General features: G+C 45.4%; 1 long non-coding RNA gene across 4 annotated transcripts; it reads left to right on the top strand.

The window, feature by feature from the left end:
• The first annotated feature begins 47556 nt into the window (after positions 1-47556).
• On the top strand, positions 47557-133941 carry LOC140471683 (uncharacterized). 4 transcript variants are annotated; one of them, XR_011957163.1, is made up of 7 exons: positions 47557-47724; positions 48690-48793; positions 66496-66630; positions 82617-82816; positions 99474-100799; positions 102427-102538; positions 123184-123630. It is a non-coding gene; the product is annotated as an uncharacterized lncRNA (long non-coding RNA). The 4 variants fall into 4 exon arrangements; XR_011957166.1 differs by lacking the exons at positions 99474-100799; positions 102427-102538; positions 123184-123630 and adding an exon at positions 133732-133941; XR_011957165.1 differs by lacking the exons at positions 99474-100799; positions 102427-102538 and having other exon boundaries at positions 123370-123630.
• The last annotated feature ends 10238 nt before the right edge of the window (positions 133942-144179 follow it).

Below are 144179 nucleotides of genomic sequence, written 5' to 3'. Positions count from 1 at the left end.
CAAAATATGAAATGTACAAAGAGATAAGATTGTTCAAATACCCTCATGATATCGAGCTGTATGAAGTGAAATGTGGATTACTAAACCATGGAAGTGGGGTGCAAACCTTTTCAGTCAATACTTGACCCACAGCTGAGATGCTGATTTCCCCTCTGACAGTGATCCCCCTCACTGAGATTCTCTGGCTCAATCACTCGCACAGATTCTCAGGGGGTTATAGTTCCTGCTATCGTTGGCACAATCTATTTAAATTAATCCACCTTCTCTCTGAAGCCATTCAATTGGTCTATTGGATTCTGTTTAGCTGTCAGCCACTCAACTCTGTGATATTATAGGAGATAAATGATCTAGGATCACAACCAGAATCAGCATGGTGCTCCCAGGGTATGGCTCCCAGACAAAGAGTTTGTGGTTCAGTGGAATTTTTAAATAAAACTTCTATGTTCTGTCTATTTCTCCTCATGCTGTCTCCTGATCTATCCAATTTCATCCCCGTTTCACACCCCTTCATTTCTCACTCACTCTGTCACTCCGTTTTCTCTCCTGTCGGTTTATCTCCCTCCATATTCTTTCGTTCTGTTGCATTCTCTCTCTCTGTCTCTCTCTCTCTCTGTCTATCTCCAATAACTCTTTCTGCTTTCAGATAGCGGAGTTGGAGAGCTCGTGGGTGTACGAAGGACTGAATGGCTTCCGTCTGTGCTCTATTATTTCTGAGGTTCTCTGACCCACAATAACAACGTTAGGTGCCTATAGAGACAAGCTGGTTCAGTGCAGGACACAGGGCACAATCATCCATCATCTCTTGCTGTTCCCTGGTATACAACGACCCCGAAATATCTGTTCAAACAAAATAGATTGAAATTCGAACAGTCAGGGGGACGTTCGGCGGATGGTATATCAATGAGGTTTTAATAAACAGTTGCCACACACAAAATGTGGATTTGCCTGATAGGTACTCCTTCCATTTAACACTCCATAACTCCTGCCTGTACTGACGTAACTTGCCTTACTCCAATTCCATAGCTTCTCAAAAGGTCCTGACTTATACACGTTCTTAGCTATCTTAAAACTGAAAGAGTTTCCAAAATGATTCCAAAATGCTGGCCCCCTGAAATGTCAGTCACCTGTCCTGACTCATTAGTCCAGTATGGCCCTTCCTGTCGTGGACTATCCACATACCGTTTCCAGTAACTGTGCTAATTATAATGTGAGGAGTATGACAGGCATTTCGGGTGAACTTGGAGCTTGGGTGAGTTTAACTGCTATGTTAATATTATAGAGATTTGTTTGAAAGAGGGATTCTGGAATCCCAATGATACACATATCGGAAATGTTGCCTCCTCTACCAGTTCTTTGCCCAAATATTTAACTCTACTACCATCCTATTCCTGAACTCATTGGCACATGGAAGAGTCTTGTCGCACCAAAATTTAAATATCATTTCAGCACAACTCCGGCAAGAATTCTTTCTTTAAAAATGACAGACCTGACAATAAATACTTAAGTATGAGTACATTAACTGGGAAGGAGGAGTCGTCTGAATCAGTCCAGTGATGACAGGATCTGATATCTATCACATCCGCCAAACCTGCTTGACAACGAACACCATTTTTCCAGAGCAGAGAGGAGAGGAAGACGAGTGAAGCGAGGGCTGCAGGGAAGGTTAGGGCTTAATTTGTATCTGGGCAGTGGCTATACCGAGATACTACACGGATATCTCCCTAACGCCCCCCTCCTCTAACCAGAAGAAAAAAGATCCTGTAAGGTGAGGCTTTTATTTCTAATCCATCTTTTTCATTTATTTATGTGCATTGTTATGTTTTAGTTAGTTGATAAAAAGTTAAGCTTACAATGGGAGGGGACCTCAGATCCATGGCATATGACTATTCCTTGATATGGGAGCTTAGGAACGTGTCTGTCGTTCCTGACTCTTACACTTGCAAGAAGTGTGTCCAGCTGCAGCTCTTGTTTGACCGCATGATGGCTTTGAAGCTGCGGATGGACTCACTGTGTAGCATCAGCGATGCTGAGGAGGTTGTGGATAGCACATTTAGTGAACTGGTCACACCGCAGGTTAGGATTGCTGAGCGAGACAGTGAATGTCTCCAGCTACCACATAATTCAGAAACAACACATCACCAGACCTGCCATCGTTATTCTATTTAGCTCGAACTGAATTTGTTTTTTTTTTGGTTTACTTTTAGCTGTTTTTATATGTCTGCTCATGCAACTTGTAACCAATAGATGGACAAAATTCAATTTAAGGCAGATTCATATTTCGTAGAGTCCCAATTAGCCAATCAAATCACATGCTTCCTTCGTCAAACTTGCACATTATCATCTGAAAGAATTCTGGCAGACTTGTCAGCGAGTCCTCTCCTTGACAAACTCATGCTGACTCAACCCTATTTTACTATGCACCTCTAAGTACTGCATGACAAGGGCCCAGTTCTTCAGCGAAATATCCCAGGCCAAGCCATCCCCAGCTGCTTCATCAATGTCCATGCCTCCATCATAAGTTCAAATGTGGGAATGTTCAATGAAAAATGTGCAAAGAATACCACCCATAACTCCTCAGTTGAAATTTAACATAGCACAATCAATTAGAGATTGGGCTCCTTTAGATTTAGTCCTATGCAATGAGAAAGTCTAACTAATAATGTTACTACAATGGACCCTGTGAGATCTGACTGTGGTGTAGTTCGTTCTGAAACTAGAGATTATAGCAAAGGAATCTAAGAGGGTATGAGTGGCAAGTTGGCTGAGTTGGCACGTTGGTGGCTTGGGCAAATCACCAAAAGCTTTGCCAGGAGACAGTCAATAGCTAGTATTTGAAACGATGCATCATTTATAACACATATACATTCTTTGAATACATAACATTCTAATGACGCTGGTACAATTGCAACATTTAAAAGGCATCTGGATGAGTATGTGATTAAAAAGGGTTTAGAGGGACATGGGCCGGGTGTTGGCAAATGGGAGGATATGAGATTGGGATATCTGGTTCGTCATGGACGAGATGGACCAAACGGTCTGTTTCCGACTTGTACATCTCTATGACTCTATTCTGCGGCCTCATTGTTAATAGTGGGCTGGAAAACTCGATTAATGACCAATGTCAGGCGACCTTCCTTATGGTTTCTTGTCTTTTGCCTCCCTTCCTTCCTTGCATAGAGATTTTACATTCTGATTTTCCAGTTCTCTGCGACACTCCCTGAGGACATTTATTTCTGAAAATCCACAATTTTCTCCTCTATTTCCTTCAGTAATTTGTGTTGTTATCCTTCCATCTGTGTCATCTATCCATCTTCAAACATGACAGCTTCCACAGCACATTCTCATCAGCACTGACCACTACAGTCATCTCTCGCCCTTTACTGTCTTGAAGTTCTGGAATGCTGCTAGTTGTCAACCATTGTGAGGACTGATGCAAAGCACCTATTCAGTTCATCCTCCAGTTCTTTTTTTCTCTGTTTCTCTCTAACCAGCCTCGTTTTCAAGTTGCCCAATGTTCACTCTTGCATTTCTTCCTTTTGTAGATCTTAACTAAACTCGTGAAGTCTCCTTTTATATGGGGAGCAAGCTTATACATTCCATATTCTCCACTTTATTGTTCTTTTTTAAATTATCCTCTGCTGCTTTAAAAACGCCTCCCAATCTTACCGAGACTGAGGGAGAGTATGCCAGGGGATTGACTGCAGAAGGCAACATGTAACTATACTAATTCTGTTAGCCATCATTGGGTGGCATGATGACACAGCTCTGCTGCCTCATAGTGCTAGGGACTCGGGTTAAGTTCCAAGCTCTGGAGCCTATTTGTGTGTCGTTTGTACAATCTCCCTGTGTTTGCTTTAAGAGCATTAACTCCTTTCATCTCTCCACTGTCTGTCTCTGTGTTTATGCCATCACCATTAATTTTGCTTTAGGTTGGCGATGAAATGCGGCAAATGCCACCGGTTTTTGGAAAAGCACCCCTGGTGTTAAGGCTGCCCTGGCTGTTCAGGAGACTTGCCTGGCCACTGGTTCCCAAGCTATCCCTCTCAGTTCCTCAGTCCATCCATTACTGCATACAGCCTTTCCTCGAGTCACTCCTGTGACTTCGCAGAAGTAATTGACTGGCACTGAATGGTCCCGAAGGAGGGCTGTGTACACAAAGACACTGGGCACTTTCTGACCCACTAGGGATGCTGGGTAAAGACCCTGCCATTGAAAGTAACAGAATAACTAAAATCCAATTGAATAGCAAAACCGTGCTTGGACCAGAGTACGAGGGGATAGCACATCCAAGGCTGTAGACAGGGCTTTAAATTAAATGGAGCGAGGGTAGGCAAGAACAGATATTGGCGGAATTAGAAAACCCGAGTTAAAGGAGGAGGTAAGAGTGCAGGGGTCAGGAGAAGTTAATAAAATCTCCAACAGACATAAATATGACAGAGCGTATGGAGAGAGTTAGCAATCAAACTTCAAGCACATTGGACAAATGAATGACAATGTGAAGAGTAACGGTTAATACAGGACTGAAGGCGTTATATCCGAATGTATGCAGTATAAGGAATAGAATAAATGAGCTTGTGGCGCAGATCGAAATTGGCAGTTATGACGGAGACATGGCTGCAAGGGTATCAGGATAGGGAGCTAAATATTCAAGGATATACATCTTATTTAAAACATAGGCAGGTGGGCGGAGGAGGTGGGGTTGCCTTATTCGTAAGAAATAAAACTAAATCAATAGAAAGAAATTAAGTAGGGTCAGATGATGGGGATTATGTGCGGGTAGAATTGAGGCCTCGAAAAGGTGAAAACAAAATAGTTGGAGTCTTGTACAGGCCTCCAAGTCGTAGTCAGGAACTAGGGCACAAGAAACACCAGAAGAGGGAAAAAGATTGGTAGGAAAGACAAAGTTAGAGTGATCATGCAGATGTTAATAAGAAAGGTTGTTGAGAGTGAGGACGAGCTCAGCCAGTTGGAGGATGGTGGTGGTGTTTGGGAGCAGTTCATGCCTTTGTTCCGAAAAGAAGCAGAGAGTCCTGAGACCATTCTAATGGGGGTGGGGGTGGGGAGGGGTGTGGTGGATGTGTAATGGGATGTTACATCCATGGAAAAGAAGAGATGGATGGAGCCTGCAAAATTGAAATTCTTAAATTGGTGTAAAGTGTCACATGAATCACGGATGTACATGGGCAGGGACTGGATCAGGAGGGATTGCTGAGTCAAAGTAGAAAGCGATGCGTTGTTTGTAGCAAATGCAGACTGAAGCAATGTGTCTGCCTGGGCTATCCTGTTTGTGGATGTCTGGAGGAGATGGAAGCAAACTGTGCTTTCAGAGGGCCATCAGCTTGGAGCCATTGGCTTGGGTTTGGGAATGCAATGTGGTGGGAGGGGATCACCAGTAGAAAATCGATCAGTTATCGCAGTTGATACAATGGCCTGATGTGCATTGGTGGGCGTCATGTTCTAAGAAAATACCTGTTATATGTTTTTTTTCTATCATTTGATTCTTGTTCAGATTGTGCAGCTATTCTGAATTTCTGCAACTCCATCAAGTGCAGACGACATGTTTTTTTTTCGCCGAGTGTGGCTCCTCAACATTTTTTTGACTTTTTTATACAGTATGTACAAAAATGGGCGTTGTGTTCTAATAATTTGCTTCCACTTCAAGGAAAACGTGAGGATGTGATTTGTACTCGGGCAGTGTGTCCATTACGTGCAATTTAATTGAATCTTTATTCTCATCACACTCACTCTTTCAAACAAACAATGAATGAATCTGTAAATTCTGTAGATTTGTTTCAGCTCTGAAGATTGCTGGGAATGTTACAAAGGACATACTTCAGTGTCACAGAAAATACAAATGTGCAAGGTGCCAAATCCTGGTCCATACAAAATTATTCACAAGCTTTATAAAACAAACATGCAGAGGTGGAAGAGTGTACGTAAAAGGAGAGTTCAGCTCTGTGTTCAAAATGCTATTTCTGGCTCCCTCACGAAAGACCTTAACACACTCTGTAAATTCCCCAAAATAAGAACAGCAAGAGACTTTACCACTATTTTAATCGCTGTGAGAATCATGTGGTGAGGAATACAATCTCCAACGTTGCACAGCATCCTGGCTTGAATCAATATCATTGTCCCTTTATTGTCACTTGTTCAGAATCCTGTGGCTCTCTTTGAAACATATCTGTTCGTGTCCCTGCACCACGAGGGTCACTGCGGTTCACCACCATGTTCGGAATGGAAATTAGACACAGGCAATAAATGCTGGTCTTGCTAACGGAATTCACTTCACAAGAACAACTGACAGGAATCTGATCTATTAAAGGCATCCATTCTAACCGATTTGATTTCTAACGTAGTTTTAGTGAGGCTTTTACTTTGACCTAAGCATCTGATCTTTCTGTAACTCCATGAAACTTCCAGCAGTGCATTCGGAGTGCGGTTGAAAAATTACATTTGCAAGTTGTGTTCATCATTCTGAAAGGGAGAGCCTTTCTGCGCTGGAGAATGCTTTCATTATTTGTCAGTATCGAAAGGCAATAGCAACGTAGAAACTAAGATCAACTTGAACCAAGTCTGCCATGTGATAAGATCATGGATGATATGACTGTGGCCTGAAACACGCATTCCTGCCATGCCTTATAACGTTAATGCATCATTCTTAGGCGATAAACTGTCTACCTGTGTCTTAAGAGTATTCAATGTCTTACCTTCCATCACTCGGTGGGAGGGAAGTTCCCACATTCGCAGAACCCTTTGAGATGGTTAAAACAGTCATCAACTCCTTCACTGGGATATTCCCCAGTTTCCAGGAGTCCATCCATTTCTGGAAATCTCTCGCACAAATTGAAATATTGTTTCAGCATTCAACTTGAATAGACTACTCAGAATATTATGGTTTAAACGGTATCATACGTAGTTTTCCTAAACTCCAACTGATCCAAGGCCAGTCTGGCAATGTTTCCTTCAGAGATAAATGCTCCTCACAGGAATCAGTTGAGTAAATTTTCTCTGGACTGCTTTTCATGTCATTATGCCCTCACCTCTCCTGGTGTGCTCTCACCATTACTCTGCGAAACGGTAGAAAGTCTTCCCTACTTCTGGATATATTTTCTTTCAAAAGGTATGAAAATTTATATTGCCTCCCTATGAATTGCAAGCAATGTGTTTTTGTTTGTGATCCAGATGCCTGATTTCTCTGTGCCACAGCTTTGCAATCGCTTCATTGGAATAATACACTGTTTTTCCATTCATTCCACGACTCTATTCAAACACAGATACATGTTTCCTGCTATGCTCCATATACCAATTCGAGCATCTCTATAATATTATGAAGTGGAGGTCAACATCCATCTGACAATTAAAACCAATGCAACCAGCGAAGATCTCCTTGCCTTATAATATGGTAAGGAAGTGTGATAAGTGATGTAACTCATCTCTTTTTCGACACACAATTTGTTATAAAGGAGTGGTTCAGTGAAATGGAATCTTCTCTCGTACTCTGTAATTAACAAGTAACTAGTTCCCTGTCTAGGTTAACACTGCTGCCTCACAGCGCCAGAGTACCCAGGTTCGATTCTAGCCTCGGGTAACTGTGTGGAGTTAACACATTCTCATCGTGTCTGCGTGGGCTTCAACCCGGGTGCTCCCGTTTCCTCTCTCAATCGAAAGATATGCAGGTTTACTAAATTGCCCATAGCGTTCGTAGATGTGTAAGTTAGGTGCGTTAGTCAGGGGTAAATGCAGTTAATAGGGTAGAGTAATGCATGTGAGTGGTTTACTCTTCGGATGGTCAATATGGTCCTTGTTTGGCTGAAGTGCCTGTTTCTCCACTGTAGGGATTCTAACTCTAACAGTGAACAAACTGAATAATCACTTTGTAACTAGCTATCTATTCTGGAATAAACCAAGATTTTCTTGATTATGCTGTATCAATAATGCAGATTCCACTCGTAAATCCATTATTAGTAAGAACAATAAATGAAAACTTAGTTTCTCAAAGTTCATGCAGAATGAATTCACTTGAGATTTCGGTATCTTATCCTCTCGTCTTTCTCTGTCTGAAGTGCCTTCTCAGTTGTTTTCTGGTTTCAAGACTATTTGCTCAGCGTGTGGTGAGCCTTTATTGATGGATAGAGCTTTTTAGATAGAGCATGGAGATTTTTTGTGAAACCCCAATATTTCTTTCACAGATGACATTTCCCTTTTATCATCTTTTCAGATGGTAGTTGACTCTCCCCTTCCGTTCAATTGCCTCTCTGTTGTATATCCCTCCTTGATACAAGAAATTCTTATATAATGATTTGTTTCAGATTATTAACTTTAAAATGGACTCTCAGTCTCCAAGTGCCCTTTTAACTTAATTGGCAGAATTTGAAATGTTGCCTGGGTAAAAGTGCTGCTTGGGTCCGATAACTGAATGGTTTTGCTCCATTCTGTCAACTGGGCACGTGCAAACTGCTAACCTCCAGACGTTCACTTTTCTATTTAATCACCGAAAAGCACCTTACCTTTTCAAAGGTCATCATGGTATTGTCCAAAATTTTATAAGTTCGCCATTTTTACGCACCAATACACTAATATCCACTTCACATCTTCCTTTCTTAGCTTTTCAATCATTATATTCTTCCATATTACAGTCAGGCGTTTTTGCCAAAAAATATAGATTGTGGCCACATTCCAATGTGTTGACAAGGTAATATTTTTGCTCCATGTCCAAACTGTCAGTTTGGAGCAATGCTAACATGTTTTGTGGCTCTATCATAGACAGGCAGGAGGCTGGAAGAATACAGCAAGCCAAGCAGCATCAGGTGGTGGATAATGGTTTAACCACGAAACGTCGACTTCTCCAGCTCCTGATGTTGCCTTGTCTGCTGTGTTCTTCCAGCGTTCTGTCTGTCTATTTTGAATTCCAGCATCTGTAGTTCTTTTGCCTCTTGCAGCCTCGTTTCCCAGTTTCCAGCCTGGAGTTGCAGAAAAAAATCTTTAAGTCGCACAAGAATGCTCAACACTCTTTACTTCCAATCTAAATGGTTATTTCCCATTCCATACACTTGAAATATTGACTTCTCCACCTCCCAATTCTCTACCTTCCTTCAGTCAACCTCTATCCAAGCCAATACTCTACCCGTAACCACATGGGAACTAACCTACTAGATCAGTCTTTTGTGTAGCACCTTGCCAAATGCCTCTGAAAGTCTCCATATACTATATCCACTGGATCCCCAATATCCAACTTCCTCTTTGCATCCTCAGTGAACCCCAGAAGATTTGTCCAACATGACCTACCCTTCATGAAACTACTGAAACTGGTGACATGATCTTTGTTTTGCCAAGGGTTCAGCTATTTCCTTCTTTATGATTGATTCCAGCAACCTCACAACACAGAGGTCAAGCTCATTGGTATGCAATGCCCCACCTTTTGCCTATCTCCCTTGTGAATAAGAATGTCATATTATTACGTTTCCAATGCATTGGCACCTTTCTACAATCCAAGTAATTTTTCAATCTCACAACCAATGCATCTATCATCCCTGCTGCTAGCTCCTTTAATACGCTTGAGACTTATCTACCTTTAATCCCATTGGTTTACTTCATACATTTGTTCCTGGTCATAGTAATCATAGAACATAACAGCACAGTTCTGACCCAGTGGACCTCGATGTTGTGCAGACCTGTGGAACCAATCTGAAGCCTATCTATTCGACACTACTCCATTTTCATCCATACGTTTATCAAATGACCATTTAAATGCCTTTGAAGCTGGTGAGTTCACTACTGTTTCAGGGCAGGTGTTCCATGCCCCAACTATTCTCTGAGTAAAGAAACTATCTCTGACATCTGTCCTATATCTATCACCCACCCCCACCCCCATCAATTCAAATCTATGCCCCTCGTGCAACCAACACCATCCGAGGAAAAAGGCTCTCACTGTTGTTACGACCAGGGGTAATCACCTCTGCGAATTTAAACCAACAACACAGAAAACATTCACCCCGTGATGTAATCTGTTCAAATTCCAGAGACAAAGAACTATCCAGAAATTACTATTTAAAGTAAAAATTAACAACTTTCTTATTTAAGTCTAACAGAGAATATTATTTAACAACTATTTACAACTCCTTAACCTTATAACTATCTTTTACCTCCACCTCTATAATACTACTCCGATCAAAAATTCTAGATTAAGATTTCAAAATAATCTTATCTCAAAACCAGGCAGCTGTCGATTTTTCTCCATATTTCTGCCATCCTTTCTTATTCTTGCGAAATCTGCTTCCCAGATCTTTCGTTGGTAAAAGTACCTGTTGGGGAGCATGATCTTTCTGCTGCCAGGCTGGAGTTGTTGGCGGCTTGCTCCGCTTTGCCCTTCTGGCTAACTGTTCAAAACGTTTAATATTTATACCCCAAAAATGGTTTGTTTCATTAGTTTAAATATTGTGAAAATACTAAATACAAACTTGATTGGCATTTGGTATCTTGGGACACCATTTAAACTGATTGGCTAAATTTGAATTTGTTTGTGTCTCATAGCAACCCAGGTACTGCTAGCTGTTTCAGCAAATATTACATTTTTAATTTTCCCAGTACTCAGTGCGCTTGCTAAGCCCTTGGCCAACCTTTCAACTCTCTTAATGGTATAGCACACTTAAAACTTCATAACACTGTCTACCCTATCTCACCCTCTGATTATCATATATAGATCAATTTAGTCACCTCTCAACCTTCTTCTCTCGAACAAAAACCGCCGTAACTACCTTAGACTTTCCTTATAAGACCTTCCCTCCAAATCAGGCAACATCCTTGTAAATCTCTTTTGAACCCTTTCCAAACCTTCCACGTCCTTCCTATGATGCAGCAAACAGAACTATGTGCAGTACTCCAAGTACAGCGACACCGGAGTTTTGTGCACCTGCAGTGTGATTGTGTGCCTCCAAAATTCAAACCCATCACCAATAAAAGTTAACATACCATACGCCTTCTCAACGAGCTTATTAAACTGGGTGGCAACTTTCAGCGATCTCTCTGCTCATCAACACCGCCAAGAATCTTACCATTGGCCCAGTATTCTTCATTCCTGTTGCTCTTTCCAAAGTGAATCACGTCTCACTCTTCCACATTAAACTCAAGTTACTACCTCTCAGCCCAGCTCTGCAACTTATCTATGTTCCTCTGTAACCTGCAACATCCTTCAGCACGATCCACACTTTACTCACCTTAGTACCATCCATAAATTTACTAACACAGCATTCTGTGCCCTCATCTAGGTCATTTATAAAAATGATAAACAGCAGTAATCCCAACTAGATCCTCTGTAGGAACTATAGTTTTTGTGCAGTCTGTGAAAACAGAAAGCATTAGTTTTTTGCCGCTGCCATTTTTGAGTTTCTCATTGTTATCATGTCAGTTTCATCCTGAAAAAAAGCCATCACTAAGTTTCACTATCCGCTTTCTTTTTCTATACTAGTGAAAGCTTCTGGTATCAGTGTTTATATTTCCACTCGTTTCCTGTCATAGCTTCATTTAATGATGTGTGTTAACACGTTGCTGAAATGTATTTCTTTTGTTGTTTTCATTAATTCACCGCAAGAAGGCATTGATGTGTTGGCCATTTATTGTTCATCCTTGATTACCCATAGGACAGTTAGGAGTTATTTATATTACTGTGGGTCTGGAGTCACGTGTAGGTCAGACCAGGAAAGGATGACAGTTTCCTTCCCATAGAAAATTAGTTAAACAGGTGAGCTTCTCATGACAATCTATTCACGTTCACCACCAGTTTGTTAATTCCAAATTTGAATTCAAATTCCACCAACTGCCATAGCAGGAATCGAACCCAACTCCCCAGAACATTATCTGCGTCACTCGATGAACAGTTCGGCAATAACACGCTAGGCCACTATCTTACTCAATCCCCGGGAGCGTGACTAACTTGTGCAGTATGATTTGCACAAGTTTTTGCCCTCATGCTGTCATTGACTTCCTTATCTAGGCATGGATGATTTTTCTCTGTCATGTAATTCCTCTTCTCTCCCGAATATACTTGAATTGAGAGGTATTTAATATCCCCTTAAGTATTTGCCAAATTTCTTCATCTGGCCTGCTTTTGACTGCTCCTCCCACCCCTGATCAACCCCTTCCTTCGATAACTGTAAGTATCATTGCCCAACACTAAGGCTCTTGTATGTGACTCTGTCCTCACTCTTTCAATCAGTATGTTGTGGTCCTTCGCAACCCAGAGGATCCTTAACAGCAAGATAATTTTTCATTCCTTCCTTATAACGAATCTAAAGTAGCCTGCTCTCTGGTTGGTTCCATGACATGTGCTCGCAGAAACAATCCTTCATATAATCTATGAATTGTACTTGGAGCCTACCCTTTGCCAAGTTGATTAATGGATTCAATATGCACGTTCATCCCGCCATTGTTATCTTGTCACGAGCCCTCATTATTTCCAACCTCTGAAGTACTTTGGGGAGATGGTGGCTGAAAATTATTTTTCCAAAGAGGTATCTTCCTTTGCTTCTTATTTGCACCTATACTGATTTTCATTTTGTTCCCTAGTGCCAATATCATTTCTTAATCTCATCTTGATATCATCCTTAACCAACACATCAATTCCACCTCCTTTACCTTCATGTCTATCCTTTCGGAATATCAAGTACCCATGGACAGTTCACTGTCCAGTCCTGATCTTCCTGTAACCATATTTCAATCATCCTTACAAGGTCATACCTATTGATCTCTGTATCTACTGCCAGCTCATCAATTTTATTCCAATTACTGTGTGCTTTTAGGCATAAGGTTTTTAAATAAGTTCTTTTGATTTGGCTTTCTCCTTTAATATTTTCTTAAGTCCGAGCTTCCTGATCTCACATACATCACTCCTTCACGTTACCCACACTTTCCATGTTTATTTTTTTAATCTCTGATAAACACCTCTATCATTTATTCTAACCTAACCTCCAACTCACATTTTGGACTGATTTGATTCCTTCTCGCAGCATGGTCATGAGACTGGCCGTGACTGATGTCCTACTCACCTCTACCTTCTGCTCCGTTCCTGACCTGCTGCTTTGTTTCCCAGCCTCCTGGTTTATGAGTTTAATCCAACTAATTTGCACCAGAAAACCTCCCCACCAGGATGTTGGTGCTCCTACGGGTAAGATGATATCTGTCCATTCTTTAAAGCTCCCACCTGTCTTGGAAGAAGTCCCAATGATCCAGAAGTCTGAAACCCTCATCCCCGAACTCGCTCTTTAACCATGTGTTTTCTTTCTCTCTCTCTCTCTCTCTCTCTCTCCCTCCCTCTTTCACACACACAGCTCTCACACACACACACAGAAACAGACACATACACAGACACAGAGATACGTACAAACACAGAGACACAGATACACAGACACAGACACACAAAAAGACAGACACACGCACACACACAGACACAGACACACACGCACACACGCAGCGCATTACTTTGTAGAAGAATGCCACTAGACAATAGATAATAGACAATAGATGCAGGAGTAGGCCATTCAGCCCTTCGAGCCTGCACCGCCATTCAATATGATCATGGCTGATCATTTCCAATCAGTATCCTGTTCCAGCCTTATCTCCATAACCCTTGACTCCACTATCTTTAAGAGCTCTATCCAATTCTTTCTTAAATGAATCCAGAGACTGGGCCTCCACTGCCCTCTGGGGCAGAGCATTCCACACAGAGCATTCCACACTAACCTTATAAATAATCAGAATGATAACTGGAATGAAGGATTCAGTTAAAGTAGGGTGGGAAAAGTTAGACTTTCTCTTAATTGATTAGAATAGACAAAGATGTGAACTTATTGCAGTGCTCAAAATTATGAACAAAAAGGGTAAAATGAAAATACCCAGTTTCTCTTCTCTGGTATTACAGCATCTAGGTGTCCCAGTTCCAAGATTGTCAGCACAAGACTCGGAGTGAGATAAAGAAAAAAATAACTTTATTGAGAGAGTTGTTCGGATTTAGAATGACCTGCCTGGGAGGTTTGTGGATGAAGATTCAAGAGGGAACTGGATATATATTTGAAATTTTCGACTTTAAAGGACTACAGTGATAGAGGTGGCGAATGGGAGGATCTTGGTTGACATTTCAAAAGCTGATGCATTCACAGTGGCCCAATAGCCCCCTTGTGTACATTAAAGTTCTGTATTCTATCATGAACAGATGCAAGTCAAAGCCAGTATCAGATTATTTCCTGTTGTAAATGCTGGCAAATATCTGATCGCATTTGCTGCAGCATAACCATTCAAAATGCAAGTATTGCAAGGTCAGCTTGATGATGAGCTCTAATTAGTACTCAGCACATGAATACTTTAAATCTTGTATTCCAATTACTAAAACAAATATTTCCTTTGCTTTGGCACAAAATTCTTTGAAAATGTCTGACTGTTCAATCACACGAATATATGTTCATCGTTCTTTTTAACATTTTACATTAAATACCATTCATTCTAAAAATTGCAAGGTTTCAAATTATTGTTCACTTCAATTTAATAAGAAAATCATTTATTTAAACTAATATTCACAGTGCATGTTGAATTATTGTCATTTCTGAACTGTTGGTAAATAGCTGAAACTCGCATGTTTCGATGAGAAATTAAACTGATTGATTATATATAAATGTATAAGAACAATATTTCTATATGATGTTCAATCGTTTTCTCACTCTGATAATATAATCATTCAGAAGCCAACCACGTTCCAAATGTTGGAGCGACAATGTATTCATTTGACAACTGACAATGAATATGTAATTGTGATCACGACTATAGTCAGATATCTGTTCATTGTTCGATATTAAATAAAATATACATTCTTTATTTTTGTATCGTATAATTTTGACAGCATTTTATATTTTAGTACCATAAATATATCATCAACCTAATTGTTTTCAGAGATGATGTAATTATTGTTTGGTTGAGTAATCAAATTTCACATTTTTGCCCAATTCACGAATATAGCAAATATCTGATTATTTTTCAGATCAGTAAACTCCTCAGCTTGCAATCATAACCTACGTTGAAAATGGATTTTGAAAGATTGGAATTCAGTCACAGCTGTCTGTGATATTTAGTAAGACATTAGTCTGCTCTTAAAAGTATTCAGAGAGCTTCCACCTGGGTCAGGGCAGTCATTCAAACGTTATTTCACAACAAATTCTTTAGACTCCAGCTTAGGAAGGGGGGAACCAACCAACAGGCTATCATTAGTCTCTGTGTAGGCACAAATGCTGTCCAAATTAGTTCAAAGACTATCCAGCAACCATGCCTTACAAATTCATCTTCAGTCTGAGCCTGGCCCGGGGGTGATGAATGGAGACGGAGTGTCTAAATCACATCGCACAAGTTACTTATGGTGATGAAATCTGGCCTGCCTCCCAGACTCCATGCATCTTCAACCTGGACCAGACACTGGGTGAAGACGTTAGCAAGTTTACAGTCTTCTGTAGCACATTGTGTCTCACAAAGAAACCTTTACAAGCATATCCAATAAGTGTCACCTTCACATTCACCAGTATCAAAATAAAATTGTACATTTCTGTGGATCGCCAGAGATTAATACAATTGTGACCCAACAGAATGTATTTGAAGAAAACAGCAGGAAGTGGCAAGTCAAGAATCACGTTAATAACTGAACTTGACGGATTCTGTCTGCTGTAGGTCGTCACACACATATTGAACTGTTTTTCAGGTGACTGTAACAATGCACACCATAACTGGAGATCTTGGCCTAACGCCCCTCCAAAGCTTCCTGATCTCACACACACCACTCCCTCACACATTCAACAATTGATAAGAATCCACAAGCTGGGTGAAACAGAAAGCATAGAATGGGACTATTCGTCACAGCAGATTCGCCGCCGACGATTAACCACTGCCCTTTGACCACCGAGAATGCTTAGCCACCACCCATTGGCCACTGAAGACGACTCGACACCGCAAGTAAGTAGTATATTTTGAATATTGGTGGTTTATAAAATTGTCGTTATATTGGTTAAGGTAGTGTTTGTGTTGTTTCAGTATCAACTTATTTTCGTTACAGGAGTTTATTTTTACAACTTGTATTTTTGGAACGGCAATTTTTAGTATGGAAATAGAAATTATTAGTAAACGTGGAAATAAGTAGATTTACCACGATGGTTTTATATATATTTTGATAAACTATCCAAGAGTGATTCAAGTATTAAATTTTGCTGATGTGAACAAAGAGACCGATGTGACGAACGGATCCACACGAAGAGTGGCACTAGGATAAAAACAATAAATGGACACACACATTCTCCTTCTGCAGCAAGTGTCCAAGTTGCGAATGTGAAAACAATTTAAAGCATCTTGCAGAAGAATAGCAGGAAGTACCTAGTGGTCTTATTAACGAATGTTAGCTAATGTCCCTCAGTCAGTCCTAGCATCTTTACCGATGACAACCAGCATGAAGAAAATTATTCGACGATAAAGGAATGATGTTATTTTAGCGTCACCACGCCCGACTGATCTTCAGCATTTGGTGATTCCAATTCGATACAAAGTATATAAGCCAGATAACGGAGCAGAAAAATAATTTCTTTTGCGGATAGTGGTCAAGGAAGTAATCAGATAATATTTGGTAGGGAATCTTGAATACATCATTTAGCAGAATCGACGTAGTTGGTGGATGGCACGTTCAACATTTCCCCTATTTTATTCTCTCAGGTAGACTGTATTTTAGCAAAAAGATTTGATGGGGTCATCCAATAAGCAGCGGTCAATGTATGTAAGAATTTTTGAAATGGTGAAGTCTTTGGCACCTAATCCCAGACCACAGTATATCCATTTTGACTTTGAGCCGGCAGCTATCAGTGCTATGAGAGAATGTTTTCCTGAAATTAGAATTAGGCGCTGTTTCTTTCATTTGGAACAAAATATGCATAGACATCTTGTTGCAGTTGGAACAACTCGTCAATAAAACACCGATCTAGATAATGCTTTAAAAGCAAAAATGGTAATTGCTTTGGCTTTTATGTCACTTGCTGACCTTGATAACTACGTCGAAGCACTCGCAGAGTTTCTGCTTCATGAACGACAACCAACGCTAGATTGGTTTGAATTTAACTATATTGGACTCTACAATAGACATGGCACCAGCCAAAGGGCACCCTTGTTTCCCCACGATATGTGGTCGGTCTATGAGACATTAATAAATGGTGAAGATCGCACAAATAATCATGCTGAAACTGCTCATCAGAGTATTGCTTCTGAACTCGGAGCTCACCACCCAACCATATGGAAATGTATTGGAACGTTAATGAAAGAGCAAAAGGGGCGTGATTTATATATGGAACAGCTGATAGCGGGTTTCCCACCACAAATCAAGCTAAAAGAATCGAGACGCAGACGATAGAATAAAAAAAATGTTCTTGAATACGGCGAAAGAGATTGCTTGGAATATCTTAGTGGAATAGCACATAACGATCAAATTAACTGAAATTTCATTGTTTAATATTAATGTGAGACTTTACTACTATAATAAAGATTTTTAAATATATTTCCTTTTTCTGGTTAAAGTTATTAACTCATTCTTATATATAAACCAATAAAATGATATTATTTTAACGCTTTTTTAATCAATATGTAGTATGTTGTTGTATAAATAAAGGGGACTGAGAAGTATGAAAGAACAGGCTGGAGGGAAAACAATCACTACACACATATACATTTCCAATCGCGAATAGTCTCCAGAGGTCAAACGACCCCAGTGGATAAACGCTGGTGGAGAACAGGCAGTACCTGATCATCAGTGGCAAATCTGCCAAGGCGAATTGTCACCAACCCCAGTACAGCACAGAACTAACGTTTTGCCCCTTGATGTCAATCCAACCTTTTATCCTACTCTAAGATCATACTAACCTACATACTCTTCATTATACAGTCATTTATTTGCCTATCCAATAGTCGCTTAACTATCGCTAATGCAGCTGACTCTACCATACTTGCCAGCAGTGCATTCCACCCATCCACCATTCTCTGATTAAGGAACCTATCTCTGATATCTACATTAAATCTCCCTCCAATTACCTTAAAATTGTTATGCCTCATGATAGACATTTCCGCCATGGGGAAAACTCTCAGGCTATCTACTCTATCTATGCCTCTGTACAACTCTGTCAAGGCACATTCCATTCCTCTTCGTTCCAATTAGAAAGAAAACATAGCTACCCCAACTCTTCTTTGTAAGACATGCCGTCCAGTCCAGGCAGCATCCTGATAAATCTCCTCACCACCGTCACCAAACCTTTCACATCTTTCCTATAATGAGGTGACCAGAACTGATCACAATATTCTAAGTGTGATCTCACCAGGGTTCTATCGAGCTGCAGCATAACTTCAAGCGCTTAAACACAATCCCCCGGCTACTAAAAACATCATCCTCCTTCTTAACAATCTTGGCAACCTGGGTGGCAACTCTGAGGGAGTTATGGTATGAGCCACAAGATGCCCCTGTTGCTCCACAATATAAGAATACTGCCGTTATTCTGAATTCAAATTCGACCTTCCAAAATGAATCGCTTCACACATTTTCACGTTGAATCTCATCTGCCACTTCTCAGCCCAGTTCTGCAACCTGTCAATGTCTCATTGCAAACTACAATAGCCCTCCACATTATCCACAACTCCACCAACCTGGGTTATATCGACCAAGTTACCAACGTACCCTTCCAATTCCTCATCCAAGTCATTTATAAAAATCACAAACATTAAAGGTCCCAGAATCGATCCCTACGGAACACCACTGATCACCGAGCTCCAGACTGAATACTTCTCATTTACCACCACATTGTGTCTTCTAAGGGCCAGCCAATTCCGTATCCAGACAGACAGGTTTTCTTATATCCAGTGCCACCTCACTTTCTGAATGAACCTACCATGGGGAATTTTATCAAACGCCTGGTTAAAATCCATGGACTTCACATCCACTACTCTCGTTTCTTCAATGTGTTTGATCCCATCCACAAATAATTCAATCAGGTTTTGATCATGACCTGCCCCTCACAAAGCCATGCTGACTATTTTCTAATCAAACTATGGTTTTACAAATAATCATAAATTCTGTCTCGCAGAATCTTCTCCAATACTTTGCCCAATACTGATGTAAGGTTGATTGGTCTGTAATTCTCACGACTACCTTTCTTGAATAATTTAGTAACATTTACCACCCACCAATTATCTGGCACTACTCCAGTCGACAGTGAGGATGCAAAGACCATCGCCAAAGGTGGATAAATCTCTTCCCTCTCTTCCTGTAGTAACCCAGAGTGTATCTCGTCTGGTTAAGGGGACTGCACTCCTCTTATATTTGTACTTCATTCAATCTGTACTTTACTTCAACTTATTTACTCTCTGTCCAAAAAAATGATTGACTGCTTTCCATTTCAGGGCTATATACCGTGCTGTCTTCCTGAGCACGTATGGTTCTCAATATCCTGTGTATTAAGTAATGGAAAACATAGAAAAGCACCAATGCATTCCTGATGAAGGGCTGATGGCCAAAAGCTTTGAATTTCCTGTTCCTCAGATGCTGCCTGACAAGCCGTGCTTTACCAGCGCCACATGTTTCGACACGAATCCCCAGTACCTGCAGTGCTCACTTTCTCTATTAGACCTAAGGATCTGTTTCTGCTGTACATCTCTATGACTCTATGACTATAACTCTGAAGCTGTCCTCTGCTCACTGAGCCTGGAATTAGTCAGCAGAAACTAATTGTATGTGGAGCTGACTGTTCAATTCTGGAATGTTGCATTTGAATAATGCATTAATCAAATCATTAATTCAACAAATATTCATTCAGTTCCAGATTTGCAGTTATGGTTCATGAATTGGATGGCTTGATAACAAACATTAAACGATTGAAGAACTCCGAAGTATAGAGTACACCAGGTGTGATATCCCAGGCTTGGATCCTTTGCCTTAATGCTGGGAATATTATTAGAGACAGATGTGATAAGGGAACAAGGTGAAATGGGGAACTGTGACATTTGTGCCATCACAGAGATATGTTTGAGGGTGGTCAGGGCTGATAACTCAATATCCTGTTGTACAAGAACAGGGAGAGGGGTTAAAAGAGGAGATGGTACTGCATTATTAATTCTGGAGTCAGTTACTGCGGTAAGGTTGAAGGATATCTGGGAAGGACCTTCTAATGAGGCTTGGTGGTTATAGCTTGGGATCAAAACCATGACAGACGCACTGCTCGGAAGATATTATAGATCTACAGGTAAAAAATAATGTACAGGAGCAGATATGTAACCAATTTTCTGAGGTGTGTAAAAACAATAAGAGGATCATTATATTCAGGCATTTCAAATCTAAACCTTCATGAGGGCAATGATAACCTTTTAAGAGGGGGCAGATGCCTTGAAATTTATTCTAGAGAGCCTCTTATATCAACACGTAGCAGATACAACAATGGGCGGGCAGTGCTTGGTCTCAATGTGGGGAAAGAAGGCAGTCAGGTGTTCCAGGCAGGATTGGGAGAGCATTGTAGGACCAATGAATGTGACATCACACATTTAGAGTTTGCAAAGGAAAAGAATCAAAAAGTGTTTGAAAAAATAAAATGTTTTGTACTGGGAAGACAGATTCTATGAAAAAAAATGGCAGGATCCGGTCAAAGTGCAATTGCTTCTGGATGAAACTGTAGCAGAACAGCATGTGGCGGGGTGGGGGTCGCGGGAGGGGGTTGGGCCTCATTGGATCAAAATGGAATTGATGAGAGTGTCGGCCCAACATGTTACACCGAAGATGCGATTTAGGAAAACAAGCCCAGAGAACCTCAAATGTCGGCAAATATTCCGAACAGAATTAAAAAGGAAGGAGAAGTTGAAAGCAGGTACAAAGTGAGCAGATTAATGGAAGTCCTAAAAGAATGGAGTAAGTGTAGGGCTAAACTTAAAAAGTCAGTAGAAGAGCAGAAGGAGGGGTGATAAAACATTAGCAGGAGAGATGAGCAAGAATCCAAAGCCATTTCATCAGTTTAATAAGGGGGAGACAATAACGCGGGAAGGTTTGTGGAGTATTAGGGACCAAGGTCGGAGCTTGTGCATGGAGCCTGATAACATGGTAAACTTTTACTTCATACCAGTCTTCAGTTTGGAGAAGCAGTTCCTGGATTCAGAGAGAGTGACCATGTGATCCTTGAGTGAATTGATACAGAAGCTGAGGAAGAATTGGAAGTTCATGCAGGATAGAGTGGGCAAGTCCCCAGGTTAGGAAGGCCTGTATCTTAGGCTGACGTAGAAGATGAGGGAGGAGATTACAGGGTCTTAACCTTTTACTTTTGTTTTGCATCTGGCCACAGAGGAGGTGTGACAGGACAGCACAACATCTAATGTTGGTACAAATTTCAAACAGAGTTCCAGAAATACTGCATGGGATTAAAGACCGCCAAGTCTCATATCAGTAAGAGGGAAACAATTGAAGTAACTTCGGAGGGCTGTTGTGGCAGGAACATTAATTATCTTCAAGACTGAGGCAGGTTGAGTTTAAACTAGTTTTATGGGGAAAATGCAGACAAGTGGAATGGTGGATTATCAAAATAAGTATAACCTAGTTGAGTGGAAAAGCAGACTCAGATAGTGAATTGGCATACTGTTGCTGCTATGTCTATTGGTATCCTTATTCCAATAGCCCTTCACTAAATGGAACATTAACCTCTCTCACTACGGAGTGAGACATGGTTTGGAATGCAATCGACTGATTCAAGTAATTAATGAATGCAGTACTATTAGACAGAAAGGCCAAGAGGACTGTGACAACAAGGATTGGATGTCAGGGTGAGGATTTGCATCAGTGCAGTCACCACTAACAGAAGGAAGACCTCAGCAAGCCACCCTCCAACACCAAGCAACGTCCTGCATTTGAGAGCAAGTTGTCATGGGCTGAGTGTCAAGGAGTGCTTAAGGCTTTAACACTGCAGCAACTCCTAGGTGATCGTGTTAGAGAGCTGGAAAAATGTAAGTGCTTTAGTGTGGTGGTCACACCCAAGAACCGTCCCTGGCCATGTTTCTGTAATGATTATCATATCCCAGTCCTACGTAAAGATCCACACCCAGAGTTCATCAGGCTTACCTGTAAGGCCTGTTGAATTTAAATGAATACAATTTAATCCATCAGGCGTTCCTAGCTTCCTGTCGTATTCCAGGCAGAGTAGCTGGGCGGTCACGAGGAATGGCAAAGGAAAGGCAGAGAGTGCAAGAATCACCTGCGGCCATTCTCCTTGAAAACAAGTATAACATTTTGAATAATGTTGGGGGCAAAGACTGTTCGGGGGAAAGCAGCAGTAGCAGGTTAGTGGCACTACCATTAGCTTTGGGAGACAGCAGTAAAGGGTAAGGGTAAGCAGGGTTTTAGAGATAGGAGTGTTGATTGTTAGAGGGACAGATTGGGAGATTCTGTGACCTCAAACTGAATCCAGGATGGTGTGTTAACTCCCAGGTGCCCAGGTCCAGGATGTCTCTGAGCAGCTGCAGAACATTCTCAAGGGGGAGGGTGAGCAGCCAGAAAACATTATGCACATTGGCACAAATGATACCTGTAGCAATAGGGATGAGGTCCTGCAGAGTGATTACAGATAGCTAGGAGAAGCATTTTTAAAAATCTTGACAGTGCTAACCTCCTAAAATGGAGATTACCATCCATGAATGGTGGCACATACAATAGAGGAGGTACCAATATCATGGCGGCCAGGTTTGCTCATCCTACAAGAGAGGGTTTAGACGAGATTGGCAGTGGGTGGTATGCTCTAGAGCAGGGAGGCAAATGAGAGCCTGGAAGGAGATTCAGCAATCAGAAATAATAAGTTGAAGAGATAGGTTAGGCTCGAACATGACAGAGAGAAATTAATGCCTTTTGGATTAAATTGCATTTATTTCAATGCAAGAGGGCTGACAGGTAAGGCCGATGAACTGAGAGTGTGTATAGGTACGTGGGATTGGTATAGTCCAGCTATTACTGAAACATGGCTAAGGGAGGACAGGACTGGCAACTTAATGGGCCAGGGTAAAGGTGCTTTAGAGAGGACAGGGACGATGGAAAGAGGGAGCGGGAATTGCATTTCTGTTTAAGGAGAATACCACAGCAGTAATCAGAGATGAAATAACTGAAGGATCGTCCAGTGAGGCTTTGTGGGTGGAGCTAAGAAATAGGAAGGGGAGGGTGACGTGATTGTGGCTGTACTATCGGCCCCCAAATAGACAATAGGAATGAGAGGACCAAATATGTAGGGAGAGAGGGGAGACCTGCAGGAGCAATCGGGTTATCATAATTGGGGATATTTATTTTTCTAATATAGACTGGGACTATCAAAGTGTTGAGGGATTTGAATAAGTAGAATCTGTAAAATGTGTCAGGAAAGTTTCCTCAAGCAGTATATGGGGTGTCATACACACGAAGGGTCAAAACCCGAAATGCTCTTAGGAAGTTGGGCAGGACAGGTGACTGAGTTAACAGTGGAGAAGCATCTTGGGATCAGTGACCACTGTTCTATTAAGTTTCAAATAGTTATGGAGAGGGACAAAACTGGTCCACAGATTCAAGTTCGAACTTGGGGCGTGGCTCAGGTGCAGGCATTTGGTACCATATATGGTATATAAGGGATACAGGAATCTACAGAAGAAGGAAATCAATAGGGTGAAAAAGGGGCCAAGAAAGAGCCTTGACTGAGAAGATTAAGATGAATTCAAAAAGGTACTTTAAATATATTAAAGAAAAATAAGCAGTAACTATAGAGGAAATAGGACCCCTCGAAGACCAAAGTGGAATGTATGTGTGGAACCATAAGAGATGGGCGAAGTCCTCAATGATTATATCTACTCTATGTTTACCATGGAGAAAGACATGATGACTTGAGAACTTGACGAAGTTAGTGGTGATATCTTAGGGACAATCCATGTCATAGTAGAGAAAGTTTTGGCCGTACTAGAATGTTTGGAAGTGGATACATCTCACGGTCATTACCAGATATACCCAAGAACACTGCAAGGGGCGACAGAAGAATTTGCTTGGACCCTGGCTGACAACTTTGTTCATCATTAACCACTGGAGGATAGCAGATTTTGTGCCCTTATTCAAGAAGGACAGAACAAAAAAGTCTGGGAACCACAGACCAGGAGGTTTAACATCTGTGGTAGGAAAGTTACTTGAGAAGGTTCTGTGGAATAAGATGTACATGCATTTGGAAACATAGGCTTTAATTAAAAATAGTAAGTGTAGTTTTGTGTGAAGAAGTTTATGCCTGACAAATCTCTTGAAGTAATTTGATGACGTGACCAGGAAGATTGACTTGGGCAGGGTAGTTGACGTCAAAACATGTAGCGTTGGAAAAACACAGCAGATCAGGCAGCATTCAAGGGGCAGGACAATCGAAATTTCGGGCATAAGCCCTTCATCAGGAATGTCCAAAACATCGATTCTCCAGTTCAGTGAACGCTGCATTTCCTGCTGTGATTTTACAGTGCTACACTTTTTGTCTCTAATCTCCAGCATCTGCCCAGCTCAATTTCTCCGAAGTGTTAAATTCAACTATATGGATTTCAGTTACACCAGAACAGGATGAGGTTTTTCAGCCCCTGGATCCTGAAATACAGTAAAGGAGGAGGTTAATCACCCCCTTGAGCGGTAAAACTGTACCCAGAGTAGATCATGCAGTACCAGTCTCCTGTTGCACAGCAACAGAATCAGTTTATTCAGCTCTTGAAGTCATTAACACAGGAAATGGAAGAGGCCACAAAGTGACTGGACTGTGGGGTATACTGGAATAACACGAGGCTGTTTAGCCCTTCAGGCCTGACCTTGCCTTCAGTAAGGTTAGAGCTGACCTATTCTCTTTCATGCCTTATTCCTTGTAACTTTCAACTCTCTGGATTTTCAAAATCCATTGACACACCCTCTTCCACCAGCCCCAAAATATTTCAGTGATGTAGCCTCCTTAACTGTCTGGGATAGAGAGGTCCCAATAGTCACTACCCTCTGAGAGAAGGAAACATTCCCCATACATACACGTTGGCCTATGGGCATGGATAGAAGACATGAACACAGCGTCAGAGTGACTGGCCCTGATATCGTGGCAGTATTTGATTGAGCAAGATGTCAAGGAGACTGAACAAAATTGTACCTACTGGGAATCAGGTGTGAACTCGCCACTGTATGGTTCATTCAGAGCACAATGGGGCTGGTGGACATCAATCCTCCCAGTCCCTGGATATCTCTGTGGGCGATCCTCAGGGTAGTTTCCTCGGCACAAACACCTTCAGTTGCTTCATCAATGTCTTACCCGCCACCATATGATCACACGTAGGAATGTTCAGTGAAGATTACACAATGTTCAGATTAAATGTGTCACCTACTCAGCTGCTAAAACATGAAATCGGACAACATTCAATCTTGTGCTGTTAATATATAAGCAACAATAATGGAAAAGTACCGCGAGGCACTACAGATTTCTACGGTAAAAAAAGGAGGAGCTCATTCAGCAACTCAAGCTGGTTTCACAGTAATATAAGAAAGTCATTCAGCCCATCGAAAGAATTGGATAAGAAGAGGCACAACTCATTCACTCTCTCGACTACTACACAAGAAGACTTTTTAAAAATATGCAGACGTTGGAATCCAACGTGGATACACAGGAGGCTGGAAGAACACAACAAGCCAGGCAGCATCAAGTGGTCGAGAAGTCAATGCCTTGGGTATAACCGTTCTTCAGGACTGGGGGTGGGGGTAAGGGGATATACAGACAAAGGGGAGTGGTGAGGGAGTAGGAGACAGGGTGGTGAGGTGAGGATAGATGAACACAAATAGAAGGTACCACCGCATTAGCGAAGGAAGTATTGAATCCAGTTGGTATGTGGAAGAAGGGTTGATCAGAGAAATGGAAGGGAGGAGGTGGGGCTGGCAAGGGAGTTGGGGGATTGGAAAGGAGGTCATTTGAAATTGGAGAACTCAATGTTGAGTCCTCCTTATTGAAGCTGCCAAGGCAGAAGATGAAGTGTTACTCCTTCAATTTGTGGTTTTGTTCATTCTGACAATGGAGGAGCCATGTCAGAAAGGGAGTGGGCGGGAGAATTTAAAATGGCGGTGATTGCGAGTTCAGGTCAGCCCTGACAAGCCTGACAGAGAGGCTCAGCAAAACATTCCCTTAGTTAGCGATTGATCTCACCAAAGTAGAGAAGATCACATCGAGTCCATGAGGTGCAGTAAACTAGGTTGAATCCCACCACCTGGCACACCTTCCACAAAGACTGTGCTCTTTGTTTATTGTGCCACACGCCCTACCAATCACTGCAATTGCCCCCAGGCACCTTCGCCTGCAACTGCAAAAAATGCATCACCTGCTGGCACCCCACATTCCTCACCGCCTTACACATCCCCAAACAGTCCTTCCTGGTCAGACAGAGTTTCGCCTGCCTCTCCTCCAACCTCGTTTACTGCATCAGGTGCTCCCAGTGTGGTCTTCTCTGCATTAGGGAGACTGAATGTAAACTAAGGGCACGTTTCATGAGCATTACACTGGCCCATTTCACTGGGCCTGATCCCCTAGTCACCGTCCTCTTCAATCCCCCTTCCCTCTCCCTTTCCAACATAACCATCCCTTGCCTCCTTTGTTGCCGCAGTGAGGCAGGCCACAAATTGGAGGAACAACACTTTATCTTTGTCCTGGCAACCTTCAAGCCTGGAGGACTCATCAATGAGTTCTCCAATTTGAAATAACCTTGCCAGCTATGCCCCTACTTTCTTTCTAGCCTCTCCCCTTCCTACCTTGCCTTCCAGCTCCCAATCCAATTCATCCCTCCTACCGACCAAGTAGATTGCACCAGCCACTTGTGTCCACCCATCCACTACCTCACAATCCCGCTGCTCTCCCCACCCCAACCACTCCCTTCTCTCTTTATCTGCAGCTCCCCCTAACCCCAACCCCAGTTCTGAAGAACGATTATACCTGAAATGTTGACTTCCCCACCTGCTGCTGCCTGGCATGTTGTGTTCTTCCAGCCTCCTGTTTGTCTCCGATGACACAGGAAGATAAAGAGTCTAGTCAACACAACACGCTGGTAAGCTGGAACAACGGGTTGCCCATTGAAGTCCTTGAACCTCTGCCTTGGGACCCAGAGGAGGACATTCAGTCCTGCGAGACACTGACACATGAACAGGAGAAGTCATTTAGTCCCTCCAAACTGTTACACTGAAATAGGGGGATGTAATTGATGCTGAAACATGACAAACCAACGAAGCAGAGACTGCACAGAAAGACTGCTCCATGTTGTTCGTCCTGGCTCCATTGCTAATGGTACACACATTAGCTGTTGGTGAAGTGTGAAGTGAATGATTTGTACCAAGTCCCAATGGGGCTTCTTCCATCTCCAAAATGTTATGGACTAGGTAGACCACTCAAAGCATTTTTAACCAGGCAGCTTAGACTTTGGAATTTGTTTCGACAATGAAAATTACCCAGAGTAATTTAGCTAGGTTTACTAATGGTTTTTAAAACAGACAAAACTTTATTCACAAAATTACACAATGAAGCCGAAAGAACAGAATACCGACAGAACTCAACCTATTCAGCTCGACCAAATTATGCTGTTCCAAATACACACAACAGTCTCAAAACGCAAACTCACTTGAATACCCAGTATAAGTGGAACACATTCTTACAGGTTGAAGTTGAAAGGCAGAAAAGAGACAGAGTTTCTGCAAAGCTCCCTGTTGAACTTCCCAGTTCAAGACAACTGAAAATTGCTCATCTCAGCTGACTGCTCCCCTTTCGTTTTACAGGTCACTTCAAAACATGACCACTTTGCCCTGAAAGCTCATCTGTTCTCATATAAACAAAAGGCCTCTGAAAATCGTTTTCATTTCTGTGCCAAGTCAGACTGATCGGAGTCAGGCCCCGCTTTATTGTCCCTCTAAAAATAAAATCAAGGACAGATTCTCCCTGATTCAAGGAACAGCTTTTAGACCAAAAGAAAGGGTTAGCTTTGTGATACTTCACACCATCCCCCCACCCTTTTAACAGAAAGTGAACCATCAATACCAAACGATGGCTGCACTTTTAACCCTTTAAACCCAGTTAGTAGTCTAAAAACGCACATATACAGTATACTAAGTATAACTGTGCAAGCATGCACAAAGCCATGCAAATTCAGGCCGCAGCAGACCCGCCAATGAATGTTTCCGTATCTCATTCGAGTTTCAATAACACATCAGCAATCCCGTTTTTGCACGCTGCCACATACACCATTGTCAAACTGAATGACTGCAACAACAAGCTCCATTTAACAATCTGGCATTATTTTTCCTTAACGTTTTCCACACTTGTCAATGAGTTATGATCAGTGTATATGATTGCCTCCGATGCAATGTTGGCAATCTAAAGACTGAAATGTTGCAATGCCAACACCAAAATTAAATTTCTGTTGATGAACGATCAGCTTATTGGAAAAATACCAGATGCGTCCTTTGATTAACTCGTCATCCTCTGCAGGAGCATCGCACTTACACCCACATCACTGGAATTGATACCACCTAGAAAGGCTTCTTGTAATGCGGTGTTGCTAACACTGGGGCAGTGGTTAACACAGTTTTTAGGCTGTCAAATGCCTTTTGACAGTCCTCTGTCCACTGAGAGTTGTTGCCCTTTTTTATCAATTTGGTGACTGGAGCAGCCGCACTGCTAAAGTTTGGCACAAACCTTCGGTAAATTCCAGTCAATCCTCTGAACCATAGTATTGCGGGGTTTTTTGACAATGCTGTGGGAAATTCACTTTTAGCTATGTTTACCACCAAGCCTGCCTTCTGAAGTCGAGTGAACAAGTCCTAAAAATGCTGTAAAATGTTCCTTCCATGAGTGAATGAAAATCACCAAGTCATCAATGTACTCCACATCGTTGGATAATCTTGCAATGACATTATTTTCAGCCTCTGAAATGTGGTGGAGCGTTTTTCATAACAAATGCCGTGACTTTAAACTGATATAGTGCATTTGGCGTTATGAAAGCCAAAATTCCCTTTCTTTTCTCTGACAGAGCTACTTGCCAGTAACCTTTGAGCAGGTCCAACTTCTCCCAATTTTTCGACACTGTCCTCCAAACATGGAATTGGATATCCATCAGTCTTTGTAACGGTGTTGACTTTGCGATGGGTACCATCTGGCTTTGCCACTATTACTATAGGTGTGCTCCAGTCACTGTAACTCACTTCGATTATGCCATCTTGGAGTATGCACTCTATCGCTTTCTGAACCTGTGCCAACTTTAGGCGGTTATGCCCATAAGAATGTTGCTTAATCGGAAAAGCATCTCCCATATCTACGTCATGCACAAATATATTAGTACTTCCAGTTTATTTCCACATATTGCTCCATGTGATAGTAATAAATCATTCAGGTCATTTCGATTTTCTTGTGTAACTCAATAATTTCTCCCAAGTTTTGACTACTTTCTCATTGCTCAATTTGATTTGAGGAATGTCAAATTCAGAATCTTCTGCACTTGTTTTTTTTTCTTTTTGTGTTGTTATCATGAACACCTTCTCCTCTTGCTTTCCTTCTTTTTCAAAATACCTTTTGGGCATATTCACATGACACAGTCTGTGAGATTTCTTCCTTTCTGGAGTCCTTATCAAGTATTTCACCTACTACATTTCTTCTCAATTTGATAAGGTACACTTCTCAACCTAAATGGGGGCTCCACAGAACTATGAAAACTGTGAAAGAGTCATAGAATCCTACAGCATGGAGACAGGCTCTTTAGGCCACACTGCTTCATGCTGACCAAGATGGTAATCCATGCTCAACTCATTTCTCTGCACTTGGCCCATATCCTTCTCAATATTTCCTAACTATATATTTGTCCAAATGTGAAAACATGTTATCTTTCATGCTATCAATGTTTTGTTTTGGAAATAATGAGTGTTAGTGCATAACGCTCAAGTTTTAATGCAATCAGTTTTTATTCTTTTGTAATGATACAGATTAAACTGTCATTTTCCTCACACCCTCCTCATAGTACCATCATCGCAGGGATTAATCTGGTGAAACTCCTTTACACTGTCGCATTGTGGCAAGGAGATCATTCCTCACAGAGGAGAGAAATTCTGTTCACAGTGCCCCAAGTCCTGTCTCAAGAACACTTAACAACTGCAGGAAGGTGTCTTCACACTTACACTTTAATCATTTTGCAATAAAGAGCACCACACATTTACTGGGCTGATTACTTACTGCTCCGCATGAATTCTGTCAGTGACTCATGACCAAGGACATCCAGGTCATTTTCACCAAGAGTAGGTCCCATCATCTTGCCTGCTCAGAAGTACAAAATGAGAAGGATGGTATGTTTTGCCAAATCATTTCTTTGCCTTTTGAAGCAAAGCCACAGCAACAGCCACATCACTATTGACATTGGAGATGGTTGGAGATGCTGAGGGGGCAATGGCCTAGCTGCATGATCTCTGGAATATTAATTCAGGGACCCAGGTAATGACCCAGACCCCGGATTTGATTTCCACCTCGGCAAATGTTGGAACTTGAATTCAATAAAATAACAGGAATTAATAATCAAATAAAACAATGAAATCAATGTCGATTTTGCCCTACCTGGCAACTCCATACCCTTCAGGGAAGGAAATCCAATATCTTCACCTGATTGGGCTTACGTGTGACTCCAGACCCACGGCAATGTAGTCAACTCTCAGTTGCAGTTTGAAATGACCAGGCCAGCCAGTCAGTTATATCAGTCACTATAAAGTCTCAAAGAAATGGAACCGTATAGAACTAAGCAGTGACTACTTCCAGCCCAAGGACTGCACTGGTCAGCAAAGCAGTTCACTAACACCTTCTCAAGGACAATGGGGAAATGGAATTTAATACTGGCCTAGCATCACATTAATGAATAAAGTAATATGTTTACACTCAGGAAAGAGAGAGAAAGCGACATAATTCAGTTTAAACGGTGACTTGATGTATACCTTAAATGGTCACATTTTTCAGTAATATGGTAACAGGAGAAAAATAAATAAGGTTAATCTCGTTTGTTTTCCATCCCAGCTAATCATCAAAAATCCGTTTGTTTGCTTCTTTCCCTCCATCTTTTCCTATCTATTCAACTCAGTCCTTCTCCTCTTTACAACAGACGTCCCTGTCACCAACATCGATCACACTATTTCCCAGCTGTGTTCAGTTCTGTTGTCTGGTCATTGGACTGAAAATGCCAATTCTTTTTTCTTTCTCGACCTGAGGCAGCCAAATCTGCTCAGTTTCTCTGGAACTTTCTCGTTCTTTTTGATTCTGATCTCTTGCGTCATTCTTTGTTTTATATAACCTTTAGGATGTCTGCATTGCCGACAGGGGCAGTATTTGTTGACCCTTTACTGTGAGCTCATTCCCGAAGGTAGTACAGAGCCAAGTACATTACTGTGGGTCTGATGAGAGTCTTAAGCCAGATCAGGTAATAATGCTAGATTTTTTTTCCAAACGACATCAGTGAAGTAGATAAACTTTAGAACTTATAGTTCTAAATGCTGGTGATGTTCTTTTCATAATTATGAAATTTGTTTTTATTTCCAATTCCTGTCATTTGAATTTACATTCACATAATTTGTGATAGGATGCGAAACAGTGCCTTTATCTGTAATACCCTGTGCCTCTGAATTACATTTCTTGTGATGTAATTACTCTGACACAGTGTCCCTGTTATGAGGTTACTTTAGAGACAAGAACAAGGTTGTGATCGAAATCTTTGCAACTGAAATCGTGCTTCGAGGAGACCTGTAACCATAAAGGCATGAATAATGGTTTATTAAGCGTCAGCATTGATGCCAAGATGGTGACTGGGGATATTATCAAGCTGATAGTGGATAAGTTTGATGATGGACAGAATAGAGAGACAAAAGTGAATTCCGGGTAAAAATGTACTTCAGGATTATGAACAATCTTGCTCTCAGGCGTTTGGGAGGGCGGGAGTGTGGGCGGTTCCGAAATTTGTGGATAATTAATGGAATTTGCATTTGAAACTGAAGACAACATTTTCCATCTTTGCCAAATATAGGTAACGGAAATAGCAAGGAAGTTCGCCAGGGTTTATGAGATTAGTAAATGGATAGAGATGGAGATACTAACCAGGAAAACCAACAATAGCGAGCATGGGATAGTAACCAACCTGGATAATCATCAGTACATCGTATATCTGATCTGATGATGTCGACAAATACCAGGAAAGATAGAAAAGACCCAAGGACAAACTGTTGTGGTTCTGTTCGCTGAGCTGGGAATTTGTCTTGCAAACGTTTCGTCCCCTGTCTAGGTGGCATCCTCAGTGCTTGGGAGCCTCCTGTGAAGCGCTTCTGTGCTGTTTCCTCCGGCATTTATAGTGGCCTGTCTCTGCCGCTTCCGGTTGTCAGTTCGAGCTGTCCGCTGTAGTGGCTGGTATATTGGGTCCAGGTCGATGTGTTTGTTGATAGAGTCTTTGGATAAGTGCCATGCCTCTAGGAATTCCCTGGCTGTTCTCTGTTTGGCTTGTCCTATAATGGTAGTGTTGTCCCAGTCGAATTCATGTTGCTTGTCGTCTGTGTGTGTGGCTACTAAGGATAGCCAGTCATGTCGTTTCGTGTCTAGTTGGTGTTCGTGTATACGGATCGTTAACTGTCTTCCTGTTTGTCCGATGTAGTGTTTTGTGCAGTCCTTGCATGGGAGTTTGTACACTACATTAGTTTTGCTCATGTTGGGTATCGGGTCCTTCGTTCTGGTGAGTTGTTGTCTGAGCGTGGCTGTTAGTTTGTGTGCTGTTATGAGTCCTAGTGGCCGCAGTAGTCTGGCTGTCAGTTCGGAAATGCTCCTGATGTATGGTAGTGTGGCTAGATCTTTGGGTTGCGACATGTCCTCGTTCCGTTGTCCCTCCCATAGGCATCTGTTGATGAAATTGCGAGGGCATTCCTTTTTGGCGAATACTTTGTATAGGTGTTCCTCTTCCTCTTTTTGTAGCTCTGGTGTGCTGCAGTGTGTTGTGGCCCTTTTGAATAGTGTTCTAATGCAACTTCGTTTGTGTGTGTTGGGGTGGTTGCTTTAATAGTTTAGGACTTGGTCTGTGTGTGTGGCATCCCTGTAAACCTTTGTGGTGAATTCTCCGTTCGGTGTTCTCTATACCATCACGTCTAGGAATGGGAGTTGGTTGTCCTTTTCTTCCTCTCTAGTGAATCGGATTCCTGTGAGTGTAGCGTTGATGATCTGGTGTGTGATCCCTATTTATGTGTTTTTAATTATTACAAAGGTGTCATCCACGTATCTGACCCAGGGTTGGATTTGTGGTAAGACTGTTTGTTCTAACCTTTGCATTACTTCTTCTGCTATGAATCCAGAGATCGGTGAGCGCATGGGTGTTCCGTTGATTTGTTCGTATATTTGGTTGTTGAATGTGAAGTTGTTGTGAGGCACAAGTCCAGTAGTTTAAGTATGCCGTCTTCGTATGCCAATATACCGGCCACTACAGTGGACAGCTCAAACTGACAACCGGAAGCGGCAGAGACAGGCCACTATAAATGCCAGAGGAAACAGCACAGAAGCGCTTCACAGGAGGCTCCCAAGCACCAAGGATGTCACCTAGACAGGGGACGAAACGTTTGGAAGACAAATTCCCAGCTCGGCGAACAGAACCACAACAACGAGCACCCGAACTACAAATCTTCACACAAACTTTGAACACCTACGGGCGAGAGACGCTAAGACAAGCCAGGAAATGGGAATCCTGTGCCAACCGCCTAAGCGCCACATACGAACAACTCCGGTTCCTGCATGAATGCTGAAAGAATTGAATCCTTCCATCATGTGTCACATACAGACCACCAGTCAACAATCCACAAGCCAGGGACACAGCCAGGCAGAACGGATTCAGGATGATCCAGATCATGATTACAGACGCTCACAACAGACTACACAAATACAGACAAGAAATTGCGCGCCAAAAATCGTTAATTTCAAAAACCACCAATCTGGAATCGACCCAGACCATAGAACAGGCTGTCACCATAGGACAGAACAGGACCACACACCGCAAAAAAACGGCACTAAAAGAAAAAATGGCCTAACTAACACACAACAGAGAGGACACCACAACACACACCTGGGTTAAAAACCTCTCCCACAGGCAGCTCACAGACACGGAAAGAACAATACTGGCCAAGGGACTCAACGAGAACCACAGGGACGCCAAGACAGCAGACTTCCTAGCAGCACTTGAATGCACACTCAGGAACAATGGACTGACAGAAGAGACACAACAAAGAGTGAGACAAAGTATCGTAACGCTGATAACAAGAAAAAGACAAACACATAACCTCAACACCACGGAGAGGGAAGCACTAAAATCACTAAAAAACGATAAGAACATAATTATACTACCAGCAGACAAAGGCAGAATGACGGTCGTCCTGGACAAAGCAGATGACATGCAAAAAGCACAACTACTTGCAGATACCAACACCTACCAAAAGAGGGAGTTCGACCTCACCCCACAGCTCACCAAGAGGATAAACAACACACTGAGGAATCGACAAAAAAGATGGACAGATAACCAGATCTGACCTACAAAGAATGAACCTGAAAGCAACAATACCCCCAGATTCTATGGACTACCCAAAGTGCACAAACCAGACATCCCACTCAGACCCATAGTATCACTACCAGGGACACCATCACACAAACTGGCCAAAGAACTACAGCAGAAACTGAAACACCTAATCAGCGGATCCAGACAATCTATACAATCGACACAGGAATTCTTGGACATCATCAGAAATATACACATACACAAGGAAGAAACTACGGTCTCATTCGATGTAACGGCACTGTTCACCTCCATCGACAAACCCTAGCCAAAGAAACAATAGCCAACTTGCTGGACAGACATAACAGACAACAGGACGTTGAACCTATCAACGAAGACGGCATACTCAAACTACTGGACTTGTGCCTCACAACACACTTCACATTCAACAACCAAATATACGAACAAATCAACGGCACACCCATGGGCTCACCCATCTCTGGACTCATAGCAGAAGACGTAACGCAAAGGTTAGAACAAACAGTCTTACCACAAATTCAACACAAACTCTGGGTCAGATACGTGGATAACACCTTTGTGATAATTAATAACACAGAAATAGAGAACACACCCCAGACCATCAACGCCACACTCACAGGAATCCGATTCACTAGAGAGGAAGAAAAGGACAACCAACTCCCATTGCTAGACGTGATGGTACAGAGAACACCGAACGGAGAATTCACCACAAAGGTTTACAGGGAAGCCACACACACAGACCAAGTCCTAAACTATGAAAGCAACCACCCCACACACACAAACGAAGTTGCATCAGGACACTATTCAAAAGGGCCACAACACACTGCAGTACACCAGAACTACAAAAAGAGGAAGTGGATCACCTATACAATGTATTCGCCAAAAACAGATACCCTCGCAATTTCATCAACAGATGCCTAAGGAAGAGACAACGGAACGAGGACATGCCGCAACCCAAAGATCTAGCCACACTACCATACATCAGGAGCATTTCCGAACTGACAGCCAGACGACTGCGACCACTAGGACTCATAACAGCACACAAACCAACAGCCACTCTCAGACAACAACTCACCAGAACAAAGGACCCGATACCCAACATGAGCAAAACTAATGTAGTGTACAAAATCCCATGCAAGGACTGCACAAAACACTACATCGGATAAACAGGAAGACAGTTAACGATCCGTATACACGAACACCAACTAGCCACGAAACGACCCGACCAGCTATCCTTAGTAGCCACACACACAGACGACAAGCAACATGAATTCGACTGGGACATCACTACCATTATAGGGCAAGCCAAACAGAGAACAGCCGGGGAATTCCTAGAGGCATGGCACTCATCCACAGACTCTATCAACAAACACATCGACCTGGACCCAATATACCAGCCACTATAGCGTACAGATCGAATTGACAACCGGAAGCGGCAGAGACAGGCCACTATAAATGCCGGAGGAAACAGTACAGAAGCGCTTCACAGGAGGCTCCCAAGCACTGAGGATGTCACCTAGACAGGGGACGAAACGTTTGCAAGACAAATTCCCAGCTCAGCGAACAGAACCACAACAACGAGCACCCGAGCTACAAATCTTCTCCCAATCTTTTCTAATCTCTTTAAAGTTTAAGAACATCCATCTGATAGGAATGAGAACAGAATTCTATGGAATATTGATTTGGCAACTTTTGCAATGTCCTGTACCGCTTCAATATTACTTCCCAACCCCTATACTCAATGCTTTGGCCAATAAAGACAAGCAGACCAACTGTGGCCTTCACGATCCTATTCACTTGCTACTCTACTGTCAAGGAACTATGAACCTGCACTCCAAGGACTCTTTGTTTAGCAGCACTCCCCAGGAACTTACTATTAACTGTATAAGTCCTGCTGAAGTTTGCTTTTCCAAAATGCAGCAGCTCGCACTTTTATAAACTGAACTCCTCAGCACATCACCCATCTGATCCAGATCCTCTTGTACTCTGAGGTAATCTTTTTCACTGTCTTCTACACCTCCAATTTTGGTGTCATCTGCAAACTTACTAACAATACCTCTTATGTTCACATCCAAATCATGGATATAAATGATGAAAAGTAGTGGATCCAGCACCGATCCTTGTGAGACTCCACTGGTCACAGGCCTCTAGCCTGAAAAGCCCCCTCTGCCTTCTACCTTCGGGCCAGTTCTGTACTCCATGCGATCTAACCTTGCTGACCAGTCTCCCATGAGGAACCTTTTCAAACACATTACTGAAGTCCATGTAGATCATGTCCATGCTCTGACCTCAGCAATCCTCTTTGTTACTTCTTCAAAAAAACTGAGTCAAATTCATGAACGATGATTTCACATGCACAAAGCTGTTATTAGTATCCAAGATTTAACTCTGTACATTGGGGTCTGCGTTGCCCAGTTATAGGTGTTAATATTCTGGATGAAGTTCAATTACACCAGCATTTTGTCAGTGAGTCTGTATTGAGTCTTGTTAATGTCACCAACACAGGTGAGTTCCTTTTGAAAGTCAGTCCCTTTATCCCTTGCCCACCAGGAAATGTGTAAGTGTCCTTACGTCTGGACCAGGAGGATCGGGTTTAGAGTTGTGGGACAGCATCTTTGAAGAGGCTGATTAGTAAACCTGCCCAAGCCACCAGGCCATACTGTCTCCCAGCTGTCCCTGCCTGAGCCTCCAAACAGAACCTTCCTGTAGTTTCTTTCCTGTCATACTCTCACATTACTCAGTTTGTTCAGGATCCCCTCCTGTTGCTGCACTGATCCTGTCCCTCACTGACCTGTCCATCCCCCAGTGTTCACCCCATTCATTCATTGTTTACAATCCCATTGACCTAGTCCTCCAGCCCCGCCCCATCCCGTCGATAAAGACGGCTCAGTGGTTAGCACTGCTGCCTCACAGCAACAGGAATCAGGCTTCGATTCTAGCCTCGGGCGATTGGCAGTGTAGAGATCTCCCTGTGTCTGTTTGGTTTAAAGAAAAAAAATAGAGACGGCTCAGTGGTTAGCACTGTTGCCTCACAGCACGAGGTACCCAGGTTCGATTCCGGCCACGGCGACTGTCTCTGTGGAGTTTGCGCAGGTGAATTGGCCATTCTAAAATGCCCATAGTATTAGCTAGGGGGAATGGGTCTGTGTAAGTTACTGTTTGGAGGGTCAGTAAGGACTTGTTTGGCTGAAGGGCCTGTTTCCATACTGTAGGGATTCTGATATATTGGGCAGTAGCTGCTGTCAATCACCTGGACTCCTGTATGATTGGGAGCAAGTGCTGTAGGAGGGGAGACAAATGCACGAGCACAGTGCTGGCCAATTGTGGGACTGTGTGCAGAATAGGTCAGTACCTGGGAAGGAGGCTGTGGGTGTGAGGGATTAATCTATTATTAGCTGCTTCATCCCTCTGGGAGCAGGACTCAGAGGAATGGCCCCTTTCTTGCTCCCCTGACATGTGATCAGACTATCAGTGGTGCAGCGTTTTGCAGAAAGTTATAAGAACTCTTTTGTGAAGATTCAGGGTTGTTATGGAAAGAGACAAGGATGGGCCTGCAATTAGAATTCTAATTTGGCTCATTTTAGTCAGATGGGTCTTGGCCAGAGTGTGCAGGAAGCAGTGTATGCAGGATGGTTCTCATCAGGAGCGAGGAAACTGAATTCGAAGAGAGAGTGTGTGAGAACTGGGTGTGGAGGAAAGGAGTGGGGGGATTGGTTTGGATTTCAGTTCACAGAAGAGAGAAATTGTGAGACTGAGGTTTAAAGCTTTGGGGGAACAAGGAAACTACAGTTTAATACAACAATTGTCTTATGAATTTCCATCCTGTATTAACAGTGGTAACTTGTGTGCTCTGTTGTATGGTACTGAAAGGGTGGATTTGCGGATGAGAAATTCAAATGGAGTTTCATGTTCCGATCTGATAGTTACTTGCTCCGTGCCGAGCTGAATATCATTGGCCTTTTCATCTGGAAGGAAAAGTGTGCATTCTGTCCGTGGGCGAATATTTCAAATCTGAATGAGACTGCAAAAGTACTGAGACCATAAGACCATAAGACATAGGAGTGGAAGTAAGGCCATTCGGCCCTTCGAGTCCACTCCGCCTTCAATCATGGCTGCTGGGCACTTCAACTCCACTTACCCGCATTCTCCCCATAGCCCTTAATTCCTTGTGACATCAAGAATTTATCAATCTCTGCCTTGAAGACATTTAGCGTCCCGGCCTCCACTGCACTCTGCGGCAATGAATTCCACAGGCCCACCACTCTCTGACTGAAGAAATGTCTCCGCATTTCTGTTCTGAATTTACCCCCTCTAATTCTAAGGCTGTGTCCACGGGTCCTAGTCTGCTCACCTGACGGAAACTATTTCCGAGCATCCACCCTTTCCAAGCCATGTATTATCTTGTACATCTCTGTTAAGTCTCCCCTTAAACTTCTAAACTCCAATGAATACAATCCCAGTATCATCAGCCGTTCCTCATATGTTAGACCTACCATTCCAGGGATCATCCGTGTGAATCTCCGCTGGACACGTTCCAGGGTGGAAGGTATAGGAGAGATGTCAGGGGTGGGTTCTTTACCCAGATAGTGGTGGGGGCATGGAATGCGCTGCCCGTGGGAGTGGTAGAGTCAGAATCATTGGCGACCTTTAAGCGGCATTTGGATGGGTACATGGGTGGGTGCTTAATCTAGGTTAGAGGTTCGGCACAACATCGTGGGCCGAAGGGCCTGTTCTGTGCTGTATTGTTCTATGTTCTATGTTCTATGTTCTATGTCTTTCCTGAGGTGTGGGGACCAAACCTGGACACAGTACTCCAAAAGGGGCCTTACCAGATCTTTATAAAGTCTCAGTAGCACAATGGTGGTTTTATATTCCAACCCTCTTGAGATAAGTGACAACATCGCATTCGCTTTCTTAATCACAGACTCAACCTGCATGTTGACCTTTAGAGAATCCTCGACTAGCACTCCCAGATCCTTTTGTACTTTGGCTTTACGAATTTTCTCACCGTTTAGAAAGTAGTCTGTGCTTTTATTCTTTTTGCCAAAGTGCAAGACCTCGCATTTGTTCACGTTGAATTCCATCAGCCATTTCCTGGACCACTCTCCCAAACTGTCTGGATCCATCTGCAGCCTCGCCACTTCCTCAGTACTCCCTGCCTGTCCACCTATCTTCGGCAAACTTCGCTAGAATGCCCCCAGTCCCTTCATTCAGATCATTAATATATAGTGCAAACAGCTGTGGCCCCAACACTGAACCCTGCGGGATGCCGATCGTCACCGGCTGCCATTCTGAAAAAGAACCTTTTATCCCAACTCTCTGCCCTCTGTTAGCCAGCCAATCCTCAATCCATCCCAGTAACTCACCTCGAACACCATGGGCCCTCACCTTGCTCAGCAGCCTCCCGTGTGGCACCTTATCAAAGGCCTTTTGGAAGTCTAGATAGAACACATCCACTGGGTTTCCCTGGTCTAACCTGCTTGTCACCTCTTCACAGAATACAACAGGTTTGTCAGACATGACCTCCCTTTACTAAATCCATGTTGACTTGTTCTAATCAGACTCTGCTCTTCTAAGAATTTAGAAACCTCATCCTTAATGATGGATTCTAGAATTTTACCAACAACCGAGGTTAGGCTAATTGGCCTATAATTTTCCATCTTTTGTCTTGTTCCTTTCTTGAACAATTGGGTTACAACCGCGATCTTCCAATCATCCGGGACTTTCCGTGACTCCAGTGACTCTTGAAAGATCTCAACCAATGCCTCCGCTATTTCCTCAGCCACCTCTCTCAGAACTGTAGGATGTATCCCATCGGGGCCAGGATATTTATGAATTTTAAGACTTTTTAGATTTTCTAGCACTATCTCTTTTGTAAAGACAACCATACTCAACTCAGCCTCCTGACTCCCTTTAATTGTTGGGATACTACTCCTGTCTTACACTGTGAAAACTGACACAAAGTACTTGTTAAGTTCTCCTGCTATTTCCTTATCTCCCATCACTAGGCTTCCAGCATCAGTTTGAAGTGGCCGATTGTCTACTTTTGTCTGTCGTTTTTTTCTTATGTATTGAAAGAAACTTTTACTGTCGTTTCTAATATTACTGGCTAGCCTACCTTCATATTTGATCCTCTCCTTTCTTATTCCTCTCTTTGTTATCCTCTGTTTGTTCTTGTAGCCTTCCCAATCGTCCGATTTCCCACTGCTCTTGGCCACTTTATAGGATCTCTCTCTTTCTTTAATACATTTCCTGACTTCCTTTGTCAGCCATGGCTGTCTAATCCCTCCCTGGATAATCTTTCTTTTCTTGGGGATGAACCTCTGTACAGTGTCCTTAATTATACCCACAAACTCCTGCCATTGTTGCTCTACTGTCTTCCCCGCAAGCCTCTTCTTCCAGTCTATTTTTATCAGTTCCTCTCTCATGCCCTCATAATTACCTTTATTTAACTGTAACACCATTATATCCGATTTTGCCTTCTCTCTTTCAAACTCCAGACTGAACTCTACCATATTATGATCGCTGCTTCCTAAGGGTTCCTTTACTTTAAGATCTTTTATAAAGTCTGGTTCATTGCAAAGCACTAGGTCCAGAATAGCCTGCTCCCTTGTGGGCTCCATGACAAGCTGTTCCAAAAAGCCATCCTGTAAGCATTCCATGAATTCCCTTTCTTTGGATCCACTGGCAACATTATTTACCCAGTCCACCTGCATATTGAAGTCTCCCATGATCACCGTGACCTTGCCTTTCTGACATGCCTTCTCTATTTCCCGGTACATGTTGCGTCCCTGCTCCTGACCACTGTTAGGAGGTCTGTACACAACTGCAATTATGGTTTTTTTTGCCTTTGTGGTTCCTCAATACCACCCACACAGATTCCACATCATCTGACGCTATGTCATTCAGTGCCATAGATTTAATATTGTTCTTAACTAACAAGGCAACCCCACCCCCTCTGCTGACCTCCCTGTCTTTTCGATAAGTTGAAAATCCTTGGAGGTTTAACTGCTAGTCGTGCCCCCCCCCGTAACCAAGTCTCTGTGATGCCTACCACATCATAATCATTCACTATGATCTGTGCCATTAGTTCATCTGCTTTGTTATGAATGCTACGCACATTCAGGCAAAGCGCCTTAATGCTAACTTTCTTATCATTAGAGATATTGGAAGTCATATGATGTCCTAAGTTATCCTTGCTTTTTTCTGCATTCCCAGTCTGCCTCAATTTTAAATCCGCCTGGACACATGCTATCCTGATGCTTGTCTTTCCATTTAACGCCAAACTCCCTGTTGCTTTCACTTTCCCTTCCCCCAACTCAGAAGTTTCAAGTCCTACTGACCGTCCCAATTGTACAGATGCCCCCTGTTCCAAAACTGATGCCAATGTCCCATGAAGTGGAATCCCTCTTTCCCACACTAATCCCTTAGCCACGTGTTTACTTGCCGAATTTTCTTGTCACTATGCCAATTGGCACGTGGCTCGGGCAGTAATCCGGAGATTATGACCCTTGAGGACCTGTGCTTCAATTTCCTGCCTAGTGCCTCGTAATCCCCAAACAGGTCCTCCACCCTAGTCTTGCCTATGTTGTTAGTACTAACGTGGACCACAACAACTGGATCCTCCCCCTCCCGCTCCAATATCCTTTCAAGCCGGTCAGAGATGTCCCGCACCCTGGCACCGGGCAGGCAACACACCATGCGAGACTCCTGATCCGGCTTGCAAAGGATACTATCTGTCCCCCTAATTATAGAATCCCCTATAACCACTACTTGTCTATTAACTCCCCCCTCTTGAATGGCCTTCTGCACCATGGTGCCTTGGTCAGTTGGTTCATCCTGTCCAGAGCCCTTTTCCTCATCTGAACAGGGAGCAAGAATCTCATACCTGTTGGACAAGGTTAAGGGCTGAGGCTCCTCCACTCCTGAACTCAGGCTCCCCCTACCTGCCTCACTTACAGTCACACTCTGATGAGCCTGATCACTAGCTGAATGTGAATTACTTAATCTCCCAGGTGTGACTGCCTCCTGAAACAAAGCGTCCAGGTAACTCTCCCCCTCCCGGATGTGCCGCAGTGTTTGAAGCTCAGATTCCAGATCATCAACTCTGATCCGTAGTTCTTCCAGCAACCAACACTTGCTGCAGATGTGGTCACTGCCATTCCCAATGGGATCAGCCAGCTCCCACATCATACAGCTCCAGCACATCACCTGCCCAGCCATCACTGCTTAGTTAATTAATTACTTAGTTACTTTGTACAAGTTTGAGTTAGAATACTTTCTGATACCTAAAACAAAGTAAATGTTTAACCAGTCACTGGTAAAGAAATAGGAAATGCTTACCTTTAAAAAAACCCAGTGTAGAATCTCGGGTTTGGTCGCCTTCCTGATTTATATCCTCACTGATTTCCTTTCCGGCTGCCCTTCTGGTAAACGTCACTTCCCCTGCTGCTCCCGCTCTTTCTGTGAAGAAAGAGAAAAAAAAACACTGCTGCCCGCTACAGGTAAGTAATTTTAAAACAAACTGCCTTATCTTAGCTGTAGTCTTCCGGGTTCGTTTTTACTCAGCCGCTGCTCCCACTCAAAATCCTTCATGAACCCATGCTGTGTCTGCCCAATGGGACAATTTCTATCAAGATTCCCTGCTATTTCTTCCTTGATTATAGACCCAAGCATCTTTCCCACTACAGAGAATAAGGTAACTGTTGGGTAATTCCCCATCTTTTTTCCACCTCCTTTTTAAAACAGTAGCATCACTTTTGCTGCTTTACAATCTGCTGGGACTGCCACAGTGTCCAGTGAATTTTTGAAAATTACTGCCAGTGCATTTGCTATTTCTCCTGGCATCTCTTTTCGTACCCTGGGATGCATTCCATCAGGGTCAGAAGACTTTGCTGTCATTAGCTCAATTACCTCCAACAGTCCAACACTAGCTGTTCCGTAATAATGATAGTTTCCAAATCCTCATCTACCTTTGTCTCTTTGCTAACTATTGGCAAGATATTAGTATTCTCCACTGTGATATCTCATAACTTAATGCTCCTTCTCATTTTCCAAAGGACCAACACTTACTTTAGCCATTCTTTTCTTGTTCAATATAAAATTTTGCTATCTGTCTTTATAGTCTGTGCTCATTTATTTTTCTCATGTTCTATCTTACCTTTCTTTATAGCTCTTCTGTTGCTTTCTGTTGACCTTTAAAGTTTTCCCAGTTCTCGTTTCATACTGTTTTTGGCCACTTTGCATGCCTTCTCTTTCAATTTGATCGTCTTCCTCAGATATCCATTGCAGAATATGCCTCTTCTGACAGTCCATCCTTTTCACTGGAATATACCTTTGCTGAGCACTTTGTAAAGTGTCTTTGAAAATCTTCCACTGCTCATCAACTGTCCCATAAAATCTTTCTTTCCAGTCTACTTTATCCAGGTTCTCCCTCATTCTATTGTAGTTCCCTGTATTGAAACAAAGGACCCATATATTAGATTTTATTTTCACACTCTCTATATGTATTCTAAATTCAACCATACAGTGATCACTTCTTCCAAGAGGATCCCTAACTCTGAGGTCATTAATTATTCCTGTCTCATTGCACAGGGGCCAGATCTTGGATAGATTGCTCCCTTGTCAGTTCCATGTCATACTGTTCAAAAAAACTATCATGAATAAACATAATAAACTCAAGGCTACCCTGACTGAGTTGTTTCAACCAATCGACATGTAGATTAAAATCACCCATGGTAATAGACATGCCATTTTTACAGGCAATAGTTATTTCTTTGTTTATTGCCCATCCCAATGTGATGTTATTATTTGGTGGCCTGCACACTAACCTGTCAGTGACTTTCTTCTTAGAATTTTGAATGCATCATTCCTGTTTCTCCTAATGTACAGCAATAACAACAACTAACTAACAAAAGCATAGGGTAGGAAGAGAGCCAGTCAAAGTCAGAAGTGGGAAGTTGAGTGTGGACCCTGTGGAGATCGGAGAGGTGCTAAACGAACATTTCTCATTGGTTTTCACTCAGGAAAAGGAGAATATTATAGAGGAAAGAATGTGGTACGAGATATTAGACTAGAAAGGATCGAGGTTAGTTACGAACAGGTGTTATCAATTCCAGAAGGAGTGAAAGTAGACAAGTCCACTGGTCTGGATGGGATTTATCCAAGGATTCTCTGGGAAGCTAAGGAGGAAATAGCAAAGCCTTTGGCTTTGATACTTGAGTCATCACTGTCTCTGGGTTTGGTACCAGAGGACTGGAGGATTGCAAATGTTGTGCCCTTGATCAAGAAGGGCAGTGGAGAGGATCCAGGTAATTATAGACCAGCGTACCTTACTTCTGTTGTTGGAAAGGTTTTGGAAAGGATTACAAGAGATAAGATTTATAATCATCTAGCGAATACCAATTTGATTTCAGATAGTCAACATGGTTTCGTCAAGGGCAGGACATGTCTCACAAACCTGAGTTTTTTGAGAAGGCAGCCAAGCATGTAGATAAGGGTAAGGCAGTTGACGTGGTATACATGGACTTCAATAAAGCCTTTCATAAGGTTCCACGTGGTAGGCTGTTGGAGAAAATCCAGAGACATGGAATTGAGGGTGATTTAGCAGTTTGGATTAGAAACTGGCTTTCTGAAAGAAGACAGCGAATGGTGGTTGATGGAAAATATTCAACCTGGAGTCTGGTTACTAGTGGTGCGCTACAAGGACCTGTTTTGGGACCACTGCTGTTTGTCATTTTTATAAATTACTTAGACATAGGCATTGGTGGATTGATCAGTAAATTTGCAGGCGACACTAAAGTCGGTGGAGTAGTGGACAGTGTGGAATAATTTTACAGGTACTCAGGCGGACTTGGATAAACTGCAGAATTGGGCTGAGAGGTGGCAAATGGAGTTCAATGCAGCAAAATGTGAGGTGACGCACTTTAGGAAGAATAACAGGATGGCAGAGTACTGGGTCAATGGAAAGATTCTTGGTGGTGTGGGTGTGAAGAGGGATGTTGGAGTCCATGTACATAGGTTCCTGAAAGTTGTCACCCAGGTGGATATTACTGTTAAGGCAGCATGCAGTGTATTAGGGTTCATTCGTTGAGGGATTGAGTTCTGGAGCCACAATTTCATGCTGCAACTATACAAAATGTTGGTGCGATCATACTTGGAATATTGTGTGCAGTTCTGGTGCCCATAATTCGGGAAGGATGTGGAAGCATTGGAAAAGGTGCAGAAGAGATTTACCAGGATGTTGCCTAGTCTGGAGGGAAGGTCTTTTGAGGAAAGGTTAAGAGACTTGAACCTGTTCTCATGGGCAAGAAGGCAGCTAAGAGGGGATTTGACAGAGACTTACAAGATGATCAGAGGATTAGATAGGTTCGACAGTGAAAGTCTTTTCCCTAGGATGATGACATTAGCGTGTTCGAGGGGGTATAACTACAAATTGAGGTGTGATGGATTCAAAACAGATGTCAGAGGCAGATTCTTCACTCAGAGTGGTTAGGGCGTGGAATGTGCTACCTGCTAATGTAGTTAACTCAGCCACATGAGAGGTTTAAACAATCCTTTAGATAAGCACATGGGTGATTTTGGGATAGTGTCGGGTGACGAGCTGAGAATAGTTCACAGGTCGGTGCAACATGAAGGGCCAAAGGGCCTGTTCTGCACTGTATTGTTCTGTGACGAAAGTGCTACAAGAGATTTCTACTGTCTTAAACAGTGATGAATGTTGTATTGTGGGCTTACGAAACGTCACTAACGATTGCAACATCCTGGTAAATCTCTTCTGCACCTTTTCCAATGCTTCCACATCCTTCCCGAATTATGGGCACCAGAACTGCACACAATATTCCAAGTATGGTCGCACCAACAATTTGTATAGTTGCAGCATGAAATTGTGGCTCCAGAACTCAAACGTCACCAAACATGTACGAGGCAAAGCCAGGGCAATAATAAGATGCTGCGACAGGAGGGGAACTAGTGCCTCCATAAAAATCCCTACTCCTTCTCGCCTATTTCACCTCCAAAACCGAGCACGTTCCGGAAAAGCATCTCTATCTCCCACCACGACATTTTTCCCCAAACCATGGTATCTGGCTGTGGACTAGGAGTGCAACAGTCTGTACTAGGACCCACTGGGGTCCTGAAACACTTGGTAAAGGTGAAAATCTTCTGGGCATTGACAGCCCCACCACATTGCATGCACTTTCTATGTTTTTAACTCTGTTCCGGACTTCCCTTATTTTTCCGAATGAACCTGTTCAAAGTTTTTATTACACCCACCTGCACAAGCTATGAATTGAATTCATGCCTCTCGGTCCAAGATTTGGGATATTTTCACCGCATCACAAGGCATCGACTCGAACTTCCCTTGTCCCTCAGCCTGCTGAGTCACGCCTGAATCAACTCTGCAATTGGGAGGAAGGGGCGGAACTGGAGGACCGAGCAGTGGCTTGGTCCTCCAACCAGAGTGAGTGAGGAGCGGGGCCAAAGCATTCCCCAGGAGTGAACACTTCAGGATTGGTCAGAAAACTAACTGTTCTGCAGGATTGATTGTTCCCACCACATAGTGGAGTATTAAACCTCTCTCACAAATCAATGTGAGATTTTAACAAATAGTTGAGATGTAAATCTGATAACGTACATATTTTCAATGGATTTGCACAACTCGAGTAAGAAGCTTCTTTTCAAACGTCCAGAACGATTGCTAATTTACATACCTAGCCGGTATGGTTGAGTTAGACCGATGAACCTGTTCACATCCTAGAAATCTCTATGACTATACTTGACAAAGCAATTGTTAATGACTAATATTTTACCCATCAGTCTGTGCAGATATGAATATTCTCTACAAATTCACCGGTAACCTCAGACGCACGCGCAGTTTGGTTTCTATGCAGAGCATGCGCAGTGTCACATTGGTCAGGACAGAGAGCGAGAAAGACATGGAGTTGCTTTCTCCGGCAGCGGCTGCGATCGGCTCCAGAGAGCGGCGATATTAGCCGGTGTGTGGGAGCCTCGCTGGGAGAAAGGAGCGGAGAGATTTCACAAGTCCCGCATAAAGGTTAAAAAAACTCGTAGAAGACCGTCTAGGCCCGGGTAAGGAGGTGGCGGTCTTTGATCAAGGAAGCGGCCCAGAGTCACGGCCGCCATTTGTTTGAGGGAAGAGGGAGCGCGGGCCCGAGGGCCGCCATCTTGAGAAGGTCAAGGTGTAGGAGGGCGGGGCTCTCGGGGTCTGTAGAACAATCAGAGGAAAGGGCAGACCCATTGTTATTGATTAATTCCACGAACACAGCTTCACTGGGCGATCCTGCAGGAATATCCTCTCTCAGTCCTGCTGGGATGTTTCACCCAATCAGAACCAGCAGCTCTCCTCCTCTCTCAGCTCCCCTTCTGTCCTTCCTGCAGCATCTGGCCCCTGGAACATTGAGCTGCCTGTCCTGTCCCTCCCTCAGCTGTTGTTTCTGTAATACCTGTGATATCCCAGTCCCATCTTAGATTACTTCACTAAAGACAGGAATGCATCCGATGGATGTTTCTTAACATCAGCAATTGTTTAATACTCATTTATAGGTTTTAATTACATTGTTTTTGAAGCATTTACTTCACATTCAATCATTTGCAATGGTGGGATTTGAACCTGTGTCCAGAGAACACTTGCTGAGTTTCTGGATAAATTGTCACACAATAATGCCTCTAGGCCATCACTTCGCCTGCTTACAGTTTGTATATCACAGTGCAACATGAATCAAAACTCTTTCTTCCTGCACAATTGTTTGACCCGACACTCTGGTGATATGACTCAGTACCTCTCCATGTGGTATCCCTCACTGTGTGGGTCTAATTGCTGCCTTTGTCAGCGTCTCTCAATTTTGAAGCTACTCCAGATCATGAGCCAACAGAATTCTCCACTCCAGAGAGATGAGGCAGCACAGGCCAGGAATGGAGACTGGGATTTTCCAGATCTCTGTGGGCTCAGTGCCATTCTATATGTGTAACCCTCAAAGCATTAGTCTAATTGCCCATTCTGCCTATTTCTGTGTCTTCTACATGTACTCATGAAGTTCCAGACTCAATAGACTTGCCAACTGCTGGTTGGGATGATGGTTGGTCAGCCAGAAAGACAAAGTCAGGGAGGTCGGGAGTCTTCAATAAATCCTGCTGCCAGGTAAGATCATTCCAGTGCACAGAGCAGAAAGTAATAAGGGGGATCCACACATCAGCTAACAAGACATGACATAGAGAAAGTGCTGGAGGGGTAGCACAGTACAGACACGCCCCAGGCTCAATCTCCACGCCTGCTGCAAGTTTTGTTGTAATGAGACAGCATCGGGAGTTCCCAGTTATCAGTCCAGGCCTGTGCTTTCTTAGAGAGCATCAGAACAACTGAGGGGAAAGCAGGCCTCCCACGAGAGGGTGGTAATGCTGCCTGGGATCTTTCTGTTCCCTATTCCCTTTCCAACACTTTATCTATGGCTTGTATTGAGGACCAGTGTCTTCAATCATTCTAACTCCTATAACAGTTCCTATCTCTGTCATCTCCTCCCCTCTCACCAATTATTTCACATATTTGAAACCTCCAATCCAGATGACCATCCGTATCGCTGTAACTTGCTTCAGTCTCGACAACATGCCTTGTCTCAATAGTCCCTCCTCTAATAACTGGAGACATTGGGTCTGTTTCTGTGCGGCATGACTCTTCGGCCAAGGTTTCCTGAATGGAATGAGACGGAATTGCCTGTGTTTGGCTCATATCCCTTCAAACCTTCTCCTCTCCATGTACCTGCCGAAGTGTCTTTTCCATGTTGTAATTGTACTTGTTTTTACCATTTCCTCTGGCAGTCCATTCCGTCTATGCACCATCCTCTGTGGATAATGTTGTCCCTCAGCTCCCTTTTTTAAATCGTTGCTCTCACACCTCACGTTTATGCCTCTAGCTTTGGACTCCCCTACCCTTGGCAATTCACCTTACTTAGACCATACATGGTTTCATAAACTTGTATAAGGTCACCCCGTGGCCTCCTCTGCCCAGGAGAAATATTGACGACAATGTTACCAATATCTCCAACTCATGTACTCAATGCTCTGACCAATGAAGACAAGTGTGCCAATTGCCGCTTTCAACACCCTGTCGCCCTGTGATGCCAGTCCAAGGAATAATGTAACTGCACCCCTTGGTCTCTCCCTTTTCTACAACACTGTCCAGGGCCCAACCATTACCCGTGTTAGTCCTCCTTAGTTTGTCTGAACTAAATCCAACAACTGAATTAAACTCAATCTTTCATTCCTTGGCCCCTTCGTCTATCATTTTGGTCACATCTTGAGCAAACTCCAGTCAAGTTTGTGGGACAGGTTTTCCCATGCACAAAGCCATGCTGGCTGTCCGTAATCAGGCCTTATCTGTCCAAATGCATGTAAGTCCTACCTCTCAGAAAGACCTCCAACAACTGACCCACCCTGATGTCTTGCTCATCAGTCTGTAGTTCCCTGGCTTTCTCTTGCAGCCTTTCTTAATTAATGACACAACATTATAATCATAGTCAGAGAATCAGACCGCACTGTTCAGTTAACGCTAACCATACTCTAAAACAGATCTCATCCCACCTGCCTGTTTCTGGATCATTTCCCTTCACATCGTTCCTATTCCTGGACTAATCTAAATGTCTGTTAAACATTGTAATTGTCCCCATGTTCTTGGGAAGTTCATTTCACACACAACCCACCCTCTGTGTAACAATGTGCCTCTCAAGTCTTTTTTTTAAATGTCTCTCCTCTAAACTTAAAAATGTAGTGCCTTGTCTTGAAACTCCCCTGTCCATGGGAAAAGACAACTCCCATTAACTCTATCGATCCCCCTCATGATTTTATAAACTTCGATGAGGTCATCTGTCAACATTCAGGTTTCAGTGAAAAATACCAACCTATTCAGCCTTTTTTTATACTGAAGCCTTTCGTACCCAGCCACATCCCAGTAAATCTCCTCCCAACCCTTTCCAGCTGAATAATCTCCTTCCTATAACTGGGCGACCTGAACTGGACACAGTATTCCAGAAGAGGACTCACCAATGGCCTGTATAATCTCAATGCGACTTCCCAACTCCTATATCCAAAGGACTGAGCAATGAAAGCAAGTGAGGCCAGCACCTTTTTTTAAACTATCCTGTCTCTCCATGTTGCAAACTTTAAAGAATTATGTAGCTGAACCCTGACGTCTCCCTGTTCTACAACACTACTGAAGGTCTTGCCATTAATTGTATAAGTCCTGCCCGTATTTGTTGTACCAAATGCATTACCTCACATTTATTCAGATTGAACTCCATCTACAGTTTTTCAGCCATTCACACATTTTATCAGGATCTCTTTGTAATCTCAGAAAACCTTCTTCACGCTCCACAATGCCACCCTCCAGTCTAACAGCCTATCACACATAGCTCTCTATGGTACAAATATCTCTGCTAGGGGCCCTCCAATTTCTTCACCAGCTTCCCACAATGTCTTGAGATCCATTTGATCAGGTCCTGGGGATTTATCTACCTTTGTGTTTTAAAACCTCCAGCACCTCCTTTTCTATAATGTGGACTCATTTCAAGACATTGAGTCATAGAGATGTTCAGCACAGAAACAGGCCCTTCGGACCAACTCCTGCATGACGTTTCTGGTCACATTTGTCACAATTTTGCCAATATCCCCATAAACCTTTGCTATTCATACACCCATCCACATGCCTTTTAAATGTATTTCTATCAGCGTCCACTATTTGCTCTGGCAGCTTATTCCATCTACTCTGCGGGAGCCAGTTGTCCTTTAGACCCCTTTGAAAAGTTTCCCTCGCCTGGGGAAATGACCTTGTCTATTGACCCTATCGATGACCACCATGATTTTAAACACCTTTTATCGGTTAACTCCTCAGCCTCCCATGTTCAAGTGAAAACAGTCCCAGCCTATTCAGGCTTTTCCCTGAAGTACAAACCCTCCAACCCTGGCACCATCTTTGGTCATTTCTTCTGCACCCTTTCATGTTCCACAACATCCTTCCGATGGCATTGAGACCAGAATTGCACACAGTATTCCAATAGTGGTCAGGCCAAATACTGTTTAGTTCCCTGAGCGCCCCAGTCTTTATCCACAGTAAGTTCCAAAGTGAAATATTTGTTTTGGATCTTGTAGTTTCACACATCGTTGCCTTCATTGATCATTAAGGAGACCGGGTTTGTCCCGAACTCTTCTTTTGCTCTTAATACACTTGTAGAGTCTCTTTGGATTCTCCTTAACTGTCTCTGCCAAAGCGATCTCATGTCCCCTTTTTCATTCCTGATTTCCATGCTAAGTGTATTTCTACAGCCCCGATGCTCCTGAAGGGATTCCCTTGAGTCAGCCAGTTATATCTGACATGTGACCCCTTTTTTTTCCTTGACCACAGCCTCGAATCTCAGCCAGTGTTTCCTAATTCAGTCAGCATTGAGCTGCACACTAACAGGAACACGCTGGCGCTGACCGCTCCTTTTATCTCGGTTTTAAAATATTCCTACTTGCCAGACTTCCCTTTATCTGCAAATAGCCTCCCCAGATCTACTTTAAAAATTCCTGTCTAATACTATTTTGCTCCATTGAATAACTTTAACTTGTGGACCAGGCCTGTCCTTTTCCATCGCTATTTTCAATCTAATACAATTGTGGTAACTTTCCAAACTGCTCCCCCACTAACACCTCAGTCCTGTTCCCGACCTTGTTTCCCAAGGGGAGGTCAGGTTTAGTCCCATTCTCCAGTTGGGCCACTTACATAATGACTGGGAGTTTTCAGAACACACTTAACAAATTCCTTCCATCCAAATGCTTAACTTAGTAGCAATCCCAGTCCAGGTTTGGAACGGTTAAGATCCCCTATCATTACAACCCTATTATTCTAAGAGATGTCTGAAATCTCCTGACATATTTGCTCCTCCATCTCCCATTGCCTATCGCTGTAGTCCGACCATAGAAAACTAATGACCAATTTTTATTTCGCAGTTCCACTAATATCGTTTAACTGGGCGATCCTACATGAATCCTCCCTCGAGGTACTGCTGGGATGTTTCCCCCCAATCAAACCCACCAGCTCTCCTCCTATTTTCCCTCCTGTTCTATCCTTCCTGTAGTATCTGTCTCCAGAACATTGAGCTGCTGCTGTTGCTCCCTCAGCTGTGTTTCTGTAATATCTATGGGATCCCAATCCCATGTTCCCATCCATGCTCTGGGTTCATCTGCCTTATCTGTCTGGGCCTTTTGTATTGAAATAACTGCAGTTTAATCCACTAGTTTGCCCTAATTGTCTGCTATGTTCTTGCCTGCCTTGTCTACTTATATTAGAACATAGAACATAGAACATAGAAGAATACAGCGCAGTACAGGCCCTTCGGCCCTCGATGTTGCGCCGATCAAAGCCCACCTAACCTACACTAACCCACTGTCCTCCATATACCTATCCAATGCCCGCTTAAACACCCATAAAGAGGGAGAGTCCACCACTGCTACTGGCAGGGCATTCCATGAACTTACGACTCGCTGAGTGAAGAACCTACCCCTAACATCAGTCCTATACCTACCCCCCTTAATTTAAAGCTATGCCCCCTTGTAATAGCTGACTCCATACGTGGAAAAAGGTTCTCACTGTCAACCCTATCTAACCCCCTAATCATCTTGTACACCTCTATCAAATCACCCCTAAACCTTCTTTTCTCCAATTAAAACAACCCCAAGTGCCTCAGCCTTTCCTCATAGGATTTTCCTACCATACCAGGCAACATCCTGGTAAACTTCCTCTGCACCCTTTCCAGTGCCTCCATATCCTTCCTATAGTATGGCGACCAAAACTGCACACAATATTCCAGATGCGGCCGCACCAGAGTCTTATACAACTGCAGCATGACCTCAGGACTCCGGAACTCAATTCCTCTACCAATAAAAGCCAGTACGCCATATGCCTTCTTCACTGCACTATTTACCTTCTCTTGAACATTTGTACCAGCCTCAACTTTCTTTCTGGCCTTACGACTCTTTGGGGTCACACAGCCCTGCCAGACGAGTTTAAATCCTCTCGAGCAGCTCCAGCAACATTCCCCACCAGGATGTGGGTCCCCCTCCTGCTCCCAGTTCAGGTGTATTCCCCACCCTGTCTACCTGTGCTGACACCTTTCAGACATCCAGGGACTTAGCCACCAAAGTCCCTGTATTCCTCAGTACTCCAGGAGGACCTACCATTCATGATGTATATCATTTGTTTATTAGACTTCCCACAGTGCATGACCTCACAGTGATCAGAAGTAAACTCTGTCTGTCATTACTCTGCTCAGATTATCATCTGATCGATATCAGACTGCAGCCTGAGTCCATCCCCCTCACTGTGGACAGCACCCTCACCTTTCATGTTATCTGCAAACCTACTAATGTTACCTTCTGCTTTGATATCCAAGTTATTAATGTATGTAACAGCCAGCAATGGCTCCTGCACAGATCCCTGTGGTACACCCGCTGGGCAAAGGCTTTCAATCACAAAAACAACCCTCCACCAATTGTGGAGCCAATTTGCCAACTTACCTTAAATCCAATGGGATCTTCCCTTTTGGACTAGCCTTCCGTGTGGGACCTTGACAAAGACCTTAATGAACTCCATATAAACCACATCATCTGCACTGCCCTGATCAATATCAGAGGACAGTCGTCGAGCAAATCCATACAGACAATCCCTAATGAAATTGTGGGGGTATCCGTTTTTGGCGAATACATTGTATAGGTGTTCTTCTTCCTCTTTTTGCAGTTCTGGTGTACTGCAGAGTGTTGTGGTCCTTTTGAACAGTGTCTTGATGCAACTTATTTTATGTGTGTTGGGGTGGTTTCTTTCATAGTTCAGGACTTGGTCTGTGTGTGTGGCTTTCCTGTATACGTTTGTGGTGAATTTTTCATTCGGTGTTCTCTGTACCGTCCCGTCTAGGAATGGGAGTTGGTTGTCCTTTTCTTTCTCTCTTGTGAATCAGATTCCTGTGAGTGTGGCGTTGATGATCCGGTGTGTGTTCTCTATTTCTGTGTTTTTAACGATTACAAAAGTGTCATCTACATATCTGACCCAGAGTTTGGTTTGAATTTGCAGTTAGACTGTTTGTTCTAACCTTTGCATTACTGCTTGTGCTATGAGTCCAGAGATGGGTGAGCCCATGGGTGTTCCGTTGATTTGTTCATATATTTGGTTGTTGAATGTGAAGTGTGTTGTGAGGCACAAGTCCAGTAGTGTGTGCGTGTGTGTCCCCTCGCTGTGTGTGAGAGTGTCCCTCCTTCGCTGTGTGTGTGCGTTGTCCCCCCTCGCTGTGTGCGCGTGTGTCCCTCCCTCGATGTCTGTGAGCGTGTCCCTCCTTCGCTGTGTGTGAGCATGTCCCTCCCTCGCTCTGTGTGTGCCTGTCCCTCCCTCGCTGTGTGTGAGCGTGTCCCTCCCTCGCTGTGTGCGTGTGTCCCCCCCTCGCTGTGTGTATGTGTGTCCCCTCGCTGTGTGTGAGCGTGTCACTCCCTCGCTGTGTGCATGTGTCCCCCCCTGGCTGTGTGCGTGTGTCCCCCCCTCGCTGTGTGCATGTGTCCCCCACTCGCAGTGTGCGTGTGTGTACCCCTTCGCTGTGTGTGAGCATGTCCCTCCCTCGTTCTGTGTGTGCCTGTCCCTCCCTCGCTGTGTGTGAGCGTGTCCCTCCCTTGCTGTGTGCGTGAGTGTCCCTCCCTCGCTGTGTGTATGTGTGTCCCCTCGCTGTGTGTGAGCGTGCCACTCCCTCGCTGTGTGTGTCTGTGTCCCCCTCGCTGTGTGCGTGTGTCCCCCCCTCGCTGTGTGCGTGTGTCCCCACCCCTCGCTGTGTGCGTGTGTCCCCCCCCTCGCTGTGTGTGTGCGTGTCCCTCCCTCGTTGTGTGCGTGTGTGTCCCCCTCGCTGTGTGTGAGCGTGTCCCTCCCTCGCTGTGTGCGTGTGTCCCCCCCTCGCTGTGTGCGTGTGTCCCCCCCTCGCTGTGTGCGTGTGTCCCCACCCCTTGCTGTGTGCGTGTGTCCCCCCCTTGCTGTGTGCGTGTGTCCCCCCCTTGCTGTGTGCGTGTGTCCCCCCCCTCGCTGTGTGCGTGTGTCCCCCCTCGCTGTGTGCGTGTGTTCCCCCTTGCTGTGTGTGAGCATGTCCCCCCCTCGCTGTGTGCGGGTGTCTTCCCCTCGCTGTGTGCGTGTTTACGCCCCCTTGATGTGTGCGTGTTCCCCCCCTTCGCTGTGTGCCTGTGTTCCCCTCGCTGTGAGTGAGCGTGTCCCTCCCTCGCTGTGTGTGCGCGTGTCCCTCCGCTGTCTGTGAGCGTGTCCCTCCCTCGCTGTGTGCGTGTTTCCCCCCCGTGCTGTGTGCGTATGTCCCCCCCTTGCTGTGTGCGTGTGTCCCCCTCTCACCGTGTGCGTGTGTCCCCCCCACGCTGTGTGCGTGTGTCCCCCCCACGCTGTGTGCGTGTGTCCCCCCCTCGCTGTGTGCGTGTTTCCCCCCCGCTGTGTGCGTGTGTGTCCCCTCGCTTTGTGGTGAATTTTTCATTCGGTGTTCTCTGTACCGTCCCGTCTAGGAATGGGAGTTGGTTGTCCTTTTCTTTCTCTCTTGTGAATCAGATTCCTGTGAGTGTGGCGTTGATGATCCGGTGTGTGTTCTCTATTTCTGTGTTTTTAACGATTACAAAAGTGTCATCTACATATCTGACCCAGAGTTTGGTTTGAATTTGCAGTTAGACTGTTTGTTCTAACCTTTGCATTACTGCTTGTGCTATGAGTCCAGAGATGGGTGAGCCCATGGGTGTTCCGTTGATTTGTTCATATATTTGGTTGTTGAATGTGAAGTGTGTTGTGAGGCACAAGTCCAGTAGTGTGTGCGTGTGTGTCCCCTCGCTGTGTGTGAGAGTGTCCCTCCTTCGCTGTGTGTGAGTGTCCACCTCGCTGTGTGCGTGTGTACCCCCTCGCTGTGTGCGTGTGTACCCCCTCGCTGTGTGCGTGTGTCCCCCCTCGCTGTGTGCGTGTGTCCCCCCTCGCTGTGTGCGTGTGTCCCCCTCGCCGTGTGCGTGTGTGTCCCCTCGCTGTGTGTGCGTGTGTCCCCCCTCGCTGTGTGTGAGCGTGTCCCCCCTCGCTGTCTGTGAGCGTGTCCCTCCTTCGCTGTCTGTGAGTGTGTCCCCCCTCGCTGTGTGTGAGCGTGTCCCCCTCCCTCGCTGTGTGCGTGCGTGTCCTCCCCCTCGCTGTCTGTGAGCGTGTCCCTCCTTCGCTGTCTGTGAGTGTGTCCCCCCTCGCTGTGTGTGAGCGTGTCCCCCCCTCGCTGTCTGTGAGCGTGTCCCTCCTTCGCTGTCTGTGTGTGTGTCCCCCTCCCTCGCTGTGTGTGCGCGTGTTCCCCCCTTCGCTGTGTGCGTGTGTCCCTCCTTCGCTCTGTGTGAGCGTGTCCGTCCCTCGCTGTGTGCGTGTGTCCCCCCTCACTGTATATGTGCGTGTCCCTCCCTCGCCGTGTGCGTGTGTCCCTCCTTCCCTGTGTGTGAGCGTGTCCCTCCTTCGCTGTCTGTGAGCGTGTCCCCCTCCCTCGCTGTGTGCGTGCGTGTGTCCCGCCCTCGCTGTGTGCCTGTGTCCCCCCCTCGCTGTGTGCGTGTGTCCCCCCCTCGCTGTGTGCGTGTGTCCCCCCCTCGCTGTGTGCGTGTGTCCCCCCCTCGCTGTGTGCGTGTGTCCCCCCTCGCTGTGTGCGTGTCCCCCCCTCGCTCTGTGCGTGTGTCCCCCCCTCGCTGTGTGCGTGTTTTCCCCCTCGCTGTGTGCGTGTGTCCCCACCCCTCGCTGTGTGCGTGTGTCCCCACCCCTCGCTGTGTGCGTGTGTCCCCCCCTCGCTGTGTGCATGTGTCCCCCCCTCGCTGTGTGCGCGTGTCCCCCCCTCGCTGTGTGCGCGTGTCCCCCCCTCGCTGTGTGAGCGTGTCCCCCCCTCGCTGTGTGCGTGTGTACCCCCCCTCGCAGTGTGTGTGTGTGTCCCCCTCGCTGTGTGCGTGTGTCCCCCCCTCTCTGTGTGCGGGTGTTCCCCCCTCAAAGTGTGCGTGTTTCCCCCCCTCGATGTGTGCGTGTTTACCCCCCTCGATGTGTGCGTGTGTCCCCCCTCACTGTGTGTATGTGTGTCCCCTTGCTGTGTGTGAGCGTGTCACTCCCTCGCTGTGTGTGTCTGTGTCCCCATCGCTGTTTGCGTGTGTCCCCCCCTCGCTGTGTGCGTGTGTCCCCACCCCTCGCTGTGTGCGTGTGTCCCCCCCCTCGCTGTGTGTGTGCGTGTCCCTCCCTCGCTGTGTGCGTGTGTGTCTCCCTCGCTGTGTGTGAGCGTGTCCCTCCCTCGCTGTGTGCGTGTGTCCCCACCCCTTGCTGTGTGCGTGTGTCCCCCCCTTGCTGTGTGCGTGTGTCCGCCCCCTTGCTGTGTGCGTGTGTCCGCCCCCTTGCTGTGTGCGTGTGTCCCCCCCTCGCTGTGTGCGTGTGTCCCCCCCTCGCTGTGTGCGTGTGTCCCCCCTCGCTGTGTGCGTGTGTTCCCCCTTGCTGTGTGTGAGCATGTCCCCCCCTCGCAGTGTGCGGGTATCCTCCCCTCGCTGTGTGCGTGTTTACCCCCCCTCGATGTGTGCGTGTTTACCCCCCATCGATGTGTGCGTGTTCCCCCCCTTCGCTGTGTGCGTGTGTTCCCCTCGCTGTGTGTGAGCGTGTCCCTCCCTCGCTGTGTGTGCGCGTGTCCCTCCGCTGTCTGTGAGCGTGTCCCTCCCTCGCTGTGTGCGTGTTTCCCCCCCGTGCTGTGTGCGTGTGTGCCCCCCTTGCTGTGTGCATGTGTCCCCCTCTCACTGTGTGCGTGTGTCCCCCCTCGCTGTGTGCGTGTGTCCCCCCTCGCTGTGTGCGTGTGTCCCACCCCGCTGTGTGCGTGTGTCCCCCTCGCTGTGTGCGTGTGTACCCCCTCGCTGTGTGCGTGTGTGTCCCCTTGCTGTGTGTGAGAGTGTCCCTCCTTCGCTGTGTGTGTGCGTTGTCCCCCCTCGCTGTGTGCGCGTGTGTCCCTCCCTCGATGTCTGTGAGCGTGTCCCTCCTTCGCTGTGTGTGAGCATGTCCCTCCCTCGCTGTGTGCGTGTGTCCCCCCCTCGCTGTGTGTGTGCGTGTCCCTCCCTCGCTGTGTGCGTGTGTCCCCCCCTGGCTGTGTGCGTGTGTCCCCCCCTCGCTGTGTGCATGTGTCCCCCACTCGCAGTGTGCGTGTGTGTACCCCTTCGCTGTGTGTGAGCATGTCCCTCCCTCGTTCTGTGTGTGCCTGTCCCCCCCTCGCTGTGTGTGTGCATGTCCCTCCCTCGCTGTGTGTGCGCGTGTCCCTCCCTCGCTGTGTGTGTGCGTGTCCCTCCCTCGGTGTGTGTTGGTGTCCCTCCCTCACTGTGTGTGTGCGTGTCCCTCCCTCACTGTGTGTGTGCGTGTCCCTCCCTCGCTGTGTGCGCGTGTCCCTCCCTCGCTGTGTGTGTGCGTGTCCATCCCTCGCTGTGTGCGCCTGTCCCTCCCTCGCTGTCTGTGAGCGTGTCCCTCCCTCGCTGTGTGTGTGTGTGTCCCTCCCTCGCTGTGTGTGTGCGTGTCCCTCCCTCGCTGTGTGTGTGCGTGTCCCTCCCTCGCTGTGTGTGAGCGTGTCCCTCCCTCGCTTTGTGTGTGCGTGTCCCTCCCTCGCTGTGTGCGCGTGTCCCTCCCTCGCTGTGTGTGTGCGTGTCCCTCCCTCGCTGTGTGCGCGTGTCCCTCCCTCGCTGTGTGTGTGCGTGTCCCTCCCTCGCTGTGTGCGCGTGTCCCTCCCTCGCTGTCTGTGAGCGTGTCCCTCCCTCGCTCTGTGTTTGCGTGTCCCTCCCTCGCTGTGTGTGCGCGTGTCCCTCCCTCGCTGTGTGTGTGCGTGTCCCTCCCTCGCTGTGTGCGCGTGTCCCTCCCTCGCTGTCTGTGAGCGTGTCCCTCCCTCGCTCTGTGTGTGCGTGTCCCTCCCTCGCTGTGTGTGTGCGTGTGTCCCTCCCTCGCTGTGTGTGAGCGTGTCCCTCCCTCGCTGTGTGTAGGGTGTCCCCCCTCGCTGTGTGCATGCGTCCCTCTCTCGCTGTGTGTGCGTGTCCCTCTCTCGCTGTGTGTGAGCGTGTCCCTCCCTCGCTGTGTGTATGCGTGTCCCCCCCTCGCTGTGTGCGTGTCCCCCACCTCGCTGTGTGCGTGTCCCCCCCTCGCTGTGTGCGTGTATTCCCCCTCGCTGTGTGCGTGTGTCCCCCCCTCGCTGTGTGTGAGCGTGTCCCTCCCTCGCTGTTTGTGAGCGTGTCCCTCCCTCGCTGTGTGTGTGCGTGACCCCCCCTCGCTGAGTGCGTGTGTCCCCCCCCTCGCTGTGTGCGTGTGTCCCCCACCTCACTGTGTGCGCGCGTGTCCCCCCTAAAAATGTGCGTGTGTTCCCCTCTCGCTGTGTGTGTGTCCCCACCTTCGCTGTGTGTGTGTCCCCACCTTCGCTGTGTGTGTGTCCCCACCTTCGCTGTGTGCGTGTGTCCCCCCCTCGCTGTGTGCGTGTGTCCCCCCCTCGCTGTGTGCGTGTGTCCCCCCCTCGCTGTGTGCGTGTGTCCCCCCTCGCTGTGTGCGTGTGTCCCCCCTTGCTGTGTGTGAGCGTTTCCCTCCCTCGCTGTGTGCGTGTGTCCCTCCCTCGCTGTGTGTGCGTGTGTCCCTCCCTCGCTGTGTGTGCGTGTGTCCCTCCCTCGCTGTGTGTGGGTGTCCCCCCCTCTCTGTGTGTGGGTGTCCCCCCCTCGAAGTGTGCGTGTTTCCCCCCCTCGATGTGTGCGTGTGTCCCCCCCTCACTGTGTGTATGTGTGTCCCCTCGCTGTGTGTGAGCGTGTCACTCCCTCGCTGTGTGTGTCTGTGTCCCCCTCGCTGTGTGCGTGTGTCCACCCCTCGCTGTGTGCGTGTGTCCCCACCCCTCGCTGTGTGCGTGTGTCCCCCCCCTCGCTGTGTGTGTGCGTGTCCTCCCTCGCTGTGTGCGTGTGTCTCCCCCTCGCTGTGTGTGAGCGTGTCCCTCCCTCGCTGTGTGTGTGCGGGTCCCTCCCTCGCTGTGTGCGTGTGTCCCCCCCTCGCTGTGTGCGTGTGTCCCCACCCCTCGCTGTGTGCGTGTGTCCCCCCCCTTACTGTGTGCGTGTGTCCCCCCCCTTGCTGTGTGCGTGTGTCCCCCCGCTCGCTGTGTGCGTGTGTCCCCCCTCGCTGTGTGCGTGTGTTCCCCCTTGCTGTGTGTGAGCATGTCCCCCCCTCGCTGTGTGCGGGTGTCCTCCCCTCGCTGTGTGCGTGTTTACCCCCCCTCGATGTGTGCGTGTTTACCCCCCCTTGATGTGTGCGTGTTCCCCCCTTCGCTGTGTGCGTGTGTTCCCCTCACTGTGTGTGAGCGTGTCCCTCCCTCGCTGTGTGTGCGCGTGTCCCTCCGCTGTCTGTGAGCGTGTCCCTCCCTCGCTGTGTGCGTGTTTCCCCCCCGTGCTGTGTGCGAGTGTCCCCTCCGCTGTGTGCGTGTGTCCCCCCCTCGCTGTGTGCGTGTGTCCCCCCCTCGTTGTTTGCGTGTGTCCCCCCCGCTGTGTGCGTGTGTCCCCCCTCGCTGTGTGCGTGTGTCCCACCCCGCTGTGTGCGTGTGTCCCCCTCGCTGTGTGCGTGTGTACCCCCTCGCTGTGTGTGTGTGTTGTCCCCCCTCGCTGTGTGCGCGTGTGTCCCTCCCTCGATGTCTGTGAGCGTGTCCCTCCTTCGCTGTGTGTGAGCATGTCCCTCCCTCGCTCTGTGTGCGCGTGTCCGTCCCTCGCTGTGTGTGTGCGTGTCCCTCCCTCGCTGTGTGCGTGTGTCCCCCCCTCGCTGTGTGTGTGCGTGTCCCTCCCTCGCTGTGTGCGTGTGTGTCCCCCTGGCTGTGTGCGTGTGTCCCCCCCTCGTTGTGTGCATGTGTCCCCCACACGCAGTGTGCGTGTGTGTACCCCTTCGCTGTGTGTGAGCATGTCCCTCCCTCGTTCTGTGTGTGCCTGTCCCTCCCTCGCTGTGTGTGAGCGTGTCCCTCCCTCGCTGTGTGCGTGTGTGTCCCTCCCTCGCTGTGTGTGTTCGTGTGTCCCCCCCTCGCTGTGTGCATGTGTACCCCCCTCGCTGTGTGCGTGTGTACCCCCTCGCCGTGTGCGTGTGTCCGCCCTTGCTGTGTGCGTGTGTCCCCCCCTCGCTGTGTGTGTGCATGTCCCTCCCTCGCTGTGTGTGCGTGTGTCCCTCCCTCACTGTGTGTGTGCGTGTCCCTCCCTCGGTGTGTGTTGGTGTCCCTCCCTCGCTGTGTGCGCGTGTCCCTCCCTCGCTGTGTGTGTGCGTGTCCCTCCCTCGCTGTGTGCGCGTGTCCCTCCCTCGCTGTGTGTATGCGTGTCCCTCCCTCGCTGTGTGCGCGTGTCCCTCCCTCGCTCTGTGTGTGCGTGTCCCTCCCTTGCTGTGTGTGAGCGTGTGCCCCCCCCATCGCTGTGTGTGAGCGTGTCCCTCCCTCGCTGTCTGTGAGCGTGTCCCTCCCTCGCTGTCTGTGAGCGTGTCCCTCCCTCGCTGTCTGTGAGCGTGTCCCTCCCTCGCTCTGTGTGTGCATGTCCCTCCCACGCTGTGTGTGAGCGTGTCCCTCCCTCGCTGTGTGTGTGCGTGTCCCTCCCTCGCTGTGTGCGCGTGTCCCTCCCTCGCTGTGTGTGTGCGTGTCCCTCCCTCGCTGTGTGCGCGTGTCCCTCCCTCGCTGTCTGTGAGCGTGTCCCTCCCTCACTCTGTGTGTGCGTGTCCCTCCCTCGCTTTGTGTGTGCGTGTGTCCCTCCCTCGCTGTGTGTGAGCGTGTCCCTCCCTCGCTGTGTGTAGGGTGTCCCCCCCCCGCTGTGTGCATGTGTCCCTCTCTCGCTGTGTGTGCGTGTCCCTCCCTCGCTGTGTGTGAGCGTGTCCCTCCCTCGCTGTGTGTGTGCGTGTCGCCCCCTCGCTGTCTGCGTGTGTCCCTCTCTCGCTGTGTGTGCGTGTCCCTCCCTCGCTGTGTGTGAGCGTGTCCCTCCCTCGCTGTGTGTGTGCGTGTCGCCCCCTCGCTGTCTGCGTGTGTCCCCCACCTCGCTGTGTGCGTGTGTGTCCCCCTCGCTCTGTGGGTGTATCCCCCCTCGCTGTGTGCGTGTGTCCCCCCCTCGCTGTGTGTGAGCGTGTCCCTCCCTCACTGTTTGTGAGCGTGTCCCTCCCTCGCTGTGTGTGTGCGTGACCCCCCCTCGCTGTGTGCGTGTGTCCCCCCCTCGCTGTGTGCGTGTGTGTCCCCCTCGCTGTGTGTGCGCGTGTCCCCCCCTCGCTGTGTGTGCGAGTGTCCCCCACCTCACTGTGCGTGTGTCCCCCCCTAACAATGTGCGTGTGTTCCCCTCTCGCTGTGTGCATGTCCCCACCTTCGCTGTGTGCGTGTCCCCACCTTCGCTGTGTGCGTGTGTCCGCCCCTTGCTCTGTGCGTGTGTCACCCCCTCGCTGTGTGCGTGTGACCCCCCTCGCTGTGTGCGCGTGTCCCTCCCTCGCTGTGTGCGTGTCCCTCCCTCGCTGTGTGCGCGTGTACCCCCTCGCCGTGTGCGTGTGTCCGCCCTTGCTGTGTGCGTGTGTCCCCCCCTCGCTGTGTGTGTGCATGTCCCTCCCTCGCTGTGTGTGCGTGTGTCCCTCCCTCACTGTGTGTGTGCGTGTCCCTCCCTCGGTGTGTGTTGGTGTCCCTCCCTCGCTGTGTGCGCGTGTCCCTCCCTCGCTGTGTGTGTGCGTGTCCCTCCCTCGCTGTGTGCGCGTGTCCCTCCCTCGCTGTGTGTATGCGTGTCCCTCCCTCGCTGTGTGCGCGTGTCCCTCCCTCGCTCTGTGTGTGCGTGTCCCTCCCTCGCTGTGTGTGAGCGTGTGCCCCCCCCATCGCTGTGTGTGAGCGTGTCCCTCCCTCGCTGTCTGTGAGCGTGTCCCTCCCTCGCTGTCTGTGAGCGTGTCCCTCCCTCGCTGTCTGTGAGCGTGTCCCTCCCTCGCTCTGTGTGTGCATGTCCCTCCCACGCTGTGTGTGAGCGTGTCCCTCCCTCGCTGTGTGTGTGCGTGTCCCTCCCTCGCTGTGTGCGCGTGTCCCTCCCTCGCTGTGTGTGTGCGTGTCCCTCCCTCGCTGTGTGCGCGTGTCCCTCCCTCGCTGTCTGTGAGCGTGTCCCTCCCTCACTCTGTGTGTGCGTGTCCCTCCCTCGCTTTGTGTGTGCGTGTGTCCCTCCCTCGCTGTGTGTGAGCGTGTCCCTCCCTCGCTGTGTGTAGGGTGTCCCCCCCCCGCTGTGTGCATGTGTCCCTCTCTCGCTGTGTGTGCGTGTCCCTCCCTCGCTGTGTGTGAGCGTGTCCCTCCCTCGCTGTGTGTGTGCGTGTCGCCCCCTCGCTGTCTGCGTGTGTCCCTCTCTCGCTGTGTGTGCGTGTCCCTCCCTCGCTGTGTGTGAGCGTGTCCCTCCCTCGCTGTGTGTGTGCGTGTCGCCCCCTCGCTGTCTGCGTGTGTCCCCCACCTCGCTGTGTGCGTGTGTGTCCCCCTCGCTCTGTGGGTGTATCCCCCCTCGCTGTGTGCGTGTGTCCCCCCCTCGCTGTGTGTGAGCGTGTCCCTCCCTCACTGTTTGTGAGCGTGTCCCTCCCTCGCTGTGTGTGTGCGTGACCCCCCCTCGCTGTGTGCGTGTGTCCCCCCCTCGCTGTGTGCGTGTGTGTCCCCCTCGCTGTGTGTGCGCGTGTCCCCCCCTCGCTGTGTGTGCGAGTGTCCCCCACCTCACTGTGCGTGTGTCCCCCCCTAACAATGTGCGTGTGTTCCCCTCTCGCTGTGTGCATGTCCCCACCTTCGCTGTGTGCGTGTCCCCACCTTCGCTGTGTGCGTGTGTCCGCCCCTTGCTCTGTGCGTGTGTCACCCCCTCGCTGTGTGCGTGTGACCCCCCTCGCTGTGTGCGCGTGTCCCTCCCTCGCTGTGTGCGTGTCCCTCCCTCGCTGTGTGCGCGTGTCCCTCCCTCGCTGTCTGTGAGCGTGTCCCTCCCTCGCTCTGTGTGTGCGTGTCCCTCCCACGCTGTGTGTGTGCATGTCCCTCCCACGCTGTGTGTGCGTGTGTCCCTCCCTCGCTGTGTGTGCGCGTGTCCCTCCCTCGCTGTGTGTGCGTGTGTCCCTCCCTCGCTGTGTGTGAGCGTGTCCCTCCCTCGCTGTGCATGAGCGTGTCCCTCCCTCGCTGTGTGCGTGTCCCTCCCTCGCTGTGTGCGTGTCCCTCCCTCGCTGTGTGCGCGTGTCCCTCCCTCGCTGTGTGCGTGTCCCTCCCTCGCTGTGTGCGCGTGTCCCTCCCTCGCTGTCTGTGAGCGTGTCCCTCCCTCGCTCTGTGTGTGCGTGTCCCTCCCACGCTGTGTGTGTGCATGTCCCTCCCACGCTGTGTGTGAGCGTGTCCCTCCCTCGCTGTGTGTGTGCGTGTCCCTCCCTCGCTGTGTGCGCGTGTCCCTCCGCTGTCTGTGAGCGTGTGTCCCTCCTTCGCTGTGTGCGCGTGTCCCTCCGCTGTCTGTGAGCGTGTCCCTTCTTCGCTGTGTGCGTGTTTCCCCCCCGTGCTGTGTGCGGTGTCCCCCCCTTGCTGTGTGCGTGTGTCCCCCTCTCGCTGTGTGCGTGTGTCCCCCCTGCTGTGTGCGTGTGTCCCCTCCTCGCTGTGTGCGTGTGTCCCCCCTCGCTGTGCGCGTGTGGCCCCCTCGCTGTGTGCGTGTGTGTCCCCTCGCTGTGTGTGAGAGTGTCCCTCCTTCACTGTGTGTGTGCGTTGTCCCCCCTCGCTGTGTGCGTGTGTGTCCCTCCCTCGATGTCTGTGAGCGTGTCCCTCCTTCGCTGTGTGCGTGTGTCCCTCCCTCGCTGTGTGCGTGTGTCCCCCCCTCGCTGTGTGTGTGCGTGTCCCTCCCTCACTGTGTGCGTGTGTCCCCCCCTGGCTGTGTGCGTGTGTCCCCCCTCGCTGTGTGCATGTGTCCCCCCCTCGCTGTGTGCGTGTGTGTCCCCCTCGCTGTGTGTGAGCGTGTCCCCCCCTCGCTGTGTGTGAGCGTGTCCCTCCCTCGCTGTGTGTGTGCGTGTCCCTCCCTCGCTGTGTGCATGTGTACCCCTTCGCTGTGTGTGAGCATGTCCCTCCCTCGTTCTGTGTGTGTTCGTGTGTCCCCCCCCTCGCTGTGTGCGTGTGTGTTCCTCCCTCGCTGTGTGCGTGTGTGTCCCTCCCTCGCTGTGTGTGTTCGTGTGTCCCCCCCTCGTTGTGTGCGTGTGTCCCCCCCTCGCTGTGTGCGTGTGTACCCCCTCGCTGTGTGCGTGTGTCCCTCCTCGCTGTGTGCGTGTGTACCCCCTCGCTGTGTGTGCGCGTGTCTCTCCCTCGCTGTGTGTGTGCCTGTCCCTCCCTCGCTGTGTGTGCGCGTGTCCCTCCCTTGCTGCGTGTGCACGTGTCCCACCCTCGCTGTGTGTGCGCGTGTCCCTCCCTCGCTGTGTGTGTGCGTGTCCCTCCCTCGCTTTGTGCGCGTGTCCCTCCCTCGCTGTGTGTGTGCGTGTCCCTCCCTCGCTGTGTGCGTGTGTCCCTCAAAAATGATTGTGTGATCCTGAAGTCTTCCAGCACTCCAGTGATATCACTTAGTCTCTCTCCATGTGGTATCCCTCACTGTGTGGGTCTAATTGCTGCCTCTGTCAGCGTCTCTCACTCTTGCAGCTACTCTAGATCCTGAGCTAACAGAATTCTCCACTCCAGAGAGACGCAACAGCACCGGCCTGGGATGGAGTTTGGGATTTTCCAGATATCTGTGGGGCTCATTTCCATTCTCCTTGTGTAACCCTCACTGCATCAGTCTAATTTCCCATTCTGTCTATCTCTCTGTCTCCTGTAGGTACTCAAGAAGTTACTGACTCAGTAGACTTCCCAACTGCTGTGTGTCTCATCCATCACCTCATTGAAGATGGTTGGTCAGCCAGAGAGACAAAGGGAAGGGAGATCTGGAGCCTTCAATAAATCCTGCAGTGAGGTAAGATCACTCATAGTGCACAGAGCAGACAGCAATGAGAGGGCTCCAAACATCACTTACAAGACATGACATAGATACAGTGCTGGAGGGGGAGCACAGTACAGTACAGTTACACCCCATGTTCAATCACCATGTCTACTTTAACTTATGTTGCACTGAGACAGCATCGGGAGTTCATAGTTATCAATTCAGTCCTGTGCTGTCTTAGTGAGCATCAGTACAACAGACGGGAGAGTAGGTCTGCGACGAGAGTTTGTGAATGCTGCCTGGGATCTTTCTGTTCTGCGTTCTCCCTCCAACACTGTACTCAAACTCATTACTCTGCAACACTGTATCTGTGGCATGGCTTGTGCACCAGTGTCTTCAGTCATTTTTAACTCCTATAACAGTAGTTATCCCTGTAACCTCTCCCTTCCCCGATAGTCCCTCCACATATTTGAAATGTACTGCATTCCAGACTACCATCCCCATCGCTGTAACTTGCTTCAGTGTCTACAACATGCCTTATTTTGGTACACTAATCCTCTTTAACTGGATACAGAGTGATACAGCACGGAAACAGAACCTGTGGTCCAACTCCTCAATGCTGCCCATGTTACCTAAACTGAATGAGTCTCATTTGCCTGCCTTTGGCCCTTAGCTCTTCAAACCTTCTCATCTCCATGTACCTGCTCAAATGTCTTTTCCATGCTGTAATTGTTCTTGTTTCTCCCATGTGCCTGAGGCAGTCTGTTCCGTCTATGCACCATCCTCTGTGGATAATGTTCCCCCCTCAGCTCCCTCTTTAAATCATTGCTCTCTCACCTCCCATTTATACCCTCTAGTTTTAGATTCACCTACCCTTGGTTATTCACCATTCTTAGAGTCACCCCTTGGCCTCCTCTGCCCAAGTGAAATATTTAGGACAATGTTACAAATATCTCCAACGTATGTAACAAAGTGCTGGCCAATGTCGGCAAATGTGCCAAATGTCGCTTTCCCCACCCTGTCCACCTGTGATGCCATTTCCGAGGAACAATGTAACTGGCACCCCCTGGTCTTTCTCTCTCTCTCTCTCTCTCTCTCTCTCTCTCTCTCTCTCTCTCTCTCTCTCTCTCTCTCTCTCTCTCTCTCTTTCTCTCTCTGGTCAACAACCCTGGCCAGAGCCCTTCCATTAACTGTATTAGTCCTCCCTGGTTTGTCTTAACAAAATCCAACAGCTGAATTAAACTCCATCTTTCATTCCTTGGTCCACTGGCCCAGTTGGTCAGTATCCCCTTTGATAACCGTATTTACTGCCCACGACACCATTCAATTGATCATCAACAAACTTTCGCACAATCACTCCGATATTTTCAACCAAATTGTTTATGTCGATGATGCACATCAGTGGACCCAGCCCTGATCCTTTCTTCAATAATGGAATCAAATCATATTCTTGTCATAACGCCACACAGCATGGAAACTGACCCTTCAGTTGATACTCACCATAATCTAAAACTAAACTCTTCCCAGCTGCCTGTTGCTGGCCCATATCACTCCAACCCTTCCCTATTCACCTGTTTATCCAAATATCTTTTAAACGTTGTAATTGTACCCACATCAACCCTTTTCTCAGGAAGTTCATTCCACACTCAAACCACCCTCTGTGTAGCAAATTGCCCCATATCTGTTTTTTTGAACACCTCTCCCCTCTCACCTTAAAAATGTGGCCCCTCCTCTTGAGACTCCCCCATCCTGAGGAAAAGGCAACTACCATTAAATTGATCTATATACCTCATTTTTTTTCATAAACCTTTATAGCATCATGTCTCAACCTCCAGGCTCCAGTGAAAAAAGACTCAGCCTATCCAGCTATTTTTCAGAACTCAGGCCTTCCATACCCAGCAATATCCTGGTAAATCTCTTCTGAATGCCCTGCAGCTTAATAATATCCTCCCTATAACTGGGGCGACCAGAGCTGGACAGAGTATTGCAGAACAGGCCTCACAAATGTCTGTGCAATCTCAACATGACGTCCCAAATCCTCCACTCAATGGACTGAGCAATAGTCAGGCATGCCAAGCACTGTCTTATCCATCCTGTGATGCAAACTTCAAGGATTATCTACCTGAACCCGGAGGTCCCTCTGCACTAAAACACTAACCGAAGCCTTAACATTAATTGTATAAGCTCTACCCTTGTGATGCATTTAATCGGGTTCTGGAACTTGCCATAGCTTTGTGTTTTAAAACCTCCAGCACCACCTCTTTTATAACATGCACTCTTTTCAAGTCATAGAGATATACAGCATAGAAACAGACCCTTCAGTCCCCAACTCGTCCAGGCTTACCAGAAGATCTGAATAAATCCATTCCCTTTTCCAGCATTTGGCCCATATACGTCTACACCCTCACAATTCAGATGCCCATCCAGATACCTTTTAAATGTTGTAATTGTGTCAGTCTCCATTACTTTCTCTTTCAGCTCATTCCATACACCCATCACCATGTGTGTGAAGAAGCTGTCCCTTCAGTCCCTCTGTAAACCATTCACCTCTAACCTTAAACTTATGCCCTCTAGTTTTGGACTCCCCAACTTCTGGGAAAAGGCCTTGAATGCTTACCCTATCCATGGCCCCCATGTTTATTAAACCTCTGTAAGGTCACCCCTCAGTCTCCGATTCTCCAGTGACAGTAACCCCAGATTATTCACCAACAACCCGGGCAATACCTTGTTAATCTTTTCTGAGCCCTTTCAAGTTTGACAACATCCTTCCTGTAGCAGAGAGACTGGAATTGCAGAGAACTCCAATTGTGGTCTTATGTATTACTCCTGTTCCCTGAGTTCCCCAGTCTTTCTCCACAGTAAGTTCTGGAATGAAAAAAATGTTTAGGATCTTAGCAAATATCCTGCAGTTCCACACATCGATGGCCTCATTGATTTTTAATGGACACTATTTTGTCCTGAGTTACTTATACACTCTTAATATACTGATACAATCACTTTTGGATTCCCCTTCCCTTCTCTGCTGAGGCTATTTCATTTAGTCTTTCTCCATTCCTGTTTTCTACCCAAAGTGTATTCCTGCAGCCCCTGTATATCCTCAGGGATCCCCTTGATCCAGCTGGCTATGCCTGACATATTGCCCCCTTTTCCTTGACCAGACCCTCAATATACAGCCAGTGTTTTCGAATGCTGTCAGCATTGACCTCCACACAAACAGGAAAATACTGGTGCTGATCGATCAGTTTATCTCACTTTTAAAATATTCTCACTTGCCAAACTTCCCTTTCCCTGTAAATAATTCCCTTCCCCAGTCACATTTTGAAAGTTCCTGGCTAATACGATCAAGATTGGTCAGGGTCCATTTTATAACTTGCACTTGTGGACCAGGCCTGTCCTTTTCCAAAGCTGTTTTCAAACTACTAGAACTGTGGTCACTTTGGCAAAATGCTTTCCCACTCACATCTCAGTCCCTTTCCCTACCTTAATTCCCAAGGGGAGGTCAGGTTTTGCCCCTTTCTCTTTTCAGGCTATTTACATATTGATTGGGAGTTTTCTGGAACACAATTACCAAATTCCTCCCTTGCAAACACTGAACACTGGCAGTCCCAGTCTAGGTTTGGAAAGTTCAAAAACCGCGCCATAACAGCCCTATTATTATGGTTGATATTTAAGATTTTCCGACATATTTGTTCCACAGTCTGCCACAGATTTTCGGGGTCAGCAGTCCAATCGTTTCAGAATGATGACCCGTTCTTATTTCTCTGTTCCACTAACATAGTTTCACTGGACGATCCCACAGGAATATCCTCTCTAAGTACTGCTGTGATGAATCATGCAATCAAAACCCACCACCACACGTCCTCTCTTGCCTCCCCTTCCTGTAGCATCTCTACCTAGAAAAAATGAACTGCCAGTCTTGCCCCTCCCTCAGCTGTGTTTCTGTAATAACTATAATATCCCAGTCCCATGTTCCAATCCTTGCTTTTGAGTTCATCTTCCTTAGCTGTCTGACCCCTTACATTGAAATAAATGCAGTTTAGTCATCAGTTTCCCCCCATTCCCTGCTATGTTCTTGCCTGCCTTGTCTACTGAAATTGCTGTCTTTAACTCGTGCACCAGCCTCAATCTTCTTTCTGGCCTTACGTTTATTTAAGGTCCAACTCCCTGCCAGAACAAGGTTATACCCTCTCAAGCAGCTCGAGCAATTCACCCCACCAGGATAAGGATCCATCTCCTGCTCCCAGTTGAGGTGCCTTTCCCACCCTGTCTCCCTGTGCTGACACCTTTAGGGATCTATGGACTTGTCCTTCAAGGTCCCTGTATTCCTCAGTACTCCGCAATGACCTACCGTTCATTATGTCTGTTCTTCTCTTATCGTACCTCGCACAGAGTATTACCTCACTTCAATCAGAACTAAACTCTGCTTAGATTATCATCCGATCGACATCGGACTGCAGACAGAGACCATCCTCCTCACTGTGAACAACACCCTCACCTTTCAGGTTATCTGCACACCGACTAATGATACCTTCTGCTTTCACATTCGAGTTATTAATGTTCAATGGTTCCTGCACAGATCTCCGTGGTACACCCGGTGAAAGTATTCTATCCACCAATTTTGCATCCAATTTGCCAACTTGCCTTGGAACCCAGTCCTTTTGGACCAGCCTTCCATGTTGGATCTTGTTTAAGGACTTATTCAAGTCCATGTAAACCACATCATCAGCACTGCCTTCATCAATATACTAAAGCAACATTTTAAAAAAAACTGAACTGAATTACTCAGACAGTATCTTCCTCTACCAAATCCGTGATGACTAAACCGAGTTGATCCTTACCTTTGCAAGTGTTGATTCATCCTCACAATTGTTTGCAATAATTTCCCTCCCCCTGCTGTCAGACTATCTGCTCTGTAATTACCTGGCCTATCCCTGCTGCCCTTCTTGAACAAAGGAACCACATTAGTGATCCTCCAGTCATTCAGCACTTCACCTGTGGCCAGCAAAGTATTATATTTATCCACCAGGTCCCCAAAAATCTCTGGGTAATTAGCATGGGGTCAAAGAATGCTGGTCTAGGCAGTGACACCCACATCCCATGAATGAATAAATAAAAATACATATATCCCTCCCTACCTCTGCAAACCCCTCCAGCTGCAGCAATCCGTCCTGGCTTTGTAACACCGTTCAGGCCCTGACCACTCTCTGTAACACTCTCACCACCTCCAGCACCTTCACCTCTCCATGTTCGTATCGTGTCAATAAACCCTGACAACGATTCCCCTTCCCATTGCCCTCCTCCTGCTAGCAGACCCATTGCAATCCCTTTAAAACTTACTCTAAAACTCTCTCTCACTTCAGGATTTTAAGAACTTTGTGGTGATCTTCTCAGCCTCATAATCTAATATGATCCATTTTGTCCTGAGTGAGGGACCGGTGGGGATTTCTTGCTGAGTTTTTGTCTGTTTCAGTGGAATGTCCTTTTGTTGAGTATTTTACACTGTTCCTTCAGATGTTTTCCACTGTTCATTTACAGGCACATATTTCAGTCTGTTTAGCCTGTTTATCTTGGTCAGTTCTCCTCTCAAACTCATGTAATTGGCTATTTTTGTTTCTAGTTGTAGCTTGTCCTTTCTGTGATTCACTTTAAAACTTTACATTTCTTTGAACTGCACTTTATCACAATTTCCCAGAGGATCTCTCCAGGTGACATTACTCATTCACTAAGTTTTATCACACAACAGTCGCTCTGAGACAGTTACGTCCCTCGCCAGTTGCACAATGTGTTATTCTAAGAAACACTGAAAAACATTCTCTGAACTCCTCTTCCAATATCACTGTTGTCAGTGTGATTGTCCCAGACTTTGTGAATATTGAGGTTTCACTAAATGTTCCCCATGCCTGTATTAAACATTCCAATGAATTCCTATTTATTGCAGTGATGAGCCATGAAATGCTGTTCGGTGGGTGGTCGAAAACTGTTCTGCTGCTTGTGTCCTTGGCAAGTAGGAACCAGAATTAACATTCAGACTGACTCTACTTCATGATCTGATGCCAAATGCTTTCTCTGTAATGCCTTTCTTACCCATTATTGTTAGCATCGTCCATTTTGCCTGAATTTGCACAAGGTTGTGACCCATTGAATATTTCTGTTCCACCTTTTGTTCGCCCTATAACCACATCTCTCTGGTGCCTAAATCTCTTTTATCTCTGTGTCACAAATCAATCTACCTTGTTGCAGAGACTTTGTCCATTCATAAAAAACATAAGTTACTCGTTCCCACAATTTCCTGTCACAAATGGATTTGCTGATCTACAGTTTTAGTTAAACTTTGTCCCATCCTGTTCCTTTCTGTTGTCTTCAGTCACATTCCCACGCTGCTCTGATGCTTCATGTTTTCTCTTTGGATTTGGAAAGCTCCTTTCACCTGAAGCATGTCCCTGCATCCTCTCTGTCAGTTTAAAGCCCTGTCCATAAATCTACCAATGTGATTGGCCAGGACATTGTTCCACTGGAACTGTGCTGGGACCAATCTGAATGGATTTTTTAAAAAATCAGGTATGGGAAGTGGGTGTCTCTGTCTGACTAGCCTTTATTGCCCATCCCTTGCTGCCCTTGAGCGAAGCAGCTGGCTCGCCCATTTCACAGGGTCATTGAGAAGCAAACACTTTGCTGTGGGGATGTCCTGCAGACCACATGAGAGTGAACTGTTGTCTTTCTCTGTGTTTGGATTTTTATCAATACTTATTTATGGATTGTTAATTCCAATTATTAAAACATATATTCATTTAAAATTCCACATAGTTAGAAGTTAGAAAGAAGAAGGGGGGTGGTCACTTTTTTGGGACTGTAGTGTAGACTGTTGCAGACCCAACAGATACCAAAGGAGCAGATGTATAGAGAGATTGCAGATAACTATAGGAATAATAGAGGAGTGCAGGCTGGAGATTTTAATATTCCCTGTATTGACTGGGCCACCTAGAGTATAAAAAGACCTGGACGGAGAGCAATTTTTCAAAGGTGTCCAAGGAAGGTTCCTAAATCAATATGCAGAGGGCCCTACTCTACTCAGGCAGGTGCAACAGTGGACCTCCCCTCAGAAAACGAGGTCGGGCAAGTGACTGAAGTGTCATTCAGAGAGCACTTTGGGTCCAGTGCCCACAACTGTCTTCGTTTTAACATAGTTATGGAAAAAGATCAGCAGCTCCACAGATTGAAGAGGAATACTGGAACAGGGCCAGGTTTGGGGCCATTCTGCAGGATCTGGCCAGCGTCAATGCTGTGAAATTAAAATTGCACAACGCCCAGTTATAATCCAACTCGCTTTGGAAGCGCTGGTGATCACTGTAACAGATGAAAGGCTTAAACTAAATTTGTTTGATATTATATTCCATGACACTGCCATCCTGTTACTATAAATTCTGTACCTTAGGATTGTGCTCCCCAACCACCTGATGAAGAAGCAGTGCTCTGAAAGCTAGTGCTTTCAAATAAAACCGGTTGGACTGGAACCGAGTGTCGGGTGATTTTTAACTTTGTACACCCGCAGTCCGACACCGGCACCTCCACATTATGATTCTAATCGATTGGGTGAGTCTGTTTGAAGGAAAAGGAACAACTGGCAAATGGGAGGCTTTTCAAAGTGTGATCTCAAGAATCCAGGACCAGTATGCCCCATTGGGGTAAAGGGAAAAGCTGGCAGGGTTAGGGATCCTTGGCTGATGAGGGATAATAAGGCTCTGGTCTTGAAATGAAGACTGCATGCATTGGGTTTAAGATTTCCGTATCTACATATTCTTAAAGACACGATCAATCTGTGGAGACCCTACAATCCTCTCAGTCCCTGTAACACTCCCAATCTGCAGAAGTCATTCCAATGCCTGTGACTCTTTCAATACAGTTCCGACAAGACCCACGATCTATGTGATATATTTTCATTGTCAGCACCCACCCTGTCAATGTAAGCTCCTCCAGTGTCTCCATCCATCTCCATCTCCACAATCTTCTCCAACTCTTACATGTGTAAACATCACCCTCCCCTTACAACCCTTCCCACTCTGACCAAACTGGAGGAGGTTACTAACGCTCCCTAAACTGTGAACTGTCTCCAACCAAAATTGCTGTCTTTATCATTTGGAGAATCTGTCTGATTCCACACCCCCTTTATCTAAATAACCTGCAGAACCTAAGCCTTCCTGTGTCTATAAACATCTTCAGTCACGACTACCCTCCATACGTCTATTTGTTTTTCCAATCTGTACAACCCACTTTATCTCTGTACTCAGCTCCATTCACCTGAAACATTCCTGTCTGTGTAAAACACCCCATCCTACCAACATCCTTATCCCTGTAAACTGCTCCATTCCTCCCAACCTCCCCATCTCCATGAAATCCTGTAGGCCCGACAGCTCTCCACATTTCTGTAACCTCCTGCAGCTCTATGCTCCCTCCCTCCCTGTGAAAGCACCTCCAGTCCCCACAATTCTCCCAGTCTGGTCATCTGCTCCAGATCAGAGCATTGCTGTCTCTGTTACCTCATACAACTTGAGCAACGCCTCCTATTTGTATCTCTTCATTCAGATCGTATCCTCTCCCGCTTCCCGAAACCTCTTGCTGCCATCATAACCCTTGCTATTTAGAACATGGAATAGCCCATTCCAGTACAAGCCCTTCTGCCCTCAATATTGTGCTGACCTTTTATCCTACTCTGAAGATGAAACGAGCCTACATACCTTACATATTACTATCATTGATGTGCCTATCCAAGAGTTGCTCAGATGTCTGTAATGTGTCTGAATCTACTACCATGGCTGGCAGTCCATTCCACGCACCCACCACACTTTGTGTAAATAACGTACCATTCCCTTCCATGCCGACAGGATATCCCAACCCAATCTAGTCCTACCTGCCAGCACCTGGCCCATATCCCTCTGATATCTAAGCTAAACCTTCTGCCAATTACCTTAAACGTATGTCCCCTTGTGATAGCCATTTCGCCAAGGGAAGTAGTCTCTGGTTATCCACTCTATCTATGCCTCTCATTCCCTTGTACACCTCTATCAAGTCACCATTCTTCCTCCTTCGCTGTGATCAGAAAAGCCCTAGCTTCCACAGCCTACCTTCTATGGACATGCCCTCCAGTCCAGGCAGCATCCTGCTCAATCTCCTCTGCACTGTCTTTAAAGCTTCCACATCCTTCCTATAATGAAGCGAACAGAACTGTTCACAATATTCGAAGTGTGGTCTAACTGGGGTTCTGTAGAGCTGCAGCAAAATCTCACGTCTCTTAAACTCAATCCCCCTGCTAATGAAAGCCAACACACCATCCGCCTTCTTAACAGCCTGTCAACTTGGGTGGGAACCTGAGGGACACAGGATCCCTTTTTTCCTGCACACTGCTAAGAATCCTGCCTTTAACCACGTAAAGTTTTTTGCAGAATCCTCCAATCGAAAACTATCCCTATCTTTGCAAGTTCCTCCAGTCCCTACAACACTCATAAACTGTGAAACCTCCTCAAGTCCATATATTCCTAATGTCTGCAAAAACCTCCCGTCCTGATGTCCCTCCATATCTCTGTAACCCCTACCATCCTCCAGTGCCCTTCTGGGGAACATTGCAGAGGAAGGAGGAGTTGGAGAGTCTGGGTCATGTTACAAGGTATGAAGGGCTGCAGAACCTGGAGGATGGTACAAATGTCGGAAGGGACGTGGGTCTTGAAGAATGTTAGGTGTTCTGGGATTCATTGAACCTGCAGGATGGGACAAGGGATGGCTTGTGGAACCTGGAGGATATTATGATTTGAACCACAGGTAATTTTTGATTGGAACATTCAGCCGATCTTATAGTCATAGAGATGTACAGCATGGAAACAGACCCTTCATTCCAACCCAGCCATGGCGACAGGATATTCCAACCCAATCTAGTCCCACCTGCCAGGACCTGGCCTATCTCCCTCCAAACCCTTTCTATTCATATATCCATCCAAATGCTTCTTAAATGTTGTAGTTGTACCACCTGTAAGATTGGCTGAAAGATCCAATCAAACATTACCTGTGGTTCAAATCATAATACCCTCCAGTTTCCACAACCCATTCATGGTCCCATCCTGCAGATCAGATGCCCCAACCCAATGTAGTCCCACCTGCTAGCACCCGGCCCATCTCCCTCTAAACCCTTCCTATTCAGATACCCATCCAGATGCCTTTTAACTGTTGCAGTTGTACTAGCCTCCACCACTTCCTCTGGCAGCTCAATCCATACATATACTATCCTCTGCGTGAAACAGTTGCCCCATTTTATCTTTTATATCTTTCTACTCTCACCCTAAACCTCGCCCTATAATTCTGGACTCGCACACCCCAGGAGAAAGCCTTTGTCTATTTACCCTGTCCATGCCCCTCTTGATTTTATAAACCTCTATCAAGTCACCCTCAGCCTCTGACTCTCCAGGAAAAACAACCACCACCTGTTCAAACTCTCCCTACAGCTCAGCCCTGGCAACGTTGTTGTAAATCTTTTCTTGGACCCTTTCAAGTTTCACAAAATCCTTCCGATTGGAAGTAGAACAGAGTTGCATGCAGCATTCTAAAAGTGGCCTAACCACTGTCCTGTACACCCGCAACATGACCTCCCAACTCCTGTACTCAATACTCTGACCAATAAAGGAATGCATACCAAGCACCTTCTTCGCTATCCGAACTACCTGTGACTCTACTGTCAAGGAACTCTGGATTTTATTTGAAAAATTGCATAGACAGGTAGAGTGGCCCGAGGTCTTCTGGGTAATGCTAGTTCAGTCTGAGCTGGGAGGCAGAGCCAGTGAAATATTTGCAGCGCTGTCTGATGAATGGTCGAGAGATAATGCACATGTTAAACAGGCTGTTTTAAGGGCTTATGGATTGCTTATGAAATGGAAGCCACGACAATTCCCTTTACTGTACCATCGCTATCTGTCAAAGCTCCTTCAGGTCTACATCCTCCGAATTGTTGAAACCTGCTCTCACCATTGCAACTCCCATTATTTCCTAACATTGTTGAGTCTCTAAAAGCTTCCCTATCAGGTTAATCTCCTCCACTGCATACAACACTCCTAGCCTGTGTAATCTCTTCAATTCCTATATACCGATGTATAGGTGTGACTGCTTTGTGGCCATTGTATCCTCATTTATATCTGCAAAAGGCTCTGCTCATTGTAGCACATCCTATGCTCATAAGTGAACCTGGTCTCTCACAAGATCTCTATCACTCTCTCTTCCAGTCTCTCCAAGCTTCCCTATCCCTCTTGTATCTTGCAGCTTGCAGACCACTCACTCTCTCTGACATCCCTTCCAGTGCATAAATTCATCTCTCCTTCTAACTGTATCCAGTCTACAACTTCATCCCTGTCCGTGCAACATCCTCCAGTCCCTATAATCCTCTCTATTGCTGCAACATTCTCCACCTTATATCATCTTCCATGTGCTTGCAACATTCTCCAGTCCATACCACCCTCCCTTTCCCTGTAATATTCTCCAGTCCATACTACCCACCCTTTCCCTGTAATATTCTCCAGTCCATAACATCCTCCCTATCACTGTGATATTCTCCAGGTCCCACAACTGTTGTTAAATGTACGACATCCTGGAATCCTGTGACTGTTTCTACACCCTGATCAACATAGACCGTTTAACGATCCACAACCCTATACACATCCCTATCTCTGGAATCTAATCAAAGACGCTTTATCTCTCTGACTTCCTCCAAACAATAAAATATTTTCTGCTGCGGACATTCTGTAGCAAATGTAACTATGTTTAACCCTGCAACACTGTCACGCCCCCAGACATCTCTCCCACTCTATGACCTCTAACCATCCCTCAAAGGCCCTCACTTGGTGACACACGCCATGCATTTGCAACAAGGCAGATGGAATGACAGCATTAACTGAAGAGAACAGATATGATCGAACTTTTATTGTGAAGGTGTGGCTGCAGAATGATCATGACAGCAATGTGATTATTGAGGGATTGTGGGGATTTAGGCAGAATCAGCAAAAAAACCAAACAAGGTCCCGTTTTGTTGTGAAGAAAGGACGCAGTCAGTGCATTGGTGAGACAGCGAATTTAATCTGGGAATCAAAATATAGAGTCGTTTTGAATGGACAGCTTCCAAATAGCAAGGGGGATCTGGAAGATCAAATCACAATCCATGCTCGTTGGTAAGTTGGATGCAATATTTTCTTGGTGATAGTTGACAGAGGCATTTGGAGTGGTGAATTTCTGATTGGACATCTGTGGCCAATGCTGTTTCACAAGGATCAGTGCTGTGACGTCTGTGTGTAATTTATATCTGGGATTCAGATGAAAAGGTCAGCAGTTTGAGTGGTAATTTTACAGACGACATTCGGAAAGGCATGTAATGATTAGGGATAGTTAGGGGAATTGTGGATAGTGAGGAAGAGTGTTCAAGGTTGCAGCAGTGTGTAGATCAGCTGGAACACTGGGCAGAGATGTGGCAAATTGAATTTCATCGGGACAGGTGTGAAGTGATGCATTTATGAAGCCAAATGGAAGAGAGAAGTACACTAATTGACTAGTTGGAAACATTGATAAACAGAGAGACATTGGAAGCAAGTCCGTAGCTCCCTCAAAATAACAACACAGTAGGATGTGGTGGTCGAGGGGGGAGTATGGTATGCTTACCTTTATTGGGCACAGTATTGAGTACAGACGTTTGCATGTCATGTTGTGACTGAATGAAACTTCAGTCAGCCATGTTTGAAAGATTGCGTGTCATTCTCGTTGCCACACTATAGGAAGGATGTGGAGGGTGTAACAGAGGGTTGGCAGAATGTTGCCTGGATGGGAATGTGTCTACTGTAAGGAGGTTGGATGAAGTTGGATTGTTTTGCGTGAGTATCGGAGACTGAGGGGTGACCTAGTGCAGGTATATCGCATTAGGAGAGGTGTGAATAGTGTGGATAGTTGGAATCCTCCTACCAATGTAGAAATATCAAATTCTAGGGTGCATCGGTTTAAGGTGAGAGTGAGAAGTTTTAAGTGAGATGAATGAGGCCAGTTGTCTTTACCGAGAGGGTAGAAGCTGCTCAGAAGGTGGGAGAGGTGGCAATGAGAGCAAAGTTTTGAAGTGGCATTTAGACAGAAACATGAACAGGCAGAGAATAGAGGGATATCGCCGATGTGCAGGCAGATGGGATTAGTTTAGAATAGCATCATGGTCAGCACAGCCATGGTGGGCCGAAGGGCCTATTACTCTGCTGTACTGTTCGATTTTCTAACTTAACGACATCTAACATGTCAAAGCCCCTCCAAATCCTGGATGTTTCATTCAATTTCTCTCCCATTCTTCAAAACCCCAATAGGTTCAAGGGCAATCTACTCCACCTCTTCTCATTGGAAAATCCCGCCATCTCCAGGATCAGCTGAGTGAACCTTCCCTGGCCTGCCTCCAACACAAGAATGTCTTTGCTTAGGGCACGCATACTGTTCATTATAATCTAGGTGTGGTCTGACACCGTTTTAGCAAGACCTCCTTATTTTTAGACTCCATTCCCTTTGCCTTCTCTATGACCTGCTGATCCTGTAAGCTACCTTTTTCAGATTGATACACAAGGATTTCCAAAACCTTTGTGCAGTCAGTCTGAACCAAACGGTGTTAGCTTGACAGTAAGTGGGGAATGTGCTGGAATGTGTTATGAAGGATATGACAATAAATAATAACTGGATACTTAGAAACAATGGGAGGTGTATGATTTTATAAAAGGGGAATATTTTTAAATCTGTTGGATTCTATATTTTGGTGTGACCATAAATGCAGAATAGATAAGGGTGGGGAGGCAAATTGCGGTAGAGGAATATTTGAAATTTTAGAAGCATTTAGACAAGTTTCAACCAGGGCTAAAACTTAGCTCGTGAGAGAATAGGGCCCCTGAAAGGTCAATGAGGCTGTCTGTGTGGAATCACTGCTGATGGGTGAGATATTGAACAAATATTTTGTGTTAGGATTTACTGTGGTGAAAGACATGGAAGCTCGGGAACTTGGGAAAATACATAGGGATGTCTTGAAAAGAGTGCACATTGGAGAACAGGAGGTGCTGGATGTCTCAAAATGCAATAAGTTAGATAAAACCTTGGGACATGGTCAGATGTATCCCAGCGCAATGTGAGAAGCGAGGGAGGAAATTACAGGACCAGAGATATTTGCATCATCAACAGCTTCTACGGACCTTTGAGACTGATGGTAGAGGTGGTAAGTTGTTGGAGGAGATTCTGAGAGAAACGATCATCGTGCATTTGGAAAGGTAAGGACAGATTAACGATCATCAGCATGGCTTTGTGCACGGGAAATAATGCCTCAAACCTGAGTGTGGAGGTAGACAAGTGAGAGGTCAAAGCAGAGCAGTACACGATGTCCACATGAACTTTATCAAGACCTTTGACAAGGTTCTGCATGGCAGACCGGATCGTAAGTTTAGATTAGACATAACCAGGGAGCACTCACCAACTGGATACAAAACAGGATTGACGGTAGGAGACAGAGCGTGTTCATAGAGGGTTGCTGCTCAAACTACAGGCCTGTACAAACAGTGTGCCATGGGTTCAGTGCTGGGTCACTGTTGTGCATCATTTATATAATAAATGATAAACAGGAGTCATGGTTAGCAAGTTTGTGAGTGAGACTGAAATTGGTGATAATGTGGACAGTGAAGAGGGTTATCGAAGAGTACAATGGGATCAGCAGTACTGCTGGACCAGTGAGGTTAGGAATAACAGGTGGAGAATTGCAAGATGCAGGTACACAGTTTTTTGAAAGTAGCGTCACAGGTAGACAGGCTGGTGAAGCAGGCGTTTGGGAGGGTTACCCTTCATTGGGCAGAGCATTGAGAGTAGGAGTTGGGATGTCATGGTGTATCTGTACAGGACATGAGTGAGGGCTCTGTATAAACATTGTTGATTATCTGGAAAAAAATCAACTTGTTCACGTATGTCCTTTAGGGAGGGATATATGACATTCTTACCTGGTCTGGCTCACATGTGACTCCAGTCCCACAGCAATATGGCTGACTCTGAGCTGCCTCTGGGCAATTAGCAGGAGGGTAATGTATGTTGGTCCATGTGGTGACATCCTCAGGCCATGAATGAATCAATGAAAAATACATATGTCTACCCCTACCTTTGCAAACAGCTCTAGCTGCAGCAATCCATACTGGCTTTGTAATGTTGTTCAGGCCTTTGCCCCTCTCTGTGACACTCTCACCACCTCCAGCACCTTCAATTCTCCCTGTTTCGCTACTCTGATTAAACACTGACAATATTTCCTCTTCCTACTGCACTCCTCCACATTTCTAAATGTTGGTTACTTCAGAATTGGTCGGTTCTTCTTCATCTCTTAATCAAATCGGCCAAGACCATCTGAAGTGGGGAAGGAGCATTGGGAAGGTGTCGAGTACCTCGAGACTTACTGTGGGGAAAACGGGAATCCAGGAGAAAACAGCACAAGGAGCGCGCTGTCATATCAACGCCCCACCCACCCCCTTTCCATGTCCACTTTCTGCCTCAAGTGTAACAGAGTCTGTGGAAGGCCACATCGGTCTGTACAGCCAACTCCAGACTCCCCCACCCCCACTGAGAGTGGGAGACAGTCAGCCTCATCTGTGAGCCACTGCCAAAGAGATGACGAGATAGGAAGGTTGAATCCCCTCACAATTATCCCAGTGTGTTTGTTACAAATTCAAACAATTCCCTGTTAATACAGTGTCTAATAATGTGATATCATTCAGTATCTCTCTCTCTGGTATCCCTCGCTGTGTCCGTCTATTTACTGCCTCTGTCAGCAATTCTCCCTCTTACAGATGGTCTGAGATCCTGAGTCAACAGAATTGTCCACTCCAGAGAGATGCAGCAGCACAGGCAAGGGATGGAGAATGGGATTATCGAGATCTCTGCTGAACTCAGCGCCCCTCTGCATGTGTTATTGCATCAGTCTAATTTCCCATTCTGTCTATTTCTGTCTCATGCAGATCATCAGGATGTTCCTAACTCCTGTCTCATCCATCACCTCATTGAAACTGGTTGGTCAGCCAGAGAGAGATGGAGAGGGAGATCTGGAGCCTTCAGTAATTCCTGCAGCTGTTAAGATCGCTCACAGTGAACAGCACAGGGTGGAGGTAGTGGATTTCTATATTCAGACCTGGAAGACCGGACATAGATACAGAGCTGGGTAAGGAACAGCAACATTCTAGACTTCATTTCCACCATCTTGTGAGGGTCCTGCTTTCACCTCTTCTGTACTGGTCCTCAATGCAACAGCACAGGGGATCGCAGGCATCAATCCTGACCCATGCTGTGTTCGTGATCTCTGTAATATTCTCCAGTCCCGATAATCCTTCCTCAGTTTGAAATCTCCTCTAGTCCACATCATTCTCTGTGTCTCTGTCTCTGTCTCTGTCAGGTTCTCCAGTCCCTAATACCCTAATCCGTAACCTTATGCAGTAGATACTAAATTCCTTCATCCCTGTAAATCCTGACAGCCCTGTCTATCCCTGTAAGCTCCTCCCACCAATACCACCCTCCATGTCTATGTATTTGTCTTTAACCTCTCCATCCGTCCCTATCTATGTAATCTTCTCCAGCTCCTACAACCCTTCCTTAGCTGTGAAAAATTTGTAATCTCCTTATCCTTCTCCAATTCTTTGATCTTTATCTTGTTAAATTTCACCCTCATTCCCGACACCATACCCCTCCCGACCACAGGAACCTCTTTCAGTTTGTGCAACCCTCCCCATCTGTGTAACTGTCTCCAACCCAGTAACCTGGCATTCTCCATTGCCTTCCTATCTCTGTAGCCTCCAGAGCCTAGAAGCCTTCTTATATCTGTAAATGTCTTCAGTCACAACAACCTTCCATATCTCTGTTAATATACACAGTAATCTCCGAGATGAAACAGCCCCCTGTCTGTGCCTCTCAGTCTGCCTGCCTCTTCCTATCTCCATCCCTATCCCTATCTCCAGAATCTAATCCACCTCCCTCTATCTCTGTAAATTCCTCCAATCCCCAAACACCTTTGTCCCTCTGACATTCTTGACCAGATGTAACTCTGTTTAATTCTTAGCCTCCCTATCTCTGTAACCTCTACGCATCTGTTCAACCCCCCACTCCTGAGGAATGACTCCCTGTATTCGCCATAAGGAAGATGGAATGACAGGGAACAGATATGATGGAACTGTCATTCCGGAGATGTAGCTGCAGAATGACCATCACTGGGAAGTGAATACTGAAGGGTTGTTTGGATAGAGCCAGAGAGCAGAGAGATGTACAGCATGGAAACCGACCCTTCAGTCCAACCGCTGTGCAGCTATCCCAACCCAATCTAGTACCGATATGCAGACTGGGCAAAAAGCCAACAAGTTATGAAGGAAGCTTGAGGTTAATGCATTAATGAGACAGTCATGTGGATCTGAATATCAAAAGTAGAGCTGAGAATAAGCAAGCAGCAGCAACCGTTAGCAGGAATTCTTTTGTAGGCAACAAACAGTGATGAGAATGTCAATATGGTTACAGTCAGGACACTGAATGTACTTATGGCAAGGGCAGTACAGTAACTGTGTGTGACAGTGGTCTCCATGCCGACTGATCCAGCAACGAGCCTGTTGGATTGAATTTGTTGGTGTGAATATAAATGGCAGAATTGTAAGGGAGTAGGAGGGGTGTACTGGTCTAGGGGATATGGTGTATTTGAATTATCAGAAGCCTATTATGCAATTTTCAATAAGGGCTAAAGAGTAACTTCGGAGAGAATAGGGCTCCTTAAAGATCAATAAGGTCACCTATGTGTGGAACCAGAGGAGATGGGTGAGATATTAGACAAAATAATCTTGTCAGTATTTACTGTGGAGAAAGACATGGAAGCTCGGGAACTTGGGGAAATAAATAGTGATGTCTTGGAAAGAATCCTCAACAGAGAAGAGAAAGTGCTGGAATCTTAAAACAAATAAAGGTAGATCAATCCTCAGTAGCTCATTAGGTCAATCCTAGAATATTTTGGGAAGCTAGGGAAGAGATTGCAGTATCCCTTACAGAGTTATGTATACTATCAACAGGCACAGTGAGATGTTGGACGACTGGAGGTTGGCTAATGCTGTTCCATCACTGAAGGACTGCAGGGAAAAGCCAGGAAATTACAGCCCCATGAGAACAGTGATGGGGAAGTTGTTGGAGGACATTCTGAGAGAAAAGAGATCCTTACATTTATAAAGGCAAGGGCTGATTCGAGATGGTCAGCATGGCTTTGTGAGTGGAAAACCACGTTTCACAAACCGGATTGACTCTTTGAGGAGGTGGCCAAGGATAGATGAAAGCAGAGCAGTCAACATTGTCTACGTGGACTTTAGCATCTAATCAAGAGAAAGAAGGAAGCTGACTTAAGGTTGAGGAAGCAAGGATCAGACAGGGCTCCAGAGAGTAACATTGGGTGGCACGGTGTCTCAGTGGTTAGCACTGCTACCTCATAGCACCACGGACTCCATTTCGATTCCAGCCTCAGGCGACTGTCTCTGGGGTGTTTGCACATTCTCCCTGTGGGTTTCCTCCAGGTGCTCCGGTTTCCCCCCCACAGCCCAAAGATGTGCCAGTTTGGTGCCTTAGCCATGCTAAATTACCCATAGTGTTCAGGGATGGGTAGGTTTGGGGCATTAGTCAGGGCGAATGGAGAGTAATAGGGTGGGGAATGGGGCTGGGTTGGATACTGTTTGGAGGGTTGATATGGAGGTGTTGGGCCAAATGGCCTGTTTCCACACTGTAGGGATTCTCTGAAGGTACCAGGAAAGAACCAAGAGATGGACTTAGGGCAACTAGAAGGGTGCATGAAAAAGCATTGTTGGGAAGGATTAAGGAAAACCGTGAGGCATTCTCCACTTATGGGAGGAACAAGAGCATGGCCAGAGTGAGGAAAAGGCCAATCTGGGATAGTGAAAGGAACTTGTGCCTGGAGTCACAGGAGGTAGGGGAGTTCTTTAATGAATACTATGCCTCAGTATTCACTGCTGAGAAGGGTCTTGTCATTTGTGAGGACAGCGTGAAACAGGCTGATGTACATGAACAGGTGGATGTTACGAAGGAGGATGTGCTGAGAATTTTGTAAAAGATCAGGATACATAAGTCACTGAACCAGACTGGATGCGTCCAAAGTTACAACAGGAACCAATGGAGTGGATTACTGAGCACCTGGTAATGACCTTTGCAGCCTCACTGTCCACTGGAGTCGGACCAGATGTTTGGAGGCAGTAAAATATTATTCCCTTGTTCAGGAAAGGGAATAGGGATAATCCTGGGAATTGAACACCTTATGTCTTATGTCTGTGGTGTGCAGATTATTGGAGAGGACTCTGGGAGACAGGATTTATTATTCCTTGGAAAACCATAGTTTGTTTAGAGATAGTCAGCATAGTTTTGTAAGGGGCAGGTCATGCCTTACAAGTCTTGTTGAATCTTTTGAGAATGTGATGAAACACCTTTATGGCTCATTCAGAAAGTACGGAGGCATGAGATACAGGGAAACCTGTCTGTCGGGATACAGGATTACTTGTAAACAGAAGACTGAGGGTGATGATAGATGGAAAGCATTCATCCTGGAGCTCAGAGACCAGTGGTTTTCTGCAGGGAGAGGTTACAGAACCTCTGCTCTTTGTGAGTTTATGAATGACTTGGATGTGTGATTGAAAGAGGGGTTAGTAAGTTTCCCAATGACACGAAGGTTGGTGGAGTGGTTGATCGTGTGAAGGGCTGTTGTAGGTTGCAACGGAACATTGACAGGATGCAGAGTTGGGCTGAGAAGTGGCAGATGGAGTTCAATCTTGGAAAAGTGTGAAGTCATTCATTTTGAAGATTGAATTTGAATGCAGAATGCAGAGTTAAAGGTACGATCTTTGGCAGTGTGGAGGAACAGAGGGATCTTGGGTACCAAGTCCCTAGATCCCTCAAAGTAGCCACCCAAGCTGATTGGCTTGTTAAGAAACAATATATTGTGTGGGATTTCATTTGTTTGGGTTTGATTTTTAAAGCCGTGAGGTTATGCTGCAGCTCTATAGAGATCTAGTTCGACCCCACTTGGAATATTGTGTTCAGGTTTGGTCCCTTCATTGCACAAAGGATGCGGAAGCTTTAGATAGTGTAAAGAGGAGACTTACCAGGTTGCTACCTGTACTGGAGGGCATGTCCTATGAAGAAAGGTTGAGGGAGCTAAGGCTTTTCTCATTGGAGTGAAGAAGGGTGAGGGGTGACTTGACAGAGGTGAACAAGGTGATGAGAGTCATAGATTGAATAGAGAGAGATATTTTTTACCCTCATATAAATAGTTATTACAAGGGGGTATAATTTTGGGGTGATTAGTGGATGGTGAAGGGGAGATTTCAGAGGTAGGTTTGTTACATACAGAGTGGTGGCTGAGTGGGATCCACTGCCAGCGGTGGCGGTAAAATTAGATGTATTGGGGACATTTAATATACTTCTGGATAGGCACATGGATGATAATAAAATGAATGGTATGGAAGTTAGAGTCCTAGAGATGTACAAAATGGAAACAGACACTTCAGTCCAACCTGTCCATGCCGACCAGACATCCCAACCCAATCTAGTCCCACCTGCCAGCACCCGGTCCATATCCCTTCAAATCCCTGCTATTCAAATACCCAAACAAATACCTCTTAAATGTTGTAATTGTACCAGTCCCTACCACTTCCTCTGGCAGCTCATTCCATACACATACTATCCTCTGCATGAAAAAGTTGCGCCTTAGGTCTCTTTTATATCATCGATAACCTATGCCCTCTAGTTCTGGATACCCCACCCCCAGGGAAAAGGCTTTGTCTATTTACCCTATCCATGCCCCTCATAATTTTGTAAACCTCTGTAATGTCACTCCTCAGCCTCCTACGCTCCAAAGAAAACAGCCCCAGCCTGTTCAGCCTCTTCCAATAGCTCAAATCCTCCAGCCCTGGCAACATCCTTGTAAATCTTTTCTGAACCCTTTCAAGTATCCCAACATCTTTCCGATAGTAAGGAAACCAAATTGCTCGCAATATTCCAACAGTGGCCTAACCAATGTCCTGTACAGCCGCAACATGACCTCCCAACTCCTGTACTCAATACTCTGACCAATAAAGGAAAGCATAACAAACGCCTTCTTCACTATCCTATCTATCTGCGGCTCCACTTTCAAGGAGCTATGAACCTGCACCTGAAGGTCTCTTGGTTCAGCAACACACCCTAGGACCTTACCATTAAGTGTGTAAGCCCTGCTAAGATTTGCTTTCCCAAAATGCAGCACCTCGCATTTATCTGAATTAAACTCTATCTGCCACTTTTATTTTTGATCTTATGGTCGGAGAAAAGATTGGCATATCATCACGGCCGAAGGGTCTTGTTCTGTACTGTTCTGTGTTCTACGTGTCATATGGTAAACTGGGTAATAAGCTCAGATCAGTGTAAAAGGTTATGGCGTTCAGGAGGAGTTTGTCAGCTGGACAGAAAATTGGGCTTGATGGTAGCAGGCAGAGGGTGGTGGGAGACATGTTGTTTTTCTGACTGGAGACATGTGACCAGCGATGGAGTGGGTCCCCTGGTGTTTGTTATTTGGATAAATGGTTTGGATGGGAATATTGTTAAGTCAGTTAAGTAAGTTTTTTGAGTGACACTGAAATTGGTGGTAAACTGGACAGTGATGAAGGTTATCTGTGATACAATAGGATGAACAGTACTGCTGGGATAGTGGGCTGAAGTATAGCAGATGAAGTTTAATTAGATAAATGTGAAGTGTTCCATTTTGGTGAAACAAACCAGGGTGGGACTTGTACAGTTAATGTTCGGGCCCTGGGTAGTGTTGTCAGTCAGTGACCCAGGGATGCAGGTACACAGTTCTTTGAAAGTGGTGTCACAGGTAGACAGGCTGGTGAAGTAGACGTTTGGGATGGTTACCTCCATTGGGGAGAGTATTGAGAGGAGGAGTTGGGATATCATGTTGTACCTGTACAAGACATTGGTCAGGCCACCATAAAAGCGTTGTTGATCAGAGGGAAGAACTCATCTGGTTCCCTGACCTCCTTTTGTGTAGACCATCTGACATTTTAACCTGACCTGGCTAACATGTGACTCCACACCCACTGCAATATGGCTGACTCTGAGCTGTCCTCTGGGTAATTACCAGTGACACCCATATCCCATGAATGAATAAATAAAAATACATATGTCCCTCTCTACCTCTGCAAACCCCTCCAGCTGCAGCAATCCGTACTGGTTTTGTAACACCGTTCAGGCCCTGACCACTCTCAGCAACACTCTTACCACCTCTGGCACTTTCACCTCTCCCTGTTCCTTTTGTGACATTGAACCCTTACACTGATTCCCCTTCCCACTGCCCAACTTCTGCTAGCAGACCCTTTGCAATCCCTTTAACACTTACTCCTAAAAAAACTCTCTCTCTTCAGGATTTTAAGTACTTTTTGGTGATTTTCTAAGCCTCATAATCTAATATGATCCATTTTGTCCTGACTGAGAGGCCGGTGGGAATTTCTTGCTGAGGTTTTGTCTGTCTCAGTGGAATGTTCTTTTGTTGAGTGATTTACACTGTTCTTTCAAATGTTTTCCACTGTTCATTTACAGGCACATATTTCAGTCTGTTTTGCCTCTTTACCTTGGTCAGTTCTCATCTCAAACCCATGTCATTGGCTGTTTTTGTTTCTAGTTGTAGCATGTCCTTTCTGTGATTCACTTTAAAACTTCATATTTCTTTAAACTGCACTTTATCATAATTTCCCGAAGGATCTCTCCAGGTGACATTACTCATTCACTAAGTTTCATCACACAACGGTCGCTCTGAGATAGTTACATCCCTTGCCAGTTGCACAATTTGTTATTCAAAGAAACACTGAAAAAAATTCTCTGAACTACTTTTCCAATATCACTGTTGTTATTGTGACTGTCCCAGATGATGGGAATATTGAAGTTTCCCAAAATTATCACAAAGTGTTTGTTAAAAAATTCCAATGAGTTCCTGTGTAATGCAGTGATGAGCAATGGAATGCTGTTCGGTGGCTAAAACTGTTCTGCTGCTTGTGTCCTTGGCAAGTAGTAGCCAGAATTTACATTCAGACTGACTCTACTTCATGATCTGAGGTCAAATGATTTCTCTGTAATGCCTTTCATATCCATTATTGTTAGCGTTACCCATTTTCGTGAGTTTCCACAAGGTTGTGATCCATTGAATATTTATGTTCACCTTTTGTTCGCCCTGTAACCACGTCTCTCTGATGTCTAAATTTCATTTATCTCTGTGTCACAAATCAATCTACCTTATTGAAGAGAGTTAAAAATCACACAACACCAGATTATAGTCTAACAGGTTTAATTGGAAGCACACTAGCTTTCGGAACAACGCTCCTTCATCAGGTGATAGTGGAGGGCTCGATCGTAACACAGAATTTATAGCAAAACTTTAGTGTGATGTAACTGACATTATACATTGAAGAATTGATTGTCTGTTAAGCCTTTCATCGTTTAGAATACAGTGATAGTTTCACTTCTTTCATGTGTAAATCACAAAACATTTTTTTTAAAGTTGAATTCTCGGGTTAGCTGTTAACAATGGTGATAGCTGGACACTATGTTGAAGGTGTTAGCCCCCTGTGTTCTCTGTCTATGACCTGATATTTAGATTGATTCTAATCTAAAAAGTGAGATAAGAGTTTGACATAAATTCATGCAGTTTTTGAGCTCAGAGTTCTACATGAATGCATGCAGTTTTTGAGCAAAGTACAATATAATCCTGCAAGTACAAATTCACCCCACAAAATATATGTGTGTCTGTGGGTCTTTGTCTGTCTGTGTGTGTCTATCTGGGGTGGGGGTTGTGAGTGTGAGAAAGTGTGTGTGTAGTGGTTGCAGAGTGTCTTAAGTCTGTGAGGGAGTCCATGTGTGAGTGTGGGAGTGTGTGTGTCTATAAAGGTGTGTGTGGGTGTCTGTGTGCCTGTCTGTGTGTACCTGTGTCCGTGTGTATGTGAGAGAGCATGTGTGTAGGAATATCTGTGTGTGTGTAGTACAATGGTGATCACCTGTAATGTGACATGAACCCAAGGTCCCGGTTGAGGCCCTCCCTATGGGTACCGAACTTAGCTATTAGTCTCTGCTCGGCCAGTTTTCTCTGCTGCCTGTCCCGAAGTCCAACTTAGAGGATGGTCACCCGAAGGTCTGAGGCTGAATGTCCTGGACCACTGAAATGTTCCCCAACTGGAGGGAAATCTCCTGTCTGTTGATTGCTGTGCAGTGCCCATTCATCCGTTGTCGTAGCCTTTGCTCGGTTCCCCCAATGTACCATGCCTCCGGGCATCCTTGCCTGCAACGTATAAGATAGATAATGTGGGCTGAGTCACATGAGTACTTTCAATCTTTTCTGAGCACTTTCAACTTTCACAACATCCTTCCTATAGCGGGGATACTGGAATTGCAGATAACTCCAAATGTGGTCTAACATATTACTCTTGTTCCCTGAGTTCCCCAGTGTTTGTCCACAGTAAGTTCTGGAGTAAAAAATGTGTTCATGGCCTTAGACATATCCTGCTGTTCCACACATCAGTGGTCTCATTGATCTTTAAGAGACAGCATTTTGGTATGTACAAGGTGGGAGTTTTCCCACACGTAATAGTGGTATCTATGTCCACAATCTGACATGTCTTGCAGCGTCCACCGTGACAGGTTTGTATGGAGTTGTCCTGAGGGCCATTCCCTTTATCCTCGACTACAACGTCTTCACTGTCCGCTATGCCACCTTTCAGCCTTTCCAGCACATCACACATGGCTATCAATGGCACAAATATCTTTGCTCGGGGCTCCACAATGTTCTGTGATACACTGAATCAGGTCCTGGGTTTTTCCGTAGCTTTGTGTTTTAAAACCTTTTATAACATGCACTCTTTTCAAGTCATAGAGATGTACAGCATGGAAACAGACCCTTCGGTCCAACTCGTCGATGCTGACCAGGAGATGTAAATAAATCCATCCCATTTACCAGCATTTGGCCCATGTACTTCTAAACCCTTATTATTCATATACCCATCCAAATATCTCTTAAATGTTGTCATAGTATCAGTATCTGCTACTTTCTCTCAGCTCTGTGTGCATAAAAAAGCTGTCCATTCAGTGCCGTTTAAACCTTTCCCCTTTAACCTTAAACCTATGCCCTCTAGTTTTGGACACTCCAACCCCTGGTAAAAGACCTTGAATGTTGACCAAATCCAGACACCTCATGTTTATATAAACCTCTGTCAGGTCACCCCTCAGTCTCCGATGCTCCAGGGAAAATAACCCCAGCTTATTCAGCAACAACCCTGGCAACATCTTGTCAATCTTTTCTGAACACTTTAAAATTTCACAACATCCTTCCTATAGCAGGGAGACTGGAATTGCAGAGAACTCCAAATGTGGTCTAATGTATTACTCTTGTTCCCTGAGTTCCCCAGTCTTTGTCCACAGTAAGTCCTGGAGGGAAAAATGTGTTTAAGGTCTTACCCATATCCTGCTGTTCCACACACCAATGGGCTCATTGATCTTTAAGGGACACTATTTTGTCTCGAGTTACTCTTTTACTCAATATATTTATACAATCACTTTTGGATTCTCCTTATCATTCTCTGCCAAGGCTAATGCATGGACACTTGCTGCAATCCTGATATCTACCCAAAGTGTATTCCTACAGCCCCTGTGATCCTCAGGGATTCCCTTGGTCCAGTTGGCTATACCTGACACGTGCCCCCTTTTCCTTGACCAGACCCTCAGTAGACAGCCAGTGTTTCCGAACGCTGTCAGCATTGACCTGCACACAAACAGGTGGTGATTGCTCAGTATATCTCACTTTTAAATTTTTCCTCACTTGCCAGACTTCCCTTTCCCTGCAAATAGACTCCCCAATCACCTTTTGAGAGTTCCTGGCTAATATTCCTGGCCCCATTTTATAACTTGAACCTGTGGACCAGCCCTGTCCTTTTCCATCACTATTTTCAAACGAATAGACTTGAGTCACTTTGGCAAAATGCTTTCCCACTCACACCTCAGTCCCTTTCCCTACCTGAATTCCCAAGGGGAGGTCAGGTTTTGCCCCTTTCTCTTTTCAGGCCATTTACATATTGATTGGGAGTTTTCTGAAACACAATTACCAAATTCCTCCCTTGCAAACGCTGAACATTGGCAGTCCCAGTCGAGGTTTGGAAAGTTTAAAAACCCCAACCATATACAGCACTATTATTATGATTGATATTTGAGATCTCCTGATATGTTTGTTCCTCAGTCTGCCACTGATTATTCGGGGTCAGTAAGACAATCGTGTCAGAGTGATGACCCATTCTTATTTCTCAGTTCCACTAACATAGCTTCACTGGGTGATCCCACAGGAATATCCTCTCTAGGTACTGATGTAATGATTCATGCAATGAAAACCCCCCACCACGCGTCCTCTCCTGCCTCCCCTTCGATGCTTCCTGTAGCATCTCCACCTTGAAACAATGAGCTGCCAGTCCTGTCCCTCCATCAGTTTTGTTTCTGTAATAACTATAATATGCCAGTCCCATGTTCCAATCCATGCCGTGAGTTCATCTTCCTTAGCTGTCAGGCCCCTTGTATTGAAATAAATGCACTTTAATCATCAGTTCCCAGTTCCCCATTCCCTGCTATGTTCTTGCCTGCCTTGTCTGCTGAACTTGCTGTCTTTAACTTGTGCACCAACCTCAATCTTCTTTCTGGCCTTATGACTGTTTAAGGTCCAACACCCTGCCAGATTAGATTATATCCTCTCAAGCAGCTCTAACAATTCGCCCCATCAGGATGTGGGTCCCCCTCCTGCTCCCAGTTCAGGTGCCTTCCCCACCCTGTCAACCTGTGCTGACACCTTCAAACATCCAGGGACTTCCCCACCAAGGTCCCGTTTTTACTCAGTTCTCCAGCAGGACCTACTCTTCATGATGTATATCCTTCGCTTATGAGACTTCCCACAGTGCATTACCTCACAGTGATCAGAAGTAAACTCCATCTGCCCTTACTCAGAGTGTGTACAACTCTGAGTATGACTAACTTCATCCAGTGTCCCCAACTGTCCCTACCTCTAATTGTCGAGAGAATGCACAACCCTCCCTATTGCATTAACCTCCTCCAGTCCCTCTCATGGACACCATTTATGTAAGCTTCTCCTGTTCCTGACTATATTTTCCTCCTGTTCGAATAAACCCTTGTGAACTTTGTGACCTAGTCCAATCTCTGCAGTGCTCTGTATAATCAGCCTCACTGTGCCTGGAACCTGGCTTCAATTCCAGCCTTGGCCGACTCTCTGTGTGGACTTTGCATGTTCTCCCCCCGAATGTGTGGGTTTCTTCCGGGTGTTCTGGTTTCCTGCCATAGTCCAATATTTGCACGATACGTGGATAGGCCGTCATAAATTGACTGTAGTATTCAGGCAAGTGTGGTTTAGGTGAGTTCACCATGAGGAATGCAGGGTTTATTGGACGGGAGAGGGATGGGTCTGGTTAGGATGCTCTTTAGAGGGGTTGGTGTGGACTTGTTGGGCCGAATGGCCTTTTTCCACACTGTGGAGATTCTATTCAGGTTATTGTCCAGTCCTGTCAACTATCCCTGTCTCTTGAACCTTGCCTTATCTCCAATACTCTCCTTATATGTGTAATCTCCAACAGACTCTAAAACACTCCTTGGCGATGTCAGCTTCTCCAGTCCTTACCACGATCGCTATGACTGTCACCTCTTCCTGCTTTTAGAACCCTCCCTATAACTGTTGACATTTGTTACATCACTCCCAATCACTGTTCCATCCTGAAAACCCCAAAAACCTTTATCTCTCTGTAAACTCATCTGGACTTTCTGTACTTCCTTTTGACAATCCCGTTCTGAGAATTTCTCTGTATCAAAAAAGTCCTGAAGTGTAGGTAACCCTTATTATTGTAACCTCCCTCCAGCCTTACAGCACTGCGGATCTGTAGAAGCTCTGTTCAACCCGACAGCCATCTCTGTGTCTGTAACCTGCTCCACTCACCAGAATTCATTCTCTCTGAGCTCTTCTGTAGTCCATTCAACACTCTTTAACACTGTCTGTATCAGTGTAACCTTCTCCAAAAACACAACCTTCCCTATCTGTGTAAATCCCTACACCAGTCCCTATCCCTCTCAGCTCCGTCTAATAATACAACCTTCCATGTTTGTGTATTCACCTTCAGTCCCTACTCACCTCCTTATCTGTGTAACCTTTTCCGTGCACTTTTGCTTCAGTCTCTTCAACTGTTCCTGTCAGTGTAATATCCTCCGGACCGGAAAACTCTCCCTCTCTTTAACATTCTCAAGCCACACAACCTTCACTATCTGTGATCTACTCCTGTCAGAGAAACCTTCCTCTGTGAACTGCTCCAACTCTTCAACTCTCCATAAGCTCCTGCAGCTCTTACAGCCCTCCCTGTCTACATAACCTCTTCCAGTCCCTAAAACACCATCAGTCTGTGGAGACCCTAACACCATCCCTATCTGTGTTATCCTCTCAGGTCCCTGCAACACTCCTGATCTGTACATCCCACTCCAATGCCTGTGCCTCTCTCGGTCCTGTTCCTACAAGACTCATTAACTATGTGCCATCCTCCCGTCACTATCACCCACCCTGTCAATGTAAGCTCCTCCTGTATCTTCATCCACCTACCCATCTCCATAACCTTCTCCAGCTCTTACACCCCTATCTGTGTAAACATCACTCTCCACTCGAACCCTCCGTATCGCAGGAACTTCCTTCTGTTTGTGCTATGTTCCCTTATGTGTGAAACTGTCTCCAACCAAACTTGCTACCTCAATCTCTCAAAATCGAATCCAGATTCCACAACCTCCATGTCTAAATAACCCCCAGAACCTAAGCCTTCCTATATCTATAAACATCTTCAGTCACGACTACCCTGCATATCTCTGTTTGTTCCGCCAGATGATACAAACCTCTTTATCTCTGTAATCTGCTCAGCTCACTAAAACAGTCCCTGTCTGTGTAATCCAGCCCTGGCCTACAAACATCCTTATCCCTGTAAACTTCTCTATCCCTCCCAACATTCCCAACTCCATTAACCTGTCAGCCCTACAGCTCTCCACATTTCTGTAACCTCCTGTGGGTCTATGGTCCTCCCTCTCTGTGAAACCACCTCCAGTCCCCACGTCCCTCCCAATCTGGGTCCTCTGCTCCAGATCAGACCATTGGTACCTCTGTAAACACCTCCACTCCTGACAACTCTTCCCATTTGTATAACCTCTTTCAGACCCCATACTCTCCAGCTTCCTGCATCCTCTTCCTGCCACTGCAACTAAAATCACATGTTTATGTAATATCCACAAGTGCTTAAAACTCCCCAACTCAGTAACCTCTTGAAGCCCTAGCAAAACACCTAAACTATGAAACCTCTCATTTCCCTATAATCCTACCTCCCTCCTCAAATGCCTTCATCACCATTAAACCTCACAATTACTGAAGCCTCCTTTTGGCATTGCAACCCTCCTAATGTCCTCGTGTCCTGATATCCCTCCCTACCTCTGTAACCCCCACCACCCTCCAGTGCCCTTCTGGGGAACATGGCAGAGGAGAGAAGATTTGTAGAGTCTGTACCATATTATGGAGGCAGAATCCTGGGAATTACAGATTTGGTCTAATGTCTGTGGTGTGCAGATTATTGATGAGGACACCAAAGACGGGATTTACGACTACTTGGAAAACCGCAGTTGAATTAGATATGGTCAGCATGGGTTTTTGAGGGGTGGGTCATGCCTCACAAACCTTATTGAATTATTTGAGGATATGACAGAATACTTAATGGCTCATTCAGAAAAGAAGGATGATTGGGATACAGGGAAATCTGTCTGTCTGGATACAGGATCGGATGGCCGAGAGAAGACAGAGGGTGGCAGCAGATGGACAGTATTGAGCCTGGATCTGAGTGACCAGTGGTGTTCTGTAACAATCAGCTCCAGGACTCTGCTCTCTGTGATTTTTATAAATGGCTTGGACAAGTATGTTGGAGAGTGGGTTAGTAAGTTTGCCAATAACATGAAGGTTGGTGGAGTGGTGAGGAATGTGGAGGGCTGTTGTCAGTTGCAATGGGACATTGACAGGACGCAGAGCTGGGCTGGAAGTGGCAGATGGAGTCCACTCTGGAAAAGTGTGAGATGATTCATTCTGGAAGGTTGAACTTGAATACAGAAAACAGGGCGAAAGGCAGAATACTTGGCTGTGTGGAGGAACAGAGAGGTCATGGGGTCCGTGTCCATAGATCCCTCAACGTTGCCACGCACGTTGGTAGGGTTGTTAAAAAGGCATATGTTGTGTTGGCTTTCCTTAGCAAGGGGATTGATTTTAAGCGCCGTGCGGTTTTACTGCTTCTTTATAGCGACCTGGTGAGACCACACTTGGAATATTGTGTTCAATTCTGGTCCCATTTTTACGGGAAGGATGTGCAAGTTTTAGAGAGCGTACACAGGAGATTTGCCAGGATGCTGCCTGGAATGGAGGGCATTTCATATGAAGAAAGGTTGAGGGAGCTAATTTTTTTCTCATTGGAGTGAAGAAAGGGGTGGGGTGACTTGGTAGAGGTGAACAGAGTGCGGACTGACAGGAGTCCTCTATATTTATTACAAGCCTTCCGTATTTTTATTCTCCATTCCCTTTGAAATCAATGCCAGCATTCCATTTGCCTTCTCTATGTCCTGCTGGCCCTGTATGCCACCTTTCTGAGATTTATGCACAATTATTCTCAAGTTACTCTGTGATGTAGCTTTCTGCAGTTGATCTGAAACCAAGAGGTGACAGCAATAATCACGAAAGTGCTGGAATGTATGGTAAACAATATACCAGAAATGATAACTGCACACTTGGAAACCTACGGGAAAAGGGCAGTCCATCAGACCTTCATGTATAGGAGCAGAATTAGGCCATTCGGTCCATCGGGTCTATTCCACTATTTGATTGTGGCTGAATTGTTTCTCAACCCCAATCTCTCACTTACCCCGGGTAACACTTGATCTCTTTATTCATCAAGAACCTGCTTATCCCTGAGGTAGATACACTGAATCACTTAGTATCCACAGCCCCATGAGGCAGTGAGTTCCACAGATCCATCACCCTCTTGGTGAATAAATTCCTCCACATCTCTATTCAGAAGGGCCGTCCCTTCACTCTGAAGCTGTGCCCTTGGCCCCTAGTCTCTCTTGCTCGTGGAAACATCTTGCCCCCGTCCACTCCATCCAGGACCCTCAGTATTCTGTAAGTTTGAACAAGGTTCTACCCCGCCGCCGCCTAAACTTCATCAAGTGCAGACCCAGAGACTTCACCTGCTCCTCATATGACACAAAATTCATCGCTGGGATCTTTCTTGGAAACCCATTTCTCGTACCCCTTCACATTCTTTGTCCAGACTCTTAATGTATAATGAGCAGAGTGTCATCCCAAAACTGACCCCTGCGGTACTCCCCGCATCACCAGTTCCCATCGTGAAAAATTGCCCTTTCTTCACACTCTGCCTTGTGCCAATCAGACAAATCCTCTATCCATGTTCTGCATTTTGTTCTGAAACGGAAATTTCATTTCACACCCACTGCTGGATTTATTTTTCTGTCTGGCTGTAAACAGCAGAGTTTCACCATTACCTTCCCATTTGTAATTCCCTGGAGAAGGTGGTGGGGAGCTGCCTTCCTGACCCATTGCAGTCCTTTGGGCGTAGGGACAGACACAGTGCTGGGAGGATGAAGCATGTCTTGGAGGGCACCTTGGAAATGCTGGTGTTCCTCTGCACCTGGAGCTCCTGTCCTTCCAGGGAATAGTGGTTCCGGGTTTGTGAAGTACTGTTGAAAGAGCCTGCCTGAGTGACCACAATGCTACTTATAGATCTTTTATTCCTTCATTCATTCATGAACATGAGCTTTGTTGGTTGAGCCAGCATTTATTGGTGATTTGGAGTTGTCCCTGAGAAAGTGGTAGTGAGCTGCCTTCTTGAGCCACTGCACCAGCCGTTGGAACTGTTGTTATCTGTGTCCCATTCAGCAGGAGCTTGTCCTGATGTCTGCAACTGCACACAGACAATGCAGCTCTCCCTTTCATATCCTACATCCTCCCCGCCATATAAATCTGACAGTTCCTCACAATATCTCACCTCCTCCATTCCCATCTGTGCTAGAGATCATTGAAATTCATTTATTCTTGTTTAAACTTCTGATCACCCCAAATCTCTCCCTTTTAAAATGTGTAACCCTTTCAGCTTCTGTAACTTTCCATATAACTGTAATCAATGATAGCACAGGTTCCCTTCCTAAATCTCCGTCATTACAATGGTTGCATGTGCTAAATTGGCAATTTTCTTCCTCCTTATCCATCCCAGAACTTCCAGCCCCTACAATCCCCACTATTTGGAATGCTCCCATTCTCTGCACCTCCTCATGTCCTGAGGGTCCTTGAACACCACCAGTGCTCCAGAAGTTTATATTACCCCCAATTTACTGCAAGTCTTCTAACTCCGTAACATCCAACAGTCTCCAGTACCATACGACACTTGCTGGCTATCAATTTGCATTTGTTGAAGACTACACATCTCTGTAATCAACTCAGAAAAAGCCCTATGGACTGTACAAAGCTCCGTCATGAATAAGCCACTATCTCTCTATGTCCTTTGCCTTCATCAGTATATGCAACTCTCGTGTATCTTCTAGCAAACTTCTTCAGTTGCTGCAGATCAGCCTAGCTCCCCAGATAACCTGTTCCATTCCATTTGGCTCGCTCAATCACTGTGACACCCTCTGCTCTGTCTAATTCTCCTCTTTTCCAGTGTTTTCCAGGCACAACAGTAATTCTGTAAGACAGCAGTGCGGAATGGGACGTTATAAATCTCAGCTGAGGCTTGAGGCCTGCCATTACCTGGGAGTCACAAGGACAGAGAACCTGAGAGAGAGCGGGAGAATATTAATCAGTAGCGAGGGTCGGGACCGACTGGGACTTGGAGTAGGAGAAAAAGCAGAGCAGGAGGCTTGAAACCAGCACTGAGGCACAGAGGGAGTGACCATGTGAGGGAGCAACTTGGAGCAGGAGCTTGAGTCTAACATACCTGGGAGTTACAGAGGCAGCAAAGCAGGAGGATATAAATCAGCACTGAGGATCAAGGCCGAGTCACACCTGGTAGTCACAGAGACAGTGACCCTGTGAAGGAGCAGAGTGGAGGGGGAGCTGGACTATTACACGGACCTGGGAGTCACAGAGACAGTGACCCTGTGAGGGGGCAGAGTGGAGTGGGAGCTGGAGGATTACACGTCCCTGGGAGTCACAGAGACAGTGACCCTGTGAGGAAGCAGAGTGGAGTGGGAGCTGGAGGATTACACGGACCTGGGAGTCACAGAGACAGTGACCCTGTGAGGGAGCAGAGTGGAGTGGGAGCTGGAGGATTACACGGACCTGGGAGTCACAGAGAGGGTGATATTGTGAGGGAGCAGAGTGGAGTGGGAGCTGGAGGATTACACGGACCTGGGAGTCACAGAGACGGTGACACTGTGAGGGAGCAGGGTGGAGTGGGAGCTGGAGGATTACACGTAAGTAGGAGTTACATAGACAGTGACCCTGTGAGGGAGGAGATTGGTGTTGGAGCTCGAGAATTACACATCCCTGGCAGTCACAGAGACGGTGACCCTGTGAGGGACAGAGTGTAGTGGGAGCTGGAGGATTACACATCCCTGGGAGTCACAGAGACAGTGACACTGTGAGGGAGCAGAGTGGAGTGGGAGCTGGAGGATTACACATACCTGGGAGTCACAGAGACGGTGACCCAGTGAGGGAGCAGAGTGGAGTGGGAGCTGGAGGATTACACGGACCTGGGAGTCACAGAGACGGTGACCCTGTGAGGGAGCAGAGTGGAGTGGGAGCTGGAGGATTACACGGACCTGGGAGTCACAGAGACGGTGACCCTGTGCGGGAGCAGAGTGGAGTGGGAGCCGGAGGATTACACGGACCTGGGAGTCACAGAGACCGTGACCCTGTGAGGGAGCAGAGTGCAGTGGGAGTTGGAGGATTACACGTATCTGGGAGTCACAGTTATAACTTTCTGCTGCTGGGACCTGCCTGCACCCAGTTTGGAAGAAGTGCAAGAGCCATCACAGAAAAGGCTGTAAGTTCATTGGCTGATAAATACACCGTTATTAACGACTATCAGTTAATTGCTGTAAGTCAGCAAAGTTATTTTTCCAATTCTGAAGTAAGGTTTGAACTCAGAAATAAGAGAGACTGTGAAATTCTGAGCTAATATTGTCAATTACCCTCAGTAAGCCACAGTGGAATAAGGGACTTAACCATATTGTTATTTCCCGGATGTTAACTTCATTCTAAGTAATTATTTAAGTTATTCTAGACTGTTGCATTTTACGACATGGCAAGACATATTTGTCAGATGGAAATTGTGTTCTGTTACATTGGGAATTCATAGCCCCTGCTCGTGTCCTAGATGAACACGGGGTCTCGGAGATCAGACAGTGCTAGAGACTCTGTGATGCTGAGAGTTATGGGGATAGCACACACAGAGAGCAGATCACCCTGCAGACATGACAGCCTGGAATAAGGAAGGGAATGGGGGACTAGGCAATCGAAGAGAAACAGTCAGGGAATCCAGGAATACCGTGATATCTCCCTCTCAATTCAGTTTCCCAATTTGGAAGCTGATTAAGGTGTAAGCTGCTCAGGGGAGGGCAGTCAGAGCCATGTCTGTGGACCCACAAGCAGCCTGACTGTACAGGATCGGAGGGAGAAGGAAGGAGGATCAATAGTCACAGGGGAAGAGGATCAATAGTCACAGGGGAGTCAGGAAACTGAAGAAGGTGTCAGTATTTCTGTAATTCCAGGATAGTGGGGTTAAGAATGTCACTGTGTCTGCAGGACATTCGTCTGGGGTACAGTGAGCAGTCCAAGGTCAAGTCCATGCTGGTAGGAATGATCTGGGTAGGAAGGGTGACGTGGTCTGGGAATCAGAATTTAGGGAGCTAGGTGGATAGTTAGCAAGCAGGACCTCAAATGTAGCAATCCCTTGGTTACTGCCAGTGCCGTGTCAAAGTGAGAACAGAACTCGGAGTTTTAGGTAGATGAGAGTGTGACTGGAACGATGGTGCAGCAGGAAGGGCTTCGGTTTCCTGGGACATTGGGACTGGTTCTGAAGAAGGCAGCAACTGTGCAAGGTGGATGGGCTAACGTGACAGAGCCGGGACTGCATTTCTTTTGGGGTTTTTTGGGAGGGATTGAAAATAACTTGGTGTGTGCTTAGGATCCAAAAAGGAATATTAGAGGAGACTACCAGGAATCTCAAAATACTGGGAGATACATTTGGTACTAACTTACAACAACAAGTTTATCAGTGGAAGATGGAGCAAGAAAGAAAGCCTTAATCTGAGGTTCTCTGCATAGACATGAATACTCGGAGTGTGTAGAGTTACAGATGCAGATTGGTGTGTCTAAATCTGGCTCAAGGAATGACAGGACTGGGTGTCAAATATTGCTGGGGATAAAGAATTCCAAAATGATAGAAGTGAAGGGAAAGGATGAAGGGAAAAGTACTGGTTTAAATTAGCATTAGTTTAGGAGTCCAAGACAAAGATGATCCATCCAAGGAAACAATTAATTTGGCTGGAGCTACAGAACAAAAAAATATACAATTACACTGTGAGGTACAGTCTGTCGGCAGAAACCAAAAAAAAAATGACGGAGGGAATAAATATTAACTGATATTAACTGTGTTATTGGTGTTGCAGGGTCACGAGGTTCGAGTATTCCTAGATTACATGGAGGAGAGCTTACTGCAGGAGTATGTGTCCAGCCCAAGACAGCATGTACTGTTGGACCTGGTCCTTGGAAAAAGATGGGGCAAGTAGATCCAGTGTCAGTAGGGGAAGATTTTGGGGCACAGCGATCATTTTATTGTAAAGTTCAGGATGACGGTAGAGAATGATATAAGTAACTGAGAGTGAGAAACATTAGTTGACTGAGAGCAGCCTTCAATGGGGCAAGAACGAAGCTGAGAACGTTTGACTGGAACACCAATTTGGTCAGAAAATGACAAACTGAACCATGGGCTCCCTGCAAAGACAAGATGGCTTGGGTCCAGTTGAGGAAAGGTCCCTCAAATAGGAACAGCAGGATAAACAATCCCAATGATGCTTCGTGTGAATAACAATAGAATATGTGTCAGATGGAGAACCGAATTAAGAGCCACGATGAATGCTGGAGGTTCAGAGTGGAGATTGTAGAGCAGAGGGGAATTATGGGAAAACTGAGAGCCACCATAGAGCTGTCCCGGAATCCTCCTGTGGCCCCTCATAATAAGCGTATCAAAAGATGGAGTAAGGCTGCGTCGAAATTAGAAAGAGGATTTATACCTGGAAAAAGATCTTCGCAAGTAGTTAAGATGTACTTAGATGCGTTGTAGATGCATGTTTGACTGAAACATTCAGGAGGCGATTAGATGATATTTGATACAAAACAAATGTGAGGATGTGAATGAAGGAGGAGATCATTACTCAGCAAAGAGTTCAGTTGAAGAGCTGGTGTAGCCATGATCGACCAAATGATACCCTTCTGCGCCAAAAGGCGTCTGTGTCATTCCGTGAGATGTCTTGAGAGTCCTCCAAATCCATAAATATTCCGTCTTTATAACCTCGTCGATCCTGTATGATACATTCTAAATCTCCATCAGCCAATGTCGCCGTCCTTATCTCTGTAACTCGTACAGCCCATACAAACCTCCTTTCTCTGGAATCTCCTCCAGCCCCAATAACCTTTCCTCTCTATAAAATATTTCTCAAGTCTTTACAGCTCTCCCCTTCTCTGCAACTGTCTGATCCATAGAAACCTAATCTTTGCAATCTCCTCCAATCCACACAACAATCAGCCTTACTAACCTCCTCCTGCCCTTCCAGATTGCAATATCTCCATAGACTCCAGCCACTACAGTGTTCATTATATCTCCAACGTTCTCTAGCACTGACAACACTGCCAATCTATTTTCTTTGCTCCAGTTCCTACAATTTTCCCTGTTGTGTACCCTAATCCAATGCCTAACCAGCTGTGTAACATCCTCTAGTCCCAACCATGCTCCTGATTCTGTAACCACCTTCTGCCCCGACACAGCTCACTGTCTCTGCAACCTCCAGATTCTAAACCCGTCCTGATCTGTGGAAATTCCCCCAGCCCTCCCTCTCTCTGTAATATCTACCAGATGTTACAACTGAAATAACTCCACCGAGGCTGGTATCCTGTTAGCAAATCACCTTTTATTTCTTCATGCATGATCCATGGCACTGACCCAAGCTAGCTCAGAGCCGGCTCTTATAGTTAACAGAGCCCCTGATGCTTCTGTTTATTTATAAGCCAGGATTCCCTGATTAGAGCCAGTTAACAGTCCCAATCAGGTAACACGTATTAATGAGATTTAACTGACTGACCTCGTTCCAATCACTGTAAAAACACTCTACGTATCTCTAAGGTTAATTAACACCTACAAATCCCCTAGTCTCTGAAACCTCCTGCAGTTTCACCAATGCTGTCTCTGTAAATTTCCCCAATGGCAGTCCTGTCCCTTTCAGTCCATCCTCCTGTTATCAATCTCCTGCAGGACCAATACAAGCTTTTTTTTCTGTTTTCTACAAACTCTCCGTCTCAATGTTCTCCACCCAAAATGTCTCTTCCTAATCACTAACTGGTTCCAAAGACTCGGTCTGCCGTTTGTGTCTGACGTTCTTCATAAGGAGGAAGGGGGTTTCGAAACAGGGAGCTTCATAGGGCATGGAGACCTTTACACAAATAGGAATGTTTGTAGAAACTAGTGGGTTTCCAGAAGTGGGAAGGGTGATGGAACATGTCGGATGTTTCAGAGACTGGCAGTATGTCGGCACAGTGGACAGAATTTTTTTTATATCTGGAGCTGAGAGGTAAAGATAAATAAACCATGTGATAAATTGTCCAGGTAACATTTTCATCAGGTGTCGGGGAGGGTTTCTCTCGACAAGGCTCTCGTAGCCAGAATATTGATCTGGCTGCTCCAGCTTCATTTTCACTTCAACAAAAACCTAAAACTATTCTTGTCTTTGTAATCTTCACCCTCTAGAACAACCCATATCCCTGCAATATCCCATAACTTCCACACAACTTCCTATCTCTCTAACCACCTCTGGACCCTACAGCAATCCTGGACTTTGCACTTGCTGCCATCCCTGAATTCCTTCCTAACGTTTCAACAAGGCCAATGAAATGGTAGTTTTAAATAGCATGAACCAGGTCAGATGGAGCTGTCATAATGGAGATGTGGCTCCAGTGTGACAATGACCGAGAACTGGATATATCAAAGGGGTTTACCATTTACACAGGAAGGATAAAAAGGCTAACTCAGTGAAGTACACTGTGTATAAAGATTGGGATCAGTATTATTGTGATGATAATCAATTCACACACTGCTCCTCCCTGTTTTTTCCCATCATTCCTGTGTATTGATCCTGTCAGATATTGGTAACCCTTGAAAACTTCATAAAATAGTACAGTATAGTGGAAATCACTCTGCACACTGTCTACATTGGACAAGATGTAATGTTATTTTTGAAGCCCTAGTTCTCTCTCCCCAGAGACGATAGGCCTTCCAGTTCAGCTCGCGGCACCTTTTTAAAATGGTTTGACAGTTTCTACCTCTACTCCACTTCCATGCGTGACTCCCAGATCTCGACCATACTCTGGGTGAAATAACAACCTTACTCAGTACTTCGCTAATATTTCAATTAATTACATTTAATATTCACCGTTTGTAATGCAATTCTACAACAAGACCAAAATGTTCTCTCCCTTTCTACCCAGGCTCCTGACAATATGTGCACCCCAATCAAATCTCCTCTCAGCATCCTCCATTCACCTATCTTTCCCCATAACTGCACTTCCACTGTCACAGGGTAACGGATCTCCTCTGTACCCTCTCCAGTCCAATTCCATCCTTCCATGTGATCGGGTGACCAGAACTGTATACATTCCCCAAGCTGTGACTGAACTCATTATTTATACAGTTCCTGCATAAGCTTCCTGCTCTGAAATTCTGTATTTTGGCTGACAGAGGAAATCATGCAAATTGCTGCATTAAAAAGATTATTGATCTGTCCAGCTACCTTCATTTATCTGCCCACACTGACCATACTCTCATTTATTGTGTCTTCCTCTCTCTTGTTGATGTCCCCAAATGCCTTGCCCTGCATTTCTCTGGGTTGTTTGCTCCATTCACCTGGACCCCACAGTTTCTGGTTTTAAACAGTCTGCCATGGGATCTCTTGTCAAATCCAAGTAGGTCACATGCAGTCACAAGTTACTGCCTCAAACCGACACTGTCAGATTAATTACACACGATCTTCATTGAAAACATCAAGGCCGACTGTCCTGGAGTCCCTGGGATTTCCTCAGTGACAGTTTATCCACTGTCTCAGAATTCTAGCCTCGACCTATTCAGTTAGTCCCTTGCTCCACATTAAACAAAGTTGCGGTGTTAGTCATTGTCCAGTCCTCCGGCACCATCCCTGCATACAGGGAGGAATTGATAATGTAGGTAAGTATAAGGCAGGGGATTTTCCCCGGCACCTTTTCACAGTCTGGAACATTGTGTTACCCCTTTTTAAGGAATTGAATCTCCTGTATATTTCTCCTTTCCAAGTTTGTTGCTCCCAATATTTCATCCCTATTTTGATTCAGACAGACAGAGGCCAAAACCATCTTATTATTTGGTCAAGTCTCATTTTAATCGGGTTTTATGGAGTGTTTCTCTCCACAAGGTGAATTGCATTTTCTCATGATACCATCCCCAATCTGCCTTATACCCTACCTGCCTGCGTGGTCTTCCTCTCATCTGACACTAACGTGATGATTTTTCCCCTTCTTCATAAGAATTGCCCTCTGCCTGGATACCCAAGAATTTACCAGCCTCCCTGTTTCCAGGAGCCATCTTTAAAAAGTCATTTTACTCTTGGATTGTGAAGTCGAAATTGGCCTGGACATGGCAGAAGGGGTAAACTGGGGCCCCACTTTGTGGGCAAGGCCCTGGTCCTGGTGTATGACATGGTTCATGATTAGGGACATTATCTTCCTCCAGGGATTGCAGGGGAAGCTATGACACCAGACCCTGCCAGCTTGGTCAGATGCTGATCCCTGGGTCAGTGAGGTGCCAGCCTTCTGGGTGAATATCTAGCAGTATAGGAAGAAGGTTAGTGACCTTCTCCATGCACCAGGGTAATTGCCACCATCTGCACTTTGTGACTTCACTCTCACTCTCTCTGTTACTGCACCCGCCTCTCACCAAGGCTCATGTTCTCCCACTCTCACTGAATGCAGCATCTTCTCTCAGTCTCTTTAATCTCTTCTCTGCCCCTCTGCCCAACTCTGCCTGGTGTCTGTGCTGCCCACTCACTCACTCAGAACACCTCGACACCTTCCCCCCAACTGTCCCAGCACTAACAGCTGTACCAACCACTTCCATTTCACTAATTCTCCTTGGTAATTCTCACATTCCGGAAGGAACCATCCCACACTAGGGCACAAAGAACGAAGAGGGATATGGGGCAGCCTAACATTCATCTCCTCACACCCTCACAGGGGAAGGATCCTGACCCTAACAACCACGAGCGGCTGACTGACCATGTCCAAGCTCCCGGACTGGGATCTGAGACTCCCCCTGACTCACTGTGCTGGGCACCGTGACTGACCATGTCCAAGCTCCCGGACTGGGATCTGAGACTCCCCCTGACTCACTGTGCTGGGCACCGTGACTGACCATGTCCAAGCTCCCGGACTGGGATCTGAGACTCCCCCTGACTCACTGTGCTGGGCACCATGACTGACCGTGTCCAAGCTCCCGGACTGGGATCTGAGACTCCCCCTGACTCACTGTGCTGGGCACCGTGACTGACCGTGTCCAAGCTCCTGGACTGGGATCTGAGACTCCCCCCTGACTCACTGTGCTGGGCACCGTGACTGACCGTGTCCAAGCTCCCACAATGGGATCTGAGACTCCCCCTGACTCACTGTGCTGGGCACCGTGACTGACCGTGTCCAAGCTCCCGGACTGGGATCTGAGACTCCCCCTGACTCATTGTGCTGGGCACCGTGACTGACCGTGTCCAAGCTCCCGGACTGGGATCTGAGACTCCCCCTGACTCACTGTGCTGGGCACCGTGACTGACCGTGTCCAAGCTCCCAGACTGGGATCTGAGACTCCCACTGACTCACTGTGCTGGGTACCGTGACTGACCGTGTCCAAGCTCCCAGACTGGGATCTGAGACTCCCCCTGACTCACTGTACTGGGCACCGAGACTGACCGTGTCCAAGCTCCCGGACTGGGATCTGAGACTCCCCCCTGACTCACTGTGCTGGGCACCGTGACTGACCGTGTCCAAGCTCCCGGGCTGGGATCTGAGACTCCCCTTGACTCACTGTGCTGGGCACCGTGACTGACCATGTCCAAGCTCCCGGACTGGGATCTGAGACTCCCCCTGACTCACTGTGCTGGGCACCGTTACTGACCGTGGACAATGATATCAAGCTTCCTGAGTTTGTGTTCCTGCTAAACACCAAGACAACACAGCAGACGGGTGAATCAGGTAGCTCTAGCTGAGGGGAAACGCTGCTAAAGGCAGGGTAAGGCAAGGCAATAATTCTGTGAGCATTCAAGTCAGTTCAAAGTGAGTGTGTAAAAACATGGAGTGATCAGCCCAGAGGGACAGTCCATGAGCTGGGTGTGTGTCCCTGAGCACAGTGTCCTTGTTGCAGCATTGCAATGAGAGTTGTCAGTGCAGCCTGAGCTGCAGCATTGAAGTACTGAAGCGTACTGTCAGTGGGTCCGGGATGTGCTGGGAATGCATGGTAAGGCTGGCATGTGTCAGATGCCATCATTGGTGGGTGTGTACATGCAGCTTCTCTCTGTGCAGTGTCCCCCGAGACGTTGCTGTTCAGGATAGAAGTCTGCAGGAGCACGCGCCGAGATGGAGTCACCAGGTAACAGGTCTGACTTTCGTGTCAAATTCTCCATATTGAGTTTCCCCACAGTGGGGGAGGATATGAAGCTGCAAGTTGATGAGCGGGTGGATCTATAATAATGTGGTTGTTGATCATCAGTAATCATTCAGTGAGGATCTCGCCTCTCCCGTGCTCAAATCTTGGCATTAACAACAGTCCAGTACAGGAACAGGCCTTTCAGCCCAGCAAGCCCGCACTGACGCATGATGCCGTTCTAAAGTTAAAACAAAAGTTTTTGCTCCAACACCCTCTATGTCATTCTATTCCCTACTTGCTTATACTTGTGCCAAGATCCCTCTTAAACCTTGCTATATTGGCTTCTTCCCCTCTATCATTTCATTCCAGGCACTTTACATTCTATCTGTAACAGCAAAAGAAACTTACCTATCACATCTCCTGAACTTTCTCCCTTTTACCTAATACCTACAGTCCTGAGTAATTGATACTTCTACTCTGGGGGGAAAAAGCCTCTAACTGTCCTTCTATCTATGCCTCTGATAATTCTATAAATATCTATCAGGTAGCCCCATATCCAATGATGCCCAGGTGCACACAAACCCTATATGTTCAATTTCTCCTTCTGACTAATACCCTCCAAACCAGACAACATGCTGGTAAAATTTTTCCATATCCTCTCCAACACTTCAACATTGTGTGGCAAAGAGTACTGTACACAATATTCTAAATGTACCTCGAAATAAGTTTCTCTACAGCTGCAATATGACCTGTTAGTTTTCATAGTGCATGCTCTGATGCATGTCTGCAAGTTTGCCGTCAGTTTTCTTGATCACCCTATCCATCCGTGTTACCCCTTTCAGGGAACTGTGGAGCTGTACACCTAGATTCCTTCGTGTGTTGATGCAATCAGTAGTTTTTCCATACAATTTATACTTCTCTCCTGCATTCGACCTTCTAAAACGCATCACGTCACAACTGTCCAGATAAAGTTACATCTGTGTTTTCTCTGTCCAAGTCTGCAGCTGACCTATATCCCGCTGTATTCTCTGGCAATCATCCTCCCAATATGCACCTCCGCCAATCTATTTACAGATCACAAAAGCACTGACCCACCACTACTCTGTCTTCTCAGACCAAGCAGTTCTCTATCCATCTTACTAACTGATCCCCTTTCACTTCACCTTCTGTATGAGCCTGCCATAAGGAAGCATATTAAAGGCCTTGCTAACATCCAAACGGCCAACATCCAGCCCCATTCCCTCATCAATCAATTTTGTCACTTCCTCAAAATATTCAGTCATATTTGTGAGACATGATCCTCCCCACACAACTGTGTTGCCGGTTGCTCGTAAATCCAGATTAGAGTACTGTTGGAGCTGTACTCATTCAGACAAGTGATTATTCCATCATGTTCCTGACTTGAACCTTGGAGAGTAGATTAGATTCATTACAGTGTGGAAACAGGGCCTTACATTCCTTACAGTGTAGAAACAGGGCCTTACATTCCTTACAGTGTAGAAACAGGGCCTTCGGGCCAACTAGTCCATACCAATTCTCCAAAGAGTAACCCACCCAGACTGATTTCCCTCTGACGAAAGCACCTATCACTATGGGCAGTTTAGAATTGCCAATTCACCTGACCTGCACATCTTTGGACTGTGGGAGGAAACCATGCAGACACGGGGGGAATGTGCAAACTCCACACAGTCACCCAAGGCCGGAATTGAACCTCGGACTTTGGTGCTGTGAGGCAGCAGTGCTAAGCACTGAGCCATCGTGCCGTTCTTGATGGTTAACATATAGTGGGGGCCATACTGGTTACTGTACAGTGGGAGGTATGTCAGGCTGTGACGGTTACTGTACAGTGGAAGGTATGTCAGGCCGTGATGGTTACTGTACAGTGGGAGGTATGTCGGGGTGTGATGGTTACTGTACAGTGGGAGGTATGTCAGGCTGTGACGGTTACTGTACAGTGGGAGGTATGTCAGGCCGTGATGGTTACTGTACAGTGGGAGGTATGTCGGGGTGTGATGGTTACTGTACAGTGAGAGGTAAGTCAGGCCGTGATGGTTACTGTACAGTGGGAGGTATGTCGGGGTGTGATGGTTACTGTACAGTGGGAGGTATGTCGGGGTGTGATGGTTACTGTACAGTGGGAGGTATGTCAGGCCGTGATGGTTACTGTACAGTGGGAGGTATGTCGGGGTGTGACGGTGACTGTACAGTGGGAGGTATGTCGGGGTGTGACGGTTACTGTACAGTGAGAGGTATGTCGGGCTGTGACGGTTACTGTACAGTGGGAGGTATGTCGGGGTGTGATGGTTACTGTACAGTGGGAGGTATGTCGGGGTGTGATGGTTACTGTACAGTGGGAGGTATGTCGGGGTGTGATGGTTACTGTACAGTATGACGTATGTCGGGGTGTGACGGTTAAAGTACAGTGGGAGGTATGTTGGGGTGTGATGGTTACTGTACAGTATGAGGTATGTCGGGCTGTGATGGTTACTGTACAGTGGGAGGTATGTCGGGGTGTGATGGTTACTGTACAGTGGGAGGTATGTCAGACCATGATGGTTACTGTACAGTGGGAGGTATGTCGGGCTGTGATGGTTACTGTACAGTGGGAGGTATGTCGGGCTGTGATGGTTACTGTACAGTGGGAGGTATGTCGGGGTGTGATGGTTACTGTACAGTGGGAGGTATGTCGGGCTGTGATGGTTACTGTACAGTGGAAGATATGTCGGGCTGTGATGGTTACTGTACAGTGGGAGGTATGTCGGGGTGTGTTGGTTACTGTACAGTGGGAGGTATGTCAGGCCGTGATGGTTACTGTACAGTGGGAGGTATGTCGGTCCAGGAAGCTGCAGACTGTATGAGTTATACACAATATGATTCTGCTGCTGCTGATGGGCCATTGTACCTCATGGATGATCGTGATTGGTTGCTTGACCTGTTTAAAGTCTGTACCATTCAGTACATAACATGGTGAGGAGGGTCTGCAAAATGTGAGGTTAGCCCTTGCTCCCCATAAGGACTGTGCAGTGACCATTGTTACTGATACATGAAATGTAGGGGTGATCTGCAGCAGGCAGATCGGTGATGATGTGGTCAATTATAGGTTTCCCTTTTATTGGTTCCCCATCACCTGCCGCAGAGCTGTCCAGCCACCACAGGGTCCAGCATCAATGCTGAGCACTATGATTATATTAGATTCTGAACAGTGTGGGAACAGACCCTTCTGCCCAACCAGTCCACGCCCACCCTCCGAAGAGTAACCCACTACCATGGCCAATTCACCTGAGCTGCATTTCTTGGGACTGTGGGAGGAAACCCACGCAGACACGGGGAGAATGTACAAACTCCACACAGGTAGTTGCCCAAGGCTGGAATCAAACCTGGGTCCCTGGTGCTGTGAGGCAGCAGTGCTAACCACTGAGCCACCATGCCACTCTATATTGGCTATGTGCCATGGAGCTGCCCTCTTCTACCTGCCTGTACCTTTCAGTGGGACAGAACCTACCAGAGAGGATAGTGATGCCTGGGACATAGTCCTGTTCACAGAATCCTGGTTTACAGACAATATCTGATTGTTGCTTGATTAGTCTGTGGGAAATATACAACAAGTCAATTTTACATTCTGTATAATTGAAGAGTAAATTTCAATTTATTTCTTACATTTTTAAATAAACCAAACATCATTGTTTTTCAGTTGAAAGCAATTGAAATGAACAATAATTGATTTACCAGAGCGCAAACCTAACTATTACAGTTCAGTGAATGTAGTAAACAGCCAATTCATGTTCAGTTCAGTGAACACACCATCTTGCAGGCAGCAAAGCTGTTGGAAATGACATTGAGAAAAAACCTGAACTCAGACACAGTGTTACTGGGCCTCACCACGACGTCCAAAACACTGGCCATCTCCAAAATCTGTCCAGAGAGCTTCCAAACTGGAGCTGGACAGTTACTCACACAATCCCTCACAATAGACTGGTTAGAGACATACCTGAACAACAGGGAGATGTGTGTGGGACAGACTGGTCAATGGACTAGCACATGGCACTGGTCCAGACACAGTTCAATATTTATAACAATGACCTGTAAACAGCCATGTCTTGGAAGTATATCCCTTCCAGTGTGGGACCTAAACTCTGTAGTTCTGTACCTTGGACGCAATCCTGAATGAAAGTGTTATAAAGGTGATGGACTCCTGCAGCACATGGCATCTTACATTGAATCCCTCATAAACCATATCCAGTGTATGTTATCTCTACAATGTCAGTATCCAAACAGATTTGTGCAGCTCCATTGATGGCCGGCAGCGGTACAGCCCAACGTACTTGTGTGTGACTTGATCTGGAAATCTCTGTGTAAATGTTTGCAGCATTGTTCTAACCATTAACAGTAAAGTCTTATTACTGAAGGTCCGACATCCTTTCGTAATACGAACTTTTAGATTGTCCAATAAACACAAAATCCCCACTTTATTTAGTTCATTTTTATAACAATATGATGAAAACAGTGCACAACTCACAGTATGGAGCATTGAAATGATGGGTCTCAGTTCCACACCCAAGAGAAATTTATTATTAAGTGCAAGGACTTTGAAATAGAGCATAGAACATAGAACAGTACAGCAAAGAACAGGCCCTTCAGCCCATGATGTGGTGCCGACCACTGATCCTTGTGTCTGCACCCTCAAATTTCTGTGACCATATGCATGTCCAGCAGTCTCTAAAATGTCCCCAATGACCTTGCTTCCACAACTGCTGCTGGCAACGTATTCCATGCTCTCACAAATCTCTGTGTAAATATCCCGCCTCTGACATCCCCTCTGTTCCTTCCTCCAACCGGCTTAAAACTATGACCCCTCGTGTTAGCCATTTCTGTCCTGGGAAATAGTCTCTGGCTTTCGACTCTATCTATGCCTCTCATTATCTTGCATACCTCAATTAGGTCCCCTCTCCTCCCTTTCTCCAATGAAAAAAGTCCGATCTCAGTCAACCTCTCTTCATAAGATAAGCCCTCCAGTCCAGGCAGCATCCTGGTAAACCTCCTCTGAACCGTCTCCAAAGAATCCACATTTTTCCTATAATAGCACGACCAGAACTGGATGCAGTATTCCAAGTGCGATCTCACCAATGTTTTATAGAGCTGCAACAAGATCTCACAACTCTGAAACTCAATCCCCCTGTTAATGAAAGCCAAAACACCATGTGCTTTCTGAACAACCCTGTCCACTTGTGTGGCCATTTTAAGGGATCTATGTACCTGCACACCAAGATCCCTCTGTTCCTCCACACTGCCAAGAATCCTATCCTTAATCCTGTACGCAGCTTTCAAATTCGAACTTCCAAAATGCATCACTTCGCATTTATCCAGGTTGAACTCCATCTTCCACCTCTCAGCCCATCTCTGCATCCTGTCAATGTCATGCTGCAGCCTTCAACAGCCCTCTATACTGTCAACGACACCTCCAACCTTTGTGTCATCTGCAAACTTGCTGACCCATCCTTCAATCCCCTCATCCAAGTCATTAGGAAAAATTGCAAACAGTAGAGGCCCAAGGACAGAGCCCTGTGGAACACCACTCGTCACGGACGTTCAAGCAGAATATTTTCTTTCTACAATCACTCGTTGTCTTCTGTAGGCCAGCCAATTCTGTACCCAGACAGCTAAGTTCCCCGGTGTCCCATTCCTCCTGACCTTCTGAATGAGCCTACCATGTGGAACCTTATCAAATGCGTTGCTGAAGTCCATACACACCACATCCACTGCTCGATCCTCATCATCACCTGCCCCTCACAAAGCAGTGTTGACTGCATTTAATCAAGCCTTGCTTTTCCCGACCGTCAGAAATCCTATCCCTCAGAATCTTTTCTAACACCTTGCAGACAACAGTCGTGAGACTTACTGGTCTGTAATTGTTGGGGATTTCCCTATTTCCTTTCTTGAAGAGAGGAATTACATTTGCCTCCCTCCAGTCCTCAGGTACGACTCCAGTGGAATTCGAGGATGCAAAGAACTTCGCAAGTGGCGAAGCAATTGCATTTCTTGTTTCCGTAGCAATTGTATTTCTCGTTTCCAAAGCAGCCGAGGACAAATTTGATTCGGGCCTGGCAACTTGTCAGTCTTAATATTGCTCTTCAGAGGGTCTGTGTGGACCTGTTGGACCTAAGGAACTGGTTCCACATGTAAGCAAAAATGTGCTGAAAAAAGCAGTGTGTGTGTCATCATTTTGATTCAAACCTCAACCCACAAAGTCACATTTGAAGACCCTTCTAAGCTATTGTCCATCCTTTCAGCAGTAACTGACTTGTTAATTAATAAAGCAACATCACCTCATCTTTATCACCCTGCCTTGTCCTGTCTATAGTTCCAGTACAACAGAGTATTGAGTTGTTTGCTCTAACCTCCCTCAAAAGAGCCTCTGTGATGGTAAAACTGTCACACCTCCACATGTCAACTCATTCCCTTATCGCACCTGTCAGCCTGTCTTATAATACTCCCAGCATTAATCTAAGCTGGAATATAATACCTGGAATACCCTGTACCTCGGAGTTCTTCAGTCATTTCCTGTTTGTTATCAAGCTGCTCAAACCATGAACCACAACTCTAACTCTGGCACTAAATGAATATATGCGGAATTGTAATTTCTTTTTTAAAAAAAAACATATTCATCAAATGCAACTTTCCAGAACTGAGCAGTCAGCTGCACATACAATGAGTTTCTGATGGTTAATTCCCCACTCAGTGTACAGAGGGGACAGCCCTCAGTATTGGAGAAAGTGAGGACTGCAGTTGATGGAGATCAGAGTCAAAATGTGTGGTGCTAGAAAAGTACAGCACGTCAGGCAGCATCCGAGGGGCAGGAGAGTCGATCTTTCGGTCATAAATTCTTCATCAGGAAGGCATTGGTGCATTCCTTTATTTTTTCATTCCATGATTCACAGAATGTTGTGAACTGTACTTACTCAGGGAGGCAGCACTGTGTATTGCACTGAAATGGAAAGCAGTCAATCAGTTGGTTGGACAGGGTGCAGAAAAGTTGAGGGGAAGTATACACTGATTGAATGAATTACAAACATAAGGATAGGTAAATCCCCTGGGCCACATGGGGTTACCCTAGATTACTCCAGGAAGTGACGTGAGAGATTGGCGTGCCTTTGGTGATGATCTTTGCGTCCTCAAAGTCCACTGGAGCAGTGCCAGCCAGATGATTGAAAGGTTACAAATGATACACCCTTGTTCAGCAAATGGATTAGGGATAACTGTGGGATTGACTGAACAGTCAGTCTTACATCAGTGTGGGCAAAGTATTGCAGACGTTTCTGAGAGGCCGGATTTACAATTACTTAGAAAACAATAGTTTGATTATACATAGTCCGCATGGCTTTGTGAGGAGCAGGTCATCCCTCAGAAACCTTATTGAAATCTTTGAAGATGGAAAAAGCACATTGATGAAGCGAGACCAGTAGATGTGGTGAACAATAATGTTAACAAGGCCTTCCCCATTGTCGGCTCATTCAGAAGGTACAGAAGCATGGGGCGCAGAGACATTTGGCTGTCTGGATACAGGGTTGGCTGGCCCACAGAAGACAGAAGATGGAAGCAGTTGGAAAGTATTCATCCTGGAGCTCAGTGACCAGTGGTGTTCGACAGGGATCGGCTCTGGGACCTATTCCCTTTGTGATTTTTATCAATGATTTTGATGAGGAAGTGGACAAGTAGGTTAGTAAGTTTGCCAATGTCACGAAGGTTGGTCGGGTTGTGGATAGTGTGGAGGGCTATTGTAGTTTGCAACAGGACATTGACATGATGCAGAGCTGGGCTGACAAGTGGCAGATAGAGTTCAACTTTAAAAAATGTGAAGCAATTTATTTTAAAAGGTTGCATTTGCATAAAGCATACAGGGTTGAAGGCAGAATTCTTGGCTGTGCGGAGTGACAGAGGGATCTTGGGGTCATTGTCCATCGATCTCTCAAAGTTGCCACCAAGTTGATAGGGTTGTTCAGAAGGAATACGGTGTGTTGTCTTTCATTATCAGGGAGATAGAGATTATGAGCAGCGAAGTTATTTCTTTGCTCTATAAAGCTGTGGTTCAACCACACGTGGAAGCCTCAGAGAGTGTGCAGAGGAGACTTACCAGGGTGCTTCCTAGACTGGAGGGCATATCTTACAACGAAAGTTTGAGCTGCTAGGGCTTTCCTCCAGCAGTAGTAGTAGAGTCAGATCCATTAGGGATATTTAAGAAGACTCTTGGATAGGCACACGAAAGTTAGTGCATTGAAGGTTATATAGGTAGTCTGATCTTAGAGTGGGGAAAAAAGGCTGGCAAAACATTGAGGGATGAAGTGCCTGCACTGGGCTGTACTGTTCTATGTTGCAAATTTCACTCAGTTTGTGGATTTTCGTCAGTTGGTGAATGTGTGAGGGAGTGAGGGAATGGAGTGTGTGAGGGAGTGAGGTGTGTGAGGTCAGGAAGGTGGGTAGGGACGTTAGACCAAGACTTCCATTTTTGATGTAATTGTTACATTCACCTTAGTGTCAGCACAATATGTGTGGTTATCAAGACCAGACAAAATCCACAAGTTCAGTTATTAAAACGATTTAGGCTTGCTGTTTGCTCCTGGTTTCTACAGATACATTCTGCTGGGTGACCCATGAATCAGTATCTGAATATCCACAGACATGTATAATTTTGTTTTGATACTGTTGAATGTGAAGGTACATTTATTGGATGTAGTTTCAGAGGGTTCACTGTAAGACACAAAATTCTTCAATAGACTGTCAAATGTGAACGTTTTCACCCAGTGTCTGGCCCAGGGTGCAGATGTAGGGAGTCTGGGGGACATGACAGATGTCATCACCATAAGTAATGTGTGCGTTGTGATTCTGACACTTCATGTCCATACATCTGCTCCATGGGCCAGGCTCTGACTGATGATGAACTTCTAAGGCCTGGTTCTTGGTCAGTCATTGGTATCTAATTTAGACAGCATTTGTACCTACACTGAGAGCAGTGATAGACTGTTGGCTAGTTTCCTCCTGCTCAAGGTGGATTCCAAATGATTCTCTGTGAGGGAATGTTTCTATGACTGCCCTGACACAGGTTGGAAACTCTCTTCACAGATTCAGGACCAGGGCAGGGTCTCTGCCAGCGCTCCATGCAGCTGTGAGGTCCAGTAGCACTGTACCTGAATTCAGGCCTTTTAGAATCCACTTTTAATGTCGGTCATGATGCAAAGTGATGGGTTTGCTGACCTGAACAATGATCAGGAGATTGCCATATTTATGAATTGGGCATAATAAAGTATGAGCTACAATTATTCAATGAACAATAACTGCATCATCTCTGAAAACAATGAAGTTGATTTTATATTGATAGAATTAAAATATAAACACCAAACAATCTTTTATGATACAAAAGTAAGGAATCACATTTTTATTTGTATCGAAAAAGGACATGTTGTCTGACTGTGCTGGTGATCACAATTACACATTGAATCTCAGTATTCAAATGCATACATTGTCACCCAATCATTTGCAAAATGGTTGATCTCTCCATGATTTAATATTCAGAGTGAGCAAATGATTGAACAATCAAATAGAATTATAACTCTGACACATTTAAATATAATCAATCGATTTTAATTTCTCATCTGAAATGTGTGAGCTTCAGTTATTTGCCAACAATTCTATTAGTTTTAAAATAATGATGGAAAAGGATAGACGAGATCTAAAAGTTGAAGTTTTAAATTGGAGAAAGGCCAATTTTGACGGTATTAGGCAAGATCTTTCAAAAGCTGAGGGCGGCAAATATTCCCAGGTAAGCAGACGGCTAGAAAATGGGAAGTCTTCAGAAATTAGATAGCCGGAGTCCAGAGACAGTATATTCTTGTTAGAGTGAAAGGAAAGCCTGGTAGGTATAGAGAGTGCTGAATGACTAAAGAAATTGAGGGTCTGGTTAAGAATAAGAAGGAATGATATGACAGATACAGATATGACAGTTTGAGTGAATCCTTAGAAGAGTATAAAGGCAGGAGGAGTATACTAAAGAGGGAAATCAGGAAGGCAAAAAGGGGAACATGAGATAGCTTTGGCAAATAGAGGTAAAGAGAATCCAAAAGGTTTTTACAAATACATGAGATAAAAAGGATAAACAGGGAGAGAATAGAGCCCTCAAAGATCAGCAAGGTGCCTTTGCGTGGAGTCACAGGTGTTGGTAGAGATACTAAACGAGTATTTTGTATCAGTGTTTACTCAGAAGAAGGACATGGGAGATGTAGATATATGGAGAAATAGATGGTGATATCTTGAAAAATGTCCATATTACAGAGGAAGAAGTGCTGGATGTCTTGAAATGCATGAAGATGGAAAAATCCCCAGAACCTGATTAATCAGGAGAAACTTGAAAGGGTTCAGAAAAGATTTACATTCATGTTGCCAAGGTTGCGGGGTGTGAGCTATAGCTGGAGGTTGAACAGGCTGGGACTGTTTTCCCTGGAATGTTGGATACTGAGAGGTGACCTTATAGAGGTTTATCAAATTATGAGGGGTATGGATAGGGTAAATAGACAAGGTTTTTTTCTTCTGAGATAGGGAAGTCCAGAACTAGAGGGCATAGGTTTCGGTTGGGTAGGGAGAAAATGTAAAAGAGATGTAAGGGGCATTTTTTTCTCACTCAGAGGATTGTATGTGCTTGGAATGAACTGCCCGAGGAAGTGGTGGTGGTTAGTACAATTATAATATTGAGATGGTGTCTGGATGGGTATATGAATAGAAAGTGTTTCGAGGGATATGTGCTGAGTGCAAGCAGGTGGGAATAGATTGGGTTGGGATATCTGGTTGGCATGGGCAAGTTGGACCGGACAGTCTGTTTCCATGCTGTCTATCTCTTTGACCCTGTGACTGTAATTTAGAAATGATAATAATTTGACATGCATTATCAAATAAATAAATCGTTTATATTATTAAATTGCAGCATACAATAAGTTGAAAACTTGCTATTTTTAGAATGAATGATAAAGAACAAAGAACATTACAACACAGGAACAGATCCTTCAGCCCTCCAAACCTGTGCTGATCCAGATCCTCCTATTGTCTAAACCTGCCACCTATTTTCTAAGGTCCTGTATCCCTCTGCTCCCTGCCCATTTATATTTCTATCTAAATACATCTTAGATAACGCTTTCGTTCATGCCCCTACCCACCTCCGCTGGCCACACATTCCAGGCTGCTACCGCCCTTTGTGTAAAAAACTTCCCACATATATCTGCCCCAAACCTTTCTCCTCTCACTTTGGACTCATGACCCCGAGTAATTGAGTTCCATAATCTGGGGGAAAAACTTCTTGCTATCCACCCTGTGTATATCTGTCTTGATTTTGTAGACCTCAACCTTCAACTTTGTCATGAAAATAGTCCTAATCGACTCAATCTTGCTTCATAACCAGCACCGTCCATCCCAGGCAGCATCCTGGTGAACCTACTCTGTACCCTATTCAAAACATCCACATCCTTTTGTTAATGTGGTGACCAGAACTATATGCAGTATTCCAAATGCGGCCAAACCACAGTCCTATGCAACTGTAACATGTCCTGCCAGCGCTTGTACTCAACACCTGATCCAATGAAGGAAAGCATGCCATATGCCGCCTTGACCACTTTACTGACCTATGTTGGCATCTTCAGGAAACAATGGACCTGAATACCCAGATCTCGCTCTAAGTCAATTTTCCCCAGGACTTTTCCGTTTACTGTATTGTTCACTCTTGAACTGGATCTTTCAAAATGCATCATCTCACATTTGCACAGATTGAACTCCATCTGCTATTTCTGTGCCCATCTTTCCAATCAATCTATATTCTGCTGTATTCTCTGACAGTCCCCTTCACTGTCTGTTACTCCAACAATCTTGGTGTCATCTGCAAACTTGCTAATCAGGCAGCCGATACCTTCTTCCAAATCATTGATATATATCACAAACAACAGTGGTCCCAGCACGCATCGCTGTTGCACAACACTGGTCATAGGTCACCATTTTGAGAAATCCCCTTTCACTATTACTCTCTGTCTCCTGTTGACCAGCCAGTTCTCTATCCATCTAGATAGAACTCCCTGGACCCCATGCGACTTCACCGTCTCCATCAGCCGACCATGGGGAACCTAATAAAACGCCTTACTCAAGTCCCCCAGTACCTTCTCCAGCAACTTCCCTACCACTGATGTCAGGCTCGCTGGTCTACAATTACCTGGATTATCCCGCTATCCTTAAGAAATAAGGGGACAATATTAGCAATTCTCCAGTCCTACGGGACCCCACCCATGGTCTATCATCCTGCAAAGATATATATTAAAGCCCCAGTTATTTCCACACTCACATCCCTCAGTAACCTGTGGTTGAACCCATCCAGACTTGGAGGCTTGTCTACTTTAATACCTTTTAGAGTATCCAAAACTTCCTCCCTCTTTATGTCCACTTCATCCAGAGTATTTGGGGATCTCTCCCTCACCTCAACATCCGTCATGTCCCTCTCCTTGGTGAATACAGATGCAAAGTACTCGCTAAGAATCTCACCCAATTTCTCTTAATCCTTTCTTCCTTTGTCCTTGTGTGGGCCAAACATTTCTCTAGTTACCCTCTTGCTCCATATCTATGAAAAGAACTCTTTGGGATTTTCCTCAACCCTGTTTGCTAACGATATCTCATGACCACTTTTAGCCATCTTAATTCCTCGCTATTTACTGATGAAATGTGGCTAGTGAAAAAAAAAATAAACATTTGTTCGTGTGAGTGGTAACTCAGACCTTTTCAAAGTATTTTGTGCAAAAACAATATTTGAAATCCGTCTCAGTGCAAATAAAAAGCAAGAGAAGAAACCTCTTGGGAAGAGGAATTTTCAGCCACTGTCCCCCCAAAGTACTTCTGAGGTGGAAAAGAGTGAGGGTTTGTAAAAAGGGCACAACAGTAACTATGGGTGGCTTGAACATGCAAATTGGCTCAATTAATCAACTGGACAGTGATATCCTTGAATATAGAGTATATGAGAGAGTATTTCTGAGAGCAGGACGATATGGAAACAACCAGAGAATGCGGCAGCACGATGGCTCAGTGGTTAGTACAGCACCAGGATCCCAGGTTCGATTCCAGCCTCGGGGGACTGTCTGCGTGTAGTTTGCACATTTTCCCCCTGTCTGAGTGGGTTTCCTCTCACCGTCCAAAGATGTGCAGATCAGGTGAATTGGCCATGCTAAATTGCCCATAGAGTTAGGTATATTACTCAGAGGGAAATGGGACTGAGTGGGTTACTCTTTGGAGGGTCGGTATGGACTTGTTGGGCCGAAGGGCCTGTTTCCATACTGTAGGGCATCTAATCTAATTTAGATTTGATATTATTTAGCATGGAAGGATTGGTGAATGAGCTTTATCTTGGAAGAAGTTACCACAACATGCTGGAGTTTCACGTTCAGATTGAAAGAGTGAAGACTGACTCATACATGAGAGTTTTAGTGTTAGGCAATGATAATTATACTGACCTAAGGAAGGAAGGCTGTATGGTCTGGGGGGAGCAAAGATCAGTCAAAGGCAGGACAGCTGAAGAAATTTGGCAAATAGTTAGGGAGATACTAAAGATTGAAGAGGAATTGCATAACGGAGAAAAATCATCCATACCTTGATAAGGAAGTCAAGGATAACATGAAGGCACATCCCAGTACATGTCATACTGCACATGTTAGTCACACTGTGGAGGATTGGGCAAGTCAGTGGCCTCGTGGTATTACCATTGAATTCTTATGTGATAAACCCAGATAATGTTCTGGTGACCTGGGTCCAAATCCTGCCACAGCAAGTGGCGGAGCTTGAATTAAAATCTGGAATGAAGAGACTGATGGTGGTTATGAATCGATTGCCAAGAAAAACATACCTGGTTCACTGATGTCCTTTAGGGAAGGAAACTGCCGTTCTACCATAGATTCACCACTCTCAGACTGAAGACGTTCCTCCTTATCTCCATTCTAAAGATTATCTCTTGACTCTCAGGCTATGTCCTTGATCTTTTCTCTCCTCAATGTGAAAGCATCTTCCCAATGTCTACTCTGACCAGGCAACCAGTATTCTGTATGCTTCTATTAGATCCCCTTTCACCCTTATAAACTGCAGCACCTATCGACCCAGAGACCTCATATGTTGAGCTTGTAATTCCTAGGACCATTCTTATGAAGCTACTCTGAACATGCTCCGGGGTGGTACATCCTTCCTGAGTTATGGGGCCCAAAACGGTACACAACAAACCAAATTTTGTCTGACCAGAGTCTTGTCGAGCCACAGAAGTCCATCCATTCAAGTCATTGCAAAAGAAATGCGATCACTGTATTTAAGGCCACCTTAAATAATAATCTTACGATGGACAATAATACATTTACCATGGAGTGACAAAAGTGAACAATGATTAAAACATGCTGGGAAGAAGAACCTAGCCTTGACCAAAGTCTCTGTGCTCTTCCACATGCTACAGAATGCAGACAGGCTGCGGCTACCCACAAATGGTTGCAAACAAACCTGACAGCTCCAGACCCTGTAATACACACCTGAAATTGGACCTGAATGGGACCATGGAATGTCGCCTTTGGGCCATCAATGTGACAACCCCAGGTTGGATCTGATTAATCAGGGTAAATGAACCTGATCATTTCATTGGCAGATTCTTCACACCCTCCCAAAAGGCGTGAAGACTTGGGAGGATAAGAATCAACGTAAAACTGCTTAGAGACTGGTAGCTCGAGAAAAACCACTGAAAGACAAGACACCTACAAGACCATCAGAAGAACAAGAAGACTTCACCACGTGGAATCTGGTCAACTTCTAGTGGGGTGATATGTGATCATCCAAAGTTCAGTTAAACAATAAGATAGATTGTAGTGTTTTTCATTACGGTATTGTACGTTTTATTGTTCTAATATTAATTGTGTTCAATAAACAAATATCATTGTTTATAAGAGATGTCTCAGTTCTTTTGCTGAATATAAGATTTCAAACACAGTATTTCCCTCAGTTTCTTCATCTAGATTCTTCATGTACAAAGTAAAAAGTTGTGGTTCCCTTGCAAAATACCAGTTGTCATTGGCTGCTATCCTTGAAGGACCCTTTTATTCCCACTCTCTACCTTCTGCCAGACAGTCAAGCTTCTGTACACACTAGTACCTAGTCTCTGACACCATGGGCCCTTGTCTTACTCAGCCATCTCCTGTGTAGCACCTTGTCAACGTCCTTCTTGAAGTACAGATACACAGTATCCATTAGCTCTCCTAAGTCGAACCTGCTTGTTACATCCTCAAAGCATTCTAACAAATTCATTAGCATGACCTCCCGTTGATGAAACCATACTGACTTTGCCGTACTTTACCAGGCACTGGCAATTATTCAGAAATCTCATCAATCACAATGGATTCCAGGAACGTACCCATGACCGGGGTTAGGTTAATCAGTTTTTAATTTTCTGTCTATTGCCTCATTCCCCTTTTAAACAGGATGCCAGTGAGATCCAAGATGGCGGCGGCCCAGTAGGTCTCAGTCTGCAGAGCTCTGCCCAAAACTCAGGCAAATTGAAGTGTCCACCCTCATCTCACCTGCTAAATTGCTAAAATAGCTTTTGCCCAGCAGCCCTAGCCATTCTACATCAAACTTTAGCAGTCTGATGCTTTTTAAAATGACCAGAGGTAAAGTCTCTCACAGTTCACAACGGGCAGAGCCCAGGCAGGGACTTTCCCCCCACTACCCCTTAGCAACAGAGACGCCTGCGTCCACCCCGGGGCGTGACCTGCAAGGGCAAGCCTAATCTCGGAATTTCTTAAACTCTGAGAGAAGATTGATGAGTCCATTGAAGAGACACTGTTCAGGTGGGAGTCGATCTCGGTCATGATGCAGAAACATGACGGAGAGGTCGAGAAACTCGGGCAGCGTGTCGGGGGAGGGGTGGGGCGGGGCAATGGGCCTCGGCCTCCGAGACCACTGATGAGTCATCCATGGGTCAGGTGTGGGCTCTGGAACATCGAGATCCGACCTTAGATGATCATATTGATGACCTCGAAAATCGAGGTCATCGGAAAAATATTCAGTTGCTGGGCCTTCCCGAATGGGAGGAGGAATGTCAGCTTGTTGATTTCCTGGAGCCATGGCTCCCACAGCTGCTGAAACTGGAGTTGGAGCTGGGCTGGTTGCCGGTTGAGCGGGCCCACCGGGTTGCTATGCGCCGGCCCGGCTCGGACCAGCCCCTCTGCCCGGTCCTCGTTCAACTTCAGCATTAGAGGGAAAAACAGATGCTGCTTGAGTCCACAAAAATGTTGGGGAAGGATCGCCATGCCATGATATATAAAGCCTCCAGGATAATGTTGTTCTCTGGCTGTGGTCCGCAAGAGGAAGGCAGTTGATGAGGCGAAGAAGCGTCTGAGGGATTTATATGTTCAATATTCTATGCGAAATCCGGCAATGCTATGCTACAGTCATGGAGGATCTGTATCAGATCACCGAAAAAAGGAAAAGAATTCCTGAATGTTCTCAAATAAACTGCAGGATTGGAACTGTATGGATAATGACCTAATTTTGCCCCCCTTTTCTTTTTCTTTTTCTCCTCCTTTCTTCCTTTTTTCTCTTCTCCATCTTTCCGTGGTGGTGGGGGAGGGGGAGTGCTAGCTCCTTATCCTTTCTATGGACTCTTATCTATCGTGCGGTTTATTTGATGATTGGGGGACTTTGCTGAGTGTTTATTTATTTTTATTTGGTTGCTTATTACTTGCTGGGATTGTAATTTTGTAATTTTATACATTTTCATCTTGTGTTGTTTTGCTAAGTGTATCGAGGTGATGGTGGTTTAGCTCGTACACTTCTAACATCTGTCTTATAAGGTGTTGGAATTTATTTACTCTATATTGTAATGCCTGTGCCGAGGGCATGCCTCTGGCTGGGAGATGTTATGGTGGGATTATTGTAAGGGAGTAATGCCCCTTGTGAACAAGGGGAAAAGTTTCCTTTTAAATATGTTTTGTGTTATTTGTTTTTAGGAATAGTTCTTAGTTGTTTTGATTTAGCTTTTTTAAAGAGTATTTTATGTGTGATTCATTTTTGGTTTTTAACCAATGTCTTTTGGGTGGGGTTCTCCCTCCTGTGGGGTCTCGGGCTTGCTTAGACTATCGTGGCTAGTCATTCGTTTAGGTGGTACACCTGCAAAGTCAAGGGGAGCCACTCATTAATCAAAAGGAAAAAATATTATCAAGTCTTAAAAAAAGAAACGTGGATGTCGCCCTTCTACAGGAGACATATCTACTTGATAAGGAGCATTCGAGGCTGCAACAGGGTGGATTCGGCCAGGTGTTCTTTTCCTCTTTCAGCTCAAAAAGTAGGGGAGTTGCCAGTCTTACTGGGAAGCATCTTCCCTTCCAAATGCGAAGCCAGATAAAAGATGAGTCTGGATGGTATATATTAATTAAAGCCCTAATATATGGAGAGGAATATGGGAATTTGAATCTCTATTGCCCGCCGGTGCACCATTTAAATTTGTAATGGAAGTGATCTACAAGTTGGTTGCTCTTGGGGTGCGCCACACAATTACAGGGGGAGATTTTAATTGTACCATTGTCCCGAGGTGGACAGAATACCTAAGAGCTCTGTGGGCATATCTTTGAGATCTAGGCAGTTGGTGGATCTGATTAGGGAGGTAAGGCTGGTATGTATATGGACGTGTCTTCGCCTTCAGGGTAGAGACTTTACTTTTTATTCTAACCCACGCAAGTGCCATACCAGAATTGATATTCGCCTGCCCCCTCGACCCTTTTGAACTCAATATTGTTTTGCAAACTATGTAATATAACTATTTTAGAACATGCCGCATTATATATGGAGGCTAAGACTAGTGATGACGAGATAGCTTCCCGACATTGGTGTATGGACCCTTTCCTATTGAAGGATAGTAAGTTCATAACATATTTCTCTCAGGAATTTAAAACCTTCTGGAATATCAGCTCAAACACGGCCGGTAACCCTTCGGTGATGTGAGAGACTGGTAAGGCAAATGTGCGAGGCTTGGTCATGTCATATTCTGTGACCCGGAAAAGACACAAGGGAGAACAAAAGCATCTGATCGAGACTCGCCTGAAGGCAGTTGAGACAGCGTATGTGGGTAGACCCTCCATTACTAGACTACAGCTGATCACAGCCCTTAGGGCAACTTTGTATGCCACACTGACTCAGACAGCAAAGAGGGATATATTATTTGCGAAGCAGAGATTATTTGAATACGGTGACAAGCCTGGCAGGTATCTAGCATACCTTGCATGAAAGAAAAAGGCTCCCCAAGCCATTACGTCTATTGGAAAGAGTGCTTGTACCCTGACTTGTGATCGTGAAATGAGCAATGCAGCCTTTAGAAAGTTCTGTTTCAAATTGTACAGTTCAAAGAGCTGTGAGGATAGAACGACGAATATAATCCTTTTTTAAAAATAATATGGCCCTCCCAGGCCTAACCTTGGAACAGGTGTTGTTCCTGAATTCCCCCCGGCAACCCAGGAAATACAGGAGGCGATAAGGCAGCTCCAGGGTTGCAAAGCGCCCAGACCAGATGGATTCTAGGCTGAGTTCTATCAAGAATTTATTGGGGAGTTGACCAGGCCACTTATAAATATGTATAATTCTTCACATAGTCAGGGCTGCCTCTCGTCTTCTCTGAGAGAAGCAAATATTTCTCTCATTCTTAAAAAAGGTAAAGGCCCCAGATGACTGTTCTTCGTATAGACCTATACCTTGTTTAATATGGATTTTAAAGTTCTCACAAAAATGTTGGCATTAAGACTGGAGAGGGTGCTGGGACGTCTTGCCAGTATATCCAATTTTCCGGATGAATCCCGTTTCCCCTTTCCGTGGTCACTGGGAGGTTTTCTTAATTTTGGTATTTTTAATACTCCGGCATTTGGTCAGCTATATAAAACCAATTATACACATTTGTTTGAGAAAATAAGATACGACCTTCAACGCTGGGAAGATCTCCTGATATCCTGGCTAGGGAGAATAGCTTTGGTCAACATGACCATCCTACTTCGCTTTTTATACGCTATGAGAATGCTCCCCTTGTTGCTGCCGAGACAGGCGCTGCGTTAGCTTATGGTTGGCTCGACTCCTTTATTTGGATTCATAGACAGCCGCTTATTAAATTAGAAAAGCTGCAGCTACCACAAGTAAGGGGTTGGCTGGATTTTCTGGATTTCAGGAGGTACCATTTGAGCTCTCTATTATCGTACGTAACTGATTGGGTCTCTTGTGAACCACAGTCAATCTGGTTACATATTGAAGCTTCCCTCGGAAAGTATCCCCTCATCAATCTACAATTTTTGGACAAGATGAGAGTTATTACGGATCATTGTAAAAATTCTATTGTATTAAATACAATCAAAGCCTGGAAGATAATGCGACAGGATGCGGGTAAACTACAAAAAACCTCCCTTATACTCCTATAGTGGGAACGTTGTGATTCCAGCCAGGGCTGAGTGATGCGGTATTCAGAACCTGGGAGTGCAAAAGTATCTCCTGTTTGGGAGATCTGTTCGATGGGGAGGTCATGACGTCCTTCGAACAACTTCATCAGAATTTTGGGCTGCATAGCAAAGATCTTTTTCGATATTTTCAAATAGGCGACTTTTTGCAAATTGATAATTAATCCTTATAAATCGGAGAGGGAAAGTAGAGTGCTTCGGCTGATGCGTCCGCCCGTGCCCAGTACTCTCTACCACTAACTATTTAATAAGGTATTGAAGGACATGGAATGGTTATATAAAACCTAAAGACAAGAATTGGGGATAGAAATCTCCTTTGACGTGTGGGAGGGTATCTGGGAAAACGCCAGGAAGATCTCTATCTGTAACAGAACTCAGGCTATCCAATTAAAGATAATTCGTCGGGCTCAGATGGCACCTGAGTGATTGCAAAGTTCAAGGCAGGAACATCTCGAATGTGTCGCATATGCAAAATAGTCGTTGGTAATCTCACGCATAGTCTGTGGACCTGTTATAAGATCTGCAGGTAGTGGGGCAGAGTAGCGAATGCCCTGGCAAAGAGTTTGGATACAGAGATTGGGTTGGACCCAATGTCTCTACTTTCGGGCTCCCCAAATTTCCCCTTTTTGGAAGTACACGGGAGGAAATCATTCACTATCCTTCCCTTTTGATTGAGGAAAGATATTTTATCGAATTTGGTATCCGAAGGTCCCGCAGGAGTTTCAAATTGGCACAGGATAGTCATGGAATATATCCCCTGACTTACTTATGAATATGGTGCACCAAAAATTGAATTATTTTATGGAATATGGGAGCATTTGTGAACTACATTTGCACAGATATATAAGCCACATTGTTCAGAGCCTTTGTTTAGCCGTGGGGACGGTTCTGGCTGGTTCGGGGGCCCCTGAGAGCAGGAATCCTGTACCAATATAGGTTCTGTTATGAGTTAATATAGATTTACTTTGAATATGTATCTAGTTATTTATTTACTTATTTATTTTCTTTACTCCTTTTGTCTATTGTTAGTAATGCAGGATATCCTACTTCATGTTTTGATAGTTTGTAGAACAGATTAGTAGTTTTTACAAATTCTATATTGGGGTTGTTATTATATTGTAAAGCACAATAAACGAGTTTGTACTATTTTTGTAATTTTGTAAAATATTTCAAAAATCTTCTGTTTTCAATAATAATATCTACTAAAAAGACAGGGTGTCACGTTCGCAATTTTCTCGTCTTCTGAGACCCTCCCTGATTCTAGAGATTCCTGAAAGATCACTATTAATGCCTCCATCTTGTTTATTTATCCATTTAGTTATTCGAGCAATTTCTCCTAATCAGCTCTGCCTCCTCACTCTCTTGAATATTTGGGATATGTTTCATGTCATCTGCCGTGAAATCTGACGTGAAATAATTATTCAGTTTCTCATCTATTATTTGTTCCACACTACTATCTCTCCAGCGTCATTTTTCAGTGCCCCAGTATCCATTTCTGCTTCTCTTTTTTGCCCTTAATATATCTAAAGAGACTCTTACAATCGTCCTTTCCAGCACTGGATAGCTTAACTTCGTATTTAATCTTCTCCGTCCTTATTTCTTATTTTGTTGCCTTCTGTTCATCTTTGTAAGCTTCCCAATCCTCTGGTTTCCCACTGCCATTTGCCATGTTATCTGCTTTCTCTTTTTCTTTTACCCTAGCCATGCATTCCCCAGTCATCCATGGATACCTCATCCTCCCTGTACAGTGCATCTATTACCTCGGGATGAATCTCTGCTGTGACTCCTAAATTGCTCCGAGAAACTTCTGCCATAACTGTTCCACTGTCTATCCTGCTCGGCCCCTCTCCCAGTCAATTCTGCCTAGCTCCTCCCTCATGTCTTGGTAGGTGCCTTTATTCAGCTGTAATATTAACTCCGGTTCTACCTTCTCCCTCTCAAACTGAAGAGTAGGTTCAATCATATTATGATCACTGCCTTCAAAGGGTTCCTTCACCTTAAGCTTCCTTCTCAAGTCTGCCCCATTGCACAACACTAACTCCAGTATTGCCCATTCCCTTGTTGCCTGCACATAAGGTGCTCCAAAAATCCATCTCGTAGACATTCCACAAATTCCTTTCCTTGCAAACCACTGCCAGTGATTTTCCCAGTCCACCTGCATATTGAAATCCCCCAAATCACTGTACCTTTGCCTTTCCTACACATGCTTTTTTTCTTGCCATCTCCTGTTCTGTCTTGTGTCCCAGCTCCTGCCTACGATTCTTAGGCCTGGACATAAATCCAACTATGGTTTTGCACCTTTGTGGTTCCTCAATTCTGCCCACACATATTCCATACCATCTGACTCTACTTCGAGTAATGGGAACTGAGTAATGGGACTGCAAAATACTCCAGCATTACCACAAATTTCTAGCTAAGGCATTGAGTAAAAAATATTTAATTGTCAATTACTTTGAAATGTCGCCAGAGTGTATATCTTTGGCCAAATATTCTGTCTGTATTATGGAAAAATACAATTTTGAAAATTTTGAAAATGTGAGAGAATGAAGATATGACGACGACATGAGTCTATAAAGAGATTAAGATGGGTCAAGTGAACAGCCAAATATTGGTGTATGGAGCACAGTTGGAAAATATGTCTGTGCTCAAAGTTGTCTGAAGGTTGAATGGAAACGCAGGGTATTATTTCAATGGAGAGATTGGCTTGAGGCACAGAGGAACCGAGGAACTGGGAACCTGAATTACAAAACAAAACCTTTTGGTGCACATCATTTTTTAGGGAGGTAAGTTAAATGTTGAAAGTTTCTGAAATAGAATACATTTAAAAGTAGGGAATATTTTCTACAGATCTACAAGGTAAGGGTTTAACCACATCGAAAGTGCTATGACCACAATGATATGAAATGCTGTACAGAGAAGATTCATTCAGCTGACTCTTGTGAGGATCGTTTATTTCAGGAGGAAATCTTGAACTGACGGCCCCGGATCTGCTGGGGTTTAGGCAAACAACATGTGAACTTGTTTAACTCCAGAATATTCCAAGTAGTTGTTACAAATTGAATTCTGAAACAATATTTCAGCTTGTGTGAGAGATTACCACGAGTGGACGGAAGAATATCTCAGTAAAGAAGATGGTGATTTGATGTAATCCTCTCAAAGTGTTGTGTCTTTGTGGAACTCTCTTCCCAGATAGCACTGAGGGATAAGACATTGAATAATCCTAAAACAGATTGTTGACTAAGAATGACGCACTAACGTTGTAAGGGCAAAGGAGTGATGTGTGATTGAGGTCACAATCAGATCATCCACGACCTTATCACATGACGGAGCTGTTTAGATTCCTTATTCCTGACGCTAGTTTCTACATTTTTGTTGTCTTCAGATACTGAAAAAAAATGACACGTTTCTCATGAACATGAAGATTTTTCTTTTCAGATTATTGGGCACAGCTTTCCATATGTGACTTTTAAACGGCACTCAAAAGCACTCAGGAAAGATTCATGATGTTGCAGAGACATCAGGAGCATAGGACAAAGGGAAAGCCTCGCTTGAAACTGCTTTAGGAATCAGATTGGGTCGAATGGATAACTTTAACAATGCAGATTCCTTTCAGTTGTTCTTATGAGGTGCGTTTCATTAGCAAGGCCAGCATTCTGTTGCCTGTGTTTAATTTCTGATCAGAATAGGGTGATCAACCCCAGGGGTTATTGTGGTACAGAAACACTAACAAGAATGTTACAAAGGGAGAAATAGGGTTCTTAACAATTTGATAGTGAAGGGAGAATGATATAGCTTCAAATCCTGTGTGTCCTTGGAGATTGTATTCCTCACTATTTGATGCTCAAAAGCTATGGAAATAGTGATACCACATTCTCTGTTTCCAACAATTAAAGTGACAGTCATACAGCATACAAACCGACCCTCCAGCCCAAAACAAATACATCAGCCAGAAAACACCAATCTATGTTATTCCCAGTTACCTGAAGACCTATAGCCTACTATTCCCTTTCATTTTGCATTTAAATGCTGCGTTACCGTGTATCTGTGTACTGAGCTGTTTTGTTCTTTCAATATATGTACGAAATGATTTCACAGAAATAGATCACACAATTTCAATGACAGCGTCAAACCCATCAGATCAATAAAATGTCCTCATTGTTTAATAATTATTAGAAAATTGGGGTTTCTTTTTAGTTCATTTGGGATTTTAACGTCGCTAGACCAGCATTAATTGCCCTTGAGAATTTCCAGTCCAGTTGATGTTGGTCCATCCAAGTGGCTGTTGGGAGGGAGTGCCAGCAGTGCATCTCATGTGGCTGTTTAACTGGGAGTAAATATTACTGGTGGTGGATGGAGTGTTAAACAAACTGTCACGTTGTGATGAACAGCTCGCAGGATAACAGACTCTTTGTCAATACAAATATATGGGAAGGAATTCATTAGTCTTCAGAGAAATAACAACCTTACACGAGAAGTCTATATAATAATGAAACGAAGTCTGTTTCTGTGTTATTGGTGAATTTAAAATAACTGTGTTAAACAGCTGAAGTAATGCTGATGCTGTCGTTGGGCAATTCTTGCACTGTGCATGTGAATTATCCTGGATAATTTCAGAGATGGCTGGGCTGTCCGAAGTTGAGTAAGTGCTGATACTCCATGGGATGATGCTTGTTAGTAATCTCGTCACTTACTAAGCACAGTTCGATGGAACAATCCAACAAGTCCAACTGCTTCAGTATATATCAGAGCTTTCATGGATGCCAACACATGGAATCATTTAATAAAGACAACGCCCATCGTGTCTCCATCACTCAGTGCTGATAAAAGTGCTATATAAAGTTTGTGAGGTTACCTTCCTGAACCACCCTCCCAGACAATGCATTTTTGACACATATTATGCTCTGGGTTCAAAACAGATTTCACAAACTCTCTCTTAGTATCCTCTCTTTCACTTCAAACGTATTTCCCCTTTGACTAAGGGGAATAGCTGTTGTCTGTTCACTCGTCCCATACCTCTCATGCTATAGTACACCTCTGTCAGGTTCACCCCTCACCCTTCTCTGCTCCAAAAGCAAATGTAACCTATCTTCATGGTTTGAGTTCTCTCTTGTCTTGTTACATCTTCCAAAATGCAGCACCTCACATATCTCAGTTTTACCTCATTGTGACCCACTGGCTAATCATTGTGTCATCTACAACATCGTTTATCATCCTCCAATATCACCCACCCCCCACCATCTCCCACATTCTTATCATCACCATTTATGAATTTCAGAAAAAAAAACTTGATTTTCTTCCTGTTCTACCAATGTGATTTCAGAATTGGGAATTCCAGTCTCTTGTTTTTTTTCCAATTTTGGTGAATTTACAGCGTGAATCAGTTATGGTCTTTTGTGAGAGAGCCTCAAACAGTATTTTGGACATGGAGTTGAATTCTGCTTTTATACTCTGCCCCTCTGCATGTATTATTCATAATGCTTGGACATCATTAACCTTGGACTAACTTTTGGCACCTTGTCCTGCAGCATTTCCAATTTACGTGGGCCTGTAATTTATTCTTTACAACATTCGTTGCAATAGTCGGAGCTGGAAGAACCCTTTCATCTGCAGGATGGACACAGGCTTATTCATTAATTTTGTTTGAAAGAGCTGGAGCAATGATGATAAAGATTGAATTAAATTCTGGATTATGAACACACTATAGAAGATAATTCACGTTGTCATTTCTACGTTGAATGGGAAGCAAATAAAAAGAACAAATACCCACCATTCTGAATATTGTTTGAAAAGTGATGTCATGTAGATATAATGCATTAAAGAAGACCACCCAACAATTTTCTTTTGAATATTGCGAGGACATTGTTCAAACAAACAGTGTTCTTGTCTTTTGCTCCTTATTCTTTCAACTGATATTTCCCTGTAATTCAAGGTGAGATCAGAGTGACTTCCCTTTCAATCGAAGCAGGACTTGACTGAGGGTGGAATCAAGGACCCTGAGCAAAACTGTGATTAATGGGAATTAGAGAACATTCTGCAATGGGAATGGGAACAAGAGAAAAATCAGTCTCTGAAAGGTATCTTCCAAGTTGCATGTCATCCTGACAAGGGACTAATTAGCTGTTCATTCACAAGTATTTGTTAAAAAATCTTGGAATACCCCTACAAACAGCTCTGTCTGAAGCTGCTTCAGTTCAGATTGAAGAGGTAAAACAGGGCAACTCTGTGTCGCTTATTCCAGAGCCATTGAGGATGACAAATAAAGTCTGCCCTTGCTGGTGCCTTCCAAATCCCGGATGAATATGTCTTGTTAAAAATACAAAGATATTTTATGTTTTCATAGTTATATGCAAACTATCAGAAAGGTAAGACCTTGCTGGATGAGTGACAACAGGAGCATGATAAGACATTGATAACAATTGGGATCAGTACTTCAATCAGTTATATTCAGAGGATTGCTCATGTGATGTCATGACCACAGAGTTCAACATTTTCATGATGCATTATGACAATGGCAATAAACTATCGGTACTTAGGGAGTTGTCAGGCACAGAGTTTTTAATTATTCATTCAAAAACCGTAACTTGAGCGTCAACAGAAATGGCAGCTTCACTGTTCCCTTTCAGATCAGACAAATATCCACAGTCCAAAAGAGTAACTAAGTTGAAAGTGCAGGAAAACATGTGCAGGTTCTGAGAAGAGAGACAACATAATTAACTTCTTGAGTCCAATATGAGTTTTTTTAGAAGAGGATCATATCAGACTCAATATGCTGCCTCTGTTTCTACCTCCAGATCCTGACTCATCTGTGGTGTTTTGTCACTGTTTACTCTTTGTATTTCAAATTTACATTTTCCCCAGTATTCCCAAGCACAGTGACTCAGTTTTGAGGGAAGGGGGGGGGGGGGTATGGTGTGTCAGTGGTTAGCATGGTTGTTTCACAGTACCAGGGATCCGGTTTGGGGGAGAGGGGGAGGCCACCATGGTGTCTCAGTGTTTAGAACGGCTGTTTCACAGTACCAATGGCCCGGTTTGTGGGGAGGGAGGGGGAGGGGGCATGGTGTCTCAGTGGTTAGCACGGCTGTCTCACAGTACCAGGGACCCGATTGGGGGGGGGGGGGGGAGGCGCGGGAGAGGGAGGGCAGCACGGTATCTCAGTGATGAAGACAGCTGTCTCACAGTCCCAGGAACACAGTTTACACTGTATTGAGTTTTGACATTCTCCACGGGTCTGCTAGTGTTTCCTCATGGTTCCTTCTACAGTCCAAACAGATTCAGTGTATTGGTCATGATAAATTACCCACCATGTGCAGCTAGGTGTGTTAGCTATGGAAAATGCTTGTATAAGCTAGAAAACGGGTTAACAAATGCAAGTGCAGAAGTAGGATATGAGGTGGTTCTGGGTGAAATGCTGTGCAGACGGTCAGTGTGGATTCGATGGGCCAATGTCCCTCAAAATTAAAAAAAAAGTTACATCAAAAAAAATAAGTTACTGGTGATCAGAAACAAAAAGAAACAGAGTGCAAGGGAAACAGAGTAGTTTTGGCAGCCTCTGTCGAGAGAAAAAGAGTTAGCATTTGAAATCCACTAACCATGTGTCAGATCTGAAAGCACCTGGGAAATTGTGGAATATGTGTTGGTGGAATGATTGGAGTATATGGAGAAATAGAAGGATTAAACATGGATTATTGATAATCAGCTGCGATGGAATTAAAATGTGAGATTATTTTCATGAATTTTCACCTTTTCGCATATTCCTGTGTATCATGCACATGTAGGTATGTTTCCAAGTCCATGTTTCACGTGAGTTCTATCCTCTCCACCTCTCCTTCCTGAGTGTGGACATCTTTCCTTCATTAATGGGCCAGCATTTATTTCCCTTTCCGAGATGCTCTTGAGAAGGTGTTGGGGAACTGCCTTTCTAAACCCATGCACTTAGACATACTATCGGCTACAAGTACTCAGGTCTGTCTGGTTTCACTTCTATGAGAACTTGTAGTATTATGCCTGATTAGCTGGCTTGGCCATTGCAAAGGGCATTTGAGAGTCTATCATTGCTGACGGCCTGGAATCGCATGTAAGTCAGACCAGTGAAGATAGCAAATTTCCTTCTCTTAAGGACACTAGTGAGCCAGGGCTTTTTAGTTTTGACCACCACCAATATTTCATTAGATTGCTAATTCCAAATGTTTTATTGAATTCAAGTTCCACCGTCTGCTGTGGTGGGTTTGAAGTCCGGGTTTAGGTCATTGTATGATGTACTTAGCAGGCTGAATGACATCAATCTATTCCTGCATAAATCCTTAGAGGGCAGAATGGTCTCATTATAACGATGCTGACTGGCTGAGTGGGAACTTCCTTTATCTCTGTAATATTACTGAGTGCTTCAGAGAACAACACATGGGTTAGGAGCAGTAGCTGGCCATTCAGCCCCTCGAGCCTGCTGCACCGATCAGAATGTGCATTGCTGATGTGATTGTAACTAAATATCTCTCTCCAGTCTGTTCCCCTAAACGTGGATTCTCTTGTTCATCAAAGATCTATGGAAATCAACCTTGAGTGTTTTCAGTAACCCAGTCTTCATTGCTACTTTGGCATGAGAACATCGCAGATCACACAACCCTAAAGAGAAAGGAACATCCCTGTCTCAGTCTGAAATGGGAAGGTGCTTATTCTCAAAATGTGCTCTCCTCAAACCAATCACCACTCTTTTGAGATACAAGGAGATTATAATTAGGAACAAATATTGACCATTCAATCCCCCAAACCTACTCATATTCCCATTAACTCTCCTAAATCACATACTTACCAATTTGGGTCTCCACTGAACTTGTGGGAAGACAATCCCAGGCACCACAATATCATATCACCATGAGACATAGGAGCATAATAAGGCCATTCAGCCCAACTACTCTGCCGTGGCATTTGATCACGGCTGAAATGTTTATCAACCCCATTATCCTGTCTTCGACTGACCATTGATCGCTTATTAATAATATATATGTGTATTAAAGACATAGTGTGTCCCTGCACGCAGGGTTGTGTTCGTGATGTTTGTGTGTAAATGCCCATATCCACGTGCATATCTCTGTGTGCATGTGTTATGTGTGTTAGTGTCAGTATCTACGTTTGTGTGCACCTCTGTCTGCATCTTCATACAATGTTTTTGAAGAAAATACATTGAAATTGGAATCAGTCTCCTTCCTCCTCTCTCTCTGTCTGTCCCTGTTGTTCATAGAGTTCATGGAATCCCTACAGTGTGGAAGCAGGCCCTTCAGCCCAACACATCGACACTGATCCTTCGAAGAGTAACACACCCAGATCCATCCCCCTACTATCCTACTTTTATGCATGACTAATGTCCCTAATCTACACACCGCCGGGCACTATGGGCAATTTCGCTTGGCCAATTCACCTAACCTGCACATCTTTGGACTTTGGGAGGAAACTGGAGCATCCAGAGAAAACCCATGCAGACACAGGGATAATGGGCAAACTCCACACAGTCAGTTCCCGAGGGTGAAATTGAACCTGGGTACCTGGTGCTGTGAGGCAGCAGTGAGAACCAATGAGTTTTATGATTAGATTCATACAATTCTACCCTCTGCTGGCCTTCCCGCACCACTGCATCAGTGGCAGAGTTTTTTTAACTCTCTGATAAGATAACAAATCCTTTACTGTCGATCTCTGAAACTGCATTGCTGTTTAGTTTTTCGAATGATATCTTTGAACACACAGACCAGTTTCATCAATATTGAGCAATATTACTGCTAGGCCTTTGTCAGGATTCTTCAATACTTTCTCACATTTTTTAAGCATTGCAAGACACAGAATGAGAAATAAATCTTCTCATCTCCGTACAAAAGGGTTCACTCACAGGTGAGAATTTCCATTCTGACAATCCCAAGTATATTTGCTACCCTCCATCTACCAGCATTGTGTTTATGTCTGCTTGTGTGTGTGTGTTGATGGTGCTGTGAGCTGCTGCCCTCTCTCCCACCCAGACTGAATCATTGTATGTTATCACACTCTGCCACTGTCACTGCAGTTGGATGCAGAGGCCAGCTGCAGGAGAGATTGTGTCATTTTAAGCACCACAGAGACTGTCAGAACTGCACCCACATTTAGATACTCACAGACATGGGTGTGTGTCAATGGAAAAGCACAGCTGGTCAGGCAGCATCTGAAGTGCACGAAAATCGCGGATTCAAGCCCTTCTTCAGGAAGTGTAAATCCTGGAAATGTGGTCTGTCCAGAGCCTGAAAAAGCCTCAAAATCCCTACCTTTCCATTGTAGTCCTCTCGAGATGAATGATAACATCGTATTTGCCTTCTGAACTAATGACTCAACCTACAATCTTCAGCGCATCCTGGACTTGGAATCCCAAGTCTCTTTGAATTTAGATTTCTGAATTTTCTTCCCATTTAGTAAATAGTCCATGCCTTTATTCTTCATAACATAATGCATGACCCCACACTCTCCATCTACTACTCCTTTTCCCAATCTCCTAAACTGTCTAAATCTTCCTGCAGGCTCCCTGCCTCCTCAATACTACCTGCCCATCCACCTATCTTTGCATCATCTGAAAAAGTAGCCAGAATGCCCTGAGTTCTGCCGCCCAAATCATTAACCTACAAAGTGAAATATCGTGCTCCAAACACTGACCCTTGTGGAACACTACTAGTCACCAGCTGCCATCCTGAGAAGGACCATTTTATCCCCACTGTGCCTCCCGCCAGATAGCCATACTTTTATCCATGTTAGTACTTGGCCGCGAACACCATGGGTCTTTATCTTACTCTTCAGCCTCCTGTGCGGTACCGTATTAGAGGCATACTGGTTGTCTACATTGTTAACTCCATTTTGTCTCCTTGATCTAAACTGCTTGTTACCTCTTCAAAGGATTCTCATTAACTTGAGGGAAAGGTATTTATTGAAATGGGGAGCAATCACAACACCAGGGTTATTCCTAGAGTGGAAGTGTTCCTCAAAGCAGTCTCTGGTCTCCCAAGTGTAAGGTAGACTGCATTTTGAGCAGCAATGACAGGAGACTGGATTGAAAGTGTACAAGTGAAATGTTGCTTCACCTGGGAGGTGTGTTTGGGGCCTTAGACAGTGAGGAGGGAAGAGTTGAATGGGCAAGTTTTGCAGCTTCTGCAATTGCATGGGAAGGTGCCACGAGGAAGTGGGGCAAGTGTTCGAGGTGATGGAGGGTATCAGAAAGGGGATCATTACTGTGAAATGCTGACAGTGGACGGGAGGGGAAGATGTGTTGAAGGTGCTGTTCGACTGGAGGTGGTGGAAGTAGCGGAGGATGATCCTGTGAAAGTGGATTCTAGTGCAGTAGGAATTGAGGGCAAGGGGAGATCTATCATTGTTCTGGGAAAGAGGCGAAGGTATGAGGGCAGAAGTGAGGGAGATGGGGGCAGTCATAGCTCAAGGGTCAGTCCATCAGAGTGAGAGGATTTCTTATTTGAGAGAAAAGGTGGTCATGTAGGAAGCTTCCCACTGGAATGTGACATCCCCAATCAGAAATGACAGAGCCAGAGAAACTGGGAGAATGGCATCACTCTCAGCTGATCATGTGTTCAGCCACATACGGAGCCACAAAGTAATTCAATAATATAAACAAAACCGTAGTCAGATGAAAGTTCTTGAACTGTCTCTAACAAAAGGATTTTTTTAACAAACAGTTAAGAAAAAGGGTAGACAGGTCGTCAGTAATTCATAGCTGGACTTTTAAGAGTGGTTGCAAAGTGACTGGGGGCACTGTGTGAAATATTCCATAATTCTCTGGATTACAGGAATGTTCCAGTGAACCTGGCGAACCTTCAATGTGGCGCCTGTCTTCAAGAATGGAGTGAGTCTTCAAGTGTTTAGATACTATGTTTGTCTGAATGATGCAGTATTTTTGAGAGGATGAATGGTCTCGTGATATGCTTTCATCCTGAGGGATTAAAAATATCTCCTTCTACTGGTGTGTTACAAACTGGGGGACAAACATTTGCCTGAACCTGGGAGTTATTTGGGAAACTATCTGGAATATTGTAAAAAACGACATTATCCAGAGAATTCTAGTTACAGTATTTTCCAGAAGAATTTATCACCATGTAGGGGTATTGCATAGGTGAGAGGGTAAGTAGGTGCTGCATGCAGTAGTGAGAGCTTTGGAGTGTGAGCCTTGTTCGGCAGTAGGTGCTATAACAGATATACAGTGAGTGTGAGGGAGCAGAGAGAATATGGTCACCCTTATCCTTATGTTATTGATGTTTGTCCTGTATTGCTGGAAATTTCTTCAGACAACAGATACTGCACTGAGCTGGGGGGGGGGGGGGGGGGGGGGGAGCTCAGACCATGCTCGGTTTGTCTGGTGGTGTGGCCTGCTCTGGGAATATAATGGTCATCTTCTGTACCTCTTCTCCACCAGGACGTCCGTGTCCCTGTCAACAAACCGTGGTGTAATTGCCCCTTAAATGCCATGCTCAGGGGAAATTGTGCAAAGCAGCTCTGAACTGAGAATGGTCAAACCTGTGCCCATTGGCCTTTTAAAAATGGCACCAGTGCTCACTTGGTAAGCTCTGAACATTGTTCGATCCTGGATGGATTGTGGCGCTGTAACCTAGCAGTATTTCATGATCAACAGATATCTCATCTTGCCTTATATGTGTCCGGGCTGGATCTGTGACAAGGAATGATTATCTGATATAAATCCTGACATAACTATCACTCCTCCAGCTGGGTCAATTCTGCTGTCAAACCCCATATTTCTGCAATATGTTGTCCATTAAGCAATTGCCCAAGCAAAACGCGAACATCTATCCCTCTGTTATGGAGCAGAGCAGAACCCCTCAAAGTACATGGAGACGGTAGTCTCGGCCCGAATGTTTTCTTATTGTAAAGGTAAATGTCAGGTGCTGTGTTTCAGCTACAATTTAATTGGTCAAAATATATAACATTAAGCCAAACACAATCTATTCAAGCACAGTACACAAAATATAACGAACATAAGTGAATCTTGGAATAACTTAATTCTTTTGGAAATTTAAACAGAATAATAGGTTATTTAACTAACAGTAACTGATCTAATATGGTAACGGGGGAAAAAGTGAGCACTGCAGATGCTGGAGATCAGAGCTGAAAAATGGGTTGCTGGAAAAGCGCAGCAGGTCAGGCAGCATCCAAGGAGCAGGAGAATCGACGTTTCGGGCATAAGCCCTTCATCAGGAAGAAGGGCTTATGCCTGAAACGTCAATTCTCCTGCTCCTTGGATGCTGCCTGACTTGCTGCGCTTTTCCAGCAACGCATTTTTCACCAACCAATATGATAACATCCCAGAAACACCAATTTGTCGAAAAACAAATCCACGAAATAGATTGTCTCACATACAGTTCTCCAACCCAGGCGGAAAGAACATCAAGAAACAATCAAAAGAGAAATCTCAGAGAGAGAGAGAGTGTAGCAGCCGGGAGAGATTTCCTGCCTTCCAACCCTGCTGAGAACCCCAGAATAACTGGCGAGTGGGAAAACTAATAATCCTGGTTCTGGGAGAAAATGACCATCACTCCACAGGACCAGGCCACGGCTGCAAGGACCACAAGGAATGGACTGTATCTACACAATATATGGCACTGTAGGAGCCTCTCAAAATGCCTAACTCCACTTAAGCCGTTAAATGATGGTCAAATAAATGTCAAAGTTAAACATGATGTACCATTCACCCAACAGTCAACGATGTCAATATTCCATCCAGTTCAAGTATTGTTGGGGTATGTCAGGGTTGTCAGGAAATGAGTTAACTGAAGCTGATTGTTCAGTGACTGTGATTAATATCAGTCTTCCTGGATCTAACTGGGTCACTGGAGGCTTTCCCTCTCCCATAATTATGGCCTTCTTTCTACTTGTTATGCTATAGTATTTGGGGCAGAGTCAACCTCAACAAGATTGGGATCAGCAGATGCAGAGAGAGGGAGAGATCAGAATCTGAGAACATTAGACTGGAATATTCCAACAATGGATCAGAATCTGAGAACATTAGACTGGAATGTTCCAGCAATGGATCAGAATCTGAGAACATTAGACTGGAATGTTCCAACAATGGATCAGAATCTGAGAACGTTAGACTGGAATGTTCCAACAATAGACAGGAGTTTATCCTTTGGTCTTTACTGGTTTTCTCTGGATTGGGCATGGTTATAGTTGCAGATAGAAGCCGTACTGATGATTATTCAGGCAGGTTACGACCCCATCCTCGCTATCGTTGGTGTTCCTGGTAAGCCTACCTCTGTCCATTCTATAAATGATGGTGAACGTTATTGTTACTTCGGTTATTGATATTTAGCAAATATAAACTTTCAGTCATAAACTCCACTTCCTTTTCATGCATTTCAAAATCTTTATGAATATATAAGAAGGAACTAGACTGATTAGAACTTTGAGTCCCCATTTTACTCTAAACTGTTTTACCATTCTGGATTCTCTCTGTCATTAAAACGGTCAAATTCAACCTCTATAATATCCCCAGTCTCCACTTCTGTCTCAGTGCTGTTGCTGAATGAGCTTGTCATCTACCCCTTTGTTAACTTCAAACTTTATGGCTTCACTTCTCTTCTGACCTTCCTTCCACATTACAAATATTTTGACCACAGACTTTTTCTTGTCTCTACAGTTACTTTACACCAGAGACACTGTATCAGAGTAAGAATATCACTGACTGTGTACTTCAGAGGCACAGGGTATGACTCTAAAAGCTGGTGACAGAACAGAAATTCGAATGACAAAAATTGGAATGAAACCTAAATTCACTCATGGCAACCGTAAACCACCAGATTTATTTTTCCTCATTTTGCTGATAACCTTTGGTAAAGAACCTTAAGATTTTTGCCCAGTCTGGACTAAGTGTGAATTCAGACCCACAACATTGTGGTTGGCTCCATATTTTCTTGACAAATGGCCTCACAGTCAATAGCAATTAGTAATGGATAACAAATGCTGCCCTTACCAGTAATGCTGGCATCCTGGGAAACAACAACATTAAAAATGAAATAAACAAATGGATATTGAAGATTTGACATAAAATTCTGCAGCATCTAGAAGTGTTGGAGAATCTCAGTAGTCATGTCTCTCTGTCGGGAGAAACACAGATAATGTTTCGAATGCAGTGATCCTATCAAAACGTAATGTAACTGGGAAATAATATTATTTATATCAGGGATGGTTAGTAGGGTGAGTGGGAGGTTTGTGTTGAATGAATTGATAAACGTTCAGAAAAAGAGAGACAGAGCAAGAGAAAGGCAAAACAAACAGAAGGATTGCTGATGATGAACTGGAAGGAAAATAGAATGGGAAGTTATTCTAACATTTCGCCTTCCGATATTCCTGAATATCATGTCATTTCGGTATGTCCCTGTTTAAAGTTAGTTATTTTCCTTCTATCTCTCTTCTCTGAGTGGGGTGATCAACTCCATGAGCAATACTGGTGCTGCACGTCAAGTTGCTCAGATGCAGAGAAACCTAATGTTACATTGTCAACTGCTTCTGTAGACAGATGAACTGGTATCGTGAGACTGTGTGGAGACGTAATAGCTTTCTTAGCTAGGAAGAGAAACTGAGGAGAGGGAGGCATTTACAACCCTGAATGGGTTGGGGGAATTGACTTGCTGCTGTCATTAGAAATTCAGTGGAGTTTTTTTGGATTGGATTCTCGGGTTTGTATCGTCAGCTGCTGCGTTCATTCAGGAAGACCCGATGCTCTGGTGAACCCACTCTGGACAGTGAATTTACAGAGTGTCTGGGTGCATGGGAAACAAATGGAGCTGAGACTCCACAGAAGGGAAGCTCTGTAAACAGGATGGGGCTGGGCACTGCACATTCCTCCCTTGGATTTCCAGGAACATTTGTCTAAAATGGACCCATGCCAAGTGTCAAGTGCAAAACCAGTTTGTTTCAAAAATGAGGTGGTCACTGAGCTGTGTCCCCT

Source organism: Chiloscyllium punctatum, unplaced genomic scaffold (genome assembly GCF_047496795.1).
Source record: "Chiloscyllium punctatum isolate Juve2018m unplaced genomic scaffold, sChiPun1.3 scaffold_153, whole genome shotgun sequence".
Taxonomy (NCBI): Eukaryota; Metazoa; Chordata; class Chondrichthyes; order Orectolobiformes; family Hemiscylliidae; genus Chiloscyllium; species Chiloscyllium punctatum.
This window is presented reverse-complemented; position numbering and strand designations above follow the sequence as displayed.